This window comes from Populus nigra, chromosome 7, assembly GCF_951802175.1.
Source record: "Populus nigra chromosome 7, ddPopNigr1.1, whole genome shotgun sequence".
In the NCBI taxonomy this organism is placed as follows: Eukaryota; Viridiplantae; Streptophyta; class Magnoliopsida; order Malpighiales; family Salicaceae; genus Populus; species Populus nigra.
In genome coordinates this window covers 13,475,107-13,591,319 of record NC_084858.1, presented here as the reverse complement: position 1 = coordinate 13,591,319, position 116,213 = coordinate 13,475,107, and the positions used below count along the sequence as shown (strand labels likewise).

General features: G+C 33.5%; 13 protein-coding genes and 1 non-coding gene across 24 annotated transcripts in view; 5 read left to right on the top strand and 9 right to left on the bottom strand.

Annotated features, from left to right (window-relative positions):
- Positions 1 to 1,183: 1,183 nt before the first annotated feature.
- Positions 1,184 to 2,979, bottom strand: LOC133698936 (protein trichome birefringence-like 19). Its single transcript, XM_062122049.1, has 2 exons — positions 2,487 to 2,979; positions 1,184 to 2,399 (listed from the first exon to the last, which is right to left on the bottom strand). The coding sequence occupies exons 1-2, from the start codon at positions 2,925 to 2,927 to the stop codon at positions 1,629 to 1,631; spliced, it is 1,212 nt and encodes a 403-aa protein (XP_061978033.1). The 5' UTR covers positions 2,928 to 2,979; the 3' UTR covers positions 1,184 to 1,628.
- Positions 2,980 to 11,063: 8,084 nt separating this feature from the next.
- LOC133698602 (protein trichome birefringence-like 19) lies at positions 11,064 to 14,409 on the bottom strand. Its single transcript, XM_062121581.1, has 2 exons — positions 13,805 to 14,409; positions 11,064 to 12,009 (listed from the first exon to the last, which is right to left on the bottom strand). Exons 1-2 carry the CDS (start codon positions 14,321 to 14,323, stop codon positions 11,188 to 11,190), a joined length of 1,341 nt encoding a protein of 446 aa, XP_061977565.1. The 5' UTR covers positions 14,324 to 14,409; the 3' UTR covers positions 11,064 to 11,187.
- A 17,386-nt stretch (positions 14,410 to 31,795) lies between these two features.
- LOC133698869 (uncharacterized) lies at positions 31,796 to 37,669 on the bottom strand. 3 transcript variants are annotated; one of them, XM_062121966.1, is made up of 8 exons: positions 37,525 to 37,669; positions 37,184 to 37,322; positions 36,967 to 37,100; positions 36,617 to 36,809; positions 35,620 to 35,766; positions 34,211 to 34,852; positions 33,553 to 33,732; positions 31,796 to 32,613 (listed from the first exon to the last, which is right to left on the bottom strand). In XM_062121966.1, the coding sequence occupies exons 1-8, from the start codon at positions 37,575 to 37,577 to the stop codon at positions 32,437 to 32,439; spliced, it is 1,665 nt and encodes a 554-aa protein (XP_061977950.1). In that variant the 5' UTR covers positions 37,578 to 37,669; the 3' UTR covers positions 31,796 to 32,436. The 3 variants fall into 3 exon arrangements, with proteins under 3 accessions (XP_061977950.1, XP_061977951.1, XP_061977952.1); XM_062121967.1 differs by having other exon boundaries at positions 37,455 to 37,632; XM_062121968.1 differs by lacking the exon at positions 35,620 to 35,766.
- Positions 37,670 to 42,696: 5,027 nt separating this feature from the next.
- LOC133699102 (uncharacterized) lies at positions 42,697 to 44,305 on the bottom strand. The gene is made up of 2 exons (XM_062122242.1): positions 43,949 to 44,305; positions 42,697 to 43,780 (listed from the first exon to the last, which is right to left on the bottom strand). Exons 1-2 carry the CDS (start codon positions 44,263 to 44,265, stop codon positions 42,919 to 42,921), a joined length of 1,179 nt encoding a protein of 392 aa, XP_061978226.1. The 5' UTR covers positions 44,266 to 44,305; the 3' UTR covers positions 42,697 to 42,918.
- A 708-nt stretch (positions 44,306 to 45,013) lies between these two features.
- Positions 45,014 to 50,607, bottom strand: LOC133699833 (uncharacterized). Of its 2 annotated transcripts, none has more exons than XM_062123318.1 (6): positions 50,400 to 50,607; positions 49,411 to 49,768; positions 48,557 to 48,702; positions 47,549 to 47,825; positions 46,712 to 46,984; positions 45,014 to 46,151 (listed from the first exon to the last, which is right to left on the bottom strand). In XM_062123318.1, the coding sequence occupies exons 2-6, from the start codon at positions 49,717 to 49,719 to the stop codon at positions 45,669 to 45,671; spliced, it is 1,488 nt and encodes a 495-aa protein (XP_061979302.1). In that variant the 5' UTR covers positions 49,720 to 49,768; positions 50,400 to 50,607; the 3' UTR covers positions 45,014 to 45,668. The 2 variants fall into 2 exon arrangements, with proteins under 2 accessions (XP_061979302.1, XP_061979303.1); XM_062123319.1 differs by having other exon boundaries at positions 49,411 to 49,749.
- Positions 50,608 to 53,631: 3,024 nt separating this feature from the next.
- LOC133698461 (uncharacterized protein At1g32220, chloroplastic-like) lies at positions 53,632 to 61,058 on the top strand. The gene is made up of 10 exons (XM_062121381.1): positions 53,632 to 53,939; positions 54,750 to 54,879; positions 54,980 to 55,068; positions 55,150 to 55,205; positions 55,320 to 55,375; positions 56,235 to 56,328; positions 59,319 to 59,398; positions 59,640 to 59,682; positions 60,133 to 60,224; positions 60,726 to 61,058. The coding sequence occupies exons 1-10, from the start codon at positions 53,878 to 53,880 to the stop codon at positions 60,903 to 60,905; spliced, it is 882 nt and encodes a 293-aa protein (XP_061977365.1). The 5' UTR covers positions 53,632 to 53,877; the 3' UTR covers positions 60,906 to 61,058.
- A 1,118-nt stretch (positions 61,059 to 62,176) lies between these two features.
- LOC133700076 (stress-induced protein KIN2-like) lies at positions 62,177 to 63,025 on the bottom strand. The gene is made up of 3 exons (XM_062123639.1): positions 62,972 to 63,025; positions 62,684 to 62,752; positions 62,177 to 62,501 (listed from the first exon to the last, which is right to left on the bottom strand). The coding sequence occupies exons 1-3, from the start codon at positions 63,023 to 63,025 to the stop codon at positions 62,427 to 62,429; spliced, it is 198 nt and encodes a 65-aa protein (XP_061979623.1). The 3' UTR covers positions 62,177 to 62,426.
- Positions 63,026 to 69,408: 6,383 nt separating this feature from the next.
- On the top strand, positions 69,409 to 71,879 carry LOC133698443 (proline dehydrogenase 2, mitochondrial-like). Its single transcript, XM_062121363.1, has 4 exons — positions 69,409 to 70,085; positions 70,603 to 71,248; positions 71,341 to 71,581; positions 71,683 to 71,879. Exons 1-4 carry the CDS (start codon positions 69,489 to 69,491, stop codon positions 71,720 to 71,722), a joined length of 1,524 nt encoding a protein of 507 aa, XP_061977347.1. The 5' UTR covers positions 69,409 to 69,488; the 3' UTR covers positions 71,723 to 71,879.
- A 2,847-nt stretch (positions 71,880 to 74,726) lies between these two features.
- LOC133699883 (probable inactive ATP-dependent zinc metalloprotease FTSHI 3, chloroplastic) lies at positions 74,727 to 78,376 on the bottom strand. Of its 2 annotated transcripts, XM_062123388.1 has the most exons (5): positions 78,281 to 78,376; positions 77,020 to 78,196; positions 76,028 to 76,351; positions 75,345 to 75,645; positions 74,727 to 75,075 (listed from the first exon to the last, which is right to left on the bottom strand). In XM_062123388.1, the coding sequence occupies exons 2-5, from the start codon at positions 78,127 to 78,129 to the stop codon at positions 74,876 to 74,878; spliced, it is 1,935 nt and encodes a 644-aa protein (XP_061979372.1). In that variant the 5' UTR covers positions 78,130 to 78,196; positions 78,281 to 78,376; the 3' UTR covers positions 74,727 to 74,875. The 2 variants fall into 2 exon arrangements, with proteins under 2 accessions (XP_061979372.1, XP_061979371.1); XM_062123387.1 differs by having other exon boundaries at positions 77,020 to 78,372.
- A 7,760-nt stretch (positions 78,377 to 86,136) lies between these two features.
- On the top strand, positions 86,137 to 88,113 carry LOC133698435 (dimethylnonatriene synthase-like). The gene is made up of 2 exons (XM_062121348.1): positions 86,137 to 87,135; positions 87,299 to 88,113. Exons 1-2 carry the CDS (start codon positions 86,206 to 86,208, stop codon positions 87,917 to 87,919), a joined length of 1,551 nt encoding a protein of 516 aa, XP_061977332.1. The 5' UTR covers positions 86,137 to 86,205; the 3' UTR covers positions 87,920 to 88,113.
- Positions 88,114 to 93,717: 5,604 nt separating this feature from the next.
- LOC133700267 (small nucleolar RNA Z247) lies at positions 93,718 to 93,855 on the bottom strand. The gene has a single exon (XR_009843368.1). It is a non-coding gene; the product is annotated as a small nucleolar RNA Z247 (small nucleolar RNA).
- A 1,829-nt stretch (positions 93,856 to 95,684) lies between these two features.
- LOC133698240 (uncharacterized) lies at positions 95,685 to 103,444 on the top strand. 4 transcript variants are annotated; one of them, XM_062121103.1, is made up of 9 exons: positions 95,685 to 96,001; positions 96,829 to 97,053; positions 97,205 to 97,400; positions 100,510 to 100,680; positions 100,765 to 100,881; positions 102,040 to 102,237; positions 102,330 to 102,389; positions 102,473 to 102,571; positions 103,063 to 103,444. In XM_062121103.1, the coding sequence occupies exons 2-9, from the start codon at positions 96,932 to 96,934 to the stop codon at positions 103,162 to 103,164; spliced, it is 1,065 nt and encodes a 354-aa protein (XP_061977087.1). In that variant the 5' UTR covers positions 95,685 to 96,001; positions 96,829 to 96,931; the 3' UTR covers positions 103,165 to 103,444. The 4 variants fall into 4 exon arrangements, with proteins under 4 accessions (XP_061977087.1, XP_061977088.1, XP_061977086.1 ...); XM_062121104.1 differs by having other exon boundaries at positions 96,820 to 97,053; XM_062121102.1 differs by having other exon boundaries at positions 95,686 to 96,001; positions 96,843 to 97,053.
- A 4,572-nt stretch (positions 103,445 to 108,016) lies between these two features.
- LOC133699341 (S-adenosylmethionine decarboxylase proenzyme-like) lies at positions 108,017 to 110,743 on the top strand. Of its 2 annotated transcripts, XM_062122576.1 has the most exons (4): positions 108,017 to 108,188; positions 108,272 to 108,345; positions 109,041 to 109,201; positions 109,289 to 110,743. In XM_062122576.1, exon 4 carries the CDS (start codon positions 109,443 to 109,445, stop codon positions 110,526 to 110,528), a length of 1,086 nt encoding a protein of 361 aa, XP_061978560.1. In that variant the 5' UTR covers positions 108,017 to 108,188; positions 108,272 to 108,345; positions 109,041 to 109,201; positions 109,289 to 109,442; the 3' UTR covers positions 110,529 to 110,743. The 2 variants fall into 2 exon arrangements, with proteins under 2 accessions (XP_061978560.1, XP_061978561.1); XM_062122577.1 differs by lacking the exon at positions 108,272 to 108,345.
- Positions 110,744 to 113,928: 3,185 nt separating this feature from the next.
- LOC133699342 (uncharacterized) overlaps positions 113,929 to 116,213 on the bottom strand; it is a 4,504-nt gene continuing 2,219 nt past the window's right edge. For all 3 annotated transcript variants that reach the window (XM_062122578.1, XM_062122580.1, XM_062122579.1), the window contains exons 4-7: positions 115,831 to 115,977; positions 115,313 to 115,410; positions 114,607 to 114,817; positions 113,929 to 114,290 (exon numbers count right to left, since the gene is read on the bottom strand). In XM_062122578.1, the coding sequence (XP_061978562.1) occupies positions 114,205 to 114,290; positions 114,607 to 114,817; positions 115,313 to 115,410; positions 115,831 to 115,977 (542 nt within the window). In that variant the 3' untranslated portion in view covers positions 113,929 to 114,204. The remainder of the gene's footprint in view (positions 114,291 to 114,606; positions 114,818 to 115,312; positions 115,411 to 115,830; positions 115,978 to 116,213) is intronic.

Sequence of the window (116,213 nt, the reverse complement as noted above, 5' to 3'; positions counted from 1 at the left end):
TCAAGCCAAGTTTTGAAATAAAGGGTGGAAATGGACTGCATTCCTTTCTGCAGCTGCTCTCATTCCTTATTTTCTAGACACAGAAATGGGTGCGCAGTTTTGTCTAGGGCCACATGGGAATAGGAATGCAACAGAATTATAACATGATCAAACAGTAACCACATTTTATAGTCAACAATTCCCAGCAATCATAAGGCTCATGGATACACTGTACCACCTCATGGTGTTTAGCTTTGCAGGTATCTTCAAATACAAGTACAGGAATGCTCGGTTGGTTGTATTCAGTGCCAAGTGACACAGGCGTGGCTTAGGAGGAAAGTTATCGATGATTGCAAATCGCATTTCTGTGAGATTGGGCACATTTCATCACATTTTTCTTAGAGGAAAGGTAAGCTTACCTTTTGCTTTGATAGTCGACTGCTACCTACATCTTTCTGAACTAAAATATCAGCTGAGACCCTATTACACGCCCCCACCTAGTGTGACAACCAAGATTGGTGGGACTTCGGAGGCTGCTGAGTTATTCTTTACGCTTTCCTTTATTTGATTTAAAATATTTTTCCCATTTAAATTGATTTGAGAAGAAGGAACTAGCAGTTGGAATTTAGAAGGAATAGTTGTCTAACCACACCAGAATCCTTATAAACTTGTAAATTGGGATCATGATCTCTTTTTTTTCCCTTGATTTTTTCATTTCAGACAAATCTTATAGCTATTATGATTCCACTTCAAGGTCCAGAACAGGTTTGAGATTGGAAAGTTCAAGCTCGGGTAGGAGGCGATTAAGGCAAGACTTGACTGCATTTATTTATCTAGTGATGAGCTGGACAGAAACATTTTAGCAGTAAGGAAAATGTTAAGAAAATTAATTATCTGGGTTATTTAAGAAGAACAATAATTTAGGTCAAAAGGTGATGATGAAGTAGGGTTACATGTCTAGCATTATCTAGGATTAGCGGTGGGGTTACTGGGGTATGCTAAGAACCTCTGATTATTACTGCTAGGGTTGCTCTTATACCACAATGTTTTAAGATCTAATACATGAAATTGCTTTCCTTTTCTATAATGATTTCTAAGGTAGTAAGTGACCATGGGCAGAACTAGAAGAAGAATCCTGCTCCTCTTCCCTCGCTTCCAGGAAACGTTGCTACTGCCTGTCAGTGATCTTATGCAAGATGCTCACTGCTAAAATATGAAAACATTTTATAGAGATACTAGTTAAACATCTTCATTGTGAAAATACAAAGCTCCCGGAGATTCACTAGTGCCTAGTTTCTTTGTTTTTTTCTACCTTTTCTGCACTTGAACAGGGCATTTTGAACTAGAACTAGAAACAACATCCTGATTGAGATGGTTGATCGCACTTGGGCGTAGAATCCCTTTAACAGATTCTAATGATGGTTTTATAATTTTTACCGTCCGTCTCTCAGGAGTTTGGACCATAACCAAATGGAAGATATTGACTCGGAGACGACTGGCAACTTGAAATAAATAATAAACAACAAAAACTGGAAATCAGAAACCATGCCTTTTCACACTCCACATGATTCCCCCCAGCCATTGGCCTGATCCAAACCCATCAGATTGCATTGAGCTGAATATTTTGTAGTCTGCTACTGAATGGCTCTTCAGTGCCTTTCCCGCTTCAGCATCTGAAGCAAGAGCTCGTTCCAAGTATCAATTGGGCCTGGTAAGCACCAATGAACACAATCGGCAATAGTCACATTCTCATGCGGCCAGTGTCCATAATGGTTTGGGTGTCCATCTGGCCTCACAACCATTGCTGCACTTATGTCTAGCAACCTGAAATCTAAACCCCTCCTTTTTCCTTCCCTTTTTGCTCTTCTGAACTCCTTTACTTGAGTCAAGTATAGCTCCAAATCACCCCCTTCCAATTTCATTTCTCCATTAGAAACAGGCTGCGTCCTGACACAATTGCCTCCTTTATTCCATTCACCGTTCTCAAAATGTGCCGGTGACAAGGTCCTCAAAAATGTTACCCCACTGAAACTTGCAAGGCTGAGCAGGGTCTTGAAAGAAGTTCTAAAAGCCTTCCTGTATCCATAGAACATTGTGAGGTTCTTGATGGTGTTCTTAAGACATCGATGGCATCCAACAACCTTGCCATTTTCATAAAATACTTGTGGTCCATAGAACCATCTTCCAGCCGAGATGATCACGTAGTCATACGTCTCAATTTGAGCTGCCCAGGCATCGTCGGCCTCATCCAAGTAAAGATTCAAAATGCGGTTATTGGTCGGGCCATTAGGGTCTGTGTCAATGGTTCGAACCAAGTGGGGTGCCCAAGAGGATGCTAGTGTGAAGTTGTAGTTAACATAGAACCACCTCTTGAATCTTTTATCTTCTGTGTAAGAAATAATGTCTTCAGGATAGACCACCTGTGAGTACAGAAGTGAATTTATCATGCAAAAAAACACTTGCTTCAATGATCAGCTACTTATTTTTTACTAATTCTGAACACTTACTCTGGCTAAGAGACACTGCAGTGACTGCATTTGGTTTCTTCCTAAGGAGTCTCCAACAAATGCCATTGACTTCCCTCTTACAAGCTCCAAAAACTGCTCCGCATCGAAGCGAGGCAGCTCACACTTGTCTGGTTTCCACTTCCATTTCATGAAATCAGTATCTGGTCTGCCAAACTTCATGCAGTTTTGTTGATCAAAGATTTCTCGACAGGTTGCATTATTATAGTATGGCATATTCTGATACGAAATCCATGTCCCACGAAATATGTCACATTTTCTGCTCTCAGAGCTCTTATAAGGCAGCCATATTGGTGATGAGATATTCAGGATGTAGAGAGGAATCATGGGGGCAAGAATTATTAGAACAAGGGTTATGAGAAGTTTGGTCATGCCATTGTCTAAAAAGTTTTTGCCAAGGTGAAATTCAGGTACATGAATCATAATTAGAGAGAAAACGGAGAGTTTTTTTTTTTTTTTTTTTTATGTATCAGTTCATTTTATATGCCTGGAAGCTAAAACAAATATTATAATGAATCGACAGTTGCGAACCTTCCTTTTCACACAGCTTAATCATGTCTCTGAAGGTTAAATGTATGCCCAATATTTCCCTTTCTTTGTATTAAATGGTGAAAAGGAAAAAGGAGTTTGACACAAGTCATGCAAGGCTGGAAAGTTTCAATTAGGAGTCTTGAATTTATAGCCATGAAAGAAAGGTGAAGGCTACTTGATGTGTGTGATGTGTGATGGAACAGGATGTTCCACCAAACCTCACAAGGCATACCGTTTCCTTTTCTCCAAGATCCAATAATCTTCCTAGCTACTTCCTTGAATTTGAATAATTGGTGATAATTCCTTATGTTTTAATTTACACTTTAAGGACTAAATCGAAATGCAGATCCTAGTTAAGGGATTACTTTCTTATATATTTTCCCTCAAAATTCTGATCGGGTGGTGTTATTTGTTTTATTCCCACCCTATTTTTTTTTTATTCTTACTCCATTATTTATTATAGAGATGAAAATAAAGAATTTTAAGATTTTTTGTAATTAATTATTGAGAAAAAAAATCAACAACCCTTGATTTGCATAGATTTTCTCAATAAGATACTTGATTTGCATGATCAGTCATGCTTCAATGTTGATATTATTTTCTTTATTTTGGTGTCCATATTGATTCAAGCAACCTTACCTCTCTTAGTAGACTTAATAATGATGTTCTTTGTACAAATTATGTTGCTAAAGAGAATCTAATTTAAAAGAACCAAGATGAATGAGATTTTGTTGAATATTAATCTCTTCTATTTTTTTTTATTGGTGAAAGATGATAAAAAAATTAGTATGCTTAAGAATTTCTAATTTTTGTGAAACTTATCTCCTCTATGATTTGTGATCTTTGCTAATTTAATCTTTCAATTTAAGTATTATTAACTCAACAAATTCATATAAATATATTCTAAATTTATAAATTTAAATAGGTAAGAAATGCCAAAACTCCAATCATTGTTTTTTTTTTAAAAAAATGTTTTTGAAAATCTAAAAAGGATTCCAAATTGTAAAGTTTCTTTATGCTTTGAAGTTTTTACAAGAAATAATGGTTTAATACAATATCTTATTATCTACTCTAAAGTTCTTGTTACATAGAAAAAATATAGACTACTTTCCTATCTCAATACATATATCTTATCAACAAGTAATTTGAATATTTGAAAGGCTATTTGTTAACATCCTAAAATATTGGAATCGTTGTTGAGGTTGTTGCAGGGCTCTATTGCTTGAGGTGTTTTATGTAAGTTTAAGGAATTTGAGGTGTCATAGGTTGATTCTTCAACACACCCTCATAATCAAAAGGGTAAGGAACGAGCCCTAAAATTATCATGGAGAAGCTAAAATTGAACAGAAGGTAGAGGCTTGATAAGAGCATCAACATACTAATCTTTGGTAAAGATGAATTTCACAAGAAGCTAACCACATATAACTTGATCTCTGACAAAGTGAAAGTTTATTTTAATATGCTTTGTATAAGCATAGAACAATGGATTGCTAGATAAATACGTGGCCCCAATGTTATCACACCATATAATTAGAGAGGGAGTAATTAAAACATGAAGATCAATCAACAAAGACTTTAGCCATTGAGTTTCTACAGCAATGTTAGCGAGAGCTTTGTATTCTGCCTCTGTGCTACTTCGAGTTATTGTGTGTTGTTGTTTGAAACTCCAAGAAATCAAGTTAGAGCCTAAATAGACATAGTAAACTCCAATGGATCGTCTATTGTCATGATCTGTTGCCCAATTAGCATTATTAAAGGTTTGAAGCTGAAGAGTATATAATGGTTGGATCAACAAAGCATGATGTATAGTGTGTTTTAAATAACGTAGGATTCATTTGAATGCGACCTAGTGTACCTTCATAGGATGATGCATATATTTTTCTCACTTTGTAGATAGTAAAGGCAAGATCATGTTAGGTAAATGACAAGTACTATAGGCCACCAATAACACTACGATACAATTATGGGTCATGAAATGAAGTGCCAGCAAAAATGATGACAGATTGTGATGGGGCATTGGGTGTAATACAAGGCTTTGCCTTGTTTATTTTGTTGTGGACAAGAATATCCAATATATAATGTCATTGAGATAAGAATAGGTCATGATCCTCTCGTATGGCTTCAATTCCTAGGAAGAAACCCAATGCACCCATATCCTTGACAACAAAATGTTTATGTAATAAATGAATAGCACTGCCAATGGAATGAACACTAGAGCCAACTAAGATTATATCATCAACATAGATTAATAAATAGATGGTGATAGATCCATGATGATAAACATGAGAAACTGTTTGGGAACACGGTTTGCACGCGTTCCTAAAAAATTCAATTTTTTAAAAAAATTTAATATGGTTTGTATGTTTTGGATAGTTTTGATGTGCTAATGTCAAAAATGATTTTTAAAAAATGAAAAAACATCATTGGCATACATTTCGGCAAGAAAAGTTATTTGAAAAGCAACCGCTACCACACTGCCAAACACTCTCGAAGTGAATGATCATGTCCATAGAGAGGCTTATTTAATTTGCAAACATGATTAGGTAGCTCAGGGTTAATGAAACCCTAAGGAAAAAACCAAATGGACTATTATTGGTTTGACAACAGGGTTGAAAGTCTCCCCAACATCAATGCCCTCTTGTTGATGAAACCCTTTAGCAACCAACCTGGCCTTGTACTTATCAATTATGCCATTAGCTTTGTGTTTAATTTTATACAATCACTTGGAAACCAAAATCCAAGTGTTGTTAGATAATAAGGCATCAAATTACTTCTCTATAGCCTCCCACTAATATGGATGTTTGACAGCTTTAGAATGGCAGGAAGGTTCTAAGTCATTAGACTGAAATGTAGCCATGAGAACTTTGGGAAAAGGATAGCAAACGTGGTAGTCAGAAATCAATTTAGATTTGTGAATGTAGTTTTTGTTGTGAGTGATCATAAGATGAAAATTATGAGTCCTTTGAAGTGAGGAGATGGATAATGGAAGTGAAGGTTTATCTTCGGATTATGTAGCAATAACAACATCTCTAATGAGGGAAACAATAGTAAGATGAATAAAATTGTTAGGACATGATGATGGATTCATAAGGAAAGGATGAAGATATTGAGGGAGGTGTGGTACCTGTAGAAGGTGCAACACTGGTCCAAGAAATACTTAATTAACAAGGGAGAGTAACCAAAAGAGTATGAGGAGGAGACTGGACTAGTGTATGAGTTTGGTAAGGAATAACAGATTCATCAAAGACAACATGATGAGAGACATACACTTTGCCAATAGAAACATTAAGACATTTGTAATCGCGATGATTAATGCTATAACCAATAAACATGCAATTTTTTAAACTAAAATCCATTTTGTATTGATTATAACAACGCAAATAAAGCCAGCAAGCACATCAAAAAGCACTTAAAAATTGTAATCTGGTTTACCATTAAATGATGAACCATTTCGAAAGGAGATTTATTGTGAAAGATTGAGGTTGGCAATCTGTTAATGATAAAAACAATAACGTGAAATGCATTTTCCCAAAACATTTAGGGTAGATGGGAAATAACAAGTAATGTTAGACCTATCTCAATAATTTGTTTGTGATATCTTTCAATGGCACCAGCTTGTTGGTGTGTATAGGGATAAATGATTCTATGTTGAATGCCTTGGTGGTATAAATATGTGCTAAGGCTACGGAATTCACCACCTCAATAGATTGGAGTGCTTTAATTTTTCTATTAAATTTACATTCCATAACTGTTTGAAAAAGAATAAATGTCTGATAGGCTTCAGACTTGAGTTTTAAAGGAAATAACCATAGAAACTTGGTAGCATCATTTAAAATGCTAATGTAATAATGTGCACCAGAAGTAGATGAGAGAGAAGCTGGTCCCCAAACATCAGAATAAATTAACTCCAAAAGTTTTGAAACAGACACATGTATAAGTTTAAAAGGTAAATAATGGCTCTTGGCCAATTGACAATGAGAACATATGGAAAAACTGTTATTTTTTACAAATAAAGAAACAACTTTATTAATGACAGGAAGAGAAGCATGACCAAGACGATGATGCCAAAGAGAAGCAGACACGCAAACTCTAAAGAAAGCTTATGGCTGAAGATGTGCAAGGGAAGTAAAGAAGTTATAAATACCATCATTAAGTGGTCTAAGATGCAAGATGTTCCTCAAATAATCCTTTATATGGAATAAAAAAGCATGGAATTCAAAGAAAACATTATTGTCAAGATAAAATGATGAACATAAAGATGATTTTTATGAATTTCAAGCATAACAAGTATTTAGTTAAGAATAAAAGATTTAGAAAGAGAAGAAAGAGTAGAAGTGTCACTCCTTACTATTTTTAAACATGCACCATTGGCCACCTAAATATGATCATAGCCTTAATAATCATCAATGGAAATATGAAGATTGGTACTATCATTGGTAAGGTGATGGGCAACTCTTGTATTGGGATGCTAGTCATTCTCATTGGATGGAAATTGAGCAGCAATCATGGCTTAAGGTTGTTGATCCTAATAGGTGATATTAAAATGATGATGATATTTGTGGGCAATATGACCTTGTTTAAAACATACCTAACAGATAACATAAGTGGACTGAGAGATATCTCTGTTGGAGAATTAAACACCTCGTCCTCGACCACAATAAGGAATACGGCTACGAGTGTACATAATATGATATGATCGAAATTGAGATGAAGGATGCACTAGAGGTTGTTTAGTAGCAAGATAGATTAAGACATCATGTGTTATATGATGATTGTTGTAAGTGATGTGGGACTTATAGAGAAGAAGCAGGGAATAGAATTCCTCCAACATAATATGATTAAGACGAGAAAAGACTGTTGAAGCCAAGGAATCATATTCCTGACTGAGGCTAGCAAGCAAATAAGTGATGACATCATCACAAGTTAAGGGTTGTCTAGTAAGAGCAAGTTCATCTAAAAAATGTTTGATGTGAAGGAAATAAGAGTGAGCAGACATAGCACTTTACCTAGCATTGGCAAGTTATATGCAAGTTTGGTTGGTTTTGGCACTAGAAAAAGAAGAGAAATTATGTTCAAGGATAAGCCATACCTTATGAGAAGTTGTGTAAGATAAGACTTGGGTGAGAACATCTTCAGTGAGAAAAGAGTTAATGGTGGCTAGAACCTGGAAATCCTAGTGCAGCCATTGATTATAAAGAGGGTTATGGGTGGTAGTGACAATATTGTTAGTGGGAGAACAGACAATAAGTTCAGGAGGTGGTGGTGGTATAGTACCATCAAGGCAACCAAAAACTTCTTGGCCTTTGAAATAGGGTAGAACTTGTGCTTTCCAGACAAGGTGGTTGGAAAAATTAAGTTTGACATTGATGGTCATGGGAAGATTGGAAAGTGTTGGAGTAACAGGAGTATTGAAGGTGGTACTGGAAGCAGAAAAGGATGGAGAGGCCATTGTGGATTAGAAAATAAAAAGGGACGGTGGTTTTATGAGTGGCTTTGTTACCATGTAAAGTTTCCTTATGCCTTGAAGTCTTTATAAGAAATAATAGTTTAGTACAATATTTTATTTTCTACTCTAGAGTTCTTCTTAGATAGAAAAAATATAGACTAGTTTCCTATCTCAATCATATATCTTATTAGCAGGTAATTTGAATATTTGAAAAGCTAACAGTTATCCTCTTAGAGTATTGAAATTTTTTTTTTGAGGTTGCTGCAAGTCCGAGGAGTTTGAGGTGTTATAAGTTGATTCTTTAACACAAATAAATCAACAAATATGAGTCATTAATGAACTTGAAAATTTATATACATGCATTCATATGTGTTCTTTGTGTTTTCTTTTCTTTTTTAAAAAATATTTTTTAATTTCAAAATTTTTCTTTTAAAAAACTAAAATTTGGCAAAACTCTTCTATTTCAATACTATTATAGTGCTTACCATACTAAATAATTTAGATGTCATTTCCTTGATACTTATTTATTTTACTCTCTTTCCGCCTTAGTTACTAAAGAAGCTTTTTTCCTTATCAAATTGAGTTATTGGGACAAACTATAGATGACAAAACCGGGCTAACAAACTATTTCAACCAAGCATTCTTAAAAATCATGTCTTCGTGTGTGTTTTCTTTGTTTGTTTCTTTGAAAATCTATGAGCCCATTTGTTTCCGTGGTTACTTCTGTTTTTGAAGCAAACCACGGGAAACAAATGTTTGGTAACGAATAAAACTCTATTCACCGTTCATAGGCCTCATCATTATATGCGTTGAAAACGCAAGATCACTGAAAGCAGCACAATGCTGCTTTCTGCCATGGAGAGTGAATCACTCTCCACTGTTCACTTATGTGTTCTTTGTTCACGTGAACAGTGGAGAGTGTTTTCACTGTTTCGGCTGGACCGGGTCCGACTTAGTAAAAAAGTTATTTTATTTTTTGTTTTTAATTGTGTTTTATTCGAAAAACTAGTGTTTAACATTATTCAATGACACTACATAAATTAGACGGAGATCGCTTAATGACGTAACATTTGTAGAATTTGATCGTAATTCCAATTTTGTTCCTGATTATATTTTACCTGATGTTGTTGCGCGCTTAAGAAACCAAGGAAACTATAGTCCTTATCGAATGTATTTCATACGTGATGAAATTGTAGATAGTTTAATGGAACAATAAAAAATATTTTATATAAAGTATTATTTATTTCATGATGTAATAACAATAGTTAAATCTACAATATTTAAATTAAAAACCATCAATATTAATATATATTTTTTAAAATTATTTTATAACCTCAATTTCAAAAGCATTCTTAACCAAACACATTAAACTATTTTTTGTTCAACCTCAGTTTCAACCACAGTTTTAACAAAAAATGCATAAATATCAAACCAACCTCAACCAAAAATACTTTTTATAAAACAATTTTTTTTCAAATCACAACCACAAAAGTTTTCACAATACTAAACACATATATCTACATGATTAGAACATGGATGTCTTAAAAATTTGGTGTTTATAATTTTTTTTATATCCTGATCAGGCATTATTGATTTTTTTTTATATATGATTTTCTTTGTAGATGACCTTACCTCTCATGGTTGATTCGATAATTATTAATGTTTATGTTGTTGAGGAGAATTTTATTGAGGAGAATTAAGATGATATGGAATATGAATATTGTTTTTTATTATTGTTTAAAGTTAAATTTTTGGTATGTTTAAGAATATCTTAATGTTGTGAAATCTAATAATCTCCCCCATAAAATTTTATTTTTGTGTTTTTGTGAGACTTTTTTTTTTAATAGATTTCTTTCCTTTTTTGGCATAATGATTTTTCCTTCACACTAACAAATTAACAAATGATGATTTATATAGAAGTAATATGATTCACCGAGGAGAATATATGGAGTCTTGGGAGACACAAGTTAATAAATAAACAAATAATTATGATGATTTACCATATATATTAAGATATAAAATACTTGCAACTGCTATAATGCTATATATAAAAAAATAGAACACGTAAAGCTGCTCCTTCTCTAAATTTACATCCAAAATCATGGAAAATTAAAAAGATTATTTACAAAATATTCCTTAAGATTTATTATATGCATAATATATCATGATGGGTTAAGTCATTGTCATGGGCTACACTAAGCTAACTTATCATTCAAAGGGAATGCCAATACACCAAGATAAATGGAAAAGATCGAAATCCATGTTCCTAATATATAGTCAAAAGATTGAAAAATCAAGAATTAAGTTGTGTTTAACCAATAGTTTAGAAGGTATTTAAACTTATATGAACATGAAATAAAAAAAAAAAAAAGGGCATCGATAAAGACACCGTTTGGCATTGCGTTTGTAACTGCGTTTCATCAAAAATTGAAAAAAAAATTTTTGCTAAAATTGAGTGCGGTTTGTACTTTTTGGATCGTTTTGATGTGCTGATGTCAAAAATGATTTTTAAAAAATGAAAAAAATATCATTGGCATGCATTTCGGTATGAAAAGCTATTTGAAAAGCACCCGCAACCACACTGTCAAACACGCTCAAAAGTCTTATATATAAATCAATGCACAACTCCAATAATACAATAAAGAACCTATAAACACAAAGGGCGATTGGACTGGTTTTCCGTTTTGGAGAAGAATAGAAATGAATTTATCTCAACTTCATTTTTCTGTCACTTAAATCAAGCTTCTCCTCGTATGATCTCACTCCCTCCATCTTCAACATTTCCAACAAGAAATCATTCCATGTATCAATTGGGCCAGGCAAGCACCAATGCACACAGTCATTATACAAGGTGACATTTTCATGAGGCCAATGCCCATATCTGCTAGGGTGACCATCTGGCCTCAACAACATAGCTTGTGTGGTGTCTAATAACCTAAATCTCAAACCCTTCTTTTTCCCTTCCTTTTCAGCAAGCTTAAACTCCTCCAATTGTGTCATGTAAAGCTCAAAATTTATACCCTCCAAACTAGTCTCATTGCTTCTAAAAGGCCTTCTTCTCAAACAATTCCCACCTTTATTCCATTCCCCATTCTCGAAGTGTGATGGTGCAAATGTCCTAAGAAATGTTATACCCTTATAATTTTCTAGGCTATTAAGGGCTCTAAAAGCTGTCCTAAACGCTTTTCTGTACCCAAAATACATAGGCAAGTCTGTCACATTTTCTAGGAGGCAAAATCGACAACCAACTACTTGGCGATTTTCATAGTAAACGCATGGACGATAGAACCAATGCCCTGCATTGATGATCACATAATCAAACTCCTCGATTTGGGTTGTCCATCCTTCATCAAATTCATCAAGGTAGAGATTGAAGAGGCCAGTGTGAGTCGGTCCATAGGCATCTGTTTCTTCAGCCTTGACTAAATGGGGTGTCCAAAACGTTGCGAGGGTGAAATTGTATGATGGATACCTCCAACGTTTGAAGTGTTCATCTGGTGTATATGAAACATCAATGGGATATTCCACCTGAAATAAATCATTAGAGACTACCATCAAATAATTAATTAAGAAAAATAATTGCTTCTAATAAAGCATGAGATGACCACGAGGGCTCGAAGATCAATTACTTAAGGGTCCTGGATCCCTTGAGGCAAAATTATTGGGGCAATCTTCATGCAATATTCTAGATAGCTTTTTTAAATCAAATATATATAAAATAGCACATCGATCATTATGGTAGGTACAAAGTTCGGTAGCCACTAGATAGATTATATATATATCCAGATAATTATTAAGTATTTATTTAATTAACTTGTTTTGAAAATGAGCTAATTGGCCCACATTGATAATCTATCTAAGATTACGAGGAGCTTCTCATTACCTAGTCAAACATGGATTCATGTTCTAATTAGTAGATTTAATTTGAGTGTAATAAGATGATGATTTAGTACTAATCATAATTAACACATCCACTTCATGAAGATTGGTTGGATGTCAAGTTATCTCTTTCGTGATCTTTAATATCTCGAATAGAAAGATAGAGACCTCTAAGCTATTCTTTATTCTAATAATAAGGCATCCGAGATTACTTGTTTTCAACAAAGAATTATACTAATCAAACACTAATTGAGGTTTAAAACAATAACCCTTCTGAAAAGGAAAATCCCTTCTACAAGTAAGTTCGATGACGCTTCATCAACACACATTCACCCTTCGATGATTACTTGAAAGAGGAAATTGGAGGAGTCGGAGACCGCATTATAACTAATTTGGGAAAGATACAATATAATATACAAGAGAAAAAAACAAGCACGTAAATTTAAAATGGTAAGCAAACAAAACCAAGCTACTAGCCACTGGTTTACTTGATTTCTCAAGTATATCACGCCGCCCAGCTAGCCCACAGTGTATTTTTCTCTTGATTCTATATTATAATGAGTTGCTGGTCACTTAATTTCTTGGCTAAAACTGGCTAAAGGACAGCTTTTGTAGGCAAATTATTAGATTACTTGAGAGCTTAAGTCTCCAAGGGAAAAAGTAGCTTACTTAAAAACCTATTTCCTTCTCCCTTTCTGTACAATGTTTATAATAAGATGAACTCCAATAATCTTTAATTTTTTTATATAAAAAAGAATGATTAATTTATTAATGGACGTGGTAGCTCTATCCATGCCACACATTAGGTTGCCGAATTTCAAGAGATATGATATGTTGGGGCCTATAGAGGCATCCTTTTTACCAAATCTTTGATACATAATGCCTTAGGTCAACTAACTCGTTGGTAATTCAAACATGATTAGTTAAACTGAACAGTGTCAAACCTTTTAATTTGTTCTATTTTTTCTTTGAATCGCCGCAAATCCCACTTCCAATAAAATTTAATCTCTTGTACTAATTAATTTCCCAGCAATTAATCTAAGCACAGGGTTTTTTTTTATAGTAATTGAGGGAGAATATTATTAATATTTTGCTAGTGCCATTAAAAAACAATAAATTAACTAAAAAAAACCTTACAGCGGATATATTAGCTAAAATCAAGATCTTTTTATTAATGGATTGAGTGTCATTGTCAATGCTCCATGACTTATTGCTGTAGTGATTATCATGTGAATTTAGCGAAATTGTAACTCAGCTAGTATTAGTGTTTTTTTATATATATATATATAAAAAAAAAGAATTGGAACCTCTCTTTAAAAAAGGAAACTACAAATAATAAAATAGAATGAGAAAGAATTTGTAAAAATTCAATATAATATTTAATTGTAGCATTAATTAACATGCAGGAAAAAAAAAGAAAAAAGAAAGAAAGAAAGAGGCGTACCCTGGATAGAAGGCATATCAAGGACTGCATTTGGTTTCTACCCACAGAGTCTCCAACAAAAGCCATAGACTTGCCTTTAACAATTTCAAGGAACTGAGCAGGATTAAAAACAGGTAGCTCACATCCATCTGGTTGCCATCTCCATTTCATGAACCCAGTATCGGGTCTTCCATATTTCATGCAATTTTGATGCTCATGTATTGCCCAGCATGTTGTGTTTGTGTAATACGGTGCACGAGGATTTGGTATCCATTCTCCTGTGAATATGTCACATTTCTGCTCACTTTCATGCTCAAATATTGAGCCATACTTCACATCAACATAAGATGATATTGAGATTTGTGACTTTGAAAAGCTTTTCAACAAATATAAAGGGTACCCTAGCAAAGGGTAACATAGAGGAGCAACTGTGAAAAGAACCAGGGTAAAGGTTACTGTTAGGGCTATTGTTGGTGTGTTTTTTCGTAGAGCATGGTGCTTGCTGCCAAAGGGAAGCTGATTCATGGCATAAACCTTCATTTTAGTGAGAGAAAAGGAGAAAGAGGGTGGGAGGTAATGGGATTGCAAGGGTTTGGAAAGAGACTGGCTTGCTCACCTATTTATCAATATTGTGGCTACCTAGTTTAAACAAGCTAGTACAGCTATAAATGTTCTTGTAAAGTAATTCAATAATATTTAAGGCAAATTACTTTTTTAATCCCTGGAAGGATCTTATAACATGTATGATATGCATGTTGTCGAGTAAAATATTAGCAATTGATAACTAAAATTAATGCATCTTTTAGGAAATTTTATTTTGTATAATTCAATTTCTAATGTGTTCTATATCCAGATGAACTCTTTCTTTCTTTATTATCATTATTATTATTATTAAATTGATAATTACGTTAAAGGGATGTGCCCCTTCTAATTAAGCTAGCAAGGGAAAAAAAAATCTAAATGATAATTAAGTAATTGACAGTGAGCATTAGGTAAAACACCTTGTGGGATCAAAATTCAAGCCTGCTACATTATGCTGTGGCTAGCCTTGTTGGGAGTGCTTAACTCCCTTAATTATCAAATTATAAGATGATAATTATAAGTTCAAAATGAAGAAATAAAAGAAAACAAATCTATAGTTTGCTGGTGGGTCTTTGTTGTACTCTTTGACTTGTTTTATTTCTTAAAGAGATTAAAATCTTGAATCCCAAGTTTCAAGTGACCTCTCTAAGGGAAAATGATCAGATGCAGCATGCATGCGAGTGAGCAAGTGACGGGCAAATCAAAGAATTTATCAAATTGTTGAGGAGGTTCCTAATTCCTAAACATCACCAAATCCTGACTAGTAAGGGCTTTGTTTAATTCAAAAAGCAATGACTAGGTAGGACAGTTGAGACCAAAACTAGAAAAGGGGAGTGGGAGTGGTTCTTTTAAGGATAACTAAGTTATATCTTCCGACCAGTAAAACCTCAAATTCTTACAAATAACCATCCATGGGACAGTAGCATTGCCATTTGGATCAGGAGAGATTAATACTAGGCTGGCAAGGACCAGATTCAAGTAATGGACTGTGCGATTAGGTAATTTATGCTACCTTGAGATGGTTATTTTGATCCTTTCGTTTGATTAATAATTGGGTTAGGTATCAATCTAATTATTATACATTTTCATTGTCATTCACTTTAGATTGTGTGAAGTGGGGTTAAGCAAGAATAAATTAAGCTTAACAGGTGAGTATACAACTTTTTCTTTCTTTCTTTTTTCGTACAAATGATGACATAGAAAGAACAGCTCTATCAGCTTCAAGAATAGCTCTCATGCCAGGAGAAGGGGCCAGCCACATCTGAAACTTTGAGTTTGAAAAGAGCCAATATAGCCGTGTATTTCATTTGCTTTGTGTTAATCGAATGAGCTTTTCTGTAAGACAAGAAATGATATACTAACATTTTCTTTATTCAATTTGAAGCTTAAGATGTAGTTGTAGTTCGCGGTTTGACGGGATAAACTTAATTTTTTAAAAACAAAATAGCATTGTTTTAATAAAAAAAAATTAATTGAAAATGAAATTTAGTCTAAATCATGCTATGAATTGATGGGTCACCAAATATATCGTACTAAGTTTTATAGCTATTATTTACATTAAAAATTACCCTCATTATACAAATTTATTACTAAGAATGATAAAAGATAGCATGGTTATGATAAATATGTCATATTCCAACAATTTATTTATATCTTCTCAATCTTGTTATATGATTTTGTTATATAATTATTTCCATGCCCCAAAGCATCTACTATGTTATTGAAGAAATTAAGAGTGCAAGAGTTTCACGTTTTTTTATTAATTTCAAAAGCATAAATTATTATGTGAAATCTCAAGATACAATTTATATTATTCTCTAATATATCCCTTTAAATAAAAGTTTTTTGAGTTTGAAACTTGCACAAGTTCATACTACCTTATACTTAATTTTCATCAAATAAATATAAATGATGAGATTTGAATTCGTGATCATTTGGTTATCAAAGCTCTATACAATAAAGAAATTAAAAGTGAAAGAGTTTCATGTTTTTTATTAATCTCAGACAGAATTACACATGTACACAGAGACACCTTTAACCAGCTATTGTTTCAATCCTTCTCGGATAGTTAGCCTAACAACGAGGAGATATACATATCAGATTTTTGACTTATGGTTATACACGAAATTATTCTTAACTGCCACCGGTATCACACTTTCAGGGAACAATTGATGATAATGTACAAACAGAAGACATATGATATTTCTAATAATTATGTAATTTAAAGATTATTTGGTATTGTGGTAGTTTAAATAACATGTTTTTTATTTTTATTTTTGGAGATCTACTTTTGATTTATTTTATATATAAAAATATATTGTACTACCATTTTAACAAAACATACATTTCTTAAGATTTATTTTTTAAAATCAAAACATAAAAGCTATATCAATACCAAAAACATATTTAATTATATTAGGGTAGGCATTTGGAAAATTGTCTTTCAATACCTTCTAAAACAATTTACCCTTTCTAAAATTATTTTTGTTTTTTTATCTTTTCGAATAGATATGTTGGGATTTGGGAGTTATGGATATTATGCAAAAAGGATTTTAGACCGTGAATTATATATAAATAGATAATTAAACTATGATTAGATTCGATCACCTACGGGCACACTCAATGTTTTTTATTTAATATTAAAAAAAAAAAACAAAGACACCTTAGAAAGGATTTTACACCGTGTCTTCTTCTTTTTGTTCTTTGTTAAACTCATGTTTTACTGTGAGTTTTAAAGTAGTAAGGATATATGGATATGATTCAAAGTCGAGGGCATCCTTCTCCATTCTTTTTGCATAGAAACCAAGCAAATACAATAAAAACAAAAAAAAAGGTAGAAAAATAGGTGTCAGTGGAGGCGGATTTTGTACACAAATACAGACACTCGCGTACGTATTTGCCTTGCAGCATAATATATATACACAAAATCTGTCTCTATACAAATCATGTCACTAGCTAGTTGGTATTACATGCCAATCATAATTAATGATTTTGACCTAATATTAATCCAACAAATGTAGTTGGGTTTTCATTTTCATAATCACTGTGTGACGTTCGTCGGCCGATTATCTAGCCAGGCCAATGTCCAGCTCCATCTGTTAGGCTGTCGGCTTAACAACAAGGAAATGAAGTGAAATTTCGAATCTTACATAAATTCATCATATCTTGATATTTCTCCAGCTTTTTCTCTGATGGGTTATGATTTACGTGGTCACGACCGCTGTTCATCTTGATTCTCTCTGCCTGTGGATACTTGTTCTTATTCCTCATAATAGAGTTCTTCTGGCCCTCCTCTTCCAGTCGATGCTCCTTGGCACCCCTGCTGTCTAGTATGGGGATATGGTTTTTATTATTTTGTAGCTATTTGATTTCTTATATCATCTTTTTATAGCCCAATAAAAAGTCCTCAATGCACATCATGCAAGATTAGTATAGCGTTTCAGAACACGGCTAGCCGTGTTTTTAAAAAAAAATTAAAAAAATTAATTAAATATATTAATATTAAAAATAATTTTAAAATATCTTTTAATACATTTCTAAATAAAAAATATTTACTACAATCAATATCATATTTTCAAATATCCCCTGCTCACCTTAAGTCAAGAAAACATATATTTTTGTTAGCATTGCATAGTGGGCTCTAAGGGCTAGATTACCGAAATTAGGTCCAACGATAATGATGATCCAAATCCAAAGAATTTGGGTTAAATAGGAAGCCTAAAATGTGAGATAATTGTAGGGCCTCGGTCGTTTCCTACTATTTCTACCATTCCAAGAACCACAACAAAACAATACAAGCTTCAGCTCATGGCATCTTTCTCGGACCCAGTCTAGCTAGGAATTATCGAGTTGTCCGGGTCGTTCTGCAATGTTCACTTCAACAAAGGTTTGCAATAATTTATGTTCTCATATTAGCCTGCCTTTATGGGTGGATAAGCCATCCCGTGATGTCTTTATTGACAAGAAAATGAAGGTAAGCATTGCATGGAATCCTGCGGAAAAAAGCTAAATCATTTCCATCACTTTAGATTAAAGCATTGGCAAATTGCAGCAATGATCTTCACCAAAATCCCCATTAAGTAGACTTTTTTGGCCACTCCTATGTCTAGTCTCTGTTCTAGGAAACAGTGGCCGTCTGATAGCTTTTCTTTGAGAAAAGAAGCCTGTGCATGGATGTATTCCACCTTTAGCCCCTGCGTATGGAATGCCCCAAGGAAATACGCATCACTGCAAGGTAAAATCATGGTGGAAGATCGGGTTCGTACTGTGTAGTTAGTTAGCAAGTCATCAGCTACTTTGTTATGGTCTTGTTTCTGTCAGAAAACGAACTGGAGAAAATAAATAAAACGAGGCATCAGGGGATTCCTGAAGACAATCCAGAGTCAGAGCCTGCGATTACCAAGGCAAGATTCTAGCAACATCTGGAAATGCCATAACATCAACTTTACTTCTGAAAACTTTCTTCAAGCTCGCAGTTCCCTGTAATCCCTTAGCCCTAATGTTGACAAAATTGTAACGTGCAACTGAAGTAATTTCAATAACAGTGACCATAGCCTCAGTGGCTGATGATACCAAAAAGAAGCTCCTGGCCAAAACTTGAGTCCAGAGAGCTAAACACGGATCTATAATCTTTAAACTCGAGCAAGAGTACTGAAACATCAGAAAAAAAATCACAAAACATGATATATAGAACAAAAGGTAAAGCAACTAAACTTGAGAGCAAATTATCAAGCAAAAACAAGTATTAAAATATGGTACGGTCCCTTTTCTTGTTGGCAAGATGAATCTAACTATCGATATTTCTTGTAAATGTCCTTTTCAAATAATAAAAAATAAATCATAGTCCGAAATTTAAAAGAAATTCTTGTAAATATTTCAAATAATCATAAATAAAACTAGATTTAAAAAAAAAACTAAAATTGCGAGAATTATTTAGCATTTAGAACTTTTTAATTAAAGAAACGTAATTTAGGAATACATTCTTAAATAATTATTGATAGATCATCACCTGTAATATACAGGTTTTCATTAAAATCAAGAAAATTAAGAATAATTCAAGCTTTCATAATAATGGGACAATGACATATAATATGGTGGCATCCGACATAGAGGTCTCGTATATATCAGAGAACGTTAACATAAGTTTTAATTTCCTCCAACAACTCTACAATAGGAAAATTAGGAAGCCGAAGAAAGGCAACGGTACAAGGGAAGGAACCTTGTGATAAGCCAGAGAAAGGCATCGTTGTTCTTCTCAAACACCTCCACTTCTTTCCCACACCTCTCCTGATCCAATCCCTCTAATCACCTACTCTTAATTCTACTGTAGAGCCATATATTCACTCTCATAATTTCTTCAACTTTGTGTTAGTTTCATTTTGTAATGATTCTGTATTATTGTTTCGAGAATTAAAAAATAAGAATTGATGAAATATCTTTATTGAAACTGAAACAATTAAAATAGAAAGAACTGAGTTTAAAGAATAGAATTAGAAAGAACAAATTGAGATAATAAACCCTAAACTAAATTTTTTGGGCAGATTCGAGGTAGCCCAAGCCTCCTTGAGTGAATGTGATTTGCTTTAAAGCAATTTTCTGGCTCTCTGCTAATCTTCCCCTTCTATTTATTAACTAAATCTTAGGATTTGAATTTGAATTCAAGAAGGAAACTGTCTAGCAAGAATCCTGGGCTAATTTGTTTGTTGACCACTTCTCTTATATAAACGGTGTTGTTGCCTATAATTGATGCTTCGTTGTTTAAGGAAATAAAATATTATTGCCACATGTCAATCAGTGATGAAAAAGTCTCTTCCAGCATTCCATATAAGTCTCTAGTTCTATTTATGCATTCAGACCAGACATGTGCTAATCTCTTTTATTTCTTGCAGGTTCTCTTGTCTCTCCACCACTATGTCTTCTTCATTTTCATAGCAAACTCTTCATTGTGCCTTTTTTGACAAAACAAAAGAAATTGACCATAACTACCAGGGACCTACTGGACCACTACAACTCCCCTCCCCTTAAAAAACCTTGCCTCAAGGTGAGGGTATGCACTTTTTAGCTAGGATTCCTTAACCCATACTACATTTTCTCTAAGTTGTCCCTCTCGCATTAACAACACCTCTTCTCTTACCTTCCCCCTTGAGATTTGGCTTCTTTTGTCAAGGATCTTCACAGGTTCAGGTTAAGTCTTTTGCTTGGAATAAAACATGGGTAGCCTTGGTTCAGGAGTGGTACCCTTCCCAACCCATTTCTTTAGCAGTGAGACATGGAATGTACTGTGAATACGAGCTTCTTCTGGAAGATCTAACTGGTAAGCCACCTCTCCTACTTTCTTCAAGATTTTAAATGGCCCAAAATATTTATATGTTAATTTTTTATTCTCACTTCTTGGCATATTGGATTGTCTGAATGGTTGGAGTCGAAGGTAAACTTATTCACCCTTTTTAAATTGGTATTATAGCAGTACTCAGCCATGGTTAACCATTTTGACCAAGTCTTAGGATTATCCCCTACACAACACCTTAAATATCCTTCCAATATTTTATTAATTGCCTATAACTGACCACTTATTTATGGGTAGTACATCGTAGACATCAATAGCTTAACCTCTTGGACTTGGAACAGCTCTTCCAAGAATTTACTAGTGAAAGTAGAATCCTTGTTAGATATTATACTGTCTAACAATCCATGAAGCTTCATTACATGTTGTGAAAATAAATTGGTTGTTTTTGTAGCATTGTAAGGATGAGACACTAGAATAAAGTGAGCATATTTGATAAACCTATCCACAACCACCAAGATTATTGAATACTGGTTAGATTTCAGTAAACCTTCTATGAAATCCATGGATGTGAATGACCATGATATTTTATTTTCCTCAAACAACGAAGCATCAGTTATAGGCAACGACACCGTTTATATAGGAGAAGTGGTCACATACAAATCAATCCTGGATTCTCGCCAGACAGTTTCCTTCTTGAATTCAAATTCAAATTCTAAGATTTAGTTAATAAATAGGAGGGGAGGATTAGCAAAGAGGCCATAAATTGCTTCAAAACAAATCACATCCACCCAAGGAGGCTCGAGCAACCTCGAATCTGCCTAGAAAATTTAGTTTAGGGTTTATTATCTCAATTTTTTCTTTCTAATTCTGTTCTTTCAAACTCAGTACTTTGTATTTCAATTATTTTAGTTTCAATTCAAATTCAATAAACACTGTTAGAATTCTTATAGTTACCGATGGAATTTTTCATCGATATTTGTATTATCTTTCCGTTGGTAATTAATTTACCGACGGGAGATGAAAATGCTTCATTGGTGAATCATTTATCGGTAATGTTTTGTCTGTCGATAATAAAAAAAATATTATTACCGATGGATTTACTAACAGGAAAAACACGCTAAAAAAATTTATCTGCTTCATTTCGTTGGTATTTCCCTCAAAAAGCTTGTCATATAACTGACAAAAATACCATATGCAATTTTCTAGGTGATTATTTAAAAATATTTTTAAAAAAATATAGTTAACAAAACTAGAAAAATAATTAAATAATTAAAATCTATTTAAAAATCCTATAAATAAATCAACTAAAAATTGATATCACATGAAAAAAAAATCCTGCAACAACATTCATACAATTATTAAGAACAAAAAAATTTAAAAATACAAAAAAAATTAAAAATAAAATAACAAATATCATGAAAAAAACACAAAAAAATGAAGGAAAAAAAGAAAAATCTTACCTTAATATAGTTGCGAGTGAAGCTGAGAAGAGGGAAAAAAACAAATTCATAAAGTATGTTAATTAAAAAAATCGAGAAAAGAAAAAGAAGAAAAGAGGAGAAGACATACCTGAGCATGAAGGAGAAGAGAAAGAGTTGAGGAGAGAAGAGAAAGAAAAGAATGTTGATGTTTTTTACATAAGAAGAAGAAGAAGAGGCCCATCTTTTGTGAAATGAGGAATTCTAGTCTTTTTATTGGAGCATTTTACCAAAAGTTTTACCAATGGATAGTTAAATGTTAATATTTTTAATCATCTCGTCGGTGATTCCATCTGTAATATTTAATTTAAATTTTCAATTTAATCAAAAAATTTCAGAAACCGTCAAATATTACCAATGACTTTTCAATTCATCGATGATTTCTTCTGTAATATTTAATTTAAATATTCAATTTAATAATAAAAAATTCAAAAACCCACCAAATAATACCGATGAGTTTTCAATTCGTCAGTGATTTTGTCTATAAAAAATAGTAATTAACAGTGCAATTGAGCAGTGAACAATTTCAGAGTTCTCTAAAAAATACAAATGAAAATTTTCATCGGTAATTTTGTTGGTAATTGACATGATGAACAGTGTCAGGGAAATGTGAACAATTTACCAACGCGTTTACTGATGGATTTTACCGACAGTATTAGAACTGTCGGTAATTCCATTGGTATAAATAATACATCATCGTATTTGTTAGTTTTGTTTTAATTCTTTTTTCCACTGTAATTCCCTTGATATATACCGAGGGAATATTTTCGTCAGTAAAATTCACTGTAATTTATTGACAAAAACATTTCGTCAATATTTCTGTTTGTATTTTAACAATTTTCTGGTAGTGAAAGATATCCCACCAATTCTTGTTTTTTAATTCTCATATTAAGAAACAATAATCTAGAATCATTACAAGTGGTATCAGAGCCACGTTCCTTGAACAAAAATGGCTGAAGGCACTAGAGTTTCACAATTGATAGAGATAGTAACAGGGATGAAACAGCAGCAAAAGATGCAATAACATAACCAACAAACTCAACAACAATTATTAGAGGATATAGTTCAGCAATTAAGAAGTATGTCTGTCAGAATAGATCAGATGTCTAACGCCCAAGGAAAAAGACCCATTGGCTTCCTACCAAAATTCTCCTACAAGGTCTGTTAATGGGAATCAAAGGCATGAAGTAATTCCACAGGAAGGAACCCAACAATTTCAGCTCAAATCAATCCAATTAGAATTTCCCCAATTTAATGAGGATGATCTTATTGGTTAGGTATACGAAACAAATCAGTTCTTCAACTTCCACAACACCCGACCCCAACATAGGCTATTTACAACCAATTTCCACATGGAAGGAAAAGCTATAACGTGGTATCAAGAACTTGAGGAAACAAAAATTCTCATAAATTAGGAGGCTTTTGTAAAAACCCTCCAAATTCATTTTCGGACATCATCCTATGATGACCTAACAGTGGCCCTCATAAGCATTCAGCAGACTTCAATAATAGAGCTCTACAAAACCCAATTCAAGATTCTTTCGAATCGGGTCAGGGGGTTATCTGACTCTCACTAGCTCAGTTGTTTCCTAAAAGGGTTGAAGGAAAAGATCAAGATCGAAGTAAGGATGCTAAGCCCCTAAAACTTAGTGGCTGCTTATGGATTAGCCAGAATATAGAAGGAAAACTTGATTGTTATGAGAAGGACATGGAAACCTAGTTTTACTGAATTTCAAGGTTGAAATATAATACCAGCCCAGCCCAAAGCTAAAAACAAATCAGTTATATATCTTCTTTACAGAAGCTCACTCCAGCACAGATGAAGGGAAAAATATGGACCATAACTACCAGAGACCCTGCTGGACCATTACACATTTGTTATAAAACCATGCTCTTTTTTCCTTGATTGTTTACAAGTTATATATCTTCTTTTAAGTTATAGTTCCTTAAGGTACTATTCCTTTGTTTTCACTTCTTCTCTTTCTCTTAAAATTTTGTGTTTGTTTGAAAGTTGTTGAAATTATTAATTTTTCCAATCCTAGCTATGGTGATTATGGGACTGGAGAGCTCTTCACCATCACCTAACAAGAAAATAAGAACAATAGAGTACATCTACAGAGATTTAATGAGAAAATGCTCAACGTGGAGAATTTGCTCGAAATCAATTACCACTAAGGTTATGATCGATGGGGTTTTATAATCACTCATTATGGAAACACTTATATACACTCACTACCAAGACTCTACTTAATGTAAAACATACAATGAAAAATTATATTAGGGTGGAAGAAGTCAACATGACAAAACAAGACAAGGTCACTCACATTTCCATCAAGCATAACTTCTCAACGTCACCAATCTCCAACCAAAGCATCTAAAAGGAGCATTAAAGGACATATTTGTTGTTGCTTGATATTTTTTGAGCTCCTAACCACCACACAAACTAAGATTCTAGTTATTATCAGAGGAAAATAATGTGTAATATCTTGCTCCCATGAAAAATGGCACAAACATGAGGAGCCATTATAAGTTTTGTCTTTTTCACTATAACCATGGACACAATACTAAAGAATGTCATGTTAAAAGAAAATAGAAAATTTGATTTCCAAAAGTAATCTTCACTGGTTCGTGAAAAGAGAAACAAAACCTGAGCATGAAAGGAAGGAAGGAAGTCCAACACACTTGATGACCTACCTGAGATTTAATAATCCCTAAATTAGCTTTATAAATTGTATCTCCATCTTTTGATTTTTTTAATAAAAGCAATAAATTTTCTCTATATCTCCAACAAAAAATCTCCATTAAAATCTTTGAGCTTGGTTATAGGTCCTCGTGACCACTTTTCTCTAGATCCTCATGACCACAATACTCCAAGTTTTCAAAACCACTTGTGTCCCAAAGGATCAAGGATTTTTCTTCAGTCTTTGTGACTAATCATCGAATATTTCCATCTAAAAATCATTCTTGAAACACATACACACATCATATTACTTTCACGTTTATTTTCTTTTTTACTATTGAATCGCTTCCTTTAAAAGTAAGACAATTAAACTCTTCTTTATTTATTGTAGAAACATTGACAAAAGACCATCTATATGTATGACAAAATGGAAGAAATTCAATCACCTAACCATGGTAATATTATCGTATCAATAACATGTAACATCACTTGTAAAAAACAAGTATTTTTTTATTTTTTGTTGGCTAAAGTCTTCCAAACATGTATGTTTGACCTATGGGGAAAATGATAGAGAATGATTTAATAATTATAATAATAATAATAATAAATTTTATTTTTTTTCTAAAAAAAATAAGTAGCTTATTTGTGTCATGGCCAAAATGGGCTACCGCATGCAATTATCATGTTTAAGTTGAAGCCCAAATAGATTGCACCCCAAACTTTTTCTTCTTTTTCTGTCACATGCTCTAATGTACTTTTTGAGTGAGAACATAAGAGTTGAGATAAGAAGCAGGAAGGCCAAGAAACTCATTGAAGAGACCTTAAAGATTGCAAATTCACCAAGGACTAAAACTTATAGTTTTTTAGTGATTTATTGGTCGTCATCATCATCTCAAATGTATAGTTATGCTACAAGTAATTAAAGGCACGTACATAGTGTAAATCATGTTTTGATGTTTAACTTTGGTGTTAATTAATTTGGTTCTACAAGTAATTTATGGACTAAATTTTCAAATGGTCAAATTTGAAACCTCTCGACTATACTTCTTATCTAACTCTACCTTTAAATTAAACTATATAAAAATTGTTCAAGTGTAACCCAATTGACTTAGTGGGTTAAAAAAAAATTGAATGACTAGTAAAAACATGGTTTGGCTTTAAAAATATTTTCAAAATGACATCTTTTCTTTAAAAAATATTGAGATGAAGACACATTAAATCAACCCCGGTCAACCTAGGTTAATCCACTAAATTCACGACCTAAATCATGAACTTCATTGAGTTTAATAACTTTGTATTTTTTTTCTTACTATTTTTATTTATCATATGATGAAAAAAAATAGACGCTTGTAAAACTGAGCATCAACTCAATACTGGGAATTTTTTATAAGATTATGATAACCCCATGAAAAATAAATTAAAATAAATCATGAGGTATAATTGTCAATAATTATGTTTTTTCTAAAATTATTTTTTATTTAATAATATGATGAAAAAAATAGATGCTCAAAAAACTAAACACCAACCGAATATCAATATATTTTTCTAAGATCACGATAACTCCATAGAAAGTAAATCAAAATAAATCATGAAGTCCAATTCATAATACTTACACTTTTTTAACCATTTTTTTCAATATATTAGACTATTTTTTATTTAATAATCTAATAAGAAAAAAGTAGACGATCTTAAATAAATAGAAAAGTTTAATTTTTAATAAATCCAATACAGAAATATGTAAATAACAAAATATATAAAAGAAATAAAAAGCAAAAGCAAAAGCAAAAAGAAAAAGGAAAAAAACATGTTATTATTCCAATGAACAGTAACATATAAGGAGAGGACAATAATTTCCCCTCCTCAATTAATCATTTTTTAAAACTATTTATTTTTTAACAGTATGTTAGATCATTTTTTATTTAATAATATAATAGAAAAAGTAAAGGATCATAAAACTGAGCATCAACCAAATATTAGAATGTTTTTTCTGAAACCATGATAACCCCATATAAAAAAATAAAATAAATAGCAAAATTCAATTCTTAATAAATCCTATATATATATAAAAAAATAAAAAGGTGAAAGAAAAAAAAAAGATAAAAAAACATGTTATTGTTCCGATGAACAGTAACATGTGAGGAGAGGACAATAATTTCCCCTCCTCAATTAATTATTTTTTATACCATTTTTTATTTAATAATATGGTAGATAATCGTAAAACTGAACATCAACTACATATCATGATATTTTTCTGAAATCATGATAATCCCGTATAAAAAAATAAAATAAATAGTAAAGTTCAATTCTCAATAAACTCAATATAAAAAAAATTATATATATATAAAAGCAAAAGCAAAAGTAAAAAGAAAAAGAAAGCATGTTACTGCTCTAATGAATAGTAACATGCGAGGAGGGGAACAATAATTTCCCCTCCTCAATTAATTTTTTTTAATTATTTTTTATTTAACAGTATGTTAGACCATTTTTTATTTAATAATCTGATAGATAAAAATAAATGATTGTAAATCTAAGCACAATTAAATATTAAGATATTTTTTCGAGATCATAATAACCTCGTATAAAGAAAATCAAAATAAATAGTAAAATTGTATTTTAACTAAATTCAATATGAAAAAGAAAAAAACATGTTAATGAATAGTAACATGTGAGGAAGGAAACAATAATTTCCCCCTCCTCAATTAATTTTTTTTTTTTTAACCATTAAGTTAATGGCATGCCTCCATTAGCAAACACCCTGTGGAGGTCAAACAGAATGATTTTACCTTTTTCCTCTTTAGAACTTGAAATTTCATTGTCTTGGCTTTGTACATTAATGATTTGGCCGTCCCTTCCGCCGTGCTCATGCCTAATTTTTAGTACGAAAATACACACCCCATTAAGGCTGTATTTTTTTTTAAAAGGTATTTTTTATATTTTTTCTTTAAATTATTTTTTAATAATTTTAAATCATTTCAATGTTGTGATATTAAAAATAAATTTTAAAAAATAAAATAAAAAATATTATTCTAATATATTTTCAAACAAAAATGCTTTAAAAAACAATTTTTATCACACCTCCAATCACCCTTTTAATTAAATATGACGTATTATTTTATTAACAAAATAAATTTCATATTATTTCCGTACAAATCTGAAGTACGAATTTGTAAATGATAAGCATGAGTCCCATAAATTTTAAACGATAGGCTTCCCATGAAAGAAGTAATTGCCAAATATAAGAATTTGAAAAGATATTCATTTAGTTCCTATATTTTTAGCAAATTAATTAGTTAGCCATTCTCATTTAAGTATTTCACTATTGCATTTCAATTATTATTTTTTTTAACTTCTGTTTAATAACTTATTTCTTTCAGTAAATGTTTGTTAACAGCATGGTGAGCTGCAAGCAATATAATTATTATTTCTTCAAAATACCCTTTAATTTGACTATATATTTATATATAATAACTGAAAGAGAAGAAGCCTGGAGCTAGCTTGATCATTTCCTAAAAAACTAATTAACAGGGCTCTAAAAGATGCATCTGGTATAAGAAATCAAAGAGTTAAGTCTGAGATTAGAGGACTTAAGTTATCAATCACTGAAAATATAGGGACTAAATTTAAACGTATAGGAATTTGGCTATTTAAGTATTTGGTGTTGTGTCTCTGACAGTTACATGCATCTCTCTCACTTTTTCGTCTCCTTCACTCCCACTAATTAGCCCCTCTTTCAAGTGCCGCCACCATTCACTCCTTGACTTTAGTCCTTCCCTCGCAATAGAATTTCCTGCTAATTTCTTGATTTTCCTACCTAATTAAGTTGGCTACATGTTATATATATTCATCTTCTTGCTAGTAATTCCTCAAGGTAGTCAGTCTCCTTGCATTTTTGTGCTTATTGATCCTTTTCGTTCTTTAGTAACTAACAGGAAGTTTTAAGCAGCTAGCTAGCACGGTGGCCATGGTGATGATGGGACTGAGGCGGCTGGTGATGATCTTGAATTCCAAGATAAGGTTCTTGAAGATGAAGAAGGGTTATGATAAGATTGAGAAGAGTGAGAGCATGAGAGTTGAGGTGAGAAGCAGGAAGGCCAGGAAGCTCATTGAGGAGACATTAAAAATTGCTGATTCGCCATACACCAAGACTTATGCTTTTTGATGATCACCTGATCTGTTCTTGAGTTTCTCTTCTCGTGTGTTGAATTGCTACAATGTATGTGTGTGTATCATGGTTTTGTTTCTTAATTGTTAATTAAGCATGTTTGTATTGAAAATATTTAATTAATTAGTTGTCACATAATTACCTCCTTTTGTCCTCTTTGTTAATTTCCATGGCTAAGCTGCTAGGTCATGGATACAATACCATAACTCCATTCCCTTAATCTTCCTAATGTCGAGCATGCTTGCGATTTACATCATTTTTTACCTTATCAAATAATGAAGTTATGGCTTAATCAATTAAAATTGTTGACAATGATTGTGGTGTTACTTTTTCCTAGCAACTTTGAAGTTGAATTTACTAGTAACAATACATTAAGTTAGTTGTACATGTACATGGTTATTAAATTCAATTTAAGAGTTAATCTAAGTATAAAATTGAGTTATTAATCAAGTTGGTTAACCTAAATTAACATTAAAAAAATTAAAAAAAAAGTTATAGTTACATTATTTTTTTAAAAAAAAAAAACACTAATTTTTAACCGGATCAATAACCAATCTAGATTTATAAAACACAACTCACGTCAAGTCTTGAATTGACCGCTAAAAAGAACAAATGGTGTGGATTCCTCCTGAACATGGCTACTTAAAAAGAGATTGATTCTTTTTTCTTGGATTCCTCCTTGGACTTGAATCACTGTCCAGTGGCAACTAAGTGATCAAAGGGTGGGTGATCTATGTTGAATTGCATATCACATAGTCTAAACATTTAAAGACTAGTTTTCTTTCATTTTGGAGTAATTTCTTTGACAGATTATTATATGGGGCACAAAGTAAGAAGCCATCGAAGTAGAATATGCTTCCAATACTTGCTTGTCCGAAGCAAAATCATCCTCTCAGGGGGTTACACAATCCTCAAGTAAAGTGTTCAGTTTTATCAAATTAATTAAAATTGCCTTTTGTTTATCAGTTTTCTGCCCCGAGATATAACAAGAAGAAAGATTTTCAATCATGATTTTAAAGTGGAACACAATGATGAATTTCATTAACATAATGATTCGTGTGTGTTTTTTAAAGCTTTTTTAATGGTGTTTTTTCTAATATTTAACAGCCCTCATCCTTACATTAGTAATTCGCACAATAAAAAACTATATCTACTTCTCCACAGAGCGATTAAAGATGATACATATACATGAGAAGATTATTATATCTCACCGCTTTACTTGAGGTTTTAGCCCTAAAATGATTAATTAAAAATAAGCTAGCTCTGACAAAGTAATGCTAATTATGATCAATTTCAGTCCTGCTTATTAAACCCGGCCTAATCTAATGGGTCAAGGGCTTGGCCGAGGTTAAATTTTTCAATAAATATAGGAGAGTTAAGTTATTAAAAAAACTGTTTGATTTTTTTCTGAATAAAATTCAAAACCATATTATGTTAACATTTAAAAATAAAAATTTATTTAACCTAATTAACTTGTGACTTTGTCGAGTTTAATAACCATGATTTCAATTTATAAATAGCAACTTAAATTACCCTTACCCTAATTAACTTGTGACTTTGTCGAGTTTAATAACCATGATTTCAATTCACAAATATCAACTTAAATTACCCTTACATCTATCATCTCAATGATATAAATGGTAAAATAATCTCAATGATATAAATTCCCAAATCCCCTAGTGCAACTTTTGTTTTATTGCAGGAATATTAAAACAAACTACATGTAAAAAGGATTTTTAAAAAAATTACCATCTAACTTGAAACTCTAACTGATATTTAAGAGTTAAAAATAAAAATAAAAATAAAATATCGGTTACATAATTAAAAAGTTATGAAAGTCATACTAGTATACCACCAAGTTAGGAAAAAGATCTAAGCCAGATGTCGTGCAAACACGCAGGAAAAAATTGATGGACAACTGGCAAGTATTGGATGTATTATAAGTTGTATCTTAGGGGATTTGGTAAAACAAAATTATTAAATTGGTCCTATGACTAAGAGCCCAGTTTTACTTCTAACTATTTTAAATATTGAGTTAAATAAACCTGAGTTACGTGATAAATTAACTTATGACCCAGTTAATCTAACCAAACCTAAGTATAATCTAACCAAGTCAACTTCAAAAAAATTAAAAACAAAAAATTAAAACAAAGTTATTTTTGAATAAAATGATAGACCTAATCACCTGCAAGTTAACTTAACAACATGGTGACTCAAGCCCTAAACCAAGTCTAATCTCGAGCATTTTCTAACAACTAAGCCTAGCAACATTCAAACGAGACAAAACATGGAAAGTTGGTGATGGTGTGGAACTTGTTCGGACATTATAATCAAGAATTGGAGGCGGATGCCTCATGCATTTAAGGATCACATTATTGAAAATTTATCTTCAAAAGTCATTCATTTTCATTTTCCACTAAATTTAGAAAGAAAAGAATGTCCACATTAAATGGTTTATGGACTGCAAAAGGGTTTGGGAAACAAATTAGGTGTTTTAACAAAACTCTAATGGTTTTGCTCATTTGGTGTCTCTCTTGACACGGTGGTTAGAATATTCTTCATGTAATATATAATTAGACAAAGTGAACAAGAACAAAATTACATTTGTCACATTGTTATGAGCAAGAAAAGTGTGTGATGTTGTAAATTCGAAAGAAATATTATGCGATGAAGCATGAGGTGATGAATTGTATTTTACTATTTTATTCAATTTTTTTGAGACACAAAGACTCCCTCTCTTTTTTTTTACTTGGCGAATTATATGTACTTGAGAGATGGAGAGATTGACTTAAGATGTACTCTGTTTTGAGTAATGAAACTAACCTTGAAAAAAAAAGCATGAGATTGTCACTATGCCTCAGTAAATGTATTTGGAACGAAGTGAATTGAACATGCACTTCACCATGTTTCCTTCATATTTCCTTCATAAGTAGTTTCTATGTGTGTGTATACAAGTGTATATTATATTTCAGAAACTAGGCAAGGAACAAGAAAATATAATATTACCTTGTAATTCCATCATCCCGCCTATCCATCCAGTGCAAGGTTGTCAGAGCCAGGGATCTACTTGCCTTTCAAATGTTTCCATTGTATACAATAAGAGAGGTGAAGGTGAAGATTTCTGCAATGACTAATTAGTTTGGACAGGATAGGGTTTCCCATGAACATGATGTGTTAGAGAATAATCCCACTCGAAGAGTATCGCCACAGGGAAGAGGCAATAATTCATCTTGATGTCACTCCCTTGCTTCGAGATCCAGAACTGAGGTTTTGGTTGGGAACCGAAATCATCGTTGGACCATCCAGGAAAGTAACATGACATTAGTTACTAAGGAAACATTTTGGTGGCACGATGATGAATGGTAACGACACCAGACCCTGAGGTTGTCAAGAATTGGTATTGGTGTAGACGTTCCCTCCAAGAAGGTTCTGGTGAGTGTAAACACAATGCTGAAGAGAAGCATATTAACGGTTCTGATGATAGAGCATTTGAAGATCCTTGCAGTGAGTGCATATCCATGGTGACAAAGGAGGGTCCAGGCAGTAGGAATGGATACATCGAGTCTCGCACAGATGACATCTAATGAGTAGATCCTCAGGTTCCCGACTACGGCATTCACAACACACTGATCCAAATGAGGGCTGTTCAAAAATTAAAAACTAACAATTGAGAATCATATCCAAACAAGAATTCGTCTAAGAACGAAAATGAATACCTACAAAATCTTCAGAAGACTAAGAAGTTGAAGACCTAATAAACAGATACTTCCACAATAAAACCCTGTTCATGCAAAACACTAACAATTGTTGGCTAAACGTTTAATCATTCTACACAACTAAACTTCAAAAAGTTTTTCTTTCACTTCCAGTATAGATATTGTAAAGAAAAATTCAACAAATGGAGATTCTTAAATGCAGAGCCTTGGTGACGGTTTCAATCAGAGTACACATAGCTCTATATACATGTCTTTCATTTTCTCATGTACAAGATATGGTAATACAAATTCAGTATGATAAAGAGTTGATGTGACAATTATCAAAAACTTGGTGTGTAATAGACTAATAGGCATTCATAGATTCTATGTATTTCTAATCTCCATTTCACTTGACGATGAATTATCAAATCTTATACACTTGCAATTCATAAGAGTTTAAATTTGTGAAAATCATCAGGCTCTGAAGGCAACATCATTTTATCTACCGCAAAGCTAAAGTTTCTATATGATTATCATGGAAAAATTCGACATGATTAAGCATCTACACTCATGAACCCAAGGAAATGAAATGAGAATTCAGCGTTTTAATTTTTAGCAGCTTAGATGATTTATCTAGGCTTAACCCCCTTTCGGCACTATGGAGCAAGAGGGTTTAGGAATCTGACACAGCCTGGCTGTATTTTAGTCCAGTAAGCGTGGAATTACTACGCTAAAATGCAAGAAATTTGTGATGCTTCAGTATTAACAACGGCAACTGATTGGAGTATCGGGACATGTATGTCATCATGACCAAGTACAACAGCATAGTAATTATCCTGATTAAGAATTGACTAATAAGCTGAACGTCAAACATACAAGCACTTACCTCAGCACCAAATTTATTTTGTTCTTGAAGCATGCTAAATAAAACATCTACTGTTGATGAGGCATGCGGTATAGTTTGAGAATAAATTTTTTGATCAGAGGTGGCTGCATCCTCCACCTTTGTTATGATTGAAAAACCAGCCTTGCACAGAGGACAGGTTGAAATTCTTCTCCTGGAAGCCTAAATGAAACATCACCATCAGCAGCAGAAGTAAAATTTTCAACCATAACCCTCCGAAGGGTAAAGACAAACACATCAAAGTAGAGAAATGGAAAAGTTATCAATTGGCACCTAAATTCTAACAATCCAAAAAATCTCACTGCAAAGAACAAGTAAACCCAAAGATGCTTGAGACAGTTAATAAATATAATTCATTATACTTTTCATTTCAGGGGGGAATTATTAATTTGGGCAACCTATACTTTCAGATGACAAAGGCAACCCTTCAAAAGCAACTAGCAAGAAGAATGTGTGAAAATTGGATTTGGCAAGAAAATTGATAAGGTACAAACTACAAACATGACAGGATAGCAAAGTGTTTGGTCCATTATAAGTGTCACAAATCACAACTCAATGAATCAAACGTTTTTATACGACATTTAAACAAGTTTATTAATGGAAACAGAATGTAGTAATTAGACAGGAAGAAAATGCATACCATGTGATCAGCCCATTCTTGAATGCATGAATAACAAAATCGATGACCACATGGCAACACACCTCTGGTTGAACTAAATTCTGTCCAACATATAACACATGATAACTCTGCTGGAGCAGGTAATCTGGCTACAGATTCAAACTGATCCATATCTTTAACCTTTGCATTTAAATTCTCAGAAGCAGAGCCAGAGCTATCTGCTATTTCTGATGCAGTCAGTGCACCCTCAGGACATGAATTTGAATACTCAGAAACAGGTAGGTGATTCCAATGTGTTCCCTCTTCAATGTCATCCAAAGACTCAACTGCTGAACCCCTATTTTTAACCACAGCAACATCAGATGTTACTTCAGCTTCAAATATATCAAGTTTCCTTTTGCAACCTGTACGTTTAGCTGTTGATTTACTGTTATTGTTCTTATAAAGTATAACTGGATGCCACTCTTGGTCAGAATCAGAAAGCACAGTTTCCAAATTGTCTCTGGCAACATTTTTCTTCATAAGCCTTCGACCTTTACGAGAAGGTTCGGCCAAAGTGCTTCCAGTATTGCTAAGAGTATTCCTCCTTCCTCTCACGAAATGCATATTAGGCACAATATCTGACTCTTCATGTCTTGAAGAATTATAACTTGAACCTCCATGCTATTAAAACGAAAAACGAGAGAAAATTTTGTTCAGTAATCAAATGTTTCCTTTTGATAAAGGAACTATCAAACAAGTAGTCTAACAGAAAAAAACTCATAAAAAGATATAAATTGCTTTCGATACAATAAAATCATTAAAAAAAAACAAAACAAACAATGATCCTTAGCAGACAAAAAGAGAACGTGACTGTGGACTGCATGCAGGAACAGGAAATAACAGACATATACTTACAGAAGACAAGGTGCATAGACAATGAAGAAAGCTACATTGTCCCACATAAAACCAACAAGACTGTCCATGCCACATTTAGTCCGGACCATAAGACAGGATTTAAAAGTTTTTCTAGATAGACTTCTAATCTTTGCAGAATTTGATTATGCTCTGAATGACACCCTACTCTAAAAGCAGTTGGCTTCAGAGCAACAAGATTACTTTAGTATCTGGCTACCTCATTTTTCAGTTGATCTATTTAAGCTTACAATGTTCTACTTGATCTCTATATGGATCATTTTTTCATTCCTCTTTATCACTTAAATCATGTACAATTTGTTTTGGGGAAAAAAGAGATATTAATGCCCTAGGGCATAGAGTTTAGAAGTTTCCAAGGCTAGAATTTCATAGTCAGCTCAATTACACAAAGTTGTCAAGACATCATCGGAAAAGAGAGCCAAGCACATCAAGAAAACTACAGCAATAGGAACAAGTTCAACGGATGGATCTGGATGAGTACATGAAGCAGGGAGAATTTTGATTGAGTTCATTACCTCCAATCCAACTAGCCCAGAAAAAGTAGGGTCCTGAAAACAGTATCTGCTACTTGAACAGTTTTCCTGCTTCGAAGGTTTTTTTGCCTTTTTGAGCTTTGATTTATATAAATTACTGTTGTTTTTCCCAACATCAGGAACCAAACTCTGCAGTTAAATTACCATGTAGTAAATCAGTGCTGATTGTTTGATTCTCAAATCACTAAATAAACCTACCCAAATCATTCACTGAAAAATAAAGGCTTGTATTAATGCATTGGAAGTTAGAAGAATGGATAATATTCTCAAGTGTGTGTTATCTATAAATAACATGCTAACACAAAAAGGATAGCAGAAACTCTTCTTTGGAAAGTCAAACCATAAAGGACAAAGAAAGCTAGCATTTCAGTTATGCTATGTTCAATCTTGAATAATAGCCAAAACTATAGATAAGACAAAATGAAATTGAAGGGCCAACATTATAGGAGACTCTACTTTTGAACACGAAATGCTTCCTGACTGGCAGAGGACCATAAGCATAAGCCTAATGCTAGGATTTCAATCTGTGTGTACCATATGCAAACAAACTGTTGCTACCACACTCAAAATGAAAAAAAAAATAGAAATAGAAATAGAAAGTATGAGATACACTGCTAGTGCACCTTCTTGAAAGGTCAGGGTTCGAGGAGCTTTCTGTTGAGCTTTTACTGAAACTCAAACTTTCTAACTTAATACAAAAAGAATCACTCCTTTTCATATCATGGTTTTCCCTTTCAACTGATTCGTTTTCTCTACTAATTTAACTTGCTTAACTTATCTTTATTTATGTTTCTCAAGAACAGCTTGTTATGCACATCTGTGATGCATATGCTTAGATGCATAAACTGAAATAGTAAGTATAATGGCAAATCAATTGATTACTTAACATGCATCATTGATCAGAAAAATATGCAATTAGCTCCACATTTTGGGTGTCTGTGTGTGCACGTGCGTGCCAGAGAGAAAGAGAAAGGTTTACCTTTACATCATTCAACAAAAAGGAATCACTCCATGCTGCAAGGCCAGAATCTTCACAATCCACATCAACTATTCGTCTTTCAGAGTCCTCACAATTGTTGGATTTGTCAGACAACGGTTTTCTCTTCTTATTCAAGGACCCAAGTTTATCAACGTTTGGGACGTCCAAGACTAAAGGCCCCACTTCTTGTCCACTGCAAAGAACAAAAAACTGTTAGCATAAGTTCAAAGCATTTTACAAACGCTAATTGAACATGCAGGAATCCATGATTACTAAAAAGAACTAAAAAATCTCAGTAATAACAAGAACGTGTTGTGCATTAAAATAGGGATGCTTAGCCACAGCCATACCTTTCCAACATGTAAGGATACTCCGGAACACGCTTTCCTTGCTTAACACATTCTTCGACCCATCGATGATTAACAACAAGAGTATCAAACTTGCTGGCTAGCTCATATTTCCTCCCTTCAAATTTCCAACATACCTAATAATATCATCCAAATAATTAAAATAAAATAAATCACCAAACTATTAGGTTAAACCTAATTCATGATCACTAGAGTTTACCAAATGTGTAGTGGAATTTGACATTGCACCAACATAACTCGCACCAGATTGAGAGATGAGCTTAATTAGGTTAAACCTCTCGGAGCCATGGTAACCGCTAACAGTTGCCACCACAGATTCCATACCTTCTTCAATATTCCTATCATTGATGAAAAATCACAAAAACTATGAAATTGAAACACTAAACAATAATAGCGATTTATTGAAAACCTAAAAAAGAAAATATACAGATTTCAATTAGAAACTAAAGAATAATCAAGCTCTTAATTACACGTTATAGCTTCATTAGCTCCAAACTGAAAGGATAAAGCAAGTAAAAAATCGAAAGAGAGATTTCACACTTTCGGTTAGAGAGGAGACAGCGTTGAGACGAATCGTTTGTCTTCAATTTCATTTGCAGAGAGACAGAGAGAGAGGGAGGAGTGGTTTTGCTTGCCGGGAAATGAAAATTTTGAATTCTTAGGACCTGCGCCTTTGATGGGCGGAGTCTGATTGGGCCTTATTACAAAGACACATGTTCGATTTCCTTTTTCCTTTTCTTTCTTTTTTTTTTCCTTTTTTTTTTTACCGGATTAGGGTCAGAGTTCATGAATCCTTTTTCAAATAAAAAAACTAAATTTATTTTAATCGGGTTGTATCGATTCTTTGCATTCTAAGAAACCTAAAATGTTTGGTTGAAAAACTAGGTAATAAAAAATAGTTTATAATTAATTTTTAAATTTAATTTATTTACTTAAAAATATTTTTAATTCATCAAATTCAATAAAAAAAAATATTATAAATAACAATCTAATTATGATATCATCCACCATCTATTTTAATGATGTCGCTTATCTCATCTCCTCTATCACTATCTCTTTTTTATTAATACAATAATTATCTCACCACTATCTCTTCTTTCATTATTGTCTTTTCACGACCTCTATTATCGTTGAAAAATATTTTAAGCAAAACAAACTAACTCTATTATTAGATGCATTCATTAGTTGATTGTATTTTATTTTTTTAATTTTAACGATTTGTTTAAAAATATAGTAGATATTGTTTTTAAAGTGTTTTTCATTTAAAAAATACATCAAAATAATTTTTTTTTATTTTTTAAAATTTAATTTTGATATCAGAATACAAAAACAATCCAAAAACACTAAATTAAATTTAATTTGAAGCTAAGAATTTAATTTTTTACAAAAACATAATTGAAATGCAATGTTAATCATGATCTAAATAAAAATAGGTAACTTGATAAACAAATCCATTCATAGTTGAAGTTGACTTCAATGATATAACATGAGATTAGATGTTTAAAATGTTAATTTTTAATGATTGATTAGTATGAATAAAATGTTGTTAATAAAATCATGCAAGTTGTACAGACTACATTTTCATAAATTCGTGCCTTAAATTCACAAAATACCTCTAGGATTGTTGAACTCCTGTCTTCTAAAACTAATTATGTTTTTGTTTAGTAATATTACCTCAGATATTATTATTATTATTATTATTAAGAATAGTGGTGGTTTCAGAAAATTTCCTATTTCCAAGAGGAGGAGGATTTTCAAATTCACATCCTCATCATCAAACAGCAACGGCCAGGGAAAATCTGCCCGGACACCACACTGGAGACACAGCAAATAGAAGCGAGATTAACAAATAATACCCAACCGACGTGTCACTCGTTTTCTTTATTAAAAATAGATAGATATGTTGTCTGTTTAAATCTTAAAAATTAGGGTTTTCTAATGAAAATTTACAAACTTCAATTTAATCTCTGTTGTTTTAATCTTGCATGTGCATCATCGATTGACCTTGAAACTTTTTAATTTTTTCAATCTCACCCGTGAAAACTTTGATAGAACCCCTGTGATTTGAGCGTCTTTTTTAAATTAATATTTGGCTCCAATTTGTTAAATTTGATCTTTATCAACCGTCAAACTTTCAATATCTTTTAAACTAGCCCCTAACTTTGATTTATTTTTGTCTCCGAACTTGCGCGTCTATTACACTTTGGTTTTTTGACCTTGAATTTCTTCATTTTGACCTTGAATTTCTTCATTCTGAACCTTAATTGATCCATGCACTTGATTTTCTTACAATTCTAACCTTGATTTCATTCAATCAAACTTGTAAAAATTAAATTTGATCATTTAAAATTTTAATTTTCTCAATTAAGCCCAAATTAGGCTTCCAAATTTAATTTCTCACGAATTAAGTTCTTAATAAAATTAATTTGACCCATTAAAAGTCTAATCAAGTCCTTGCATTTAATTAATTCTTTTAATTTTGACCCAAATTAATTTTAAACTTAATTAAATCTTTAATTAGGCTTATGATTAAATCAAATCAGCTTATTAAAAATCTAATTAAGTCCTCGTAATTGATTTTTATGCAATTTCATTTAATATTCACTTAAGTTAACCTTGAATTTACATTGTCTTTCAGATTTAAGTCTCTTCAAAGATGCCATTAAGTTTTAAAAATTGTAAAAGATCCAATTTGATCTTTCCATCTCACGTTGATGTATTTAGATCCATATTCAGCATATTCATGCCAAACCAAATTGTTTTCCCTCTTGCATTTCTTATTATTATTATTTTTTATAAAAGAAAAATGATAATTTTGAAGAACCTAAAATTAAGTTATAACGGTATGTTTTTGAATGAAAATGAATTGAAAACAAAAATACCCTATCTCATGATTTTCTAACCACCACTATAGTGGTAGCCAGATTCTAAGTTAGGCACAGCATGCCATGAGTCATCTACCCAAGCATGCGACACATTTTCTGTTTTCTTTTTTTTCTTTTTTTCTTTTAAATAAGAGGCAAATGAGATGCTGTCCGCCCTTGTAAAAGATTATGTTTAAAATTTCTGTAGTTAAACCCCGGGAGGGAAAAGTAAGCTAGTTATCTAACCAATAATTCTCGCATGCCATCGTATAAAGTAGCAAAAAGCCTTTTGCCTTATCCTTAGCAGAAAAAAAACCTTTCCCTGTGTGTATTAAGGGAAATAGCACTGAACACCTCTAGACTGGCAATCAACAACAGTTTTACCGATAAGTGAACTAAAACAGAATTCAACAGTGAACAAAAATCAGATCGCTCTGTTTTTATTTTTTATTTATTAATTTTTTTTTAATCTGGGGTGTCCGGGCCAGCTTACGCGCACCACAACTAATCTCCGGATCCACTGAACACCCTACAAGTCCAGTAAGCATGTAAGACACCGCGGGGGTGACAGGCGTGCACGCTAGAGCTCGAACCCAGGTGACAGAGGCAAGGAAACCTTGCCTCTGCCGCTGGGCTACAGGCCCTGGTGCTCTTAGTTTTTATATTGGAAAAAGGATTCATGAGCAAAAACCATTATGAAGGATTGTAAACACAGAACACCTACTAATTTTATAAAAAACAATGACATAAAATTTCATGAAAAAAGAAAATCAAAACGTAATTAATCAAACAACATAAAAAAAATGCAGCGGCCAAATAAAATCTGAAAAAATAACTTTGAAGGGCTGTCCAAAAAGATCGCTCAGTAATATAATAATAAGACTATGATTTTGTGAAAAATAAATTGGAATTCTAATGGTATCCAATGAAAAAATATCAAATTAATTTTTAGTTAATGAATTAAGAGTAAAATGTAGGAAAACACTAAAAAAAAATTAAAATAAAACAAAACAATCCGCCGATCCAAAAGAGGCATGGTCCATGTGTGAGGCTTATTTCTTTTTATCTTTCTTTTTTATATATATTAAATGGAGGACAACACGTTATTTGCTGACTCAGTTTCATGCGCTCAAAAAGTCACTAGAAAGTCAGGCCACAAATTGTTTTTGTCAAAAATCTTAATTTTAATTCTTTTTGTTTACCCTAATACATCTTGCTAAATCCATCAATAACCTTAAATAACTAAAAAAACAATTTAAAAAATCAAAATTAGCTTGAAATAAAAAGGCATCTCAAGTTGAGATATACCATTTCAAGCTATGGAGAGAACAAAGAACATCTAGGTGGAGTTTTTATAATCAAATGTAACATGTTGATATCAGAATTGATATTAACAAAGATTTTTTCTATAACTAGAATATGATCATTTTCTTTTTTTTCTTTTAAAATAGGGACTGAAAATTAAAAAAAAAATAAAGTTTTGTATCACAATTAAAATTTTAAAATATTGAGAGATCAAGAAATTATTATTTAAAAAAGTAAGAGTATCGAAGTGAACTTTTCACCCTATTTTTTAAATTGCCTTCCTTTTCTATGCCTTTTTCGCTTTAGTACTATGTCTTTGAATCTTGCTTTTTCTCAACAAATATGCCTAAACTAGCCATCATCTTGACCTTGTAAGGGCATAATTAAATAAAAAACGTTTAGGGAAAAAAAAACAGAGCACCATCACAAATCCACCATGCTTTGTGTTTGGGTTAACAATGATGTGGTGAGCAATATTTTCACCATGCCTTATAGTGTTTGTTAATAATATGTGACATAATAGTGATTTTTAAGTAATATAGAATCTTTATCAATTAGTTTTATACTTATTCACTAAACATGTCCGAATCACTATAGTCACACCTATAAAACATTATTATTTATTGTAATAGTGTTTTGTATTTTTTTTTAATTTAACCCTTCAATATCCCACTCTTTTTTTATATAGTTTTTTTTTCTAATTTTATCCTTTAATTTTTGATTGTGTGTTAAGAATTGTGCTTTATAATTTTTTTTATTTTTTTATGTTGGGTTATTTACTAATCTCATGAAATTAGTTTTTTTTCTTGATTTTAATCTTCAGCAATATATATGTTTGAAGTGAGGCTTCATAATTTTTTTTATTTGATTTTTATGAATTTATCTCAATATCATGACTTGGGTCACGGGTTTAACAAGTTAGATCGAGTTAACTCAGGTTGTTTTTCTGAGCCACTTTTTCTAATTGATTTTTTTTTATTTTATCTTTTAACATTGGGTTGATCGAAAATTGGATCATGTAACGTTTCTTGATTTGTTTTTTATGAAATTATCTCGATCATATAACCCGGGTCGTAGATTTGCCAGGTTGACTCTCTTAATTTTTTTGTTATTTTTTAATTGAGTATTTTTTTATTTACTTTTCATGGAGTTATCCTGATCTTAAAATCCAAATATCGGGTTTGATATGATGATCCAGGTCGATTTAGTTTATTTTTTTTTATTAATTGAATATATATATATATATATATATATATATATATATATATATAATTTCATCATTCAACAATTATATCTTTTTTTTTTCTTATTTGTTTTTTTTAGTTTGATTTTTTAATATTAAATTATTTAAAAATTAAATTTTATAATTTTTTTTCAATTTGTTTTTTATATAGTTATCTTGATGTTTTTTTTTTATTTCAATCTTCAACCAGATATATAAAAAATGAAGCTTCATGATTATTTTTTTCATGTCTCCACTCCCCAATCGTCTTTTATTTGTTTATGTCAAGGAAAAGAAAGCAGACACTAAAGCCTCACAAGGTGATAGCAGCAATTTCTTTCTCTAAGCAAAAGCGAGCCCTGAGCACACAAGTTGTTTTCAAAAAACCACAGCACTACCAAAGTACACAGTATTTTTTTCTGAAACAACTAATACCATCAAGACCACAATCCAACAACACTATATACACAGAAATCCAATGCCATAGGCACATCATTTGGTCTATTCAGATTGTAATACACCAGGGGAGGGAGGGAGGAGATCTTATTCCCATTTGCTCTTGATTTTATGCGTGTGTCTGAAGTCACATCTCAGCACCACACTTCCATCCATCCTTCTCAGCACAAAACTCTCCACCAACGCATAGCAGCCAAACTTTCTCCACCCATTTTCACTTCTGATCTCCACCACTCTCTCCACCGTCTCATTTACATCTCCCCCATCAATCCATCCTCCTGCCTCTTGCACCCATTTCATTTTTTCAACAGTTGCAGCACTTACACCCACCTTAAACCCTCTCCCGCTGCTATTTCTGCTTACTACTCTATACCATATAACCCCACCATGACTTACTCCACCATCCCTTGTTGCTTCCATGCCAAAGACTAAATCCATTTCTCTTTGCACATTTACACTCACCATTATAGTACTTTCTGCTTCATTGTTGGCATTCTCACATGAATATATCTCCTTCCAATATTGCTCAAGAGTCATGCTGTATAACATTGTTCTCTTCATTTGCTCCCTTATCCTAGGTTCTTCTCTAACAAGCACAAAAGGGCAGTACCATCTTCCGACAGTCACACGAGAGGAACTCTTGGTAGACAATGGAAAGTCGAAGCTTGGAAGTTGTGATCGGAGAGGGACATCAAGACCTAAAGCTTCACTTAGTTGAAATTTGTAAGACCTTGAGCTTCTAACTTCCCAACCCTTTTTTCTTAGAAATCTTGGAGGAAAACCATCTGGAGCAAGAGACTTAGAGAAGAAACTCTTTCCATGATGTCTATGAATCTTGAATTGCTGGTATATGTTTCTGTAATCAAATGGCTTCGGTTTTATGTCATTTATGACACTCTTGAAGCACCATAAACCCATGTCCATCTCCCTTGAACATGTGCAAGCTTGCCTGCAAGTTATACAGCAATATTAAATGCTCAAATCAACTAGTTAAGACTATCTGATTTAGGAAGAAATATACAATGCTAGCTTTGCATTTTTTTCATGTTTCTTTTTGGAGATTATGTACATACAAAGTTATAAACGTTATTAATATTTAGAGAGGGAAATTGCATACCCTTTGTGTGAGCCCTTAGCCTTGATAACATAATAGCAATTAGAGGACAGAGGCTGATCAAGAACTGGGATAAACCAAGCCTTCTTAACTATAGTTTCTTCATGATCAGACGAGTGAACTACAGATAGTATCTTGTCTTGAGGGAATGGGAGCTTTTTAACTCTCCTGCTCTTACGAATACCCCAACAATACGTCTCCTGTGCTTCTGCTTCTTCATCAGTAATTACCAGGTAACCGGTGTATGGACCTTCAGGTGGCTCTCTTGAAAGAGCACTTGGGAAATTCCTGTACAAGGAAAGTGGCCTCGTCACATACATCTTTCTTCTCCCACAGTCGGTGCAATGAAAGCGTGAGCTAGATATAGCTGATTGATGCCTTATGTATTAAGGTATGAACAGTGGCTTTCATTATGTCATCACGTCATATCAGCTAGTCATGCAATAGTAATTAAAATTGGCATGGATTTGCATGATTTTGTTAAAGACAGCATATCCAGTGAAGAAAAGAGAGCTTTATTGGTAAAGGCAGTTGCAATTAAAGATAAAATAAGATCAAAGCAAGGATACTGCTTTACTTTATTATCCACTTTCGCTGTGCAATACATAATCGCATCCTTTTATCAGTTTATGTGGCTGCTGCATTAGAAGTTGAGTTAGACTATAAACAATGATTGTAGTTTTCAATATAGATGGATCTAATCCAGTGGATTCTTGTCAACTATAATTATTATTATTAAAAAAAACCTGCAAAGGATTTTTTTTTATTCAGGTAGCTTCTTGCAGATGTTACTTTACAAGTTCGATGGCTATGATGACTGGTTTTTGATATATAATATTTTTTAAAAGTATATTTTAATTGAAAATATATTAAAATTATTTATTTATATTTTTTTTTAATTTTTGATGTTAATATATCAAAATCATAAAAAAAACCTGTAAAATATTAATTTGATGTTATTTATAAAAAAACAAATTAAACACTTCGAAAATGAAAGCTAGTGTGTTGTCAAACGGGTACAAAACCCAAGGCCCATCTGACCTCCCGAAGAACAGAAAGAAAATCATCTTGTCATTGCACATTTCTTTTATTTGAAATAATCAAATAGTAAATTGAAAATTTACAATGTGCAACTGTCTAATGCCAAAGTAGCAGAACCGGTATGCTTCTCAATCATGCACCTCCCAAGAACTTTATCAAGTCTGTGTAACCACAGCAGAAAAAACAAGCAGCTGCAGCTCACTCAAGCCAATATCTGAAAGACATGAGCTGGCTAAGATAAACTTAACTAATGGAAAATAAACCATGGACACAAGTTTTCGACTGCCAATTACAAAGGGATTTTTACTTCTTTTGGTGTAAGAAAAAGTATGCGAAGGGTTGGGAAATTCTTGTCAGTCAATAGGTAGGGAAAACAACCGAATCAAGTGGCATCTTCAAAAGTATGGATCAAGCAGAATGACAAAATATGTGCTGGTTCTCACAGGGATGATATGGAATGACCATGACCAAGGATCTATCCCGTGAGAGAAGGATCATTTGAATACTTTTCCTTTGTATTATTTTGCAGGTGAGTACAAATCGCTCATATTTCTGTAAAGCAGAAGCATTCAAATCTCAATAATTTCATCATCAAATAATGGTTCCTTTTCCCTCTCTTTTAAGCTGAAAAACCACCTCATTGAGAACCCCAGGCCATGCCAGTTGTTCTTGGATACGCAGCTTATGCATTAAGTTCAAGAAATGCCTTGATAATACCCATCATTTGTCCCCCTGGAAACCGTCCAAGGCATCCTCTTGCTGCCGCTATCTCACTAAGTTTACAAACTGAATCACCGCTGAAAGCTTTAAGCTGTTTGCTGCTTCCCTCCTTTCCCACCTTCTCAGCTTCCACAAGGTCTTCACCAGCCTTAACAGTAGGAATAGGAAATGGATCAAGGGAAGTTTCCATGATGATGGACTCTCCACCCACGGCACCCACAAAATCTCTCAACCGGCACATCGAAAACGGAACTGGTTCAAAACTATGGTCTCCATATTCAACCGGCGTAGAGTGATCTCCAGTGACACAAATGAAATACTGAAACTTTCCGGTTGATTCTGCTTGCAAGAGGAGCTTGGCCAGCTGGCCAATAGTTCGATCTACAGCTTCCAATGCTTTAACTTTCAAAATGCTTGCCTTGTCATGGCCTGCATCATCTATTGCCTGAAATGCCAAATATCAAGTAAATCAACTACCAAGAAGACATTGAGAACTTCAAATCTAAGCATAGAGGGCATTCAACCTTTCAAACAATTTTCTATCCAGACCAGATAAGTCACAAGGGAACTAAATAAACTGGTAAACAATGAGAGGGGAAGAAAGCCTCCCAGAAATAAATGATTCTTAGCCCCATCAATTTACCCTGTCAAGAAATGAAATGTGCTATTTCCCCAAACAACATGCTGGAGTTGTCCTGAACTCTTACAGTCCAAGCTCAATCAGTCTCAAAGCTTTTGGGTGTTGAATCCTGGAAAGGATCCATCTCTAGAAAGTCCTTGGTCTGTAACATGACTATACTGCATCATACACCATTTCAGCCTAAAATGCAAGGAAGCTCCTGATAGTATTTTCTATCTAACCATGATTACTACAAAAGCATTTATCAAAGAACAGAAAAAGATGAGGAAGCTAGGTGACAATAAAAAACTTATTCTGCTACAAAAGGCAGCCTTTTCTAATTATGAAAAAGATAGAGATAATACACACAATGAGAAGGTTAAGACCTTAATGTGGAGAAACCCAAAGTCATAGCCATCTGGTCGTCCTGGTTTGTGCTCATCCTCCCCTGGTACAAATACATTGGGAGAAGGCGCCAATGGAGCTGAGAGTGCCTTAGCTATGACAGATGCTTTGGAAGTCAAAAGCGTTCGATAATCTCCAGTTGCTCCAGGAGCTTCTAGAATATCAATATCTAGTGATAATCCCAAACCAGCAATAATTTTAGTGGGAGCTACCATGCATGCCCATAAACCATGTTTATCCCGAAAAGAAGGTACCTGAAAAATAATATGATAAGAAATATACTCAAATTTGTACTGCCTAGAAAAATTAGTAAGAAACATCTGATATGATACAACTCTTCCTTAAAAATCTCAGGCCCCCTATTCCTTTTCTACCCAGTCTGTTCAAATGAAGAACATTTAGATCTATCAAGTTTTATGGCAACCTCACACCCTTAATTATTGCACAGAGACTGCAGCAGAATTATGAAATTTGTGAAGTTAAGAATGCAACAACAGTCCCACCTCTCTCATGCTGCAAGCGATATTTAGTGAAATTTTACTTCCCATACAATTTGTCATCCAAAAAATGACACAATCAAATGAAAAGCCTAAATCAATACTTGAGTCATTTAGAAGTTCCTCAAGTTGGTACAGTTATTGTCCATCTTACAAATAAATATAAAGGGAAATGGCACAGATGTTGTTTTCAAGCAATAAAGCAATTTCTACCTCTTGATGGCTAAAATGAATGAGAAGTTGAAATTTAATTTCCTAAGGTGCTCACTACCTTTCCTGGAAAAAATAGACATGATTCATAGAAGGATTGAGACAACGCACCTCAATTCGAATGCCACATCCTCGTAAAAGGACCACATTGGCAATATTCTTACCTTCTGCTGCTCGTTTTGCATTTAGTGGGTGAGAAACCAGAATACGAGATATCTCCCTGGATAACTCATTAACAACTGCAGCTGTATGTCTTGCCTCGTCAGTGCTATCTAAGGCTTCAGCTTGAAGAAGTAAGCGGTTGTCCTTAAGTGGATCTGTTGCTGATATATTCCCACTCAGTTTTGGACCTTTCACCACTACTCCACATCTATGTTCTGTTGCATACCTGCATGAAGTGGTTTCTTGTTATTTTTCCATCCTGTGTTTGGACCTTGCCCTTCAACTGAGGGACCAAATGTTTCATAATCAAGGTTTCAGAGAATTTTCAAGGATTTATACTAGACGGTTGGAGCAGAGCAATACAGCCAAAAAAGACAATTAGCCAATCACATCTGCTATTCTGAGCTTGCTAATTTAGGCATGCTTTTTTTTTTTCTCTTTTAATCTTATCTTAGAGTAATTTGGATGTTACCCATTTAGAACATGCACCCCCACTTAGCCAAACACTAATAATAATAATAATAAAAGGGGGGGGGGGGGTAATTAGCATTTGTATAAGAAAAATTCGAACTTGAAAGTTCCAAAGAAAATTTTAAACAAAAAGAAAAAATGTTGATGCAATTTTCTCAAATATCTATATAAAGTAAACTTGGTAAAAGCTCCTTCACATCAGTGTGTTAATTTGCTTTTGTGAGCTTGTTTACAGCCAACAAAACAAGGTTAACTCAAATTTTCAGTGACATGAAGAAGCTAGCAACAAAGTTGTGAATTCCATTCTAAGCAACTTTGTCCAATCAACTTGTTTGGAAGTCCATAATTTTTCAGATAAAGAAGGATGGTATGCCTCCCCAGAAAAAAGGAAGGGTGACTAGTTTAAATTTTCAGATTATCCAGTTTGAGCACATTCTTGTTGTCTTGATCAACCAATAAGTTACTGCATTTAAAAAGAATTTGCACCTGACTCTGACTTCATATTCTGGGAAAGACGGCAACCTCATTCCATCCAGAGCTGCACAGAGAATAGGCCCTTCTTCTTCAAAATGCCTATCAGCCCTTCTACTCGTGACTATTCCAGTTTTCTCATCTAACGTTGCAAAATTTGACTGCAGATAAAAAGACAGCAGAAATGCATTAAATGGGAAAACCAACAATGAGAAATTACGGGCTTTTTCTACCCTGACAGTTCACATAACTCTTTGTATTAATATATAGATAAAACATAAGCGACTATTAGAGGGAAGAGATTCATTTTAAGCCCATAAAAGTGAGTAACAAAAGTTATAAAATGCTCTGACTCCCTGACATGCAGGAAAGTTTAATGTGGAGAGCACAATCCCATGAATAAATAATAATAATAATAATAATAAAAATAGCAAGATAATACAAGAATGTTCTTCCCTGATTTAGAAAGCATCACAGGAAAAAAAAAAGGAAAAAAGACATGGAATTAACTTCAAGATCCTAAGCGCATATTTTCTAGTAATCATGTAAAATTTCTCTTGATAAAGACAAATCTGCAGAGACCATCTTTGGCTGAAGTAGTATTCCACCTCTGTTGCTAAGGTATTAAATATAGTTTCTGTGTTCAGCTGTGCATCTAGTACTACACCTAAATTCCTTTACAAATAAAGGTTCATGAGTAAGTGACAAAGTGCATTCTTGGAGTATAGAATATAATACCTGTATTTGCTATGACAACATTCCACATACTTAATACAAGAACGAGACAGCGTTTAACAAGGGGGCAAGACCAATATAAAAATAAATCTTTCAAAAGTGGTTAAAGTACACAGATAAACACACACACTCACTTTGAATGCAATATCGCCAGAAGACATTGCCAATCCAGCACCCATGGACTCAAAAGCTCCTCGACCCCGATAGTAAACTCTTGGGTCATAACCTAACAAGGAAAGGTGAGCAGTGTCACTTCCACAACCCAAGCCTACTTCAACAGGGTCCATAAGGCCATTAACTCCGCCAGATGCAATAGCATCTAAGTTAGGCACGTTTGCTGCTTGCAAAGGAGTCTTGTAGCCAAGCCTCGGCAATGACACATCACCCAATCCATCGATCAGGATAAATGCCACTCTCCTCTTTGGCTGCTGAGGAGTAACCATACTTCTATATGTTATGTCTAATTCCGCCTCCTGGTTAAATTACAAGTTGCTGTCCATAAAAAAATGATAATTTTAATTATATGCTAACTCAAAGCAAAGAGTTCACGAGCTGAGCCAGGAGACAATTTAAAGCTACATCTTATACATACCGAGCACTTTCCATATATCAGAACTAAGTCATGTTCCTTAAAATTTACCCATTTCAGTTTTGGCATGCAATTCAATGCTAAATTCACATAGAGATTAAAATTATAAACTCAAAAAGCCAGTGACTTTAATGAGTAAAACTAACGTTTATTTTAAGCACACACTTTAATATACATATTAATTCGATCTTGTTGCTTTCCAAAACAAAAATCTACAATAACTGAACATGACAGATCCTGATTTCTTCAAATTGAGAGCAAATAACAAAATGGGTTTCTTTCATCATATCTAAAACACACTAACAAACACTAAAACAAGCTAAAAACAATCAGATAATATCCCACAAAGGAATAATCAACCAAGAAAAAAGCAAAAATCAAGTGCTTCAATAGCTTCGATTCTAACCAACCAAAAAAAAAACTTTCGATGATAATTCAATGAAATCTTAAGACATTAAGAATTGCATGTTAAACAAAGAATAGAGACAAGAACAATTAAAAGAATCAATAGCTGCATGATCATATAACTCTTACCTCAAAAGACCAAAAAAAAAAGAAGCTTGAATGGTGATTCAATTTAGTGATTTTGGGCTCAAAAAATGAAGAGAAGAGCTCTTAAAAATGTAGTGATGAGTTGGGATTTGATTGTTTAACGATGGAGAATCTTTAAGATATGAGTGTCAGCGTCCCTTTTTTGCTCTGTTTTTGCATTGGCTTTGAACTTTGAAGGGCTAAAACTTAAAAGAGGTTCAAAATTCCAGGCATATTAATAATAATTTAACATAAGTATTTACGTTTATCTCATGTAATATTTGATAAATTAACTGATTTGCCACTTGATGGATGTGCTTGGTTATCTGGATATTCCTGCTCTGCTGTCAGATTTGTCATGTCCACCCTCAGTGACTGGATGGGCTTATATTCTGAATCCGAATAACACTTTTGGTTCAGCTTGGACTTGGCCAGTAGTTTGGGCCCTTTATTTCTTTTTGCTCAATTAATTTATTTAGCCTCTCGAAGAATTTCATCTATTAATTTTAATTTCACAATTCTCCATATTTCTCAAAAAAAGTTAAAGAATTTTTATTCAGTGTCGTTCCAGAACAGTGTAATAAGAAAATTTAATAGATATAATTCAAAAATATATTTTAAAAAATAATAATAGAAAATATTTAGATCGATGAACAACCAAGGATCTAAATGCCTAAATTATTATTGCACAATATAAAAAAGAAGATACTATTCATCTAGTTATAAATATTTATTAAACGCTATAAACTTTTTCTAACAAGGAATTGTATTCAAGTTAAAAAAAAATAGATGTAATTACATGAAGCAATGAAAAAAAATTCACATAGAAATTGAACCTTTCATGATTATATCTGGTTTTATTAGTTATTAAGTTTGACCGATAGCTAGAAGTTTCATTGAAAAAAAAATTCGTGTAAAATAAAAAACTTTTCAATACTGAAAATTTTAATATTATCTTAGAATAAAGAAACCATACTTCTAAAGAATATGTTTATAAATTATAAAAAAAGTTATGTGTGGATATTTCCATATTTTAACTTTTCAAAAAAATATTTAGTGCTTAAAAATATTATTTGCTAGAATAATGTAATGAATATTTTACATCTTTATTTAAAACCATTTAGCATTAATTATTGAGGGCATTGAAGTGTTTTCATAGGGGTTATTTGTCTTTATTAAATCAATCAAGGATAAATAAATTTTTTTTCTATTTAGAAGTATATTGAAACGAATATAATATCTTTGAAAATTAAAAAAATTAAAATTGGTGTTAAGGGGTATTTATGTATTTCTATAATGATTTTTTTTGTTATTATAATATCATTTGAGAGGCAAATTAATATTTGACTAAATATAAAAAAATAATAATTAAAATTTACAATGAAATGATAAAAATGCTCTTAAAAGCAAAATTTTTTAAACTGGAGTTAAATGGCTTTTTAGTCTTTTCACAATAGTTTTTTTCGTTATTATTAAGTTAATTTAAGAGAAATTTGATATTTGACTAAAAATACAAAAAAAAAAACAAAAATATTAGGCGTGGGAACTATAAAGCACACTCCTGAAAATGTGGTGGCAGCGTGTGCCACGCCTCTCTATATCCAAAAATACATTTCTACCATGTCATTGGAATCTCCTCTATGTCCTCTCGGTGGAGTGATGTGTGTCTGCTATGGTGGTTTGATTTGTTTTTAGTAAACCTTTTTTTTCTCTCTCTCTTTTCACTTGAAAAGTACAATTTGGTCCTCTTTGTTATTGATATTTCAACTTCAATCCTTATTCTTTTTATTTCTAATTTTTATTCTAGATCCTTTTATAGAAATTTTATTTATTTTCAATTTCATCTATAAATTCCATGAGATATATTTTTTTTTTCAAATTGATCCTTATTCTTTTAATTTTTTAATTTTTTTCCTTGGTTTTTTTGTAAGAGTTTTATTTGTTTTTAATTTCATCATTAAATCCAAATTTATTGTATTATGTTTTCCAATTTGGTTCTCATTGTTTTGATTTCTAATTTTTTTCTCGGTCTTTTTTTAAAAGTTTAATTTATTTTTAATTTTATCATTCAATCCAAATTTATTGTATAATATTTTTATCAATTTGATTCTCATTCTTTTTATTTTTTCCCTTTTGTTAAAGTAGTTTTTCTTTTCAATTTCACCCTTCAATCAAAAAATTATTTTTATTTTTATGTTAATTTTTATCCTCATTCTTTTATTTGTTTTTGTCTTTTTGCTAAATTGAATTTTCTTTTTAATTTCAATCTTCAATCCCGTATAAAATTTATCTTATATTTCAATTTTGATAATCATTCTTTTAATTTGGTATTTTCTTAATTCTTTTTTGTATAATTAAAATTATTTTTTTGGAATTGAAGTTCATGATTTTTTAAGATAAGGGTGCTTTGGGTTTAATGACCCAAGTCAAATATTTGCAAAGTTAATATGAGTTGATGTTTTTTTTTTAAATGAACTTTATAATTCTCTTTAATTTTTTTTTATTTTTTTTCTACTGAGCTATTCCAATTCCATGATCTATGCGGCGAGTTTGATGAGATATTACAGGTTGGTTTAGCCTTGATTACTAAGATCACAAGTTTATCATGCTAATTTAGATTGACTAAGGATAATTTTTATTTTTTATTTTTTACCTCATTTTATATTTTTATATTTAATAGATCGTGAATTGAGTTATTTTATTGGTATCATTTTAAAAAAATATGTTTCATGAGGTTATCTGATCAGTTTTTTTTTAAAATTCAATTCATCTATTATTGTTTTTATTTTTTTTATTTAATTAAAATATTATTTTGTATAAAAAAAATAATTTGGCCCCATAACAGAGCACTAGCATCCAACCTAGTCAAATCTAATAAAAAATTTATTATAAATAGTCATCAGCAACAAATATGAGCAAAACTAATCAAAGGTGACTTAAAATTATAAATATGTAATATCAAATAAATCATTAAATGATTAATATAATTTAATAATTTTTTAGAATCTATTTGAGAACGCAACTGCCGTGTAATTATAAAAAATTTGAGTTTTTTAAATTAAAAATTGTAGTTTTTATTTTTAAATTATTTTAATATGTTAATATTAAAATAAATTTTAAAAAATTAAAAGAAATATTATTTGAATATATTTTTAAATAAAAAATGCTTTAAAAATAACAAACTGTTTGTATCAACTATCAACCACACTGCTGGAGAGAAGTAAGGAATAAAAGAAGCAAAGAAAATTACTGGTAATTAGTGAAGACACGTTCCATGTCTGTGTCGCGCCACTCTGGTAGTATAGCTATCGAAGGTGGCAACGAATCCCACCTTCATCTTCATCTTCATCTTCTCAAAGAACTAGATTCTATCTTATACTTAGATTTCTTCTGTCCAATAACTCAAGCAATCTGATTCTCTGTTTTCTTTTCTTACTCCAAATTCTTAAAAGCAAAATAAGAAAGTGAAAGCATAAACAACATGAAGAAGACCATCATTTCACGCTTGCTACATTCACAGTCTCCACCATTTCTTAAACCCCAGTAAGTGCTAGCAATTTCTAAATAACATGTTAGTGATTTTGTTTTTTCATTTCTTGAAGTTATATGGCTCTATTCTCATCTGGGTTTTTATCAATTTTCTGAATTGAATGATATATCTATAATTGACTTGCTAAAATTACAAGAAGTTAACTAGGTAGGAGGGATTTTTTTCTGATGAGTAAATGAAGGATTGAAAGTGTTAATTACTTACAAGAATTTGTGTTTGTCAACACGGATATGACCACATTTGATGACCATTAAACAACATACATGGCTTGATTATTAATTAGCTTTTTAATGATTAAATGGATCAAAGATGAATTATGGTGAAAAAGGAGATGGGATGATAAAATGTTGTGATTATAACTGTTCGTGAATCTGCTATGCATGTTAATGAGTGATCATTGGAGAGGATATTCGTAAAAGATATGAAGGATGCTGGGTGAAAAGGGGGTATGCTTTTGGGGCTCGTTGCAATTGTTAATGTGCTTGTCAAGTTTAAGGAGATAGTTTATCTAATGATCAGTGTTGGATGTATCTGAAGGTGATAAAAGTACCATAATGTGGCTGAAGCGAATTATACAAGAATTTTAATGGACCCAATGCCATACTAAAATGATCTATTATGATTGATTCACACTTCTTTCACATATTTTCTTGCATTTTTTTATCCAAACCAGAGATTTTAAATCATTTCATCCTGAATTTTTCCCTCAATAGACTGAATTTATATTATCGCATTACAGCTTTCGTTTATTACACCTGCTCCTGGTTTTTAATCCATTATATCTTCATGGAAAATCATTTCAGTTGTTACCGAGACAGTTCACTGTTTGCAGCTAGAATTGGAAGATTCTTGTCTACAGGCTCTGAGAAGGTTGATGGATCATCAAAACTTGAAGAAGCAGAGAGAGAGGAATTTACACCTCCAAGAGAAAAGGTTTCTTGCTTTGTTATAAAGAGACACCTCTCAGATGATTATTCTCTATTTAGAAGTAGTTGATATTATTTTCTTGCTCGCTAAAAAGCGATTGGTTTAGCTACTTGTTTTAGGTGGAAATGGATTTGTTGGGTCACATATATGCATAGAAGCTCTAGCCCATGGTTTGAACGTATCCAGCTTGAGCAGGTATTACTTCCTTAATAGGGATCAAGAAAGAAATGAAGGTTTTAGAATACTGCCATTGCTAATTCAACTTTTACTTATCAGGTCGGGAAAATCTTCTCTACATGATCCTTGGGCTAACGACATTGTCTGGCATCAAGGTTACCCATGACTTGTATTTTCGTTGTTCCTTACCCATGACTTGTATTTTCGTTGTTCCTTCCCTCCTTATCGGAATGTGAAGAGTAACACTCCTTTTCATTCTTTGCCTACAGGAGATCTGCTTTCACCTGATTCACTAGGGAATGCACTGAATGGAGTGACCTCTGTGGTATGAGATCTTTTAATCAGTTCTCTTTAGTATTAGATAGTATGATCAGAAGATGAAAAGGAGAAGAAAAGTTGAGTTCAAGTACTGATATTAATCATATAATTGTGTATCTGCAACCGCTGATATGGTCTTGTCAATCATTATGGCATGTGTTGGTTCTTTTGAGTCTTTTAACAAAGCAGATCATGTTGTTATTGAATAGACTATTTGTTAGTAAAAAATGACAGAATGATCACACTTTGGTTAGTGGCAAGTGAAGTTTGTAACATACAAGTACATTCGTGAAGTTTTATGTTCCATGCAGTGATACGTATTGGATTATCATGTGCATTAATGATAGGGTTTTTTAGAGAAGAGATTTTTAGTTGTTAACTTGTGCTTGTCATTATAATTTCTGGAGACCTTGTAATTATCCTGTCTGTTTTTAAAATGAGGTATTATCTTCTCAATTAGTTTCATAAGAAAACATTAAATCTGATTACAACTTGACAAGGTAAATGCTCTAGTTCTTCATCAATTGTAAGTTTGAGTTGTGAGAATTCTTTTGATGCTTGGATAAATGCTTCAACATTATTCTAGTTCTTGTTCTACTGCAAAACTCGCAACGATTGCATCTTTAGTGATATGATTTGTTTCATTTGATGTGTAAATTTTTGTGGGTATATTGCTTTGAGACTGCTAATTTGTATATCAAAATGTTGTGGCATATATACACAAACACAAATTTTTGCGCTAAGACACAAATGCCTCTCTAAGTTTGTTGAGTTTCAAAACTTTGTATTGCAATGAAAATCCACTTTTAAATAACATTCTTGGGTAGATGTTGGTTGTTGTTTTGATTTTAAGTCAACTTTTGTAGATCTCATGTGTTGGAGGTTTTGGCTCAAACTCTTACATGTATGACATCAATGGAACTGCAAATATAAATGCTATTAGAGCTGCCTCAGAACAAGGTTTGGTCTTTTTCTCTAAACATTTCCTTTTTTTAACTATTTAATCATGTCCTAAATATTCAATATATGCCTATCATTAATTTAATTTTTCAGAAAATTTCTGTCACAAGGATTGAAAGATTAGTTGGTGATTTATGCAAGAATAAAAAAGCAAGGACAAGAGAAGCCGCTCTGGCTAGAGGATGAACTAGGAAGTAGAGAGATTGCCATTGTTTTTTTTTTATCAGGAATTATCATCTTTAATAATCTTTGAGTTATTGCCTTAGGTTGATAAGTGCCTCCACATTCTACCAATAGTTATTGGGCTTGCATGCCACATTTAGTAGGACAGGACTAGTCCATTGGCCCGCGCTACGACATAAGACGAAGTAAAAAAAATTTTAAGCGCAAAAAAAGAGACTAGGCATTGGTGACATATCTCCTAAAAAAGAAATAGATTTTAACCATAAATTGAACAATATTTTTTTATCTAATATTGAGATTGAAAAACATTTGATCTACTTAGGTTAACGAGGGTTGACCTGTGAAATTCACGGGGATAATCTTGAAAAAAAACAAATTGAAAAGATCAATCATGAATTAACTTAATAATAAAGGACAAAATAGGTAAAAAAACCTAATTGAACACGAGTCAACTAAGTAAACTCGCGACACACGTCATCAAAGTCAATAAATTTTTTATTCCAGAGATTATTTTTCATTTAATTATATGATAATAAAACGCTTGATAATTGTTTTAGGAAACATTTTCTTTAAAAGTAAAAAAGCCATGATAGGCACGTAGAGCCAAGATAGCAAAGGTAGATCATTGATAATAAATGGTGAAATTGCATTCTTTTAGGTTTGAGTTAAATAAAAAAAATAGATCATAGATAACAAATGATGAAATTGTATTTTTTTTTTAAATTGAAGGGTAGAAAAAACATTAAACAAAAAAAAAACAAATAATAGTCCGGCGGATTAACTTGTTAAACCTGGAAAATAACATAAAAAAATAAACATTTTTTTTTAATTTCTTAAGGGGATGGACAACAAATGTTTATTTTTTTTTAAAAGACAACAAACGATGTGCTTTTGCTTTTTGCAGAATTCAGCGACCAGAAATTGCTGGAAAAACAGGGCCTAGGTTTTTTTGGCTTAAAAATTCATTTTCAAGTCATTTTCGACCCAAAACACTTAGAAAACACCTTAAACATTTTGATAAGCCTATCTATGACCTCAAAAAACAAAAAAAAGCTCAAAAAACCGAAGTTAACCCGAATCTAAAAACATTCCCACGGTCAAATCTATCTCCTCGGGAAATGAGAAAGAAAAAAACACCTAGGTGAAACTTTTCTCATGAAATAGAATCCATTGACACTGATTTAAACTATTTTTGTGGTTAGAATCGTCTTCAATGACTACTTTCTCTCTCTACACTGAAATCTGGCTGTCCTCTCTTGTTCTTCTCTCAAAAAAAGAAAAGAAAAATGAGAGTAATGAACTTTGGTTCCAAAATTGAATTTCTAACAACTAAAGGGACCGATCACCTATAAACCGAAAAAGATGGAGGCCTTTGTATGGAATTCAAAGCCGTCACCTATTGTAGCCGCTTTTTTTGCTTTAATTTTCTATCTTTCAATCCAATCCTCTCTTAAAAAAAAAAAGTAATTGAGTGTTAATTTGGGCTCAAAAAGAGCTCAACTGTGCAAAAAAAAGGTTTAAGGACTAATTAAAAGTTTAGACAAAAATACACAATTCCAATGCAACGTGATTTATGAGAGGGTGAACAATGCATTATCAACAGTAAAAACACCACACGGTTTAGTTTTTGTTAATACATGATATAGGATTTTTCTGTAGTATGTTTATCATTTTCCTGATAATTGTATAAAATATTAGGCTGTTTAGCTGGGATAATCGAATATTTGGACATGCATGCATCTTGTATATTATCAAGATAACTTGTTAAGCTATTGCATATTTAAAGAATTGTACATCTATTAGTTCTATGTAGCAAAAGTCCATAATTTTAAGATTGGTGAAGATAAAAGCAGTTGGATAAAGATGAATTGAAAGTACAGGGACAAAAGAAGTTCAACACTAAAAAGAGAAGGAATACGTTTACAAATCTGATCCCCCTCCCTCTTTATAACTTCTGCTTGGAGCGCTGGGATTTTCACCATTTTAAGTGAATTTTGGATCAGGGAAACCCTCCAGTAGACTCTTCTTTTCCTTTTACATAAAGATTCATGAAAAAAAATTAAAGGGTTTGTGACTGTAATTGTTTAAGCTTTGTTTAAGTTTGTTCTGAATATTATTCTCTGAGGTCCTTGATAAAGCTGAGTATATGTCATCTCTGGAATCCAAAGTCCACAATCAAAACAGAAGTAATGGTTATTCTGCTATGACATGGTGAAAACAGTTGGGAGAAGTCTTTAGTGAAGCTTATACCATTCGGTTCTGTTATAAAAATATATTAGAAAGTATTTTATCTGTTTTTTTCTCTTAACAGAGAGAGATCATTATGCATGTTGAGTTAGGGTTTGCTAAAATCTGTCGTTTTGGTGCTCTAGTAAAACTGCGATTGTAAAAGTTAATGATATCCTTATTCTCATTTAGATATCCTCTCATACCAAGATTCTATTACCTTTTCCTTCATGTTCTATACTTTAACATTTTGTTACGGTATTTATAATGATGGATGTAGTTCTAAGGTGGGAACCTCCATTTCATGTTTGGTTGAAATAGTGAGCTGCCTGCTTGTTTTCTTCAATAACTTGCATGATTCCTGCTAATATTTTTCCTTAGTAATCTAATGGGACACAGTAAGGATATAGTGGTCATGAATCATGATTACTGAAACTTGTGTTCATTCGGAAAACATGTTTCAGGTTAATTTGATGGCTGCCAAAATGTGTTGTTATTCACCTTTTGCATGCTTTTCCAGGTTTACATGTTGAGAATTGATAAATATTGCTGGACTCCTAACTGTTCATGGATGTCTTCAGGTGTCAAAAGATTTGTATATATCTCTGCTGCCGACTTTGGTCTGGTGAATTATTTACTAAAAGGATATTTTGCTGGAAAGGTACAATTTGTCTACTCGTTCATATATTATTTCTCTATAATTAAGCTTCTTGTTTTTAGGCCAAGCAAAATGTATGATATTTCAGCACTCTTAGTTCCTATACTTGTCCAGTTCCTTACAGGACCAATCCACATGAAATCTTTTCAATTCTATACATTACTTGTAATGCTCAAAGATTTGTATCTTTATGGCATCAGTTTTTTCAGATCATAACTAGCTTCTAATCTTTCTACTTATGCAGAGATCAACAGAAACCGAACTACTGGATAAATTCCAGCATGGAGGTCAAGTTTCCCATTCTCTTGCTATTGAAATTTGACGTTTGGATAATTCTCACATTGTGTAGTGGGGTATTAGTCCAACACAGTTTTAGTTTTATTTATATAGTCCTTGAATTACAAGTGTTAAATTGAAGTTTCAATTGAAATTTATTGGTCTTGACAAAGTCATGCCCAGCTTTTAAGTCCTTCTATTAACATCAAAATTGTATCGCAAGAACTTGTCCTGATCTGTTACACTGATCTTCTTCCTTATTCAAACTTTCCATGAGTTATACAGCTGAATCTTTACTATATATCGTAAGTTCTTGCTGGCTCCATACACCGGCAATTGATATAAATGAGCATTTGAGGACATTCTTTTATTTTTTTCCTATTCTGGCAGTTTGTACGGTGAAGTTAGAGAGAGCAGTTTAATTCCTATAACCACTTTCCTTTTATTTTTTTTCATTACAGGTGCAATACTTAGGCCAGGTTTCATACATGGTACTCGCAGGGTTGGGAGTGTTCATTTACCTTTAAGTATCATCGGGGCTCCACTGGAGATGGTAATGCACAAAATCAATTCCCCTTTGACGCATTCTTCTGATTCTGTCTTATATATTTTACATTCTTCTAGAAAGGACTGATATGCAGGTAATACATGGTTAGTCTTCTTTATTTTAATTTTCATGAGAAGTTGTTTAAGCAAAAAGGAAAGATAAAAATGAATAGGAAGTGCGCTTGTCTGTGGAGAGTGAACAAATGAAATTGTAGCAGTACTGATGCACCATAGTGCTGTCCTTGGATCTAGCATTCCAGAAGTATTCACCAATTAGAAACTTCTCCATGGATGGTAATTGTTTCTTTGGGATTCCATGGTCCATGTTTAGCTACATGTTTGATATAAAACACCCTCTACTCATCATGCTGGTTAATATCTTTTACATATATACCTTCTAATTGTATTTAAATCCACACCATTATGCAATTACTTGGTTTCATACTCTTTGAAGCTCAAGATGATGATAATTTTATCTTCATATTTACAATTAGTATATGGATTACAGGTCCTCCGACATGCTAAACCACTGACCCGACTCCCACTCATTGGTCCTCTATTTATACCCCCTGTAAACGTCACTTCAGTGGCAAAGGTTGCTGTAAGAGCTGCAGTTGACCCAGCATTCCCTTCTGGCGTTGTTGATGTGTATGGTATACGACAATATAGCCAACAAAACCCCGCTTAGGCTCAGTCTGTGCTTTTGTTTTTTTTTTCCTTTAATACAAGTACAACAATGATGTAGCTGATCTTTACTAGCAATGACACTGTCCTTGAACATTATAATCTGATGCCAATTCCAATTGAGATCAGATCATTTTTTAAAAAAGATTTTATGCAATGTGATGCGCTTGATTAAACATTTTTTGCTTCTAGATTGTTTCAGGGTAGCCCACATTAATATTGACATAAAAGAAGTAACTTTTTTTTTAAAAAAAATAACATGGGTGTCTGAGTCAGTTTGCGCGCATTTCGACTAATCTCATGGGTTTTAAAGTTAAAAACTATGTGAGTTTTCAGTAGCTCTGAAGGGACTCGAACTTGTAACTATTAGAAAGCAAACTTAAAATCTGACCAGTTGAGCTACCATTATTAAAAATAATTTATGGAAATTGACTAAGTAACCAAAATAAACCTATTCTAAGTTTCTAATTGGCACTCGAAATACACATAATGAGGAATTTACTCACAGGACATTAATTGTCTGATGTGTTGCTGATCTATTTAAGATCACTGTTCATGTTCATAGATTGATGCACAGGATTGTGTCCGGAGTTTGGCGGCTCTAGATAAAATGACAGAGATTGGAGTTTGATAAATGCAATCTCGGTCCTCTTTACCCTGGTGATGGAGGAGAAGCAATGTGATGGACGTAAAGAAGACCAAGAAGAAAGCTTAGGCATTGAGAAGGCAGGACGAGCAAGAACGGAATCAAACCTTGGGTGAACATGTTAAACTTTGAGCTGCTAGCCATGCATAGACTGAGATGATATTACAGGAATTGGATTTTAAGTCCCAGTTAGGTGTCGTAATATTTTGTTTCGAGAGTTTATGATGTCACAAGAGGATGGTGCCTAGCTACTAGGGCAATACCAAGCTTATCCCATAAATCTGAACCGTTCCTGTGGTTAAAGTCTTCTTCAAACTACAAGGCTGATTTCATCCAACAGTATGGTAGTGATCAAAGGCTCCCAGAGTCAGATCCTTATAAAGAAACTGAAGTATCAATTAGTTTCCATTTCCCAAGAATTTCTCCTGCAGATAGTTTTACCCCGTGAAATGTAAATTGCCTGTGTAATGCTGTATCTCAGTGTCTGTTTTTTAACAAAATCATAACTCGGTCAGAAATCAAAGCTACTTGATTAATTAAGGTGGATATGTTCCAAATTGTAAGCATCTTTCACGGCTATCAGCTAAAAAATTTGCTGTGTAGTTTTGCAAAGCCTCACATTGCATGACTGGCAACATATATTCAATTCAATTTAATTTAATTTAATTTTCATCATTCGACATGTGGAAATAATGCCATCTGAAGAAAAAAAAGAAACAGGCTTCTTGTTTACTTGATGCATCTCAAAATCTAGGGAAAAGACATATCTTTCCTTTGAGTCGAGTGCTACCAGCTCTCATAGAGCAAGATTAACAACTGGAAAGGTAGCAAGGTTGCAAACAGAAAACCTAAAAAACAAAGTGGGGATCCAAATCTCTCTCATTTGTTTGCACTAACTTTGCTCTTAACAGTCTCAGCAGCTCCTTGTGCTTTAGCCTTTATTTGCTGACCAGTCTGCAATTCAAAATAATGTGTAAATATTAACAAATGACAGAGTAGTGTTGTGGGATCTATGAAAGGATAATCTCTGAGACATTGATTGAAAGATAATCTCTGAGATTGTTCCTTGAAAGATTGAGAGGAAACTTGTATTATATATGACTGTCAATGAGCATAGTGGAAAAGAAGTCCTGAACCTCTTGGCATGATTCCATGGCAGACTGGGCAGCATGGGAAGCTTTGTCCATGAACTGGCTGGTCTTTTCCTGAAAGGAAAATATGATTAGAACACCTGTATATTCACCTAGAAAAATCTGGGAAACACACTATATTTAATTATTCATGTGACCATGCTAGCTACTTCATATCATAATTCATATGCATGACAGCATGAAGGACAAGGCATGCATGCCTTCCATCTGGTATCATGCCTGTAAAAACTGCTTCAAGAAATAGTATATTATGAACATGTGGAGGACTAAAACCTGAGCTTGGCCCTTGGCTTTGCCAGCTTGGAAACCAGTGCTGTGAGAATCCATTCTTTTTCTGTTTCTTTTTGAAAATACAAATGCAAACAAAATGAGGCTCGAGTTTTCAACTATGGAGATGAAAATCTTCAAAAATTAAGGTATCTTGGATTAGGATACAAGTTAATTTTTAAAATATTTTTTATTTAAAAATACATTAAAATAATATATATTTTTAAAATTATTTTTAATATCAATACATCAAAATAATTTAAAAATATAAAAAAATTAATTTTAAGAACTTTTTAAAAAAATCAGAGAAACATCATTTAAAATACAGCTCAAAACGATCCATGTATTTTACGTTACTAGATCTCTTTTTGTGGTTTCGGATAATAATTATAAGAAGAAATATGTTTTTTTTAATAAGAAAATTTGCTTCAATTTAAAGATAATGATAGATATTTACAAGTCAAGTTTTTCTATATTCATAATTTATTCATTATCTATTGAAGGTAAAAAATTCAGATATTCATACTTATTTATTGGGTTCGGATATCATATAGATATAATATCCAACTATTACTTATTTATTGGGTTCGGATATCATATAGATATAATATCCAACTATTATTTATTATTCAATATAAACAAAATAAGGTGCGGGTATATATCAGGTTATGTTTGAATTAATTTTGAGAATATTTATACCTTATCAATTATAAAATAATTATAAAAAAATCCCCACTCGTTCTGTTCCACGTGCCATCAAGGCAGGGAGTCACGTGGTGTGTTTGTGGAGTAGAAGACTTCTTTTTCTTTTTGTTGGTGCTGACGGTGACAGTCACCTCCACAAGTGAGAGATTGATGGCCGAGAAGTTGAGGTCTGATGCTGGAAATTCTTTCATGAAATTCTTTTTATTTTTTTTATTTTATAGAGACTTCACGCACCAAAACTACTTCAAAGTGACTCAAAACTGTGACGTGGAAGTGGATTGCACTGTCCTAAAGGTCCCAATCAAACGGTTGAAATTACAGATCCTCCGATCATGGACCCAGTCAGATCCTCGTCATCTAAATCTTAACTTATCTTCCAAGTACACGTGTAACGGCGCGCTTATAAGTTACGAACAGATGTCTTTCTAATTTTAGTAAGTGTAAGTGGTAAAATTTTCTTTCTTACAGCTTCTCTTTTCACAGTCCAACAAATGAAATTTCACTGTCTGCTACACGAATTATATATTAAAATAATATTTTTTATTTTTAAAAAATTATTTTTAATATTAAAGCATTAAAATAATTAAAAAAATAAAAATATATTAATTAAAATAAAAAAAATAAAAAAATTTAAATTAAAAAAAAACACTTTTAAAATACAAAAACAATAAATACTCTAAACTAGTGTTAATATAGCTGGATCTAGGATTTTATCTTAAAGGGGTTTAAAAAAATAATTTACTTGGTGAAATTTAGATAATTTTATTAACCCTTCAATATCTAAATTGATATTATTTTAATTTTTTTTTTAAAATATATCATTATAATTCATTCAAATAAATTTGTTAAACCCATCCTGAAATAATTCAGGATAACAGTCGCTAATGTGTTCGGCAATGTGGTAGCGGTTGTTTTTCAAATAACCTTTTGTGCCGAAATACATGCCAATGATATTTTTTTATTTTTTAAAAATTATTTTTGATATCAGCATATCAAAACGATCCAAAACGTACAAACTATATTCAATTTTAGCAAAAAAAAAATTTTTAATTTTTTAGAAACACGATTTGCACCGCGTTTCCAAACACATTCTAACTCTCCACAACTCACTACGGTTGATTTTGTTCAAAATAAATCATGTATTATTGAAATTTTGAAAATGAAACAACAATTTTGAGATTTCGCATTCTCATGGTAAACAACTAAAATTAAGCTGTTTTATATTAATACTTACCTTTAATATCCGATATTAGCTTTGTGATAAAAATTTAAAACAAGGAAATAGAGATTAAAACAAGCTTAAAGTTAAAAAAAAATAAAGAAAATCCCTTCAACGTAATTTAATTTTAACAAAATCCTTTTTTTTGTGCTAATAAAATTCCTATTTCGATAATTAAGCTAATATAAATCCAAAGATATTCTTAACAAATTATTAAATGTTTTGATAAGTTTACTCAAAATAATTTAATTTAATTTAATTTAATTTCAACTCATTGTGATGACTGGAAAATTAAGATTTAATATTTTTTTAATTTAAAAACTTGTTTTCAACCTATTTTTTTTACCCAAAACATATTAAGAATAGTCATAAACTTGTCGAGGACCTCTAATAAATGAAAAAAACCAATTGATATCAAAAATCAAACCGAGTTCAAATCTATTTTTTTCCATGAATTTTAAAGGTAAAAAATACACATTATGAACTTCCATAATCAAATAGAACCATTTGACACAAATATTAACTATTTTGATGGTCTAAATTGGTGTCAACAACATCTTTCTCTCTTTACTGTTGGAATCTGGTGACCTCTCTCTCTACTCTTTTAATCAAAGATTAAGAAATAATAAAAATGAAATTTTAAACTAAAATTAAATTGGAAAAATATTGAGGTACCTGTCACGAGGTGTGCCGCGACGTCGTCGGTAACGGCGGAGGCATTTATTATGCCAATGATGAGGTATTGTATTAGAAAACTTTTTTGAATTTAATCATAAAATTATGATTAATGTTCAAGAGTCACCACCTAATATTATGGGTACTAGGAACTTATGGTCTGCGAGAGTCTGAGCAAGAGATTAATTGTACAAGGGAAAAACGCATCACCCTCAGTGCATCCTACCTAAGGTAAGCTGCATTGTTTTTCTAGGTCGAGTTTCTATTTGTTGGTCTTTTCTAAGGTTCAAGACAGATCTCTTTTCATGAAAGAGTCTCTACCCTATCGAATTAAATTTTAACCATTCTAAAGTTAAAATTTTAGCATCACATTTATTTTATGTCTTATATCTTTAATACCTGATGGTGTATTTTATTGTGTAATTTTACACCCTATAGGTATTAAAGTCAACATTTGGATTCTAAAAAAAAGATTGTAAAAGGGTTTTTGATATTTTGACCAAACCGTAATGGATAATCATAAACTGGTTACGATATCCATTTTGCATTTTAAAACATGAGAAAGATGCAATTTTTGTTTTTATAAAGATATGCTTGGAAACATTTTAGGATTTGGTCGTATGCATGAAAACAAAACATTTTTTTTTAATTTTTTTGAAAGAGGAAATTAATTTAAAATATTTAAGATTTTTTTTTAAATTTGTTTTAGAAATATTTTGGAGGAAACCAGGTATTTTAATACTGGATCTGTATCTTACAGTATAAGTATACAACCCAATATTAAGCAAAATTGGTAGAAAAACATGTTAGAAAATTAAAAAATTGTTTTTGAATGGATTTTTGAATTTTTTTTGTTGGAATTTTTTGTTTTTTTTTAAGAAATATATATAATATAATATAATATAATATTAATTAAATATTATTAAATATATGGGCTGGGCCATACTAGCTAACTAGGCCAAGCCCAACTGGGTTGGACCGAAATCGGCCCAACAAAACTGACCCTTTTAGAGGGGCGGACCGACCCAACCATTTAGGCTGGGCTAGAATAGGTCTAACTATAGTTTTTAAACCCGGCTCAGTCCAAGGCCCGGGTTCCGAGTATTGACCGGGTCACCGGGTTTTGGCCGGGTTACCGGGTCGGCTGGGTCAATCCCTATTTTAAAAAAAAATTCAAAACGACGTTGTTTTAATTAAAAAACAAAAGTCAACGGGTTGCAACTGAGTTTTTGACCGGGTTTTGCCCGGTCATGACTATTTTTTCTTCAACTCGGCCCGATTCCAGCCCTGGATCGGCTAGGTTCCGGGTCGACTTGTCGGGCCGGGCCGGGTTTCAAAACTATGGGTCCAACTTACCTTCAAAGTTAATTATTCTTCCATTGCATGCAAAATATCTTTTGCATGCAATGGCCATGGGAACGAGGAAGAAGAAAAGGGAGGTCACCTGACATGAGTGGGAGGAGTTGCTGGTCTAGGTGGCTGATGAGAGGCTGGTGGCGGTGTTGGTGGAGAGTTTTATGGCCGGTGTCGGTTGTGGGGTGAAGGAGAGAGAAGAAACAAAAATTACAGAGGAGAGAGAGAGAAGGTCACGGTGGCTGCTCTGCTGCTGGTGAGGAGCTGGGTTGATGAAGATGATGGTGGTCAAGCCGATGGTGACGGTGGAGGTTGGTGCTGATGTTGTTGCTTCTGATGTTGGAGAAGGAAAAAAAACAAAAATGGTGGTGCTGATGGGCTACTGCTGTCACGGAGGAAAAGGGAGAAGCAATCAGTGGAGAGGGAGAAGTGTGGTGGAGAGGATGGTGGTCAAGCCGGCGGTGACGGTAGTGGTGGCTGAAGGCACGATTGAGAAGGAGAAAGAAGAGAGAGAGAGAGAGAGAGAGAGATAGGAGAGGGTGACTGGTTTTTTGTCAACTTTGGACTCGATTTGTGTCAGGCCATGAAATCCACCCCTATTTATAGAAGGTGGAAGAGGGTAATCTTATTTACACAAGGAGAAAATTGTAGCCATTGCTTCAGTTGGGAAGGATCTCAACTATTGGTTCAAAGTAGACACCATGAACTGTTAAATCTGACAGTTTAAGGCTGCTTGAGGTGGCTACTTTAGGTCGGTGTCATGGCTATTGTGTTGTCATTCAGAATGAACGGGCCATACCCAGGGATAGAGAGTTGTCAGATGAACATTTTGGTTCATAATTTGTCAAATTTGATGGACATTTAGAGCATTAAATGCACCTGAAATGTAGCCACCCTAGACAGTTTTTCAGCTAAAAATCAAATAAGATAATGAAAAGTGACCGACGACGCGTCGTTAGGTGTTTTTTTTTTAATTCAAAACGGCGCCGTTTAAGGTTAAATTATGGATTTTTTTCCAACTTCAATTTAGTCCTTTAGCTTTCAATTGTTTTCGATTATAACCTTAATTGACCCTAAACGTTTGATTTAGTGCAATTTAGCTCCTGAATAACTTCAATGTGAACCCCAAATTTACGAGTCTTTTGCATTTTTGTCATTGGTCTAGGATTTATGCAATTTAACCCCTAATTGACCATTAAACTTTTAATTTTTTCAATTTCACCCCATTTTTTGTCAATTAAGCTCTCATAGTTTGGCTTTTTTTCAAATTGATCCTTGACTGTGATTGTTTTCAATTTGACCCCTAATTGACCCCAAAACTTTATTTTTCTTACAATTTGGCCTCTGATTTCAATCAATTAATTTGGTAAAAATTAAATTTGGTGTCTTAAAATTCCAATCTTCTCAATTAAGCTCAAATTGGGCCTCCAAACTTATTTTTTTACCAATTAAGCCCCTAATAAAATTAATTTGACCATTTTAAAGTATAATTAAGTTCTTGCACTTAATTAAATCTTTCAATTAGACCCAAATTAATTTTTAATCATAATTAAACTTTAATTTGGCCATGATTAAATCAAATTGACATATTAAAAATTTAATTATATCCTTAGACTTAATTGTTATGCAATTACATTCAATAAGCATTTAATTTGACATTGAATTTGCATTGTTTCTTCATTGTTGGGTATAATGAAGTACAATTTCCTTCAAAATTACAGTTGTCTTCCCCGACCTGCTTTCCTCAGTTGCCATCCTTTATTTTATTTTTATTTTTTTTATTTTGAAAAAAAATAAATTTTGGGGAATAACCTATAATTAGGTTATGATAGTACCAGAATTTTATTATTTGTGTTATTTTTAAAATGTGAGGACCAAAGTGTATCTTTTTTAAAACTTTTAACATGCCACTTATGTTTGATGTCATTTTCAATTTGATCTATATTTTTCTAATTTCACCATTAATTAAAAAATTAAAAGTAATTAGTTTTTAATTAGGATTAAATCACCCAAAAATCAAATTTGAAAACTAAAATGAATTATTAAAAAATAAATTGTAGATCCATTATATTTTGTATTTGTGTGAACATTACAGTTAAAATCTCACACCTTTTAGATTTTTACTTAATTATTCCTAAATTAAAAAAAAATCAATTTTTATGTCCTCTAAGTAAAATCCCGGTCGTAAATTTGAAGTGCTATTTTGTTTTTAAATTTTCAAAGGAAAGATATTAAAAATATATTAGATAATCGACCGAGTCTTTACTTTTTATATATATATATATATATAATCAGAGTCCTGAAGCATATTTACTCCACTTATTATTAATAATAATAATAATAATAATAGCAGCAGGAGTAAAACTCAAACTTGCTTACCTCATCAAATCCAATAGAATAAATAAATTAATAAATAAATAAATAAATTAGCAGTCAACTATCCTTCAAATATTTCCTATATAATCTCCTCCACCATGACAGCATGACTCATTCCCCTATCTTTCTTATAACATCGGATTTCTCCTAAAAATTTGAAAAAATACAAAATAAAAACCTTGATCTCCAACTTTCATGGCCCCAAAACTTCTGCCACCAAAACAACTCCAAAACCTACGTTTCTTTATCACAAGGTCTCTCCACACCTCCTCCTCCTCCTCCCCGTCCCTGTCCTCGTCCTCTATATCCACCGCCGCCGCAGTCTCCCCTCTAAACTTGGCTGAAAAACCTGAACCCGCTTTTCAAAAACCACTCACCGCCATTCAAGATCATGCAAAACCATCATCTATCCTAGACTTTCATGACCACCAAAAACTTTTCTCAAATTTGCCAACCACCAAACTCTTGCATGCATCTTTAAATCTTTACCTGGCTTCTATAAGTCCTATGGTTGATTTTGGGATGTGGGTTATGAACTCTAGGCTTATGGAGACAGATAATATTTTACGTGCTGCTATGATAAAGACCGTAAGGCATACGTTCTTTGAACATTTTTGTGCTGGAGAAGATGTTGTTGAGGCAGGAAGGTGTATTAAGAAAGTTAATGAATCTGGTTTAAGAGGGATGTTGGTTTTCGCTGTTGAATATACAGGTGATAATGATGCTTGTGATCAGAATTTGAAAGGGTTTCTTGATACTGTTCAATCTGCCATGTCTCTTCCTCCATCTTCTGTAAGATTTCAATTTTCCTTAATTTTAGCCCTTTTTGTTTATCAATTTAATTTTACTATCTTTTTCCAAATTTTTTTGATCCGTTAATTAGTTCATATTAGCCAGAGAGTAATTTACTTTTGAAATTAGATACGGGTCCTGCAGCATATGCTAGTTTTACTGCTTGGAATGCAAGCAGAATCCTTCAAATACAAGTGTAAGCAAGTTGTGTCCTGTTGGACTCCACCTCTCATGGTGTACAATATTGACCGTAAGAATTTTGAAATACATGCATCACAGAAAATGACAGCAAGAGCATAGCCAGATTAGTTGAATATTCTTCTTGAGAGGTTTCCTCTCGGAAATTGAACACACTAGCTACAAGAGCACATCTTTCCTTCGGTTTTATGGTCCGGGTATCCTCGGGCTAGCTTTCGTGTATCCTACCAAGTTTCTTTTGTCTTTCTTTGATGTTGTGAGAAAGAAAACAACCCAGATGTTGAATGCTAATTTTATTATTTTTGTGTACTTACATCAGGTGAGCAGTGTGGTGGTAAAGATCACAGCAATTTGCCCCCTAAGCTTGTTAGAGAGAGTTAGTGATTTGTTAAGGTGGCAACAGAGATATCCTTCTTTCAACCTTCCATGGAAACAGAACAGTTTTCCACTTTTTTCTGATTCAAGCCCCTTGTATCATACTCTTAAAAAACCAGAACCATTAACCCCACAAGAAGAGCACGATCTCCAATTAGGCCAGGAGAGATTGTGGAAACTATGTGAAAAAAGTGTCCAGGCCAATATCCCATTAACGGTGGATGCAGAGAAAACAGCTATTCAACCTGCCATTGATTACTTGACATATTCGGCAGCGATCAAGTACAACAAAGATGATAATCCCATTGTGTATGGCACAATTCAAGCCTACTTGAAAGATGCAAAAGAGAGATTGTTACTTGCAACTAAAGCTGCTGACAAAATGAGAGTCCCTATGGGGTTTAAGGTAGTGAGGGGTGCTTACATGTCTAGTGAAAGTAAATTAGCCTCTGCATTAGGTTATGATTCTCCCATTCACAATAGTATTCAAGAGACACATGCTTGCTACAATGATTGTGCTTCGTTCATGCTTGAAAAGATCGCTAATAGCTCGGATGCAGTCATTCTTGCAACACATAATGTTGAATCAGGTAAAGATTTCAAGGAAACATATATATGATAAATTACAGCTATTGTAATAGAAATTGGATTTGATACAGGATGTTCTGTGTAAATTCTATAGGGAGATTGGCAGCAACGAAGGCACTAGACCTGGGGATTAGAAAGGGGAATCCAAAGCTTGAGTTTGCACAGCTATATGGAATGTCAGATGCACTTTCATTTGGTTTAAGCAATGCAGGTTTTCTAGTTAGCAAGTACATGCCATATGGACCTGTTGAGAAGGTTATCCCTTACCTTCTAAGGAGGGCTGAAGAGAATAGGGGACTATTATCTACTTCAAGCATTGACAAGGAACTCATGAGGTGAAGTACTTTAACACCGACTCAAGAATCTGAAAACAAATAAGGGTTTTAGAAAATGGTCTCAAGTCACAATGGTTTTACTCTTTTTTTTTTCTCTGCAGGAAGGAGTTGAAGAGAAGACTTAAAGCTGCAATCTTCTGAAGTGAAAGTTCAAAGCTTTGAGCGACAAGCCGACAACAAGGTCTAGAATTGGAAGATGACAGAAAATGTACATATGTAATCAAAAGCAAATTGCTCACTAGAACAAAAACAGTTCACGTTATCTTGAAAAAATAATGTTCATAGCAATCTTGCAGCAGATTTTATTGTTTCTTCTCTCTGCTCTCACAACAACTCGACAACATTCTTTCCTTACCCTCAAAGGGACAAGCCTGATAATTTGGATCTAAATGTGTAAGCAAAGAGAGCTTTCATGAGTTCAGTAGAGTGCTTGGACATCAAAGCTTGAAGGAGACTTGCTATAATTAATTCTGTCATTCAAATTCACATGGTGGGTAATCAGCAAATTAACGAGTAACGAAAAAAATGATTTCTAAGCAATCTGAGCCTCAACATTGTCACACTACAAGGACAGATTCTTTTTTTATATATATATAAAAAGTCATTTGAAAAGGGAATTGTTTCCATGAAATGAATGGCTGCAATTAACCCCAGCTAGGAGTATTTGCTAGCCTACTAAATCTTTTTAATTCTTGTTGTTCATCATGTCCTTTCCCCCCCTAAATTAAGGAGTCACTGCTTATGGTGGAGTGATGTGGAGATCAGAGCACTTATCTTTTGTGGTAGGTCAAAAGATAAAATTGCAACTGAAGATTAGATGACGTGGGAAAAAGATCCAAAATGTTCTCCATGTGTGGCTGGCTGACTCAGATTTACCAGGGTTGTTTTTAGAGTGTAACGATTATTTTTTGAAATATTTTTTTAATATATAAAAATTAAAAAAATTAATTTTAACATCAGAATATTAAAACAATCTAAAAATATTTAAAAAAATAATTTAAAATAAAAAATATTAATTTTTTATGAAACACTGCTTAGACCCTTTAAAAAACAACCCTTAAGTTTACTATATATATAAAAAAAAAAAATCCAGCTTTGATCAAATAAATTAGGTTTTTGTTAGGGCAGGTGAAATTTAACCAAACTAATGTTTCATTGCTCCATGGAAATTCCAGAGACTATGTAGCAAAAACAAAATTTTAATATTCTTCAAACGGCAAAATGATGGTACGGATAATTTGGCCTTGAAAAAAAGAAAGAAAAGCACACCAAAATTAATCTTTGCTTCTTGGCAACTTTCACCTTCATCTTGTGTGTCTTCTGTCCATTTCTCTCCCCAACAGGAACAAGCAGCGTATCTTTATCTAGTAGATTTGTGTGTTCATCATAGTGCACTAATGCTACGGAATGGGCTTCACCATAATGTAGTGCCTCAAACTCCATTCCAACCCAAATAATTTAAGTCTATTTCGTGGATGACAAGGCAATTATTAGGAATAAACAAACTTATCACAATCTCCAACATTTCCAGCTGTAAGATCATGACTTTGTTCATTCACACTGCTGTGCAACATGCTTGATGGGTTCACATATGTGCAATGCATTGGAAAATGAAGAAGGGAAATTAATTGAAAAAAAACAAAACAAAATCAGACAGCTAGAGAATCAAATTAGGTGCATAAAATTCAGCAGGGAGACACAAATTTTTCACATGACATGAAAGAACTCAAGGTACATGAAATGTAAGGAAAGAAAGTCCCAACAACTTGCTCTAATAGTGGATGTCAAAATCATACCAATTGGAGTCCCAACTAGTTGGGAATACACTTTATTTGCCGTGACAGATGAGCAGAAGAGCATAGCATTTCCAAGAAAATGACAGGTATAGATAGAAACCAAATAAAAGATTCCAAAAGCCATCTACCACTGCCCATCACAGCTTAGCTAGCTGCCTTGAATGCTGATGTTATCGAAAGCATGATAATGAAAAGAAAGTTATTGCCAGTCCAGAGAGATGATGTGGCTGGTTAGATCCACATGGGCCAAGTCCTTGCAATAGTTTTCCAGGAGGAGATTATGACAAAAGGGAAGGTGAAAGTGATTCTGTAGAATTTTCTCCACTATAAGATTCAGAATGATACATTTGCATATGAAAGCAGCAGGAAACCCAGTAATGAGCCCTCTGGCTCAAAAGGACCACTCACATCATAAAAAGGGAGGTTCACACATTCAAGCAACGAGGGGGGGGGGGGGGGGGGGGTATGAAAACGACTAATCAGCGACCAACAGAAAGAACTAGCCTGATTGAACAAACAGCACGCTAGAGAAAAGTTTTTAGTGGACAAATCAAAATGTTCTGCTGTTAAGAGGATGTGATCAAGGATGACTAAGTTGGTAACCATACCAGGATGGTTGAAAGTGATAAGCACCAAATTACTGATAGCAAAGGGACCCCTCAGGGCATATTGGCATATTTGGCCACAATGCGACCCTATGACAGTATGATCAAATAGTGCAGCGGGGATAAAAAGTGTCATTGAACTAGTAAGGAGTGCACTCTGGTTCTACTTGACTACGCCTCGTGATCATCCAAGGAGTTTAAAAGGGAAAGTGCAAAGGATTTCTTTACGAACCACGAACCACATAACGTGGTAATATTAACTTGACAGATTTCCATCACAGATCTTGATAACATTTGTCACCTGATTCCATATAACCGGATCCATGCTGAAGATATGGAAAGAAAATGTTATACTACATTGGTATGAAAAAAGATGTACATGAATAACAAGAAAATTGTAGCCAATAAGTATCTCGCTACTATTTTTCATGTCTTCTACTTTCAGGATTGGAATAGAGAGTGCAAGAAAGTGGGATTATATTTTCAGCAGCATACTTTGTAGCATAAACGCAGTTAATGTACTCATCATTTACATGTCATCACATAGAGGGGATCAACCAGGAATTGTTATGAATCATGATCCTCTCAGCCTAAGTAAATATGGACACTTCAAAATCATCTAATCTTGGGGTGTGGAAATTGAAAAAGATATGAACCCAGTATGCTTTAATGATAAAATGTCATCCGACTTGAAAGCATACATTATAGATGGTTATTCCAGCACCCATCACACAAACACCAGAATGACAATTCCACTAATTTGAATATATATCTTGTGGTAAATTTATCAATAGACATCAAAATTTTGTACATATAGACCCTAGAAAAACCTAAATAACCAAAAACAAGAAAATGTAACCACAGTAAAAGTAAATTGAAACAAAACCTACTTTTCAGCTCAGGGTCTGGTAACCTAAAGAGCCTTGCAAACCATCCTGTCTTGTGTCAATCGTTCCCATCAACGAAGGAATCCATGGGAACAATTTGCCCAGCTCTTTGCTTATTGTACTGGGCCTTAGTTGCCTGTCCCCGATTCCAAACTTTGCTCTTTCAATTGCTTCCATTACATCTTCCCTTGTCACAATGTCTCCACCTGCAAAAACCAAACTTACTCGATTCATATTTAATAATAAATGATATAATTATTCTCGAGGTATCTAATGCATAAAGCTTGCACTATAAAAGAGGGTATACAAAATTGGGGAGTCGGGTAGAATTACTCAATGAAGATGTAATGAAAAAGAATGGAAATAAAATGATGGCCCACCACATGAGGATAAGGCTGCTATCTGTAGTGGATTCAAATTGTCATTGTAGATGGTAAAAGACCAGATAACAGCTTATTTATAACATAAACCTTACCTCTTCGAGCAGCAAGTAAAGCAGCTTCATTAATGATGTTTGCAAGATCAGCACCTACAAAGCCTGGTGTCAATGAAGCAACTAGATTACAGATAAGATCTGCATCTTCATCTAAAGGAACCCCTCTCAAATGTACAGCCAAGATCTTTCTCCTTCCTTCTTCATCTGGTTCTCCAACAACTACCTTTCTTGAAAAGCGACCAGGCCGGCAAAGGGCTGGATCCAAAGCTTCCGGCCTATTTGTTGCTGCAATAACCACCACTTTCATTTCTGACTCAAAACCATCCATTTCAGTCAGCAACTACAGAGGCAAAAAAAAGTCAGTTGCGAGGGCAAAACTTTTATTTGGAACAAAATATTCAGAAATTTTGGAGGAAAATCTCAAGTCAGAGGATTTAGAGTAACAATGCTAAACAATGACAAAACAAGCAAGAAAGCCAGTTGATTTATCAGAAGTTCTGACAAGAATATAATATGCAAGGTTAGACATGTCTCTGAAGTTTAACATAGTAATTTTAGCAATGCGCATAGTGCCTGACAAACATATGTAATATGTAGATGAAGTTGCACACCAAAAGATTGCAAAAGATTGCATAAATATAGGATTCAGTAAACTACAATATATCCAGTAAAAAAATGGAAACACTGCAAGAGATGCAAGAAGGTTTGAATGATTAGGTTACCTGGTTTAGTGTTTGATCTCGTTCGTCATTGAAACTTCTACCACGTTTTCCCCCAACTGCATCAAGTTCATCGATGAATATAATTGACGGAGAAGATTTTCTTGCTGCATTAAAGAGATCTCTAATCCGAGCTGCTCCTCTACCAACAAACAACTCCACAAATTCACTGGCAGAGACACTGAAAAATGGTACTCCTGCTTCTCCAGCAACTGCACGTGCCAGTAATGTCTTCCCTGTTCCTGGGGGACCAACCAGCAATACACCTCTAGGTAACTTTGCTCCCAGTTTTTGATAATTCATTGCTCCTTGCAGACACAAAACTATCTACAAAGCATGAATCACATCAATGAGTTTAACATAGATATTCTAGAAAGATCCATCAACATAATGGAACCATCAGTGTCCGTAAACAGAAATCTTGCAAGACAACAAACAAAATATTGAGCTGGTCTCAGATTCAGATTCTAAGTAGGAAATATAATTAAAAGGGATGTCAAGGAATCTATACAATTCTTTATCAAGCAGCTTCAGTAAAGATCAAGAAATCTCCAAGAGGATATAAGATATGGTTGGACAAGAAAGCAGCAAGACATCACCTTGCTCAGACTCAGAAAGCCTCATGCATAACTTGGGAGTTAGCAAAGAAGTTCAAGTGAGATTAAAATTAGCTTTATGACGTGTTCAAATGCAGACTTATAACCCCATTAGCATCATATGTAACAACTTCAAGAGTTCTTTATAGAGCAAATACAGCTCGATTACAAAATGGTTAATGATAGAGATACATAAAGTTAGACTCATTCGTTAATCCCCTCCACTAAATCTTATTATTCTATTACAATTGTGCAGAAGAACATAAAATTTAAATAGACTATGACTCTTGACACTTGCTTCAGTAATAAATAGATAACTGGAAGTTGTTTTTTTTTTTTTTTAGAATTATATCTGATATCATTTTATTTCGAGGAAACTTTAAGAGGGGAATTGCTTACCTCCATGAGTTCTATCTTAGCAACATCAACACCCTCCACATCATCAAAAGTGACTTCCTGATTATTTGATCGCCTCTTTCTTGCTGGGCTATTAGCAGCAGAAAGTTGGCGATAGAGGAGCCACATCATAGGAGTCAAGGGAATCCACAAAGATATTATAGTTATAAGCAAACTCCTTATTGACATCAGAATTGATTGAGGGGCTGAGCTGTATGCTGTTCCCTTTGCTCTCATCAAAGTAAGAAGAAATTTCTCGTCACGATCTACTTTCCTTGTAGAAAATTGCCACTCTGGGGTGGAAGCTCGTGGCCTTGAAAATTTCTTAAATACATCTACCCTTGATGCCAGACCAGTTTTGCTCACAACACGTTCTATTGCAACTGTTTCAGCTGCATTCTCATTTGGAAGATTTAATACTGAAGATTTGTCTTCTGAGTTTTCAGTGCCCACAGAGCCTGTGTTATAGTATATACGACGAGATCCCTCTTCAAATAAGACGTTTGTAACGTAGCCATTTTGAAGGCTGGCTATCAATTCTGAATAAGGAACAATCTTTGGAGATGGCAACGCAGTTAATCTCAAAAACAAGTAGCACATTCCCAATGCAACAGAAATTGAAGTGTAAAGTGTCATTCTTTTTACATTCCTTCTCAAGAACATTCCAAAATCATTCAACACCGACCTAATCGAAACTCCCTTCAATCTTATCTTCAATAGCCGCAGTCTTGTTTTCAATCTAAGTGAAAACCTCTTCCTCAAATTACCATTTCCTCTTTTCCTCAAATGGCTCTCTTCATCTCTACTTTTTTCACTGCTCAATGGCCTAAATGAGCTCTTACAAGACATCCCATTTTGAGACTTACAACCACCACAAAACCCCGATAAATGAACCCCGGTTTTTCCATCATAAAATGATGACCTAAACTTGCTCCTCCAAAGCAAAAAATGTTGGAGTTTGCCAGCACCGCAAAGTCCCAAAGAAGGGATCAAAACTGGACTGTAACAAATAGTTGAATTTCTCTTCAAAGATTTAGTATTTCCATTATTGACTCCAGAGTTCAGTTTAAAATTCAAGAACCCGTTATTGCAAACAGCAGAAAAAGAAGCCATGCCTCTTCAAAACAACAACAACTAGCTTTACCAAGAAAATCAAGAAATATCCATTACTAGCATGAACCTGTCATTTGGGATTCCGCAAGAAATCATACATAAGAACCTGCTATAAACCGTCGAGACCTTAAAGAATTGACGTGGTTCTTACCTGGTTTTTGTAGAAACTGGAAACAAACCGAGGAATGGGCAACTACTGTATTTGTGCTGGTTCAGCGATGAAGATAAGAAAATGTTTTTGGGTTTATAAGAACCCGTGGATCGGGTTTTTTTCACTCTATAGCAATAATCACACGTGTGGTGCCTGTACTACAGTTGAGTCCCCATATTACTAATTTGATCAGTTGAGTCCTTTTAGCAGTTAAGGTTTAGCAACTCCATTAGCATTGATCTATGGAACTGTCATATTAAAAAAAACGTTTCGAGTTTTATCTCCGATTTTAAAACTCTTTAAAATTTAGAAAATATTCCAAATCTATAAAAAGAAAAGAAAAAAGCTTGACTTGACTACATGCATGGTAGGTAGTTCCTCAAATAAATCAATTATTTTCGTGGAAGAGATGGCCAAAGAAGGTCATGACCCTATAAATTTATTCTCGTTAAATGTTTTTAAATGAAAAATTAATGGATAAATATCATCATTTTTTTAGATAAATATTTTTACACATAATTGCTAATTTTAGTAAATAATAAAAGGTAAAAAAAATAAAACTTCAAGAAAAAACGAGTTGAACTAAGATAATAATGACAAAAATGAGGATTTTAGCGAGATAGAGAGATGAGTGAAATTGAGAGAAGAAAGAAGGTTATTGGAGGGAAATTTTCATTCGTAGGATGGAAATGTTTTGATTTATAAGAGGGGAAAAAACTTATTCTTTATTTTTGTAAATTAAAAGGATAGTTTGGGTTCTTGCATTTTTTTTTAAAGATTATTTATCTTTTTTCTAGAGTATAAAACAATCAAATTTCATTTCCTAAACTTTTTTTTCTTTTAGAAGTTAAAGAAAAAATCAATTTTTTTTTTATGTTTTGAATCATTTTGATGCGTTGATCTCAAAAATAATTTTTTAAAAATAAAAAAATATATCATTTTGATGCATTTTGACACAAAAATCACTTTGAAAAGCAACTGCAACCATATTTCTAAACACACTAATACATAGACACTAAGAACTATTTATTTTTACATTTCAAAAACACTTTTAAAAAAATTTAATATTCTTTTATTTTCTTTAAATTAATGTTTTTTTAATAATTTTAGATCATTTTCATGTGCTGATATTATAAATAATTTTTAAAATATAAAAAATTATTATTTTAATATATTTTTAAATATAAATTACTTTAAAAAAACAACCGCAGTATACTCGTTGATTATCCTCCTCGCATTGCCTTTTTCTTTCCCTTCCATTTTCCCTTATCCTCAGGCTTCCACCGTCGACTTATAACTGGAACAAGTGTAATTGTTATTTACTATTTGAGTTAATTTACTATTTGGTGTCTTATGTTACCTTTGTTTTTTTTAGAAAATATTTTACATGTAAAATATTTTTTTTTGTTTCAAGAAAAAAAACTTGTTTTCGAATTTTGTTTTACTATAAAATATGTAATTTTTTATTGTTTGGTTATATTAAAAAATTATTAAAAATAAAGGACAAGTTAAAGCCAAAGAGCACATGCACATTCATAAAAAAGAAAGGTCTGGATCTGGACCTCTTGTAAATCTTAATGCTTGGCCAGTTCATCAAAAGAGTCTGAATCTCTGGAAGGCCCAAAGCTCAATCCATCAGTACTTGGTCCAATGTTGTCAAGCTAGCCCACTATGCTCAGTCAGTGGTGCCCTTGTTTATCAATGCTCTGCTCAAATAAAATCATGCAATTAAGCCCTTATTTCTTTTAATCTTGACGAAACTTGCCCAATTAGACCCCCAACCTCTTAGTCTTAAGCCAGAAATCCACGCAAGACCAGTTAATCATGAAGTACAATCGACCACCACCATGAAAATCATAGATCGGCAAGAACTCGGTCCAAACAAACATCAATAAATAAAAAATAATAACCATTTAGGGACTTAATTATCAAAATCAACAAAATGGAATTGGAAAGAAACAGGGACTAAAACGAATAGAAAAAAAGAAAAGCTAAAAAGTTGCTGCAGTGCGGGCTCGTGTATTGAATAACGTGGGACTTTGAAAGACGTGTGTTGGCTACTAGTGAACAGAGGGAGGTGTTGAGGCTTCAATGGAGTCTCTCTCTGTCTCTGAATTACCCCCTTTTGTTTTTTAACTAAGCTTTCTGTGTTTCTATTCCTCCATGTGTTAATTGTATGGGGAAGGTTCTGAGCCTAGAGCACGCACATGCTTGGTCTGTCCACCACAGGCCCATGGCTTTCTTTTCTTTTTCTTTTTACAATTTTTTTTCCTGATTTTTTTCTTTTTTTTCTTTCCATCCATGCCAGATCTATGCATTTATGTTAAAATTGGGTTATTGGAGGTTCGAAAAAGTAACAAAATAGTGAAATATTAGTAAATTAAATGTATTGTCAACCAAATTCTTCATTCCTATCACTATATTAAAAAAAATAGGCGGAAATTCCTTGATTGTTAACCAATCATCCTTCATTATTATTATTATTATTATTATTATGGGTGTTTGAGTCAGTTTGCGCATACATTGACGAATTCCACGGGCCCTGAAATTAACTATCATGTAAGCCTCAAGTGGCCTTGAGATTTATAAGACTTGAACTGATGACTTTTAAAAAGCAAACTTAGAGTCTGACCAATTAAGCTAGACCTCTCAGAATTCCTCCGTCGTATCTTAAAACTGTTTAAGTCCTACCGATTCACTATTAAATAGTTCTTGGGCTTACAAGGAAAATATGGCTGTGATTATTGTATTTAAAACGCTTTATCAATTGTTCATATCAATTCATCTTAACAAGGAAAAACTAATTTTCAACAATCTTATCAATAAAAAAACATGGAAAAGCCATACTATGATACTTCGATTATGAAATCTAATATCCTATGATGTGATATTGACATGTGCGTGACTTATTAGTTACATGTGTTTCATGCATTATTCAATTATTTTATTGAATAATTGAATTGTACTGAAATTATTTTCTATATTATTCTAAAAACCTAACTATACGCCGTAGGTAGCTAGTCAATTGCTTTTGTTCACATCTTCAAATTGTTTTTTACTGCTATTCATTAAAGTTCTTAATTTAATTAATATTTTATTAATCATAATGTTTCTTTTAATATTTAAACAGTCTTGTAAGCTATTTTTCATAACAAAAATAATAAAATAAAAACTTTTCAGAAAATATACAACTCTACAGTTTAGAGATATGATTTTCAAAAAAATTATTTCTTGATGACATTATTTCTTGCCTGCTTACTTTTCCTTTATATTCATGAGTTCTTGACGGAAACAGAACAATGTGGGGATGCAAAATAATCTCCCGAAACATCAATTCTGGAGCTGTCTCCATGAATTAGCTCCAGAATTCATGGGTTTTTTTACCCCCACTTTCTGCAAAATAATTGAGCATTTATTATTAAACTTTCAGTCCTCACAGCCCTTAAAAATGTCAGCCTCCTTACTTCGTCATGTCCTGAGACACGTGGAATCGGAATCACAGGGCAAACGCCGAAATAGGAGCCGCCAAAAAACGTGGAAATCATTGTGTAGCTTCGTTGTTGTTTATATGAATAGTCAAGTTTTCTTTTTATTTCAATTCAGTCATTTATTGTTTCTCTATTTCTTTTTTTTTTGAAAAAAAAAATTCATTCTATTATTTTCTCAATTTTATCTTTTACTTTTTTTAACAGTTATTCATGCTATTTTTTAATTAGCTAAATCACATCAGGATAACTCTCACACGGTTTAATTTAAACATGTGTTAAGAAAGGAATCGGGTCAAGAAGTTTTTTTCAATCAATTTCATTATTTGATCCTTGATTTCATCCTCATAATTTTTTTACCAATCGACCTTGTTGATTTTGGACCAGTCAAGTCGATTAAGTCATGTCAAAGCAACTTACACTTGAAACTCGAGTTAGACAAGAAGTCAGATCAAAAAATTTCAAAGTTAACTTGTTAAACGGTGTTTAATAAAAATACACTACAAGATTTTACAGTTTTACCGACGAACATATTCCGTCGGTGTGTGATTAGCAGTTCGTCGGTGATTTATTTACCGGCGTCTTCATCGACGGATTACGTCCGTCAGCTTTTCTTTTGTCGCTATATCGGTCGGAAAAACATAAAAACCATTTGCCGATGGTTTTACAGACAGAATTTGTGCGCCAAAAAAAAGTTTCCTGCTTGAAATATACCGATGAATTTTTATTCCATCGGTGATATCGTGATTTACCGACGGATACGTACCGTCGGTAAATTTATCGGTGAGTGTTTGAGATACCGACCGAATATATCCGTCTGTAAATTCATCGGTAAGTGTGGCAGCTACTGTCAAATGCCGACAGATTCAATCCATCGATAAAGCGGTCAGTGAGTGTTTGAAATACCGATCGAATATATCCATCTGAAAATGCGTCGGTGAATGCTATTGTCAAATACCGACGGATTCATTCCGTCGGTAAAACCCTTTGTAATAATTTTTTTAAAATTTTTTTTTAAAAAATTATTTAGAATATATAATATAAAATTATATAAATTAATGGTAATAAAAACCAATTATGCAAGTAAAATTTATATTAAACATCAAAAACAAAAAATCAAAGTTAAATAATATTCATTACAAACTGAATGTGTTTCAAAAAAAATATTAAATGAAATTTTAAAGGTAAATAATGTTTATTACAAATTAATATAAAGGTGGAGCTGGAGGAGGAGGAGGAGATCCTGGAGGAGGAGGTTGGTGGTTATACGGTAAAAAAGGATTGGGCGCACATGTTCCACTCCGTGTTGCCATGTTCATGACCACTTCGTGAAGTTGTTCATAAGTCGCTTTTTGTTGTGCATGAGACGCTTTGAGTTGTGCGTACTCCGCTAATAGGTGGTTGTATTTTTCGATGAGCTGAGTTGTGCGTTGCTGCAAGGCCACGAACTCCTTATATTGGGAGCTCGATATTGATTGGGAGCTCCCAACGGTTGAAACACTACAGGCCGTCCGCAAGTTGTCGGCTGTAGTGTTGGAGAGCCTGTAAACTCGATTTTTATAGGGTTCACCTGACGATCCAACCTCCATCCACAAATCCGGATGGGTCAAAATATCGTCTCCGTATCTCTCCCTCAACCGATTATTATAGGTCTCTTGAAAATAAAAAAAGTAATCATCATATTCAATTCAATAAACATAATAACTTATAAAATAAAATGGTTGAACAAACATACCACGAAATGTTGAGCATGGTTATCAACGAACTGTTGCGCCTCCTTTTGCCAGTCTTGACTCCGCACGTGCGTCTCCACAAACATCTCCATCGGGCTCGGCTCACGTTCAAGAGACGTAACCTATAATGAAAAAAGATTTATCAACAACAACTTAATTTAATATATTTCATTTAAATTAATCTTACCATCCGTTTCGCATGTGCAGCAAACAGAATGGAGCCGCCAGTGTGCGTTGTCACTGAGCTATGAATTGGCCGATTCTGGTTGCCAGCACCGGACTGTGAGCGTCGTGTGAACCGCTCAGACGTCACGTGCTCAAGATAGTGCGGCCATATATCTTCTGGGATGTATATCGGTTTGAAATCCCTCCAAACCGCAACATCGTTCCACCCTTGGAAACCTCTATCTCTCGCTGTTTTTTTGCTCTTTTTTAAGCTTCATACCAAAAATCACGCAACCTACTTCACGCAACCAAAAATTACATTTCGAAACATAAATCTTTGTCTAAAAAAAATCTTGTATTGTTTTCGATATTACCTAGTTGCTGCGTGATTTTCCCACACCCTTCTCGCAACAGTGTTATGCTCATTGTCCCAGCAGAATTTGTTCTGTGTATAAATAATTAATTTTAAATAAAAAAAATTTATTTACAATTATATTAATAATTTATTAGAAATAAACTGAAAATTATAAATTAACACCAGCCTCAAACCTGTCAAACCATGCATTGATTTGAGGCATCCATTCAGGATGCTTGGATAACTGACTCCATTGAAACAATGGAATCTCCATCGACGATTTAAAATGTGACAAGATTGAAACTATTTTTGTTCATGTATTTCCTTTTTTAAATATAAAACATATTTTTTTTATTAATAAAATGATTTTCTTAATAAAAAATTATCATGATTTGAAAATTAAGTAAAAATATATATATATCTTGATAATTTTTATGCATCTATATGTAAAAATAAATTAAGTAATAATTATTTCAGGAAAACTATATAAAAACTACACATTATATTCCTTCGTGGTATTATGTATAGATAAAATTCCTTGGGACTATCAATCTATTGTAGTGAGAGCTGGTAGGGGGTGCTCCTACCAGTGCCTAAATACAGTATAAGATGCGCAATCATTAACTGGTCCATTATTTATAATCATTGTGTAGCTTCGTTGTTGTTTATATGAATAGTCCAGTTTTCTTTTTATTTCAATCCAGTCATTTATTGTTTCTCTATTTCTTTTTTTTTTAACAGTTATTCATGTTAATTTTTAAATAGCTAAATTATATCAGGATAACTCTCACATGGTTTAATTTAAATATTTACTAAGAAAAAAATCGGGTCAAGAAATTATTTTTCAATCAATTTTATTATTTTATCTTTGATTTTATCCTTATAATTTTTTTATTAGTCAACCTTGTTGATTTTGGCAAAAGAAAAAACAAAAGAAAGAAGAAGAAAACTAGGCTATGCTTTGGCAAGTAGTACAGCGAGGAAGGTAACCATGCTACGCCACTAAAACCATGCATGGACCCAACGACCCTGCCAAAGGCAAGGACGGGTCAGAGCAACGGGATCCCTTCCGCGTGATACACGAGCAGAAAAAGTCAAAAGAGCTAGAAACCAAGAAAAACCCTTCTCTTGATAGACTATGATGGGATTTTCAGCTTCTTATGAGGTCCACTCGATTTTGGAGTCCGACAATTATGATAACCCTTCTCTTGATATATTATGATGGGGTTTTCAGCTTCTTACGAGGTCCACTCGATTTTGGATCCACAATTATCATATCCCTTCTTTTAATGTTTTTTTTTTTTATAATCCAGGTGTTCGGACCAACTTACCTGCACCACGATTAATTCTCGAACATATTAAATATTTTTCAAGCTTAAAAAACAGGTAAAACACCGCGGAGATAACATACATGCATGCTAATACTTGATTTTAAAAACTAAAAATAAAAAAACCCTACTAAGACCGCTGTGTGGGTGCTTCTCTTTATGTTTCTTACTGCAAGAAGAGGCTGGCAGACGCTACTATTAATTGGGCTACATGCTCACTGGCTAAGACTACTTCCTCTTACTTGAAGGGAGGAGACCAGTGAACGATATTCATTCACAATTATTTATTTTTAAATCATTTAAGTATTTCAACATTAACTTAATATGTCACATTAAATTAAACATGCTTGTCATTGCCCAATCTTATAATTGTAAATCATCTCCTCGTCTTACCGTCGCCTGTTCTCTTTGCCTAGCCTGTAAATTCAATTAAAAAGAATGAACGGAAATTTTTTGACAATAACGCTTGTTTTTTTTCTTGTTTTAGTTATATAAAATTAAGCATAAAACATTTATGATAAATAGAGTGCTGGACTGCTAAATAATTTACAAGCATGCTAGTTCAAAAAAATAAAATACTTCAGAAAACATATAATAATGAATGAAATTTGATAATAACATTTGTTGTTTTCCTTGTTTTAGTTATGTTTTTATAATTCGAGTTTAGATTGTATTTTTCATGTGGTGTAATTTTTTTTTTTTTAATCAACTTTTTCATTCTCACTTTACTTGTGCTTTATATTACTTTTTATGTAATTGACTATATATGAATTATGGGTCTATAAATACCAACCAAACCACCAGGCAAATTAAAACCATCTTCTTTTCCTCCCTGGATTTCTTTTATATCCAAATCCAAATGATTCTTGAGGCTCTCATTTTGGTTTTTCTTTGTGGTTTCTGGAAAATCTTAGCCAGAAATAGTGAAAGCAAAAAATCAACAAGAGCCCCTGAACCATCCGGGGCATGGCCGTTATTTGGTCACCTACCCAGTCTAGTTGGCAAAGACCCAGCATGTAAAACCCTTGGAGCCATTGCCGATAAATATGGCCCTATTTACTCACTCAAGTTCGGCATTCATCGAACCCTAGTGGTCAGTAGCTGGGAAACAGTGAAGGATTGCTTAAACACCAATGACAGAGTTTTGGCTACTAGAGCAGGCATAGCAGCAGGGAAACATATGTTTTACAACAACGCAGCTTTTGCATTAGCCCCGTATGGACAGTATTGGCGAGATGTCAGAAAGCTGGCCACTCTTCAGCTTCTATCAAATCAGCGGCTTGAAATGCTTAAGCATGTCCGTGTGTCAGAAGTAGACACATTCATCAAAGGTTTGCACAGTTTTTATGCAGGAAATGTGGACTCCCCTGCGAAGGTGAATATAAGCAAATTGTTGGAAAGCTTGACGTTCAACATAAACCTTAGAACAATAGTCGGGAAGCGATATTGCAGCAGCACATATGACAAGGAGAACAGCGAGCCCTGGCGTTACAAAAAAGCCATAAAAAAAGCCTTGTATCTGAGTGGGATTTTTGTAATGTCGGATGCGATTCCATTTCTTGAATGGCTTGATTATCAGGGGCATGTAAGTGCTATGAAGAAGACTGCCAAGGAACTTGATGCCGTGATACGAAATTGGCTGGAAGAACATCTTAAGAAAAAAATAGATGGCGAATTGGGAAGCGATCGTGAGAGCGACTTCATGGACGTGATGATCTCTAACCTTGCTGAAGGTCCTGATAAGATTTCTGGCTATTCGCGTGATGTTGTCATCAAGGCAACAGCTTTGGTACGTTTCCTAACTGTAAGCCTTTAGTGCCTTTTTTTTTTGGCTGGCAGGTGACGGGGCGCACCGCAGAGACCTTCCAGTCTCCTACCAATTGTGCTAGCGTTCAGGTGGTAATTGACTTGCAAATATTTTCATTTCCACACGTTTTGTGGTAATTTTGCAGATTCTGACCCTCACAGGAGCAGGAAGCACAGCAACTACATTAGTTTGGACGCTGTCCCTATTGCTAAACAACCCAACCGTGCTAAAGGCTGCTCAAGAAGAGCTGGACAAGCAAGTAGGAAGAGAAAGATGGGTGGAAGAATCAGATATACAGAACCTCAAGTACCTCCAAGCAATTGTGAAAGAAACCCTGCGCTTATACCCTCCAGGCCCCTTAACAGGAATACGTGAGGCCATGGAAGATTGTTCTATTGGTGGCTATGATGTTCCTAAGGGCACTCGACTGGTAGTTAACATATGGAAGCTACATCGAGACCCTCGTGTGTGGAAAAACCCAAACGAGTTTAAACCTGACAGGTTCTTGACAACCCATGCTGATCTTGATTTTAGGGGTCAAAATATGGAGTTCATTCCTTTTAGCTCCGGGAGAAGATCTTGCCCTGCCATAAATCTTGGCTTGATAGTGGTTCATCTGACACTTGCTAGGATCCTTCAGGGTTTTGATTTAACAACTGTTGCAGGCTTGCCTGTGGACATGATTGAAGGCCCAGGCATTGCCTTACCGAAGGAGACCCCTCTCGAAGTTGTCATCAAACCACGCCTAGGATTGGAGCTCTACTAGGTATCAATGCCTTTGCCTTCACCACTACATACATACATCAATAAAAAAAAAAAGTGGATTTAGGCTTCTTAACAAGTCAAGCGTATGAGCTTGTGTCAGATTGTGCTACCATGCTATGTAACGAAGCAAATACCAACAAATGTGTGATTTGTGGTGTTGGCTATGAATATAATGCCCTTTTCTTTTGATTTCTACTGGACCTTTCTTTCTTCTAATGGCCAGAAATTGGCTCGGGTTACAAAATCTCTCGTACAAAAGATACTGAGATTTCTGATGCAGTCTCAACTAGATCACTTTTACACTCTGTTTTTATTTGGAGTTTAGTTTGTACGGTTTAGAATATAATAATAACAGCAATCATAATAATAATAAAAAAAAATAGTGTTTTCACCTAGAAACGGTATAATACTTTTTTTTTCTTATCTTTATTTTTTTAATTTAATTTTTTTACATTTTTTTCTAAAAGTTATTATACAAAAACTAAGAAAATAATATTTCATTATAATAATTGCAAATTCTTCTACTATATTAAAAATTAACTTGAGATTTTATATATTTTATTAATGCATTTTATCTTTTACTATGGTTTATTACATGTAAACATCAATTTTTTAATTTATAGTAATATTTTTACAACTATTTTCTTGCTAATATCCTTTCAAAGTATGGTCGATAGCCATAAACATAGAGTTGGGGTCGATAGCCATCCACCGACAAAAGTATACAACTTTCAAGGTAGTGTCACTGTCATGTCATAGTAACAGATCTTTCTCCCATGGCTTGGAATGTTGATTGCCTTGCTAATATCCTTTCAAAGTATGGTCGAGAAATTAGTTTTGACAAGAATAGTTTTCAATTTGATACCCAGGTAATTTGGATTTTATTTGTTTGTCAAACTCAAGTAAATATAGATATATCATAGCTTTTTAAATTTAAAAATAATAAAATAATTTCAAAATACTAAAATGTCCCTCATGATTATAGAAAATTACACAAAAAATAGTGTAAGAGAACAAAAATACCCTCATATGCAAAGCATATCTTTTTTTCTTTTCTAAGGCTAAATATGTATTTTAACTATTTAACAATTTGTGAAAAGTCAAAAAATTATTGGGCAATAGGTCTTAATTTTGTTAACCTTAAGGGTAGAAAAGTAATTTTTACTATGCAAATAATCGTGAAAAAACTACCATAGCACCGTTTAAACGTTTTAATGACTAATGAGCCTGTGAAAAATACTAAAATACCCCCACAACCAAGGCTTTTATTAACTCTATCCCAAGCTTTCAGAGCTTGGAAAATCCATTGTGCAAGTCTATAGTGGATTGTGTCTTGGTCCACAATACAGTTGCATAAAGTTGTTAGACCCAAGCCGTTGGGGTAACCCCAGGAAAAATAAAAAAAAAATTTGAGGTTTTAATATTTCATATGAAAAATTTAAGAAACAATTAGGTTTGGCTATTAAACTAGTATTACATTGTAAACCACTTAAGTTGAAAAGATATTATCTCACATTGAAAACATATTATCTTAATCTATTAAGTTGAAGTATTTAAATAAAAAAAGTTTTTTTTATCACACATTGAAAAAACACAATTTTTTTTTCTTGTGGACATAGAGTATATATATTAATGGGCTTCAAATCTCACATTGAGAAAAATAAAACATTCTTCTAATATTTATATAGTGAACTTTGATAGGTTAATAACCAACTAAAAAAGATGAAAAAAGAAGAGTCTCTGGCTAGGGAAAAAAACACACTTGATAAAAAAAAAAGGGTCTCTAACAAGTTCTGCTGGGTCATCCGAGTCCCGGGTTGAACCGCCACGCCGAGTCTAATAACTATGCTTAAACAACAAAAAGTGAGCTTGAGAGCATTAATTATAACTCATTCCCTTCTACTCTTGTTTAATAAAACAAGTTAATTAATCCTTAAAATTTCAAAATATAGATTTAGGTTCGCTTTTGCACTATTATTTTTTAATATTTTTTAATTTTATTTTTGACCCAGGTGTTTAAGCCTGGCAACCATGCCATATCCATTATAGAATTACAGAACTCAAAGAGGAAATACTTGGATACTGTCTTGTATATTTTGTGTGCATGTACAGAGGGTTTAAATAAATGATAATGCTAACTGTTGTCCTACATATGTGTATGTATATCTAATAGTTTGAAATTTAAATAGTAGATACAATCTTGTTTGATTTCAAACTTTGAATATTAGATAGCTAAGTTCCTGCAGACTTGGTGGTTGTTGCAACATGCTCTTTCTCTTTGACTTGTTCTTCTACACGCCCCTGCAATCGAAAAGGGTAAGGACTGAACCTTGAGATTGTCATGCAAAGTATGAAATCGGACAGAAGGAAACGGTTTTGTAAGAGCATCCGTATATTGATCTTTAGAAGAAATAAAGCGAACATTAAGTTGCCCATGCAAAACTTGGTCACGAACATAATGAAAATCAATTTCAATATGCTTTGTGCGAGCATGAAATATGGGGTTACTTGTTAAGTAAGTAGCCTCTATGTTGTCGCACCATAGAATAAGAGAATGCACAGCTGGAATACCAAGATCATTGAGCACTAACTTAATCCATTGAAGCTCTACTGCTACATTGGCAAGTGCTTTGTATTCGAATTTTGTACTGCTGTGAGGAACGGTTTGTTATTGCTTGCAGCTCTATGAAACCAGATTAGTGCCCAAGTATACACAATAGGCACCAACGGAACGTCTGTCATTAGGATCGGACACCTAATCTGCATCACTAAATGTTTATAAAGTAACATTTACAGTAGGTTGTATGAGTAAAGAATGAGAAATGGTGTGTTTTAAATAATGTAATATGCGTTTGACTGCTGCCCAATGCATTTCCATAGGATTATGCATAAACTTGCTAACTTTATGAATTGCAAATGCAATGTCTGGCTGAGTAAATGAAAGGTATTGAAGCCCTTCAACGATACTTCGGTATAAAGAGGGATTATGGAAAGTAATGCCAGCAAATTTTGATAATGGCAATGAGGTTGACATTGGAGTAAGACAGGGTTTGGATTTGTCCATTTTGCTGCGCATTAAGAGGTCTAGAATGTAACATCTTTATGATAGATACAGACCATCATCAGTGCGAATAGCTTCAATGCTCAGAAAGAAGCTTAGTTCACCCATATCCTTGACTGCAAAGTCACCCTGCAACAATGTGATCACTCGGTTGATAGAACCAATATCACTGCCAATTATGATTATGTCATCAACATAAATCAAAAAATAAATAAGAATGGAATTGAGATGATAAACAAAGATGGAGTGATCGGCTTGACTTCCAATAAAACCAATAGATTGGAGCTTATCTGTCAAACGTGAAAACCATGCTCGTGGTGCTTGACGAAAAACATAAAGAGATTTTTCCAGCTTGCAAACATGGTTTGGAAACTGAGAGTGAACAAAACCGGGAGGTTGAGCTATGTAAACATCTTCATGCAGGTTACCATGTAGAAATGCATTTTGAATATCAATTTATTGAAGAGGCCAACCACGTGAAACAGCTAATGATAGAACCAAAACCTCACTATGGTTGGTTTTACCTCAGGACTAAATGTCTCGCTGAAATCAACACCTTCTTGTTGATGGAACCCTTTGGCTACAAGTCTTGCTTTAAATTTATCAATATCACCATTAGCTTTCCTTTTGATCCGGTATACCTATTTACATCTAACTAGATTAGCAGTAGATGGTTTGGGAACTAAATTCCAAGTTCCATTCTGCAGTAAGGCATCAAACTCAACTCTATGTTTATAGCAGTTTGTCAGTGTGGATGTTTAACAGCCTTTATGTAGCAAGTTGGTTCTGTCTCTGGTGTTTGGATTGTAGTTAAAAGAGCTTTAAGAATGGGATATTTGACGGGGGAATTAGATGGTAACTTCAGCTTATGGATGTTGTTTTTGCTTCTTGTAGTCATTGGGTGCAAATTGTTCATTGGGTGGAGCAGAGGTAGAGGATAAAGGAATTTGGGATGGATGATCAGTATGTTAAGCTCATTGAAATTTATTGCTGGAGAGATCAAATGAACACAATGATCAGATTGAGGACCAGATGGAGAGGCCACGTGCAGAGTGCTTGATGTAGTAGATTGAGGAGTGGCACCTGTAGAAAAAGAGGAACATGTAGAAGATAAATTGAGATTGGATGGCAGAGTAACATAAGTAGTTGTTGATGAAGGGCTAGGAGATTTTGGTGCAGTGTATGGGAAGAGATTTTCATCAAAGACAACATGACGGGAAACAAAAATTCTGCCTGTGGATACGTCTAGACATTTGTAACCTCGATGACCAATATTATACCCAATAAAAATGTAGTTTTTGGATTGAAAATCAAGTTTATGATGATTATATGGACGTAAATAGGGCCAACATGCACATGCAAAGGTGTGTAAAAAATTATAATCAGGTTTTTGATGATGAACCATTTCATATAGAGATTTATGATTTAAGATGGGGATTGGAAGTCTATTTATAATAAAGGCTGTAGTTAAAAACGCATCTTCCCAGAACATTTGAGGCAAATTAGAGTGAGCAAGCAGGGCTAGTCCAACTTCAACAATTTGCCTATGACGCCTTTCAATGGCACCAACTTGTTGATGGGTATAGGGACAAGTTATGCGATGGTTGATGCCTTGATTATGTAGATATCTATTTAAGCTACGGTATTTCCCCCCCAATCACTTTGAAAAGCTTTAATTTTGCTGCTAAACTGGAGTTCGACAGCAGTTTGGAAGCTAAGAAAGGTTTGATATGCGTCAGATTTGAGTTTTAATGGAAAAAGCCATAAAAATTTAGTAGCATCATTTAAAAAATTTATATAATAGCGTGCACCAGAAGTGGATAATTTAGAAGCTGGACCCCAAACATCCGAATATATTAATTCTAAAGGTTACGAAACAGCAACATGCATTTTTAGCATGGCTCTTGGCCAGCTGACAATTGGAACAGATGGGGCGAGTTTTATTTGGAATTGGTAAAGAAATAGCCTTATTGATAACAGGAAATGAAGTATGTCCAAGATGACGATGCCAGATTTGGGAAGACACACGAACACTGGAGAAAGCTTGCGGCTTAAAATGAGCTAAGGAAGCTGAGAAGTTGTATAATCCATTATTGAGGGGGCCGCGATGTAGGATATTCCCCAAATAGTCCTTCACAATGAAGAAAGAGGCATGAAACTAAAAAAAAACGTTATTGTCTAGACAAAAACGGTGAACAAATAACAAATTTTTTTGAATATCAGGAACAAGCATAATTTGATTAAGAATAAATGATTTAGATGGAGAAGATAATGTAGAAGTGCCACTGCGTATAATTTTCAGACATGCACCATTAGCCACCTGAACATGATCTTGTGTGTCATGGCTTGCATGAGAAATATGAATATTGTTCACGTCATTGGTGAGATGATGAGTGGCTCCTATGTCGGGATGCCATTCTTTATCTGGTTGCAGATAGTGTGTAGCAAGTAGAGCTTGTGGTTGGTTCTTGGAATTGAGTGGAGCCTGATAAGATAAATCAAAGCAATGATAGCATTTGCGAGCACTGTGACTTGGTTTAAAGCATACCTGACATATAAGGGATGATGAGTTGTTGGAATCATTAAAGTGAGAACGTCCTCTATGTCCTCGACCACGATAGTTACCTTGATAACAATTTGAGTGTTGAAAGGTGTCAGGTTGGCGATGGAATTGCTGGGGTTGGGTGGTGACCGTTTGCAGAAGCAGGAAGTGGTCGATTATTATGATTGATCCGTGATTCACATATGAGAAGCAGAGAAAAGAGTTCCTCCAAACTGACAGGATCAAGTCATGAGGAAATGGTGGAGGTTAGGGAATCATACTCCTGGCCAAGTCCAACAAGAATATAAATGATGATATCATCATTATGAGAGGTTGTCCAGCATTGGCAAGCTCATCAGCCATTCACCTGACAGAGAGGAAAAATTCATTAGCTGTCATGGTGCCTTTCCTAGCATTTGCTAACTGAGTTCGAATTTGGATTACTTTAGCATGAGAAAGGGAGGAGAAATTGCACTCAAGTGCAAGCCATACTCACATGAGGTGGTGTAGGACATGACTTGAGTGAGTACATCTTCAGTTAGGGAGGAGTTGATGTTGGCTAGGATTAAGGAATCCTGACGAAGCCACTGGTGATAGAGAGGATTAGGAATTTTTTGAAGGATACCTGTGGTGGAGTCATAGAAGTCGATTTCTTTTGGTAGAATAGAGATCGTGCCATCAAGATAGCCATAAAGATCATAACCACGAAAGTATGAAAAAGCTTGAGCTTTCCACACAGGATAGTTGGAGGAGTGTAGTTTAACAGTCGTAGTGAATGGGAGATTGGAGAGGGTTGGGACAGTTGCAGGAGTAGTTGAGTTTGAGGATGATGAAAATACCATTTAGAATTTAGAGAAGAGAAGACGTTTGTCTTTTAGGGGCTCTGATACCATATAAAATTACAGAACTCAGAGAGGAAATACTTGGATATTGTCTTGTATATTTCGTTTTATTTTGTGTGCATGTACAGAGGGTTTAAATAAATGATAATGCTAACTGTTGTGTTACATATGTGCATGTATATCTGATAGTTTGAAATTTAAACAGCAGATACAATCTTGTTTGATTTCAAACTTTGAATATTGGATAGCTAAGTTCCTGCAGATTTGGTGGTTGTTATAGCATGTTCTTTCTCTTTGACTTGTTCTTTTACACCTATTTATCTTTTTTTTTTGAAAATACAAGAATTATATATTTTTATCTTTTTAACCAAATATATTTTTATCTTTTCTATATTTTTTTTCTATTTCGGGACATTAACTACACACATCTCTAAAATTTACTTTTTTTTATTATTAATCTCTAATTTTAGTGAAGAAATAAGCTACAAAACTGCACAAATTAAGATAGTCAAAAGGACAATAAATCTTTTACATATACAATATTTTCTTTTCCTACAACATAATGTATTAATTTAAAAGTTCAAAAATTTTCTCTTATGATCATATATTTCAAATTTTCATATATACTAATAGTTATAATATAAAATAAACTCTCATTGTAACAAATTTTGACAATTAGATTATGCAACATCTCAAATTTAAAAAAGCATAAACCCTTTAAAAAATTATCTAACACTTGGATAAAAACATAAATTTAATATTTTTCATCCACAATGCATGTACAAAGAAGAGAAGTTTATTTTTGAAGATTTGAAATAAATTACTTAGAACTCAACATTTTTTTTATTATTTCCTCTTCGAATATAATAAATTTATAAAATAAGTTATACAAACAAAAAAAAATTTACAATTAAGTTCTACTGTATATGAATGAAAAACCATGCTTGAATGAGACAGTGTTTGTTTTTGTTGTTGAAAAATTTTAAATCTTTTAACTCAAACAACTTGGGTCTGACACAGTTGTTAGGCCTAAGTGTTTGAGATTGATACCTATACCAGACTCAAGCGCCTTGAGTCTAATAGTCATGTTAAATTCAAGATCTTTGAATATGACAAATATATCTAATTTGATAAATAACTAATAAAAAAACAATTATATATTTTAATTGTAAAAAAAAACATAAATAATTTATTACCCATAACAATCTAACTATTATTTATTCATACACGTCACACCATATAGATAAAGACAGTCGTGAAGCACCATACATCTTTTTTTAATGATATGAGCGCTACATATTTGCTGAGAAAGAAAATAAATCAAAAAACCATCTCGCTAAAAATAAAAAATAAAATTATTACTATAATTCATAATAAAATATCTTTTGATTTTTCCGTCGTATCATTTAGCTTTTATTAGAATAATGATAATTTTGTCTGCCATCTTCGGTTCCACTGTTGATGGAATTTCTATAGAAACAACACACGCATTAAGCCTCAATTGACTTGCAAAACCTACCATTTCTATCAAGGATACAGCTTTTCCCTCTCTCAATTATACAGATTATATATAGATTGACTAGAAGAAGAAGAAGAAACGTTAATCTTTACCAGGCTCGAAAATCCTTAAAAACCCAGGTTTGTTTTCTTTGTGCTTTCTAAATGTAGTGATAAACTCACGTTTTTGAGATTAATCCATTTGATATCTATGGAAAAGGTTTCTGGGTTTTAATTTTCAGCCTTGTTGATTCATGTTTTCATGATCAGTGCTTTCTTTTTCTTGTTTGCGGGTTCTTTTTTAGAAACGTTCACTGTTACGGGGATTTAGGATCCTATGGCTGATTTTCTTTGGTTGGTAGAAAATTGTGTTTGAATTCATGTAGGCTTAGAGAAAGTTCCATTGTTTGTTGTTTAGCAGATATTATTTTATTATGGTGTGGTGTCTAGTACTATGAACTGGACATGTTCATTATTAGCATTGATAAGCTTCTAGTTATTTGTTTTTTTGCATTTGACTTACCTGGTTGTCCATACTTGTAGCTGTTATCTATTGTGCTTCTCTCAAGGTGGTTTGCTTTGCTTTGCTTTGGTTTATGTTTGTTATTGTTCTTATCAGTTCTAAACAGCTACGCTGCTGCTGTCTTTCTATTTATTGAATTTTATAAGTTCCCGTCAATGTGCTTGGATGTTTGCTACTAATTAGGCATCTTCATCAGTTATGAAACATTCTTGTATACATTTATACTTGATATTTAACTCTTATAATTGTTATACTTGTTTTGGTTTTTAACTACCAGAATGGTTGCTAACATGCTTTCCATGGTTTGGCTGATTTTGATACTCGTTTTATTTTCATAACACTCTAGTTACTAGTGAGATTTGAGTCTTTTTATTTTAATTTGTGTTTATGTGTTCGATGTGTAATAACTAATAGTATTAGTTGTATGATTTTTCAGCTGTTTCAGTTTTGGTTGTGCAGGTGATCTGAGATTGGTTAGTGGATTGCCATGTCAGTGAGACTTAGGTCTTCCGCCTTGTGGCATACTAAAGTTTCTTTGAAATAGTAGCATGGAGAAGAAAATAATAGATGACTATGAACCAGGGCCACTTCCTTCGCCAAGAAAGATGGATAGATTTGGTTTTCTAAAGCAAGAGATTAATAATCCTCCTGATGGTTTAGCCAAGGGAAGGTAAACTTATGAGTTTGACAGGTTGTTTTTCTTCAGTGAATCACTTCCAATATTCCAAATGAGTTAATGCCAAAGGCTTATTGATGGATCTTCCTTGCATACTAATAGATAGTAATGTTGATTATTGATTGTGGACATAAATTTTTTTCAGGGAGGAAAGAAGGGTAAGAAAATGGAGGAAGATGATTGGGGTTGGAGGGAGTGATTGGAAGCATTATGTTCGAAGAAAACCTCATGTTGTTAAGAGGCGCATAAGGAAAGGAATCCCTGACTGTTTAAGGGGTCTTGTTTGGCAGTTGATTTCTGGAAGTCGAGACCTTTTACTGATGAACCCTGGGGTTTATGAGGTACTCCTTCACTTGTCTTGACTGAGATAAATAACCTGAAATCTTTTTTCTTACAATTCTACTAATGAGATATTATTTGTAACATTTAATGGGTTTTGCTTGAATTACCCTTGAGCTTGCAAAATTATTCATGTTTAGTTCTTCAGATATTACTGGACTCCCTCACTTCTTCCTTTTTCTGAACATTTTGCACATGGACATATTCACTGCAACACATGGTGTAAAAGGCACAAGATTTAAAGCTATCAGATAACAAAATTTAAAACCAGATGATTAAAATTTAAATCAAAGTCCATGTTGATGGATGAAATCATGCATTGGTTTTCTTAGTATTTTCAACTATTATTCAATAAATTTGATTCAGAGGATTAAAATCAACTTTGGCCCTTTCTGAGTGGATGGTATATCAGGTATGCTACAAAAAGCCTTTAGTGGTGGCAGTGCTTAAAATTCCAGGGCTTAGTTTGTGATGGCCTGATATACACATCTGATGATTTGGATGTGTGAATTTCTGAACTGTGCTTGGGTGCCAGAAAGACCTTAAAATTCTTTTTGATGAATGAATGGATTTCATAGTTCAAAAACCAACCAAAAACAGGAAATGTTTCTATTTACAATAATTATTTACACCAAAAACTATGAAAGACAATTAATCTTTACAAAATTGCAGAAACAAAATCTTGAAAAGTTTGGATTACTAATTGCTTCCTGCAAAATCTTAGTATCCTGAGGCCTTAGATGGAATGTTTGAACAATGTTCTTGATTCTGCTTTCTACATCTGCTGGTACAGAATTATGAATCCTTGGGTTTGTTTCCTTCCAAATACAATAGATAAAGGAACATCAAGGAAGCCTCATAACAATAGATTGAAAAGACTTTCTGTGCGAAAAGATTTTTGCCCACCAGAACTCAGAGTTCTAATCAGAAACCTCCCTATTATTCCCACAAATTTGGAGGATTTTCTTCCAGACTCTTTTAGAGAACACATAAGTGAAGAAGAGGTGATTATTGTGTTCATCATCAGCCTTGCATTACACACAAACTGGATCCACGACCCTGCCCATTTTGATCTGCCTCTTCTTTGTAGTTAATCTGTCCAGAATTGTTAGCCAGCAAATAAAGCTGTGCCTTGGTATATGGAGAGGGCCCCCAATCAACTTAAACCATTCCACTCTGCTTTTTTTTTTTCCCAATCACATCCCAAGCACTCTTAGCAGTGAATTGCCTATTAGTAGGGAATTTCCATGTAACACTATCCCTTTGCAAAGGAGAAAGGAAGAGAGAGCCATAAATAGCATGTTGAATAGCTTCCTTGGCATCGACCCAGCAGTAGGCAATTTCCATTCATCACTCGTGAAAGCTTTTCTGCAGATGGCAATCCAGATTCAAAAATGATCCTCTGACCATATTTTTTGACAAAGGGTCCTCAAGTATGCCAAGAGTCCCACCTGAGATAGATATTATCTCCATTGCCTACTGAATGCTCTACATAGTCCTAAATTAAAATTTTGAACCCAATTTTCTTAAAGTTCAAGAACAGTCATTAGGGGCATTTAAGCACCACAGGCTTTTGCCCATACGAAAGACCTTAAAATTGCCTATATTTGCCATTTACATGATATTTATATCTCTATTTTCTCCTTCCCTGAGGCATCTATGTAGTGTATCTTGGAAGTGATTGTCTGGGAAAACTTGTTTGGCAATTTTGTCTTTTGCCATAATTGTTAATTTTGAAGTTTTAAGTAATAAAATGAAAAATAAAGTTTACATTGGACATGTACTAGGTTGCATGTTTAGTTAGTATAGTAATTCTCACATACATTTGTAAAGACATTTAACATTCAAATGGTATTGTCTTGTAGTGATGCACGACAGCCTTGTCATTTAGATTTCAGGGGAAAATTGCAATTTGTTCTGGAGTTGAAACTGAAAGCAAAAGGGGATGACATGGGAGCTGTGGGAACAGTAACTATGAACATTATCTAGGGAGTTGCTTTGTTATATATATGTATGAAACCTTAGACTCTGACTAGGGTCCTACAACTCTCGCATAGAAGTTAATTGAGTCAAAGTAAGACTTTTCATATTCTTCTTGTAAGATTTGGAGAAGGGATATTACTTTTCTGTAGCCCATACTGGCATCCAATCATTTGTGCTTTTGGGAATTTTTTTGGGGGGTGTGTTTGAGGTAGCATTTATTGCGAGTCTGGGACCGACCTGTTTTTTTCCAGGAATCTTAATAACAGGTAGACAGATGATTTTCTTTCTTTTATTCTTTTTCAGGAATCTTAGTAACAGCTAGAAAAAGGATTTTCTTTCTTTTATTCCTGTTTTTGACAATTTTAGTTTTCCCTCATGGTGGATGAGAGAGTTTCAAAAAGTTTTTTTGCTAATCCTTTCTAATAGCCCTTGTCTATTGTCTGAACCCACATCAAACCAATTTTGGAAGGATAATTGCTTTGTTAGATAAAACTTCTGTTTAGGACAGTCCTTAGTTGGGTAGACACTAATGACTTTTTGCAGGTAACGTACCAAATAAGGCACACTCTCCTGATGTGTGTAGATGTGCTTTCATATGAGAAAAACACAAGAGTAATCTGTTATCATAATTCACTTGCGAAGAGATTCTACTAGAAGCATTGACCTCGGATTTATTCTTAGAGAATGCAAGTTCTGTTATTTTTAGTTATGTTGTCCTTAAGCTTCATTTGCTTAATAGCATAAGTGAGTTCTTATGACACTGCATCCTGCTTTAGATTTTACAATAATTGATTACTTATGCAATCTTTGGCCTCCCATGCACTTAAAAGCCCAGCATGTGCTTTTGTACTTTATTGAGTTGTTTGGTTTGTTTAATTCTGTAGTGATCCTTTCTAGATTCGATTCTCAAGTTGTTGAAGTGGGTCAGTAAATTATCTGTTTTGAAGATAGGTGGCTGGGAATTATCTGTTGAGAGATTAAATTAATGAACAGTTGGTTTCTTATCATTATTTGAGCTTTTCATTTTAATGTTTCATTTCATGCTCTCTTCCCTCTGTGCTTTCAGGGGCACACAGCCACACTCAGATTAGTTTGTGTCGTAATGTTGAAACTGTATGTTTATTGCAGCAACTAGTTATATACGAAACATCAGCATCAGAGCTGGATATAATTCGTGATATTTCTCGGACCTTCCCTTCACATGTTTTCTTCCAGCAGAGACATGGCCCAGGTCAAAGGTCTCTCTACAATGTTTTGAAGGCTTACTCTGTGTATGATAGAGATGTTGGATATGTTCAGGTCTGAGACTTGTGTATCCTTTGGCTCTTAAATTTACTTAATATACTGAATGAAGAAATGAAATTGCAATTGTTAAAAATGCAGGGTATGGGGTTTTTAGCTGGTTTGCTACTCCTTTATATGAGTGAAGAGGATGCATTTTGGTTGTTGGTTGCATTGCTGAAAGGAGCAGTCCATGCTCCAATGGAAGGATTGTATCAGGTAATTCATTTATATGAAGAGCTTCTTGTTAATATTTGTATAATTGTAGTTAGCTTAGAGGATTGGCTGTAAGATTTTATATCCCTACAATCAAAGATATGGATCACTATTAAGTCAGCGCACTTGACGCAATGGAATTTGCATTTGTACATCTCAACAAGCTTTCATGTGGGACTTGTTGAGGTGACTTGGTGTTTTGGGCAGAGTGCCAAAAGGAAGTGTAATTATCCATTCACTTCCTTGACAATGCATATAGCATATAATGGTGTTTATCACTTACGACTTTTCACTTAATAGCAGCTCATAGATCACATCCTTTGTTAGCACCAAAAAAAGAAAAAAGAAGAAAAAAGAATTGTGACCTCTGCTTATGATGTCAGGCTAGAATTTCCTCTCTCTCTCTCTCTCTCTCTCACACACACACACACACACTCACACAGGCACTTGCACTCTGGAATGTCTTGATAAGGAGCTGGAAGCTGCTGCTTGATATTTTGTTAAGCCAAAATTGCGAGCTGCACACTAATCTACATCACAATTTCAAATACCTGTAACCTAGAGGGGGTGGCTTACTAATTCCTCAAACTCAGGAAAAGGCCCACCACAATGGAGTCTTAACTTTCACCTCATACTCATTGTCATGTGAAAAAAAAAAAAAAAAGATATCACAGGTTTGCTGTAGTTACCAAAATTATGAATCCACTTGTTCTAATGGCATCTATCATGGTTAATCAAACCTTTTTTTTTATTATTATTTCATGTGATACCAAAAGGAGGGAATCCTTTTCTATCTAGTTATGGTGGCATCCTTTGCAGATTTTTGTGGTTGCTTCGAGTAGATTGTTCTTTGAAAATTCAAGTTTTTTTAACTACAGTAGGTTCACCACATGCTTCATATAAATGAACTGCCTCGTACTTAGAGATAGAGAGAGACGAACTTAATGGTCATCAAACTGCCAAGCTTTATTACCATGTGAAACCACTCCATCAACCGTTATTTTCCCTCTTCTTGGTAAAATTTGAGCGTGTGAACCAACTGTAACCTGCCTTTTACTGATTTGAACTGGAGTCCGAGGGAACTGCATTCCATCTACTATCCTTGGGCTTTTAAAATTACACTTTCATCCTGTGAGACTTGTATTTTATACTTGTGTGCAGGTGGGTCTGCCTCTTGTTCAACAATATTTGTGTCTGTTTGACCGCTTGATGAAGGAGCATATGCCAAAACTAGGAGAGCATTTTACCCAAGAAATGATAAATCCTAGCATGTATGCAAGCCAGTGGTTTATAACTGTTTTCTCATACTCTTTTCCATTCCACTTGGCTCTTCGAATTTGGGATGTCTTCCTGTACGAGGTCAGTTAATAATATTGTTATATCGTTTTCCTTGGAAGGATCATTACATGTGGTCTGGATGTTATATGTCTATGTGATATCTTCTTTGCCAGGGTGTTAAAATTGTTTTCAAAGTGGGTCTGGCTCTGTTAAAATATCGCCATGATGACTTGGTGAGTATTTCAAGATCTTTTCTCTACTCTGAAAGAAATAGCCGCACAACTTATCTTATAATTGGTTTTCTTTTTGTTATCAGGTCAAATTGCCCTTTGAAAAACTTATACATGCTTTGCGTAATTTCCCCGAGGATGCAATGGATCCAGATACATTATTACCTATGGCGTACTCCATCAAGGTTTTCTCTCTCTTTGTATGGGTAGCGCGTGTGTGTGTTGCGCAAAATATTGAGTTTTATTTGAACTTTACGTTCAAACATCTCATCACACTAACTAAACTAGTGTTGTTTCCATTTGATGATCTTTGGATTTCAATCTTTCAAGTCACTAAACAGATAGTATTTGTATGGTAATATTTAATAAAAGTTTGCTGTCTTTCAGTAGCAATCCCTCTCTTTAAGCTGCCAAATAATTACTAATATCATCAAGTCTGTTTTAGTGGATATGAAACTACTTTTTCTGTGTATCTTATGTTTTGTACTCTTGATGAGAATACTGAAGGTATGAAATATAACCCCAAGAATGAGTGTTTGGAACATGAAATATAGGGCGATTGGACACCCACTCCTAGCACTGTAATCTGTATAAACTTTCCCGCACATGAACTGGCTTAGTTTTTGAAGCCAAATTTTACTCATTATTCATGAAGAAGGTGTGGATTTTTTATCAGGTGTCCAGGCGATTGGAAGAACTGAAACAGGAGTATAACAAGAAGGATGGAAAGCCAAGTCTGTCTATAGAAATTAAGGGGGATCAAAAGCAGGTGCAATGAAGGTTTTTCTCTTCTTTCGTGGGAGAAAAACCTTTAGTTATTCATACATTTTGATTCTTTTATTCTTTTGTCTTGAACTATCTTATAGTTTGAAAATATGTGCATCAAGTGTGGACTTCTGTCACGGCTTTGATTGTTCATAGCTGCTTGGTGAAGTTGAAATGTCCATGGAACTTTAGGGTGACACAAGTGGTCACCTCTGGTCATCTCCTACTAGGATGGGATTCTCTTTTTAATTGCAGTCTATTAATTATGATAGTGATAAAGATGATGATGACTAGATTTGTGCCTTTTCAGCAATGATTACGTATAATTTCTGTATAATAATCCAATAATTAATTCTGGTGCGTGTCTAATTCCCTGGATATGCCTTCCACCTTGTTAACCCCAGATAATTTGTTTGCTAGACTTCCAACGGTGTTTGGGGGTCCTTTTTTTTTTTTTAAGTGTTTTTTGTTTAAAAAGGTATCAATATTTTTGTATTGTTTTTTAATAATTTTGATTGGTTAATGCCAAAAATTAAAAAAAAATTATTTTAATATATTTTTAAATAAAAAACTATTATAAAAAAAACTTGCTGCTTCACGTTACTTTTGTTGCATAAATTAAATAAAATTTGACATGAGTTCATGATAGCTGAAATCATGATAGAAAAATCCAAGTAAACCAACTAAAATTGCTTGAAAATCGATGTAGAATTAATTGAACTCGATAGTTTTTCAAATCTTTTGATAATTATGGTTAGAAAGCTTTTTAAAATAAATATTGGTTTGGTTTCGGGTTTTATTTTTGAAATCAAAATAAAAAATAATAATGAAAGTTAATCAAATTGAAAAAAAATTCAAAATAAATCAAAGGTCCATTAAATCAAAGTTGGTAAAAAGTAGCTCATCTAAACGGCTCATAAATTAAATCAGACCTCTTTTATTTTTAAAAATATAAAAAGTATGATAGCTTATGTTTCGTGTGTTTTTTTAAAATATTTTTTAATTTTAAATTGTATTAAAATAATTTATTTTAGATTGTTATGTGTCATCTCCTCAAATTGTTCTCGAATATGGAAGGGTTTCAACTTTTAAGATGCTACTGCCAGAGAGTTTTGTCTTCCCTTTTCCCATCGAGTTGAATTGCTATTTATTTAAAAATTATTAATTTAAAATAAAAAAATTTTAATTTGTTTTTTAAAATATAAAAATAAACCGCCCGAAAAGAGTTAAATGTATCTCTCGTCTGCACCTGACCTGCAGATATGCATTGTTGCATTCATGGGAGCCCAGTGACCAAGAATCACTCTATGGGTAAGTTCAATGCATTTGCTGCATTTAGTGCTTAGTACTGCTGAACTTCCCACCTAACATTCAAGAGCATAGGGCTCTGAGCTCCAATGAAGCCACCCTGTCTTCACAGTATATTCATGCAATTCGGCAGAAATGTTGGTATACCCTCCATTTCCATGGTATTTCCAAGCGTAATATGGACCATATGGTGCTGCCAACCATCTTTAAAATATTGGGAAATAAGAGAATTGGCTATTTTAAATTGAACGAAAATTGAATTTGATTTTGATGTGCATAAGTTAATTCAAAGATTAAAAACAAATTATACACATAATGTATATAAGAAACAAAATCATATAAAGATTTTCATATTGATGTAGAAAAGTTGGTTTGAGAATATCATAACTATTTTTGTATCCTTGAAAAAATTATTATTATTGAATGCTCTCTTTTTTTTAATTTCATTCTCTCATTGTGTTAAAAGGAATTTAAACCTAATAATTTATTTTGTTTCGTGTTATATTAGAGGTTTTCATGGTGTTGGAAAAAAAACATTTCGATATACTTGATTTTGCATAGTAGAATTTAGTTTTATCAATTTATAAAAGTTTAATCACTAAAACAAAATGTTAAGCCTTTTTTTTAACTATTCATTAGGCATGGAAAAATATAGTTTAGTCTATGAAATTTTAAAATTTTAAAATTTTGATTCTTATTCTTGAGGATTTGGCATTTCAATCCTGTACTTTATTTATTTTATCTTTCAGTTCTTATTTAGGATAGAGAGATAGTTGCAAGAAAAAAGAGAGAGAAGATATAAAGTGTTCGGTTAATCACATTTTAGACACCAAAAAACTTGATCGTGATGTCAATAAGGTCATTTTTTAAAGAGAAGTTCAATGGCAGTGATTTTTCACCTTAAACATGTTGTAAAAAGTAAATCATGACCTGCAGAAGGTTTTTTTTTTTATTCGGTTAGATTTTAGTTTCTTAGAGTTGTTGTACCATTTTTAATTTTTTTAGGGGTTTCAAATGGATTTGTTGATGTTACTAGGATGTATTTTTAGATGTTGTTATATAAAAACAAGATGAAAATTGAGGTTTTCAAATCCAAAAACTCAAACCCCGGACCTTTACTCTCCAATCATTGAAGGCGGTTAGAAAATTAATTAGAGAATGATGAGTCATTTGCACAGGCCGATAATGTGTCATCTTCTATCAAATAAAAAACACATCGTTCATGATCTTTGAAAAGAGGAGTTCAATGGCGGTGATGTTTCACCTTAAACATGTTGTAAAAAAGTAAATCAATAAATCATGATCTTTGAAGTTTTTTTTTGTTAGATTTTAGTTTTTAAAAGTTTTTGTGGGATTATTAATGTTTTAGGGGTTTCAAATGAGTTTGTTGAGCTTACTAAGATTTTTGTTTTAGGTGTTTTTATATGAAAACAAATTGAAAATTAAGGTTTTCAAATCCAAAAACTTAGACCCCTACTTTTTCGGTCATTAAAGATAGTTAGAAAATCAACTAGAGGATAATGCGTCATCTGCTCAAGCGGGTGATGTGTCATCCTCCATTCACTTTTTTGAGTTTAATCTTACTCGTTTAAATCCTAAAATACCCAATGTCATCTCATTAAAAAATAAAAGAAAATATTTTTTAAAAAATTAAGTTAAATTTTTCTTTGATTATAAAGTATTTTTCATTGATCGGAAATTATTTTTTATGGATTAATTTTTCTAATAACAAATAAATAAAAATAAATTTAATTTTTTTTTTAAAAAATTGCTTTTCAAGAAACAAACTCTCTGTATGATCTCTTCTCATCTAGAAAAAAAAAAAAAAAAACACACAAACACACACACGGATACATGCATGACGCTGAAAAGCCAGTGGATGGATGTATTGGCTTACTGTAGCTTCTATATTTAGAATAAGGAAAGGGGAAGGTCCATTTTGGCCTCGACGAAGGGAGATCACATCAAATTTGAAAGTGGGGTCCACATAGATGCTGTGGGGCCCATGAAACGGAAAGGGCAGAAGAGGAAGAGACAAGAGAGCCAGCCACTACACGACTGTCGGTCTGCGTGTGTAGAGCGACACGCGGTGTCGGCCCCACGAGAAAAGGGCATCTTATCATCATCACCAAGGCAGTCCCTCAGCCACACATTTTTTCTTGAGGCTCTCTCTTCCTAGGGTTTCTATTCCACCTCCACGTGGAAACTTTTGTGCGTTTCTTACCGCTCGAATCGCGAACACCTCGGCCACAAATCCGAAGGGGTTTTTAACTGAAAATAAATTAAAATATTCTTTATTTTTTTTATTATTATATTAAAATTATTAAAAAGTATTTGAAAAAACATTATTCTAATAATTTTCATTGACCTACGAGCTGGAACTTCTTCAAGAAAATAAGTTAAAATTATGTTTATACCCTCCATTCTGGATTGTTCGTGGGTGCTGATTTCAAGGTTCACCAACTCGTTTTCTTGTTTTTTTTTTTTTTTTATTTATTTTATTTGCAAATTTCTTATATTTAGCCACATCCATGTGATCCTGCATAGAAATTATCTGCTCCTTAGCACCACGCTTCCATCTTGATTTATGTACATTATTAAAATCGTTTCAAATAAAATGAATGTATGATTCAAAAATATTTTTTTTCCAAAAAAAAGTACAACAATATTAATGATGAGAACCTTTTCTTGATTAATATTAAGAACTCGTTTGAGATGGTTATTTTAATTATTTTTTAAAATATTTTTTATTTGAAAACATATTAAAATAATATTTTTTTATTTTTATAAAATTATTTTTAATATCAACACATCAAAATAATTTAAAAATACTAAAAAATTATTAATTTAAAACAAATAAAAAAATAAAAAATTGTAATTTTTTTAAAATATTTTTAAAATACAAAAATAAACAGGATCTAAAAAAACTAAAACCTCCCTTAATGCTTGCCTTGGGAAGGGAGTGGACATTTTAATTTCATTTAAAAAAAATTCCTTAGGTTATTTTAATATTAAAAAATAAAAAATATTATTTTAATATATTTTTAATTAAAAAATAATTGGACTAAACGAGCGGGGCTCCTTCTATTCATTGAAAATAAAATATAATTTTAAAAGTTAAGAATCTTCTTGTTCATAGATAAACCTTTGTGCCTTTTCTTGCGTGGCAAGAAAACAAAGATGCATTCCACCACAAACCCACGATCTAAAGAAAGAAAAATCAAGAAACAAAATCGATTCTCTTTTATATATATATATATATATATATATATATATATATAATTTAAACAATATATTTATTTAATCATAAAATAACCTTCTTAAAATTGCATTTGTGCTTTCTAAACTTGTTGCTGATCTTGCAAGCCTCAAAGAGGGTAATCCAGTAATTAAACCAAAAAAAGTAAATAGCGGCAATGAAATCTTCGAGGAAATTCAGGCGAGATTAGCAACAAGTTTTTCGCAGTGGTGAGACCGTAATTATCTGCAAATCCCGTGCTAATTTCAAGACCTCCACTTCCATCCTGCCCCTCATCCTATATAAATATAAGGTCCGTTGCCCTCTCAAAACTCACAAAACAAGAACCCTTCACGTTCTTTAACAATCTTGCAGATTTAAGCCCTTAAAAATCTCTCTCCTCAAAAACAAATCCAGAGTTTGTTGATTTTGTTATTGGTTTTGCCTTTTTTTTCCTATTAAAAACCAATCTTGATTTGTTTCTTGAACAGGTAAATACATATCCTTTTGTTTTCTTTTTATTTATTTTTTCTTATCTTGTTTTGTAATTTGTTGATTTTGTTTTGATTTGTAGATTTTAGTTTGGAGTTTGAGAAAGAGGGAGTTTTTGAAGGAGATTAGTTTTTCAAGATTTCATATAATTTATTGGTAAATGTTCTGATTTTGTTATCTTTATCTATTAACTGCATAGATTCTTGTTAATAGATTGATTGAGATTGTGTAATTATCTTGTGTGTTTTATTTGCAAGGATCGTGAATCTGGTCCATGCTGCTTGGAATTAATTTTGGTTTTGGGCGGATTTTTTTTTTTTTTTTTATAATTGCTGATAAGATTTAGGAATAGAGTTGCAAGTTTTCTTAGAATACATCTATCAAATTTTTATTATGATGTCATTTATAGCTGTTTATCCATTGGTATTTGGGATGCTAATTTATTTTATTTCGTGAATCTGTTTAAACCTCATAATGCAAATGGTCTTCAGGGGTTTCCTTTCCCTTAAGCCATGATTGATCAATACCTTGTGCCATAAACATGGTCTGTTGAATGCATTTGGTTTCTAATCGCCTACGTGTCTGTATTTTGAATATATGAACACAGTTGTTTGCTAATGTCCTCTACTTTGTTTTGCTCCCTTATTTTGATGAATTGCTCTGTTGTCCTCCATGTCTTATTGCTCTGTTTTTTGAAATTAAGACTTATGTATTGCATTTGGAATTCTGCTGTTATGCTAATGCTTACTTATGGTTTCTTCTCATTCAATATGACTGTAGACCTGTTTCCTTTCTTGCTATTTTGCAAGATTGTGTCTCGTGCTAATTATAATCCTGTGTGGTTCTTGCAGACAAGACTGAATGATCCATGGAGTCTAAAGGTGGCAAGAAGTCTAGTAGTAGTAGTAGTAGTAGTAAATCCTTATTGTACGAAGCACCTCTCGGCTACAGCATTGAAGACATCAGACCTGCCGGTGGAATCAAGAAGTTCCGATCTGCTGCTTACTCCAACGTGAGTTTGAAGTTGATCATCTGTTTTCCTTTCGGGATTTTATTATGTTACTGGCTTTCTAATTTTCTGTTACGTTTATTTGTGCAGTGCGTTCGGAAGCCATCCTGAGATTTTCCAAGTGTTGACATAGCCCCCTTTTAGCTTTCATACTGTCTGTTGTCTTTAGTCTTTTTTTCTTTTCTGCTTTCCTCGTTCTCTCGCACTCTTTTCTGCACTTGTCATCTGTTTACTGTGAGGTGAGATGGCACAGCCGGTCTCTGCAATCGGATTTGAAGGTTACGAAAAAAGGCTTGAAATTTGCTTTTTAGAGCCTGGCTTCTTTTCTGACCCTGAAGGAAAGGGCCTCAGGTCTCTGTCCAAGGCTCAATTGGACGAGATTCTCAAACCAGCTGAATGCACTATAGTTGATTCGCTTTCAAATGACGAGGTTGATTCGTATGTTCTGTCGGAATCCAGTCTCTTTGTATACCCTTACAAAGTTATCATCAAAACTTGTGGGACTACTAAACTGCTCCTTTCGATCCCAGTGATCCTTGAGCTCGCTGATGCCCTTTCACTCACTGTATGTTCCGTGAGGTACACTCGTGGGACCTTCATATGTCCCGGGGCTCAGCCATTTCCGCATCGTAACTTCTGTGAGGAGGTAACTGTCCTCGATGGCCATTTCAGTAAATTTGGTTTAGAGAGTGTGGCATATGTGATGGGAAGTCCCAACTCAACTCAGAAATGGCATGTTTACTCTGCTGCTGCTGGTATGAAGAGCCATTCTGGCCCTGTTTACACGCTGGAAATGTGCATGACTGGTTTGGACAGGAAGCGAGCATCTGTTTTCTACAAAACACACGCCAGTTCAGCTACTGTGATGACTGAGGATTCTGGTATAAGGAAGATCCTTCCGCAATCTGAGATCTGCGATTTTGATTTTGACCCCTGTGGTTACTCTATGAATGCCATTGAAGGGAGTGCAATTTCCACAATCCATGTCACCCCAGAAGATGGTTTCAGCTATGCAAGTTTTGAGGCTGTGGGTTATGATTTTCAAGATTTAAATTTGAGGCAGCTGCTTTATAGGGTTTTGGTTTGCTTTGAACCGACCGAGTTCTCCATTGCATTGCATTCTAATGTTGAGTGTGACGAACTTGGAGCGATGTTTTCCCTGGATGTGAAAGGTTACTCTTGTGGAGGGGGGAACTATGAAATGCTCGGGAAGGGTGGATCGATTGTCTACCACAGCTTTGCAGCGACTGGAGGCTGCTCATCTCCCAGGTCAATCCTGAAATGTTGTTGGAGTGAGGATGAGAAGGACGAGGAAGCTGAAGAGAAGTAGTTCTTTTCAGCAGTGTTTTTTTTTGTTTATCTTTGTTTACTTGATGTCATGGGGTTATGATTCTGAGTTTTAGAGGCATTTGTCCATGCCTTGAGTCTTTCATTACAATTTATTTCATGTCTTGCTCAATAACGGGTTCTGGTTGTTGTCAGGCCTCGAAGTGGAAAACAAGTGTTCTATAATTTCAAATGTTTGCTATGTTTGTGTTGGTGCTATTGATTGCCCTTTGGTTATCTTGATTGCATGATGCGTGTGTGGCATGACTGAGATGAACATTTTCGGAGGCTTTTCAGTTTGACCGTGCCGCCTCCTATGAAAATCCTGCCGCACTTTCTAAAGAAACGATCTTTCTCGATCCGCAAAGAAAGAAGGCTTGTGCCGGTTTCCGTCTTTCATTCTGAAATGAGTCTACTGCCTGTTGCCCTTTGGTTATCTTGATTGCATGATGCATGTGACATGATGACTGACATGACCAACAGCATGATGCATGCCTTGTGCCGGTTTCCGTCTTTCATTCTGAAATGAGTCTCCTGCCTGTTGCCCTTTGGTTATCTTGATTGCATGATGCATGCGACATGATGACTGACATGACCAACAGCATGATGCATGCCTTGTGCCGGTTTCCGTCTTTCATTCTGAAATGAGTCTCTTGCCTGTTGCCCTTTGGTTATCTTGATTGCATGATGCATGCATGCGACATGATGACTGACATGACCAACAACATGATGCATGCCTTGTGCCGGTTTCCGTCTTTCATTCTGAAATGAGTCTCCTGCCTGTTGCCCTTTGGTTATCTTGATTGCATGATGCATGCATGCGACATGATGACTGACATGACCAACAACATGATGCATGCCTTGTGCCGGTTCCGTCTTTCATTCTGAAATGAGTCTCCTGCCTGTTGCCCTTTGGTTATCTTGATTGCATGATGCATGTGACATGATGACTGACATGACCAACAGCATGATGCATGCCTTGTGCCGGTTCCGTCTTTCATTCTGAAATGAGTCTCCTGCCTGTTGCCCTTTTTATTTTCAAATAAAAAAGTGTTTTTTATTTAAAAATATATTAATTTTTATTTTTTAAAATTTATTTTAGACAAGCAAATAATTAAAATGATCTCAAAATATTAAAAAATTAATTTAAAACAAAAAAAATCAACTTTTACAAAATAACTGTCACCACAAAAATAAACAGTGTCTTTTGTTGTTAAATATCCTTTGTAGTCGTGATAGCTTATGGTTGTTAAATTGCTTTTTCATTAAAAGGATATTACATTAATATTTTTTATATGTTTTTTTTTATATTTTTAATAAACTAATGTTAAAAATAAAAGAAGATCTAGAAATATAATATGTTAATATGTATTTAAATGAAAAACACGAAACACCACCATGTCAAACACATTTTATAACACCTTTTGACATTGCTGCAACTGAAGTATGGCGGGGTAAAGCATCGTTAAAAGCTGGTTGCTGGGAAAAGTTGCATGCTGATTGGAAGAGAGGAGAATCAAGCAGCCAAGCTTGACTAAACTGGTATAATAATTGAGGAGATAGGCATATGATGCCAGAATAAAAAGAATGGCACCATGCGTTGGACCAGTTGAGGTGGGCGATACAAGTGCCTTTCAAAGATTTGTGGATTAGTCGTTCATACCTAATGATATGACCGGAGAACAATTTCTGCATTTCTGCACAGGACTGGAAAATTCATGAATGGTCTTCGTTTATGCACCTGCGTGGAAGCCACCTCTGACTGCGTGAGATGAGACCATTTACTTTTTCAACTTCGGTATGTTCTTTAATTTTGTTGGCCCTTTCACTTTCTCCGATGGCATTTTCCGGTGGAATAACATATTGAAGTAAGATTGCTTGCTAGGTATGTCATGAGCTACGGCCCACTAACCTATCAATTGAAAAATATATATATTTTTAAGGTCAAGACAACCTGCTAACAAGGGCATGCTATTCAAGAGTACAAGTTCGTGTCGCATGGCATGAAAGAGCAGGGAACCATCAGAAGAAGCATTCAGAGTGACCGAAAGGGAAGAAACGGATGTCATCATCATATTCCGAGGACAGTTTTTTTAGGGTAATCTTGGTCAAAACTTGAATGCGGTAGCAGATTTGCCCTATTGGCATGTAAGAATCTCATGTCAAGTCTAGCCAAAAATTAGTTCGATGGCTTGGGCATCTGTGCACAGTGAAAATCATATGCTTCACTGCATCCTGTGGTTCAGATGTGGTTTTACAGCCTGGAGGCCTTGATGTCACCATTCAAGAACTCACATACACACCGTTGGGGATTAATTGTGTAATTAGCGCAGGAAAAAAAAAATAGCAAGGTAACATAGGATACAAAAATTTTGATAAAATAACACAGTTTTGATGATATTTTGATTAATATACATGACATTTCAATAATATTGTATTTCAGAATCATAATATTTATCAAAATATCGTTGTTATAAACTACAATATTAATTATAATTTTATGTTTTTTAATCTAGATTCAAAATTTAATTAATATTATGTTCTAAAAGCATGACAATGTTAAAATATATTATTTTACTACTAGATCTTTTTCAAACTGTGCGATTCCATTAAAATCTTACATTTACTGTGCTAATTTTATAAAAAAAATATCCCATCGATGGACGAATTTTATCCATGGAAGATATGTATGAGTTTCTAAATACACAACCTGGTGGGGGTGCACATCAACCATATAAACTGCAGATAAAGACAGATACATTAACTTCTAATCTATTCAAACACCAGACAAAGACACGAGAGCAGCATCTGCCATGAAAAGCCTGGCATATCAACTGACAATACATTGAGTAAACACCACTACACAGACATGACTAGACCGCACAGAGTGTGCTGAAACATGCTGGAAGTTCTCCTTAATTAGGTTTCTCTTTCGTGGTTTTAGCTAATTACTTCTTGGTACTGGGTTGTGATTATCAGTGGTGGCCTTTTGTTTTTCATTTTTGTGTTGGGAGAGCCTATAATTGATGTCATAGTAGTTCTATATGATCCATATGTTATTATAGATGGGACTTCAGGTTAAACAGTACTATGAACACTAAAGAGTGGAATTGGCCAGCAGAAATGAAATTTCAACCTTTAGAGAACAAAATGCCACGCTCGTACTCTACATCTCATTATTAAGCGCTACGTCATTTTATCATCATCCATGGATAAGGCCAAACTTCTAGTTTCCTGAGCTATAACATCTATTGTTTTTTGATGTGGCATTTCTGGTGGGAAAATTGCCAAAACCTGATGTGGTTCAATGGAGTCCTCCCTCATGTTCACAAAAAAAAAAAAAAAAAAGCAGCCCTCCCTCCATTATTGCAGTTTGGGCCACTAGAACTCGTTACTGAAAGGAATTGCAAGCAGAAAGCATCATAGAATTAGCATAACAAATGGTCGCTTCAGCAAAATTATGCAATTTGACAATTCAGTTAATCACCTGAAAAATTGTACATTTTTGTAGATAGTTATGATAACTCAAGAATACAGTTGCTGATCTCTAATTAACTTACCAGGTGCAAAAATTTTAAGCGCTTAGAATGCCGCCCCCCTAATTTCTTGCATTGCAAAAAAAATCAACGCGTTACGAGATGCTTCAGATTCTGATCATATTTGTATGGCCTCTGCAGCACTCAGTAAGGTCGAAACTTCCTAGCAGCTCTCAATTGCTGAATCCGCTTTCTATCCTCCTCAAATTTGCTTCGGAGAGCCATAATTTCTGCAAGGAAATTTTACTATCAACTTGCTTCACAAGAATTGATAAAGCAATAAAGATGCCTGATTGATCTGAAAATCAACCTCGATACTTTATAACAGAAAGACTCAACTCATCCCAAATAGCAACAGGAAGCAACAGCATGTGCCGTGGCTTCTTAGATGAAGAGAAAAATATCATCTTATATGTTTCAAACAAGTGCATGCAGATCATTAAATGGTCCGTATATATCAGGCACCTCAATAGTTACTTTAACTAGGGATAGCATATTGCACAAACAAAAATTACACTAATTTGCTATTTGTAAGATTCATCGTACCACTCCTTTGAGCTTCTCTTTTCTGAAACCGATAGAATTCTAGCCCAACTTCCTTGGGCTTTTTCTTGGTCATCTGATTCTCCACAGCAGCCGGAGCAACAGAGCCCACAGTAATTCCACTTTCAGAATCTGTTGTCTTTTTCCTTCCTTTGTGATGTTTAACAACTGTCCATCCCCCTTCTGCAGCCTGGTCTTCTCTTTCTTTTCTTTCCTGTACATGACACATCAAGACAAATGAGAAAAAGAAGGACCACAATGACACGGAAGAAAGCCTAAATCTACCACAAAAAAAGAGCACACTGACCACATAATCTGCAAATGGAAAGCATACATTTTAATTTCCAAGTAAAGTGAACAAAAAAACGAGTGTCTGTGAGAGAGAGAGAATGACATTCTTTTTATTAAATGCTGAAATATGCAGCACTATAACAAAACATCCACTTTAGAGAAATTCTTCCAAAGATGTTTGAAAGGATGGACAGCTATATCCCACATCTACATTTGTCAAAAGGAAACCGTGACGAGCATGCTTTCCTGCAGGAATGTTTTTGTACAAACTCAAAGCGAGGTATTCAAAATTGGGCCAGACAATGCACGCACAGGTCTGTGATCACTCTTAAAGAAACAATAGAAGTACTAAGAAACAAAAAGGAAAAGGATTCCACTACATCAAGAGTCAATCTCAGAGGTGCAAGCGAGACAATACCTGTTCAAGTTTTTCCTCATGGGAAATTATGAACTCGTCTAACCTTTGTTGCAGCACCTTCAAACCTGGTCTCCTTTGATGGTAATCTGTAAGCCACTCTGTAATGCAAGTTTAAAGTCAGGAAACTAAACAATGAAGAAACATTTACATTGATAAAACCAATACCATAAATTAAACTGATATTGCCATGGTTAAACCTGTCAGAGAATTAAATTAAGCAAAATTTAGCTAATACCCTTACCCCATTCATGACATGCAAATCCATTATGTCATGACATAAAATAGAAATCGATACTTCTATGCTACTCAGCCAACACAAAATAAAAAGGATGTGTTCAGGTTTACTACCACGCACTAATTACACTTATCTCTATTTGATGGTGAACAAAACAAAACAAAACTTCATGGAGAATATTCGACCATTTATTTTTATATGATTACCAAATATTTTTACTATTTAATTGGATTTTATGAGATTGAAGAGCTAAAACATATCACACGATATGATTCATACATACTTTTCATTCCTTTTGAGCAGTCCTCATCCACAGAAGAAATACAATATTCTTCACCATGATCGGTCTCTCCCCTCTTTTCCAGTATATTCTCCTCCTCCTTTGATGTGTCATGCTCCTTTTTCTTTTTCTTAGATTTCTTGGATTTACCTAAAAAGAATGAGAGGAACACATGAGACAACACTAAAAGAACACAATATAATGTTTTCAAGAGAAATTCTGCGTAACCAAAGGAATTGTTTATTTACAGGTTCTGTCATCTGTCCTAACTTCCAAGAACATCATCACTTTTCCCTTTGGAAATTTAATATCTCCTTTTAGCTTAATAAAGTTTTAAGGTAGAAAACAATATTATGACTAACAAAGAGAATAGTATGAAAACTAAA

What these genes read in the sequence shown, in the direction of transcription:
- LOC133698936 (XM_062122049.1), bottom strand. Translation starts at nt 2,927, where the DNA reads ATGATTCATGTACCTGAATTTCACCTTGGCAAAAACTTTTTAGACAAT. An exon ending in TGCAGTGTCTCTTAGCCAGA is followed by an intron (nt 2,400 to 2,486) that starts GTAAGTGTTCAG and finishes CTGTACTCACAG; the next exon opens with GTGGTCTATCCTGAAGACAT.
- LOC133698602 (XM_062121581.1), bottom strand. Translation starts at nt 14,323, where the DNA reads ATGAAGGTTTATGCCATGAATCAGCTTCCCTTTGGCAGCAAGCACCAT. An exon ending in TGATATGCCTTCTATCCAGG is followed by an intron (nt 12,010 to 13,804) that starts GTACGCCTCTTT and finishes GATTTATTTCAG; the next exon opens with GTGGAATATCCCATTGATGT.
- LOC133698869 (XM_062121966.1), bottom strand. Translation starts at nt 37,577, where the DNA reads ATGAAATTGAAGACAAACGATTCGTCTCAACGCTGTCTCCTCTCTAAC. An exon ending in AAGAATGGGCTGATCACATG is followed by an intron (nt 33,733 to 34,210) that starts GTATGCATTTTC and finishes TGTTTCATTTAG; the next exon opens with GCTTCCAGGAGAAGAATTTC. An exon ending in AAAATAAATTTGGTGCTGAG is followed by an intron (nt 32,614 to 33,552) that starts GTAAGTGCTTGT and finishes ATTTTTGAACAG; the next exon opens with CCCTCATTTGGATCAGTGTG.
- LOC133699102 (XM_062122242.1), bottom strand. Translation starts at nt 44,265, where the DNA reads ATGTATGTGACGAGGCCACTTTCCTTGTACAGGAATTTCCCAAGTGCT. An exon ending in GCTAAGGGCTCACACAAAGG is followed by an intron (nt 43,781 to 43,948) that starts GTATGCAATTTC and finishes TATAACTTGCAG; the next exon opens with GCAAGCTTGCACATGTTCAA.
- LOC133699833 (XM_062123318.1), bottom strand. Translation starts at nt 49,719, where the DNA reads ATGGTTACTCCTCAGCAGCCAAAGAGGAGAGTGGCATTTATCCTGATC. An exon ending in GATGTGGCATTCGAATTGAG is followed by an intron (nt 46,985 to 47,548) that starts GTGCGTTGTCTC and finishes ATTATTTTTCAG; the next exon opens with GTACCTTCTTTTCGGGATAA. An exon ending in TTGGGTTTCTCCACATTAAG is followed by an intron (nt 46,152 to 46,711) that starts GTCTTAACCTTC and finishes TTGGCATTTCAG; the next exon opens with GCAATAGATGATGCAGGCCA.
- LOC133698461 (XM_062121381.1), top strand. Translation starts at nt 53,878, where the DNA reads ATGAAGAAGACCATCATTTCACGCTTGCTACATTCACAGTCTCCACCA. An exon ending in CGACATTGTCTGGCATCAAG is followed by an intron (nt 55,206 to 55,319) that starts GTTACCCATGAC and finishes CTTTGCCTACAG; the next exon opens with GAGATCTGCTTTCACCTGAT. An exon ending in TAGAGCTGCCTCAGAACAAG is followed by an intron (nt 56,329 to 59,318) that starts GTTTGGTCTTTT and finishes GGATGTCTTCAG; the next exon opens with GTGTCAAAAGATTTGTATAT.
- LOC133700076 (XM_062123639.1), bottom strand. Translation starts at nt 63,025, where the DNA reads ATGGATTCTCACAGCACTGGTTTCCAAGCTGGCAAAGCCAAGGGCCAA. An exon ending in AAGCCAAGGGCCAAGCTCAG is followed by an intron (nt 62,753 to 62,971) that starts GTTTTAGTCCTC and finishes TTTTCCTTTCAG; the next exon opens with GAAAAGACCAGCCAGTTCAT. An exon ending in CCATGGAATCATGCCAAGAG is followed by an intron (nt 62,502 to 62,683) that starts GTTCAGGACTTC and finishes TTTGAATTGCAG; the next exon opens with ACTGGTCAGCAAATAAAGGC.
- LOC133698443 (XM_062121363.1), top strand. Translation starts at nt 69,489, where the DNA reads ATGGCCCCAAAACTTCTGCCACCAAAACAACTCCAAAACCTACGTTTC. An exon ending in TGTCTCTTCCTCCATCTTCT is followed by an intron (nt 70,086 to 70,602) that starts GTAAGATTTCAA and finishes TACTTACATCAG; the next exon opens with GTGAGCAGTGTGGTGGTAAA. An exon ending in ATTGACAAGGAACTCATGAG is followed by an intron (nt 71,582 to 71,682) that starts GTGAAGTACTTT and finishes TTTTCTCTGCAG; the next exon opens with GAAGGAGTTGAAGAGAAGAC.
- LOC133699883 (XM_062123388.1), bottom strand. Translation starts at nt 78,129, where the DNA reads ATGGCTTCTTTTTCTGCTGTTTGCAATAACGGGTTCTTGAATTTTAAA. An exon ending in GAGATCAAACACTAAACCAG is followed by an intron (nt 75,646 to 76,027) that starts GTAACCTAATCA and finishes TTGCCTCTGTAG; the next exon opens with TTGCTGACTGAAATGGATGG. An exon ending in TTTACTTGCTGCTCGAAGAG is followed by an intron (nt 75,076 to 75,344) that starts GTAAGGTTTATG and finishes TGGTTTTTGCAG; the next exon opens with GTGGAGACATTGTGACAAGG.
- LOC133698435 (XM_062121348.1), top strand. Translation starts at nt 86,206, where the DNA reads ATGATTCTTGAGGCTCTCATTTTGGTTTTTCTTTGTGGTTTCTGGAAA. An exon ending in TCATCAAGGCAACAGCTTTG is followed by an intron (nt 87,136 to 87,298) that starts GTACGTTTCCTA and finishes GTAATTTTGCAG; the next exon opens with ATTCTGACCCTCACAGGAGC.
- LOC133698240 (XM_062121103.1), top strand. Translation starts at nt 96,932, where the DNA reads ATGGAGAAGAAAATAATAGATGACTATGAACCAGGGCCACTTCCTTCG. An exon ending in CAATGGAAGGATTGTATCAG is followed by an intron (nt 100,882 to 102,039) that starts GTAATTCATTTA and finishes ACTTGTGTGCAG; the next exon opens with GTGGGTCTGCCTCTTGTTCA. An exon ending in CTATGGCGTACTCCATCAAG is followed by an intron (nt 102,572 to 103,062) that starts GTTTTCTCTCTC and finishes ATTTTTTATCAG; the next exon opens with GTGTCCAGGCGATTGGAAGA.
- LOC133699341 (XM_062122577.1), top strand. Translation starts at nt 109,443, where the DNA reads ATGGCACAGCCGGTCTCTGCAATCGGATTTGAAGGTTACGAAAAAAGG.